The sequence below is a fragment of the Bufo gargarizans genome, chromosome 2 (assembly GCF_014858855.1).
Source record: "Bufo gargarizans isolate SCDJY-AF-19 chromosome 2, ASM1485885v1, whole genome shotgun sequence".
NCBI lineage: Eukaryota > Metazoa > Chordata > Amphibia > Anura > Bufonidae > Bufo > Bufo gargarizans.
In genome coordinates this window covers 617,165,192-617,309,370 of record NC_058081.1, presented here as the reverse complement: position 1 = coordinate 617,309,370, position 144,179 = coordinate 617,165,192, and the positions used below count along the sequence as shown (strand labels likewise).

The window sequence follows — 144,179 nt, the reverse complement described above, 5'->3', positions numbered from 1 at the left end:
CTGAACTGCATGTACTTGTAGTTCTACTGACCTTTATTGATGAGCACGCTTTCTTCTTTGTGATTGCTATGTAATCCTAACCGTGTTTTGATTAACCAGGGGGTAAACCTGTGAGCTATATACACGCTGTATTTTTAATAAATATTTGGGAATTTGTATGTAAGATCTGTTCCTATCTATTTGCAAAACTGTGGTTTAATTCAATGGGATTGTTGCAAACGACATAAATCCGTGTTGTGGGCTATTTCAACACTCCTGACAACCTCAAGTGGCTTAGGAGAACCACATTCTCAAGATAGTTACAGGTCCCGCACTTATAAGATACTTATAGCATATTCTTTAATAAGTCATAAATGTCCCAAGTAGGACAACTCCTTTAGACCAGACTTTTTGGGTTATTTGTGATGCCATGCCAGAGAGAATTTGGTGTTAAGGGAAAAAAGATAGTTTTTCCTGTATGTGATGTAATTTGCATCAATATTCCTGAATAAATACTGACAGAACTCCTAGGATAGACAGTAAGCGGAGGTCCTCATATGACAACAGATCCGTAGTGTTTACAGTACAAGTATAGTGTATGGATTGAACAAATTTCATCCATATTCTGCCTACAATATGAACATAGCAAAACCATCCATATTTGAAGGTTACCAAAAGGTTTGATACCCCCAGCATAAATGTATACTGGGGATACCGTATGGTTTTTATAGGGATATATTAATATAATTATTAATACAAATAAATATTTCACTAAATGTTTCTTGTTATAACACAGAATGAGCTTTAGGCTGAGTTCACACCAGCGTTCAGCCTTTCCGTTCTCCTGCTCCGTTATAGGAGCAGGAGAACGGAAAGGACGTATTGGGCACATAACTGAGGCGAGCGGAGCCTACGGACCCCATAGACTATAATGGGGTCCGTTAGGTTTATGCTCAGAAGATGATTTTGGAGCGGAGACGAAAGTACTGCATGCAGGACTTTTGTCTCCACTCAAAAATCATCTGAGCGTAAAACTAACGGCCCCCATTATAGTCTATGGGGTCCGTAGGCTCCGCTCGCCTCAGTTATGTGCCCAATACGTCCTTTCCGTTCTCCTGCTCCTATGACGGAGCAGGAGAACGGAAAGGCTGAACGCTGGTGTGAACAAGTCCTAAAGATGTTTGCAGCATGAAAATGTATATGTTAAAAAGTTACTATATAAAATTTAAAGTAGAGCAATGTACAATTAGCATTTTTTATGACTATTTATCTATTTTTTTATCTAGGTATGTGGAGCTAAATGTGCAAAGCTCTGAATATTATCGCAAGTACAAACTGGAAATTCCGAGTTTTCTAAAAAATCGCCCAAGGGAAATCATTACCCACATTATGCAAAGAATGGATAGCACACTGGCGCTAAAAAACATTGTATGTGTGAACAGTACTAGTGGGATTTTTAAAGTTGACAGTGAAACTAATAAAGGAAACACATATACAGTGAATTTAGGAGGGCAAACTCCATCCTGCACGTGTAAAGACTGGGGAAATTTTGTCCTTCCGTGTAAACACATATGTTGCATTTTAAAATCGATCCGTGAATGGGGGTGGCATAGACTGAGTAAGTCTTACACTGACAAACCACTGTTTTCACTGGACATACATTGTTTTTCCCAAAAAAGTAAAAGAGCAGACATTTGAGGGCCAGACCCATTTTCCGGACTTAAAACTACCCCCTGCTGAACATATACTGGACCTAGCACCTCGTCGGAGAGCATTGAGAACCACAAAAATCAGAAATTGTCATTTACTTATTAAACAACTAGTGGACTCCTTGTATCTTATAAAAGATGTTTCTGATTTAAATAAAGTAGAGGAGGACCTGGAGAGCTTGGTCAACAATGTGAAGAGTTTGGTGCCAAAAGATGACGGTTTACCATTGTTAGAGTCCCCAAAGAGAAAAAATTATGCATTTGAGAATTTTGAACCACTGCCAAAGCGTGCATATGGCCGGCCCAAACATCCATCTTCTCAAAGGGTTGGTACCAAAGCTGATATGCTTAGGAAAGATGTATGGGATATGGTAGAGGAAAGAACATCCTTAAACCAGTTTTGCACTTTGGACAGTAGTATCGGACAAGATGCCTGCAATGACACCTGGAAAATGATAAATGGCATCAAATTAAGTTACCAGGATAAGTTAGATATTGAAGGGAACAAGTGGCTTGACGACAAAATAATTAATGTTTGCCAATATCAAATTTCTGCTAAATTCCCTCATGTGCTCGGTCTATTTGACACCTTGCTCCTGGCACACAATAAAGTCGGCCATGGTACCTAAAAAGAAAACATTCAAATTCACCATTCAGGAGCACATTGGCTGGTATCTCATGGATCTGCAGATGATGTCACAGTGTATGACTCACTTAAAACAACGCTCACAGACACTTTAAAAAACCAAATAGTACATTTGTATAAAAAAATGTTTGAAGGTGAATATTCAGTGCTTGACCTAAATTGCATTACATTCCAAAAACAAAAAGGAGCAAATGACTGTGGGCCATTTGCAATAGCAAATGTGGTTTGTTTGGCATATGGAATGCGGTTGAGCGATGTTGTCTTTGAGCAAAGTAAAATGCAAGCTCATATTGTTAATTGCCTTGACACAAGAGATTTCCATGTTCCCCCATTCAATGCTGACAAAATCACAATTTATTGTAAAAAAATTACACTAAGCACCTACTGCTTATGTCTGCTTTATAACCCTAAAGAACAAATGGTGGAATGCTCAGCTTGTGAAATGTGGTACCACTTTCCGTGTGTTGGAGTCAGCCAACTTTCTTCTTGCATTAAAACAAAAAATATATATATATTTGCAATAAATGTGGTAGTTCCTGATTTAATTGTGTATGGTAAATCCATATGTTAAGTTATTACCCACAGAGGGTTACCAATTGTTATTATATGTTATATATATTTTATGTAATTAAATGTTTTATTTAAAAAAAAAAAGTTTTTTATTTTATAAAAAATGTAAATAGTTTTTTTTTAAAAATAGAACATAGGGACATTTGGATTAAAGAGCAAATTTAAAAGTGGTTTTCCAGTTTATACAAGTGTGACATGTACTATGGAGTCACTCTACCATAGACTTCTTCCCATAGAAGTCTATTGGAGAGTGGCTGCAGTACACAGCATAGTTGATGTGATTTATTATGAAAATACTTATAAGGATACTCGCAAAAACTGGAAAACATCTTTAATGATCAAGAAGGTTGAGTTTGTCCGAACTTCGCCGCAAAGTTTAGGCTCGGGAGCCGAAATTGTCCCCGAAACGCATTGAAATCAATGGGGACCCGAACTTTGGGGCACTAAAATGGCTCAAAAAAAGTCAAGGAAAGGGCTAAAGGGATGCAAAAGGAACCAACATGTGGGTAAGAGCAGGACAATTGCCCTGCAAAAAAATTTGGATAGGTAAATGACTTTACTTAACATAGAATATAAAAAAAAAATGATCTAGGAGGCGAAGGTCAAAGTGGAGTAGGAGGTTGAGGAGGCGATGGACGGGTAGGTGGAAGAGGATTTAGCCACCACTGTTTTTGTATTTTTTTTTCCTTTATTTTTTATAAAATTAGGAAGACATAAAAAAATTGGGAAATGGAAAATGGCTGGTTCACACCATGCCTGGTTCATTTTAATGACCTTGAGCTTGTCCACGTTGGCTGTGGACAGGTGGCTGTGCTTGTCTCTGATTACCTCTCCCCCCCGCCGTGCTAAAAAACATGTTTGGAAATAACACTTGCTGCAGGGCAGGCCAGCACCTCCAAGGCGTAAAGGGCAAGCTCAGGCCATGTGCAGAATTTGGAGACCCAGAAGTTGAATGGGACATATCCATCAGTCAGTACGTTTAGGCTTGTGTACATGTACTGTTCCACCATGTTGCTGAAATACAGAGGCAGTATCTGCTGGTTGTTGAGGCGTGCAGACAAAGTTTTTCCACATTTCGACCATGCCAACCCTCCCTTCTAAAGTGCTGACGGTGCCCCAGCTGCGTTACCGACTTCTTCCTCCTCCTCTACCTTCACCTTATGCTTCCACTGAGCCCCCGCTGTCAGGCGGGAATGCCATCAGCAGCGCGTCTACCAGCGTGCGCTTGCACTCACGCATCTTGCGATCACATTCCAGTGACGGAATTAAGGACAGCACGTTGTCCTTGTAGCAGCGATCCAGCAGGATGGCCACCCAGTAATCAACACTGGTCAGAATGTGGGCAACTCGGCGGTCATTGCGCAGGCACTGCAGCATGAAGTAGTTCAAGTGTGCCAGGCTGCCCAGATGCAACGACAAGCTGTCCTCTCTGTGAAGTGTATCGTGTGTATCTTCAGTATCCCCCCAGCTACTCTCCAATGATGCCCATGAGCTGCTTTGGGTGCCACCCTCCTGTGAAAGCGGTTCCTCCTCCTCATCATCATCCTCCATAACTGTGCCCTGGCTGGACTGTTGTGTAATGATGGCCAGTTTGCATGGTTCGCCCTCGAACCTCTGCGGGATGACATCTTTTTTCACAAGTCCGGTGAGGCACAGTTAAGCCCTTACCTGTGCCGCGAGCCATCTAAAAAAACTAATGCGGTCACTGGGAGCAGGCAGTTCTGAGAACAGCTCGATGAATGCCCCCGGTGGCTGTTTTCTGAACTGCCTACTCCCGCTGACCGCACTTTTTTTCAGACTGGTTTGCTCGCAGGTAAGGGCTTACCTGTGCCTCGCCGGACTTATGAGAAAAGATGGCAGCCTGCACGTGTTTGCGGGCGAACCATGTGAACTGACCATCACTGCTGTTGTGTACCTGGCCTCTGTTGGTGCAGGAACCCACCCTCCAAGCCACTTGTGAATGACTGGCCTGATAACCATGAAAATGATCCCTCCTCTTCCACCTGTGCCACATCCTCTTCCATCATCGCCCAAAGTGGTTTTTTTTTAAGGAGACATAGAAGGGGGATAGTAACGCTGAGGACTGCCTCATCAACACTGGCCATGTTGGTGGAGTACTCGAAACAGCACAACACAGCACACAAGTCCCGTATGGATGTTCACTCGGTGGTGAAGCAGTGCTGTTCCACAGAGTGACTCACCCGTGCGTGCTGCAGCTGAAACTCCACTATGGCCTGCTGCTGCTCGCACAATCTGGCCAGCATATGCAAGGCGGAGTTCCATCTCGTGGGCACATCGCATATGAGGCGGTGAGCGGGAAGGCCAAAATTACGCTGCAGCGCAGACAGGCGAGCAGCAACAGGGTGAAAATGCCAAAAACAAACAGATGGCCTGCACTTTCTGCAGCAGCTCTGACATATCGGGGTAATTTTTCTGGAACATCTGCACCACTCAATCCAGTATATGCGCCAGGCAAGGGATGTGCGTCAAACCGGCTAGTCCCAGAGCTGCTACGAGATTTCGCCCATTATCACACACCACCAGGCCAGCTTGAGGCTCACTGGCACCAACCACTCATCGGTCGATTGTAGGGATCGACCGATTATCGGTTTTACCGATATTATTGGCCGATATTCAGGATTTTGAAAGTTATCGGCATCTAATTTGACGATATAACGATTCGGGAACACGGATCGCGCTGTCATCGCTCTCTGTGTTCCCTCAGCAGCACAACAGGGAAGAAGGAAGCAGTGTCTCCCTCCCCCTGTGCTGCTGCCGCTGCCACCAATAAGAGGAGAAGAGGAGGGGCGGCGCTGTGGCCACTGCGCCACCAATGAAGATACCCCTCTTGATTAATTCATATACAGGAGGCGGGAGCTGGCTGCAGAATCACATAACAGGCTCTCCCGACCTCTATGAGCGGTAGCTGCGATCTGCGGTCGTTAACCCCTCAGGTGCCACACCTGAGGGGTTAACTGCCGCGGATCGCAGCTACCGCTCATAGAGGTTGGGAGTCGGCTATGTGATTCTGCAGCCAGCTCCTGCCTCCAATATATAAATTAATAAGCAGTGCGCCCCCCCCAAAACCACTATTAAAAACATTGGTGGCGCAGTGCGCCCCCGCCCCACCCAAGCCCCCCCAGTATTAATCATTGGTGGCACAGTGCGCCCCCCAACCCCAGTATTAAAAAACATTGGTGGTGCAGTGTGAACTCCCAGTATCAATCATTGGTGGAAGTGGCCGCAGGATCGGTATCAGCTTTAAAAAAATCTATATCGGTCAATCCCTAGTCTGTTGTTCCATGCCCATCCACAGCTCCTGCGCAGTGTCAGGTTTTTAACCCAAACAGTATGTAATAGATAGAAAAGGTACTCCTGGAATCTGGGAAATAGTCATTTCTATATGAGCCGACTAAATCCCATGACTGAGAGGGACCTCTCCTACATGTCACCTTCTCAGTATGTAATAGATAGAAAAGGTCCTTCTAGAGTCTGGGAAATAGTCATTTCTACATGAGCTGGCTAAATCCCATGACTCAGAGGGACCTCTCCTACATGACACCTTCTCAGTATGTAATAGATAGAAAAGGTCCTCCTGGAGTCTGGGAAATAGTAATTTCTATATTAGCCGGCTAAATCCCATGACTCAGAGGGACCTCTCCTACATGACACCTTCTCAGTATGTAATAGATAGAGAAGGTCCTCCTGGAGTCTGGGAAATAGTCATTTCTATATGAGCTGGCTAAATCCCATGACTCAGAGGGACCTCTCCTACATGTCACCTTCTCATTATGTAATAGATAGAAAAGGTCCTTCTAGAGTCTGGGAAATAGTCATTTCTACATGAGCTGGCTAAATCCCATGACTCAGAGGGAACTCTCCTACATGAAACCTTCTCAGTATGTAATAGATAGAAAAGGTCCTTCTGGAGTCTTGGAAATAGTCATTTCTATATGAGCCGGCTAAATCCCATGACTCAGAGGGACCTCTCCTACATGACACCTTCTCAGTATGTAATAGATAGAAAAGGTCCTTCTGGAGTCTGGGAAATAGTCATTTCTATATGAGCCGGCTAAATCCCATGACTCAGAGGGACCTCTCCTACATGACACCTTCTCAGTATGTAATAGATAGAAAAGGTCCTTCTGGAGTCTGGGAAATAGTCATTTCTATATGAGCCGGCTAAATCCCATGACTCAGAGGGACCTCTCCTACATGTCACCTTCTCAGTATGTAATAGAAAAGGTCCTCCTGGAGTCTGGGAAATAGGAAATAACTATAAAGACTTTATTATCCACCGTTCACCTGTGTTACTTTAGTCAATGCTACAAAGTGAAAAAAATACAAATAATAATAATGTCACCGAAGCTTTACCAGAATGGTTCTTGTGGAGAGAATGGGATTTAGCTAATTCACTGTGAAGCTAAATACTATGATAGATCAGGTCCAGGACAATAGGAGAATAATTGGTCCCTGAAGATTATAGGAAATAGACAGCTGCTATAGAGCTGGCCATTAGTGAGGACCAGGTCCTTCTGAGTCATGGGAAATAGCCAATTCACTGTGACATGGCTAAATACTGTATCTATGCAGGACCTCACCACTAGGGGGCAAAAAGGTCCTTACCAGTTATGAGAAATAGACAGCTGCTGCAGAGCTGGCTAAATCCCATGACTGGGGAGGACCTCACCACTAGGGGGACAAAAGGTCCTTACCAGTTATGGGAAAGAGACAGCTACTGCAGAGCCGGCTAAATCCCATGACTGGGGAGGACCTCACCACTAGGGGGCCAAAAGGGCCTTACCAGTTATGGGAAATAGACAGCTGCTGCAGAGTCGGCTAAATCCCATGACTGGGGAGGACCTCACCACTAGGGGGCCAAAAGGTCCTTACCAGTTATGGGAAATAGACAGCTGCTGCAGAGCTGGCTAAATCCCATGACTGGGGAGGACCAGGTCCCTCCCAGTCATGGGATTTAGTCACAACCCTAATTGCTGGCTTAAATCTTTGGTATATATAATTCTTCCTCCAGTATTGGCACTTGCTCTATATTAAACACTTCTGCCAATCAGGTTACTTAGCTGTACTTGTGGTATTGTCCTTGCTGTGAGGGATACTGCAGGTTGCTCCCAGGAGGTGCTCTCCTACTACTAGGGTGTCTCATCTGTGTTGGTTGGATTACTGGTCTCCAGGCAGGCTGTACTCTTCCTAGCCTCCTAGTGCAGCTAGAAACCTGGACTATCCAACTGCATGTCAGGAGAAGGCCTCAGCATATCTTGGGCTGGTGCCTTCTCACTTCAGTCTCCACAGACTCCTGACTATGACCTAACCCCTCCGTGTCTGGGCCTGGACATTTATACTAGGGGCTCCCTATCTCCCTCTAGTGTCTGGAATGTTTAATTACACCCAACTAGGCCTGAAAAACATATAACAGGGAAAACCATACATGTAAGAACACACAGAAAATACATTACAATACATGGATAAATACAATATCACTGTCCCTTGTGAGCAGAAGTAACACGTTACCCAATTGACCCTTCTGTAGTGCCCACTCCTTACCTAGTGGAACACTACACAACCACCGTCTCTTTGTGCGAGGCAGAAAAGGTGAACGGATGGACTCTACATGCCTGGTTCCCACCGTGAAGCATGGAGGAGGAGGTGTGATGGTGTGGGGATGCTTAGCTGGTGACACTGTTGGGGATTTATTCAAAATTGAAGGCATACTGAACCAGCATGGCTACCACAGCATCTTGCAGCGGCATGCTATTCCATCCGGTTTGCGTTTAGTTGGACCATCATTTATTTTTCAACAGGACAATGACCCCAAACACACCTCCAGGATGTGTAAGGGTGGGGTGCTGCACCAGATGACCTGGCCTCCACAGTCACCGGACCTGAACCCAATCGAGATGGTTTGGGGTGAGCTGGACCGCAGAGTGAAGGCAAAAGGGCCAACAAGTGCTAAGCATCTCTGGGAACTCCTTCAAGACTGTTGGAAGACCATTTCAGGTGACTACCTCTTGAAGCTCATCAAGAGAATGCCAAGAGTGTGCAAAGCAGTAATCAAAGCAAAAGGTGGCTACTTTGAAGAACCTAGAATATGACATATTTTCAGTTGTTTCATACTTTTTTGATAAGTATATAATTCCACATGTGTTAATTCATAGTTTTGATGCCTTCAGTGTGAATCTACAATTTTCATAGTCATGAAAATAAAGAAGGTGTGTCCAAACTTTTGGTCTGTACTATATATATATATACATATATATTAACCCTGTGACTGCCTTACTCCACCAGGGATGCAGACAATAAGCTTCACTTGCATGCTGTTTAATGCAGTTTGCCTGGATGCTGGATGTTCTGTGGCCCTTTGTATCTGGCTACTTAGAGCTTATTATTGGAGCAACATACAGACGTGGACAAAATTGTTGGTACCCTTTGGTCAATGAAAGAAAAAGTCACAATGGTCACAGAAATAACTTTAATCTGACAAAAGTAATAATAAATTAAAATTCTATAAATGTTAACCAATGAAAGTCAGACATTGTTTTTCAACCATGCTTCAACAGAATTATGTAAAAAAATAAACTCATGAAACAGGCATGGACAAAAATGATGGTACCCCTAACTTAATATTTTGTTGCGCAACCTTTTGAGGCAATCACTGCAATCAAACGCTTCCTGTAACTGTCAATGAGACATCTGCAGCTCTCAGCAGGTATTTTGGCCCACTCCTCATGAGCAAACTGCTCCAGTTGTGTCCGGTTTGAAGGGTGCCTTTTCCAGACTGCATGTTTCAGCTCCTTCCAAAGATGCTCAATAGGATTGAGGTCAGGGCTCATAGAAGGCCACTTTAGAATAGTCCAATTTTTTCCTCTTAGCCATTCTTGGGTGTTTTTAGCGGTGTGTTTTGGGTCATTGTCCTGTTGCAAGACCCATGACCTGCGACTGAGACCAAGCTTTCTGACACTGGCTAGTACATTTCTCTCTAGAATTCCTTGATAGTCTTGAGATTTCATTGTACCCTGCACAGATTCAAGACACCCTGTGCCAGACGCAGCAAAGCAGCCCCAGAACATAACAGAGCCTCCTCCATGTTTCACAGTAGGGACAGTGTTCTTTTCTTGATATGCTTCATTTTTTCGTCTGTGAACATACAGCTGATGTGCCTTGGCAAAAACTTCGATTTTTGTCTCATCTGTCCACAGGACATTCTCCCAGAAGCTTTGTGGCTTGTCAACATGTAGTTTGGCATATTCCAGTCTTGCTTTTTTATGATTCGTTTTCAACAATGGTGTCCTCCTTGGTCGTCTCCCATGTAGTCCACTTTGGCTCAAACAACGACGGATGGTGCGATCTGACACTGATGTTCCTTGAGCATGAAGTTCACCTTGAATCTCTTTAGAAGTCTTTCTAGGCTCTTTTGTTACCATTCGGATTATCCGTCTCTTAGATTTGTCATCAATTTTCCTCCTGCGGCCACGTCCAGGGAGGTTGGCTACAGTCCCATGGATCTTAAACGTATGAATAATATGTGCAACTGTACTCACAGGAACATCTAGTTGCTTGGAGATGGTCTTATAGCCTTTACCTTTAACATGCTTGTCTATAATTTTCTTTCTGATCTCTTGAGACAGCTCTTTCCTTTGCTTCCTCTGGTCCATGTCGAGTGTGGTACACACCATATCACCAAACAACACAGTGATTACCTGGAGCCATATATATAGGCCCAATGGCTGATTACAAGGTTGTAGACACCTGTGATGCTAATTAGTGGACACACCTTGAATTAACATGTCCCTTTGGTCACATTATGTTCTGTGTTTTCTAGGGGTACCATCATTTTTGTCCATGCCTGTTTCATGAGTTTATTTTTTTACATAATTCTGTTGAAGCATGGTTGAAAAACAATGTCTGACTTTCATTGGTTAACATTTATAGAATTTTAATTTATTATTACTTTTGTCAGATTAAAGTTATTTCTGTGACCATTGTGACTTTTTCTTTCATTGACCAAAGGGTACCAACAATTTTGTCCACGTCTGTATATTATTATCTAATTTCTAAGGTCCCTAACTAGGGGAAACTTTCACACTAGCGGCACGGACCTCCGGCAGGTGAACAGGCTGCCGGATACGTCCTGCTGCTAGTGACGGCGTGCCTCTGGACTGCCGCTCCGTCCCCATTGACTATAATTGGGACGGAGTTCCCGTGAGGCATGGCAGCACACGGCACAAGGCTGCCGGAATAAGGCTACGTCTACACGACGACACTTGTCGCGTGACAATAAGTCGCGCGACAGATAGGGCACAACTACACTGCAACATTTGTTGCACAACATTTTGTTGCACTAATGTCGCACAACAATTTTTATAATGGCAGTCTATAGTGTCGCACTGCAACATGCAACATGCTGCGACTGCGATGCAACAGTCGCAGAAAAATCCATCTCGAATGGATTTTCTGCGACTGTTGCGTCGCAGTCGCAGCATGTTGTAGTGCGACACCATAGACTGCCATTATAAAAATTGTCGCGCGACATTAGTGCAACAAAATGTTGTGCGACCATTGTCGTCGTGTAGACGTAGCCTAAAACTACGACATGTCTGTCCTAACAGCCTGCCGGAGGTCTGTGCCGCTACTGTGAACGTAGCCTTAGGGAAAACTGCTGGCAATCAGACAACCTCAGTATCATCTTGTCACAATGTCTGCTCTGAAGGTCTCATTTGCACATGGATTTTATTCCCTGAACGTCTCACTCAGGGCACAGACAGTTTTTTGTACTTTACAATAGGGAGCAGCAGTTGGCCATGATGACACCACCACCCTCACCTAACTTCTGGCAGGCTCTTCTTGCTTCCTCTGCCTCCCCAGACGGGACTACTCCCTCTCCTGTCCTGGCTCACGTCTCTGCCTCCGCTCCAGCTTCGCCACCTCCTATGTACAATAAACGGGTGGGAGAAGGGCGTGGGCAGCGTTAGGGCAGACAGAGCAACGTCAGGAGGAGGAGGCTGCCGTTCGGCGAGCACAAGCGGTACGCAGCGGTAAGCCCTCCCCCTACTTTAATATTAGACATATTCATTGGTGGCAGTGGTGCAGCGTCTCAGAGCCAGCTCATTGTATTGGGCTCTGCGGCGGCCGCGTCATGGGAGGGATTCTCAAGCCTCCGTCCCTCCCTCCTTCTCCACTGACTTGAAAAAACTTGTACTCGTCGGGCGCATGCGCCTGGCGTCAGCGCTTCTCTCTTCCTCTGCGGCCCGGCAAAGTATCTTCCAGGGCCCGGTCCTGTGCCGCTGCCTGGCGGTTGGGGACCGTTGTTCTAGGGGGCTCATACCATAGGGGAGTAATAAAGCCCAGCATAGTGCCACCCCAAAGAAATAATTCTTCTTAAAATGTGACAGTGCAAAAAATACCCCCTTGTAATGCCCCCAGTTGACCTAATGTCCCCATAGTGCCCCATAATGTGCCAGTATAAAATGCCCCATATATAGTGCCCCCAGTAAATGCCCCCCTAGTGCTCCTCTCCCCCCTTCCTCCTAGTGCCCCATAATGTACCAGTATAAAATGCCCCCTATATAGTGCCCCAGTAGATACCCTTAGTGTCCTTCATAATTTGCAAGTATAAAATGCCCCTTCTTTTTTTTTAAATACACCTTCTTAGTGCCCCCCCATAGTACAGTATCCATCATAATGTGTCCCAGTATAAAATGCTACTGTACAGAGCCCCACATATAAAATACCCCTTCTTTGTGGCCTCAGTAGATGCCCCCATAGAAGCCCCCAGTAATGTGCCAGTAAAATGTGCCCCCATAGATGCTCCCAATCATGTTCCAGTAACAATAGCGCCCCCAATCATGTTCCAGTAACAATAGCCCCCCCCAATCATGTGCCAGTAACAAGAGCCCCCGCAATCATGTGCCAGTAACAACAGCACCCCCCCCCCCACAATCATGTGCCAGGAACAAGAGTACCCCCCCAATCATGTGCCAGGAAGAAGAGCTCCTCCATCATGTGCCAGGAACAAGAGTCCCACCATCATGTTCCAGAACAAGAGCCTCCCATCATGTGCCAGTACAAGAGCCACCCCCATCATGTGCCAGTAACAAGAGGCCCCCATCATGTGCCAGTAACAAGAGCCCCCCCATCATGTGCCAGTAACAAGAACCCCCCCATCATGTGCCAGTAACAAGAGCCCCCCCATTATTTGCCAGTAACAAGAGGACCCCTCATCATTTGCCAGTAATAAGAGCCCCCCCCCCCCCAAATCAGGTGCCAGTAAAAGTATTGTAATTGTAAATAAAAAAAAATAAAAAAACACTTATTCCTAGCTCCATGTCAGCGTTGCTATGCAGGCCTCTTCTGGCCTGTGTTCTGACGTCATTGCGCCGCCTGCACCGGTCTCTGATAGGCTGCCGGCCTAGTGCCTATCAGAGACACAGGGAAGGGACACGCCTCTCCCTCCCCTGCCCCACCACAGCACAGCCATCTGTATCGCTGTCCTGAGGAAGGCGATACAGATGACTATGGAGATGAGTGCTTCCACAATGGAAGCGCTAATCTCCCTGTGCCCTGCCGCTGCCCCCTACTTCTCACCAGGGCCACGCCGTCAGCTCGGTGGGGGGGAATGCCCCATGGCCCCCCCCCTTTGGATCCGACAGTGGGCCGAGGCAGCATCTGCTGGCCTAGCTCCCGGTGGCCTATGCAGGCTGCTGGGCCTATTTTCAAGCAGGGGCCTGAAGGTGCAGCTCCATCCGCCCCTACATTAATCTGGCCCTGAGAAAGAATTGTCATGGCTGCCTGGGCCTAACGGAGATGACGAGAGAATGTCTACATCTGAGGAGATACCACTGGATGTAATAGGCATGTACTGTTGTGTTCCTTACAGCTGTATTCTTCTGTCTGTTTGGTAGTGCTGGCAGGCATTGGTATTTGGTTCAGAAGCAGAACCACATACCACAGTGCACCACAATATATTTCCTTAGCAGAACCAAATACCACAATGTAGAACAAAATACTACCTCACCAGAAGCAAATATCACAGTGCAAACAGTAGTTCTGCTGGGGCAGTATAATGTGCTGCTCTGTGGTATTAGCTGCATGCTGGGGCAGTATATTGTGCTGCCCTGTGGTGTTTACTTCTCCTGGGACAGTATTTTGTGCTGCGCTATAGTATTCGGTTCTGCTGAGGCACTATAATGTGCTGCCCTGTGCTGATGGTTCCCCGGCTAGGGGAAGACTAGGGGAAGACTGTGTTAGTAGGAGCTCCCAGAAAATAGGGATCCCAAGTCAGGATCTTGTCTTGGTTGAGACCAGAGAACCTTCCCAGCCTGAGCCATCAGCCTCAGCTGGTTGACAAGAAAAGCAGCCATCTCCAGCCTCCAGGAAAAGCATCACATGTGAGCCAAGCTGTGAGTACATATCCAGAGACCAGGAGAAGCCAAATACCTCCTCAGCTAGTCAGGCCCATTACACAGCAGAAGACAGACAGAGCAGAAGATAAATACCTGCCAGATTCTCTCTGACATACATTGCCTATACCTGCTGGGACCCAAGACTATTACTGTTACTCGTATGGATTTATGCTGCATCAAGTAAAGACAAGTTGGATTATATCACCAGTCTGGATCTCATTTACTATTACCACAGATATGGATCAACAGGGGCCCAGCATGTATGTGGGACCTGCACTTTCTGGATTTCATGGTCGCTGTTATAGAACCCAACAGGTGAGCTTTAGTGTTAGGACCCGTCTTATAGAGATCGCCTTGGCGTGCAGCAGACGGGCTCAAATGATTTTGTACAAAATGGATTTGCTAAGCATCTCTAAGTTATTAGCATAGCATTTACAATGTAATATACTTTTGTAATCTACCTTTGGTTTGTAGCGTGCTGTTGCACTATATGTTTGCTAGATGTATATTTGCAGCCACATTGCGACGTGCACCTGCGCATTGGGATGTGCTGACCACCCCCCCCCTTTTGTGTTTGTAATATACATCTATCCTGACCCACTGCATATTTGGCCACCGTACTAGTGTCCTTGCTCTATTGCAAGTATATTGTGCTGCCCTGTGGTATGTGCTGCGGCTGGGCCAGTATATTGTGCTGCCCTGTGGTTTGTGCTTCTGCTGGGGCAGTATATTGTGCTGCACTGTGGTATGTGCTTCTGCTGGGGCAGTATATTGTGCTGCACTTTTGTGTTTAGTTCTGCTGCGCCCATCCACGTATTAGCCCCACCTACTTGAGTTGACTCTGCCTACTTGTGTTGACTCCTCCTTCCAGCAATTAGGGCCCATATATGAAGTATTCAGACTTGGCGTCTAGGGTGGCACCAGCTATAAATACAACCCTGAGCTTTGTATTTTTCAGGGGAAAAAACAAATCTTGTTCAAGGGGACTGTCTGGTATTGCAGCTAGCCCATAAAAAGACAGGAGACCGTTTTTCTAACTTAATCGAACCAGTACTTTTTTTTTTTTTAGCTCAACTTTAGCATGTGATGCTGTTACCTTGCAGTAATTATAGAGTACCATTAGATGGCAGTGCAGTCTAAGAAATCCTCTCTGGTTGTGCATTTCTACATAGAAGGCCCATTCCCCACTGTCAGAGCTGAACTGCCTTTCCTAAAAGGCAGAATTTTTATTTAGGGCTCATTCACATCACCGTTATAGATTTATAAATTTGAATATCTGCGGATTTATAAATCTGCCCCGCAGCTCAATGTCCAGGAGGAAAATCTCTGCAGTGTGGAGGAATTTCTGGAGAATCTCATCCACTTTGGTGTTACTGGATTTACAAATCCGCATGAATAATGAGCGACATTTCTGTCTGGTGTGGAGGTCCAGTGAGAAGAGGTCCGATCCCTCTGCTCCATTGATGGTGTCACCTCCTCACATGTGTCCTCTGTTGTCACCAGTCTGATATGTATACACCTGAGACCACCACATTGTTACAAATTTCTATTATTTATTTGGTGAACAGATCTTCCTGTTCTTTGAGATAAAACCAGATGATGTCATCGCCATAAACCTCCATAAGTGCCGCAAACTACAAGGAGTCAGCAGCTGCCGACATGGAGCAGATATCAAGATGGCGCAGAGGTGGCCGAGCTGAATGTGTTTGTCCACAGAAGGAACGGGAGAAAGCTGGAGATGATCTTCCCCTTGAAGCCACAAATCATCCACAAAGAATCTGAAAAAAAGAAATGACAACCTTATAGACGCGACGACATCTCCTGGGAGTAACGTCTGCATTTACAAGATCCTCCAGAGCTGAAGTCCAGAAACTGCTGACTTGAAGATGGAAGATGCAGAATTCTCACCATCTGCTTCTCCCATGTCCAGAGAAATCTCCTCCTGGGTGGCACAATCCATCTGCACCCCCTTCTCATGACTGGGGTTGGGGTGTAAGGTTCTGTGTTGTGGCCAGGACTTGGTGCCCCTTACTTGCCCGCTGGTTCATTCTCTGGAGATGTGTCAGCAGTGGATGAACCGGATGTAGTAGGAGGATTAGAGGCACATGTACAATGGGGGACACCTACCATGATGTAGCGGACTAGCAGAGCTGAGACTGTAGAACAGGTGTAGTGATCAGGAGAATGGTCAGACAACCCGAAGAGGAACAATGAAGATGTAGCAGAGCTCAGTATGCAATACAGAATCAGGAGGCAGAAGAGTAGTCGTACGGTCCAGGGGTCAGCAACGAGGGTCAAGAAGATTAGAGTGCGCGGTACAGAATCAGGAGGCAGAAGAATTGTCGTACGGTCCAGGGTCAGCAACGGGGGTCAATCACAGCCGAGTATGCGGTACAAAGGGAGTATCCAAAATCGTGGTCAAAAACAGATCAGGTCATAACTGAAATAAAATCGAAAATCCTGGATCAGAACCAGTGCTACCAGATCAGTGGAGAAAGACCCCAATAACTGGTCCTGGGGCCAATACACGGAGGTGAAAGAGAGCGCCTGGTTGTACATTCTGCGAATGCTCCACCTGACAACCCTCCAGCTCCTTGGTAGTCGGCTGATGAGGTGACTTCTGTGTAAGGGGCTTATTCTATACGGGCACACAATCCACATACCATATCCATCCTCCATTATCTGGTCAGCAGCGGGGAGCGGCACAGGGGGCAGACTGGATTTTCCAGGAGCCATGGTGTTATACAGGCTCCATGGAAATCATGGGAGCAGGGGAGATTGGTGACTGACTCCCCGACCTCAAACTCCAGGAGGCAGATGACGCATCCTCTACTGGAGTCGGCTGTGCCCATGATGTAAACGGGCAGATCCTCCAGTGCCTGGTGTAATTGGCGCACTGACTGTCGGGTCCTCCTCCAGCCACTGGTGTTATCTGGTCTTCTGCGCCGCCCTGCAGTGGATGTCCGCTCCTCTCCTGGCATGGCTGTCCTCCGTCCATAAGGCGCCGGTCGAGCACGATGTCCTGTGCTGTGAGTGGCGCCATTATATGTGGAAGGCTGTCCTCCAGGAAGACCACGGGTACGAGCGGCTCCTCCCAGGGGGCGCTCCTGAGCTGATGTTCCTGCTCTGTGTCCTAATAACAAGACATCATATAAATGACTAAAACGTCCATATAACCAACCCAACAATTCCACCTGAGGCCGGGATTGGTAGGTACCTGAACATGTATGTTATGTAGGAGATCACTTACCTCTTCGGGTAGAATTTCTCACACTGTCCATCAATAAAGACTCTCGATACTAAATGTAGAAGCTCAAATTCCCAAAATGGGGAGCAGTCAATGATACACTGCAGTCTCCTGAGCAATACCAATACAACTGCACAGAAATGAGGGTTCCGATGCCGGACATAGAACTCCTGAGTGATGTCACAGTCACTTGTGGGGGGGGGGGGGGGCATTCTAGAAGGGGATGACATCACAAGTAATGCCAGCCAACTGCTCAGTCCAGAATGGAATTTTTTTATGAATATAAAACTTTTTTTAATTTTTATAAATCAGTACATTCTAATTACAACTCCCAGCAGAACTCTTATAATGGTCCATTAACATGCTTCTGTAGCAGGGTCACCAACCTCCCTTGAATATTTTCTGGATACTTGAACAAAAGATCACACAGGCCACACCCATTTATACAGACCACTCCCCTAAATGCATTCAAGTTCATTTGACAGTCCTCAGAATTAAAAGGGCTCTTCTCATGTCAGACATTGATGGCCTATCAGCATTATACAGTTTAAAATGGAAATTATAATAATGGATTTTTTAAAAAGAAATCAGTACATTATAACTATAACTCCCAGCAGACCTTGTAGCAGTAAATGATGTTCTACCATCTAAGGAATCACAACTCCAGCATAGCCCCAATCACCTGGTATACCTGGTATGCAGGACACAGGTCTATGAAGTCATGTGACTGACCAAAGAGACAATGTGCAAAGTGATTTAAATAAATAAAAATAAAAAATACAATAAAAAAATATATATAACATATAATAATATATTTTTAATAAAGTCATTAGAGATCAGTAACCAGCACACATGTTTTATCTCCTATAATGGACCATTCACCTGCTCCTGTAGCAGGGTCGCCAACCTCCCTTAAATATTTTCTGGACATTCGAGTCAATAATCACACAGGCCACACCCATTTATACAGACCACACCCCTAAATGCATTCAACTTCATTTGACAGTCCTCAGGATTAAAGTGGTCTTCCCAAGTCAGACATTTATGGCCTATTCACAAAGATACAGCATTGGGGTCCAATTCATGTAGGACCCACCACTGGGACTCCCCCATATTTTCTGTCAGCCTATTCCTAATTGTCTTGGAAAATTAACACCAGAGCCACAGATGAAATGATCACTGCCTTCCCCCATCCCCCTCCACTCCTTCCTCTAAGGGTCCATTCACACATTCGTATTGCGGATCTGTAATACACCCAGCCAGCACCCCCATATAACTGCCTTTTCTTGCCCGCAATTGCAGACAAGTATAGAACATGTTCTATTTTTTTTGGGGGAGCCGCGGACTGGAAGATCATGGCCGCGCTCCGGAAATGCGGATGCGGACAGCTCACTGTGGGCTGTCCCATTCTCTTCAGGCCCCATAGAGAATAAATGGGTCCGGATTCGTTCCGCAACATTGTGGAACGGATCCGGACCCATTCTATGGATGTGTGAATGGGCTGTTTCCCCGCATGCGGCTCTCAGCCCTCTCAAAACAGAGACCTTGATTTTGAGCCTAGCTGCCTATTTAAAGGACAGCCAGGTGCTGCCAAAACCCAGACCGGCACTAAAACTCCGGTCCGGTATCTGATCTCACCCGGCTGGAAATTAGCCCAGCTGCCCATGTTGGGAGGAAAATACCTGCCTTGCCAACCAAAACCCCTTGCTATGTCACATACCCCCCCCCTTTGTTCAACACTGAGGGGGTGAACACACGCCAGACAGTGTACCCGGGACAGGGCATCCGCTTTTCCCTGTAACCGGCCTGCCCTGTGTTCTACTGTAAACTTAAAGAACCATCTGGTGAGCCAAGTATACCTCTCTTTGGCCTGGCTCATCCACTTAAAAGGGGAGTGGTCGGTCACCAGATGGAACTTTCTCCCCAACAGATAATAGCAGAGAGACTAGAGTGCCCTCTTGATGGCCAGGCACTCTCTCTCCACTATAATGTACCGGGTTTTGGCTGGAGTGAGCTTACGGCTGAGGAAGACAACGGGATGCTCCTCTTTGTTGACTTCCTGAGACAGTACAGCACCAAGGCCTACTTCGGAGGCATCGGTCTGTACTATAAACTCCCTTTTGAAGTTGGGTGTCACCAAAACCGGGGACCCACACAGGGCCGACTTCAAAGCGGAGAAAGCCTCTTCCGCCTGGTCATTCCAGGGGATAATCACGGACTTCCGTCCCTTCAAGAGCCCTGTTAATGAAGCTGCTAAAGTGGCAAAATGGGGAACGAACCTCATATAATAGCCTACCATTCTCAGGAATTACTTTACTTGCCTAGAGGTGACAGGTCGGGGCAAATTCCTTATCGCCTCTATTTTGTTTACTTGAGGTTTGATGACTCCGCGCCCAATGACATACTCTAGGTATTTGGTATCCTCTAACCCTATCGCTCATTCTTTTGGTTTAGCTGTTAAACCAGCCTTTCAAAGGGAGTCCACTGCGACCTGTACTTTGGGCAGGTGACTTTCCCAGTCGGTACTGTGAATGACAATATCGTCCAGGTAAGCCGAGGCGTACCGCCGATGTGGACAAATCACAATGTCCATTAGATGTTGAAAAGTGGCAGGGGCGCCATGCAGACCGAAGGGTAACACCTTATATTGGTGCAGCCAGCCAGGTACACGTGAGGTTCAGGGTAGACCGATGAGGGGTCAAATGGTATAACACACAGTTCATCAGTTTACTCATGGTTAGCAGATAGCTTCCCTAGGCTGGCAGCACAGTGTTGAGGTGGACAGCACGAAATCCTCCGGGGCACGCTCTGTGATAGGAAGCATCAGCCAAGATGGTGGTTGAGGTTGAGATGTTAAGGGTGCTTAGGGTGCTTGTTGCGGCTGAGTCCTTTGATAATTGTTGTCGTGATGCCAGTACCGTTAATGGTGGTACAACCATAGGTAGTAATAATGAGGTAGACAGTGGTAAGATGCAACTCACAACTTTTACTTTGGTAACTCTTCAGTTGCTGTGGTACAATTATGCAGTCTTTAGATGTTACAGAGACGATACTGCAAATCCACTGTTTAGGCTTGTCAGGGTTGGTTTTGGAGCAGTGGGTTAGGGGTACCTTGTTCCTTTAGATGCCTTGGATCCTATTCCTTGTCTTTCCCTACAAGCTAAATTTATATAGACAGGAAAACTCAACTGTCCCTCAAAAGGTTGGTGTGGCTGCCTGAAGCTATAAACCGCCACCATGCAAAGGTGTCTGTGGCCCTAACTTATGGCTCTTATCACTGATGAATTCCTAGGAAATGCTTGTTTCTTTTCCAGGGAGGCAAACTCTTCTCCTACTGGTCAGGGATGCAAGTCTATAGTCCAGCTACAGAAGGAAAACGCTCTTCTGCACCTATCATCTGAGTAAACACCTTCTAGCGAAGTTGGCTCCACTCACTAATCTGTGTTGCGAAGTCTTCACTCTATCTTTCCTCCCACTAACTTGTTCTGACTACCTCAGATCTGCTGTCTTCTGACTACATCCTAGTTAATATGATCTGCCTTGACTAATCTGTCTCACTAGGCCTGACCTGAGTATATATAGGACCTGAACTTTATAAATTGCACCTAATAGGGATTTTGCAGTTACACAAATGCAATGTTAGTACATAACAACCTAGTGCTTGTAATAATATAAAAAGTGCTTTTTAAGCAGTGCCCACACACGTAGTGGGACGCTGCATTGGTACAGCCCCTCTGGTGTAATGAAGGCAGTTTTCTCTTTGGCAGCCTCCGTCAAGGGTACCTGCCAGTACCCTTTGGTGAGGTCCAAAACAGAAAAATACCGGGCTTGGCCTAACCTTGAAATAAGCTCATCCACCCGAGGCATGGGATATGCATCGAATTTAGATATTTCGTTCAGCTTACGAAAATCGTTACAAAACTGTAACGTCCCGTCCGGCATGGGTATTAAGACTATAGGACTGGCCCACTCACTTTTAGACTCCTTGATGACGTCTAGCCACAGCATTAGCTGCGCTTCCTCCGAGATGGCTTGTCGCCGAGCCTCGGGTACCCGGTATGGCTTTAACCGGACTTTTGCCTGAGGCTCAGTGACAATGTCATGCTGGATTGCGGAAGTGTGTCCAGGGATGTCCGAGAACACATCCGTGTTCCGACTAATAAACTCCCTGGTCTCCTGGGCCTGTTTAGAGGAGAGGCTGTCAGCAATTTTTACTGTGGCAGCCACTTCCCTTGAATCAGACATAGAAGCCGGAACTTCTTTCCCTAGAAAACCCGTCCGCGGGCTGTCTTCAGTACAGGTCTCCATATATTTCCAAGGTTTAGGTAAATTAACATGGTAAACCTGCTTGGGTTCCACTACCCTGGCTGGTATACCTTGTAATTTACCTCTCCAACTTTCTTGAGTACCTCGTAGGGGCCCTGCCATCTAGCCAGGAACTTAGTGTCCACAGTCGGTACCAGAACCAAAACCTAGTCACCAGGGTTAAAGATCCGGACCCGAGCCTGCCGATTATAGATCCGACTCTCGGCTTGCTTAGCCGCCTCCATATGCTCCCTGACAAGAGGTAAAACGGTCTCTATCTGCTGTTGCATCTTGATAACATACTCCAGGACACTTTTATGCGGAGTGGGTTGCTGTTCCCATGCCTCTTTGGCCACGTCCAACAGACCATGAGGATGTCTGCCATAGAGCAATTCGAAGGGCGAGAACCCAGTAGAAGCCTGGGGTACCTCTCGCACAGCAAACATGAGATAGGGCAGAAGAAGGTCCCAATCCTTCCCATCTTTAGACACCACCCTTTTTAACATAGTTTTTAGAGTTTTGTTAAACCTTTCAACCAGACCGTCCGTTTGCGGATGGTACACGGACGTCCGTAACTGTCTGATATGCAACATCTTAGAGTTTCCTCATGACCTTGGACATAAAAGGGGTCCCCTGGTCAGTCAGAACCTCTTTAGGTAGCCCCACTCGGGAGAACATCTCCATTAGCTCCTTAGCTATAAGCTTCTCTGATGTATGTCGCAGTGGCACCGCCTCCAGGTAATGAGTGGCGTAGTCCAGGATGACCAAGATGTGTTGGTGTCCTCTAGCGGACGTTGGTACTGGGCCTACGAGGTCCATAGCGATTTGCTCAAACGGCACCTCGATGATCAGGAGAATTACCAAGGGACTGCGAAAAAGGTGTTGGGGGCTAGTTCCCTGGCAGGTCGGACAAGATTTACAGAATTATTCCACCTCCCTAAACAGACTGGGCCAGTAAAACCGTTGTAGTATCCTGACCTGTGTCTTCTGCATTCCCAGATGACCCCCGAGTAAATGTTGGTGGGCTAACTCTAACACGAGTTTGTGATAAGCCTGGGGCACCACCAACTGTTCAATTCACCTTTCAGCTGGTTTACCCAGTACAACATCTCCTGATAAACCACAAAATGGGGGAACACTGACTCTGCCCCTGGTTGTTGTGGTTCACCATCTACTTTTAATACATTTTCCCAGGCTCGAGATGGGGTTGGGTCCCGATGTTGGGCGGTACCAAAATTATCCCCGGAGACATTGAGGTCTTACAGCTCAGGACCTGGCAGCAAGTCCTCCATGTCTCCCACATCACTTACTGGGGTTGTCTACCCCTCTTCCACCAAAGTGGCAGTCACCCCTATCGCTGGCCCTTTGGACTCGAGTTCCCAGGGTTCTGGTCTCCCCCCTGAGCCGGGCCACTCTTCTAGGGTTACCCCTGTCTCATGGTTATCAGTCACTCTCGTAGTAGGTAATATAGCAGGCAAACAATAGCAAGCAATTTAGCTTGCTCTAAAAATATATATTGCTGCCAGACACAACAATAGTCCTTAAAAGGACTTTTGGGTCTCTAACACCAACCCTGCTTAACAAAAAAATAAAATTCAATTGAATCAATTCCCTACACTATCTGTCCCTTCTACAGCACAGCTCTCCCTGACTAACACTGAGCCGGACAACGTGTCATCGGGTGCTTTATAGCACCCGATGACGCATTCCGACCAGCCAATCACTGTAATGCCAGTAACCGGCATGGCTACGGCATTACAGTGAGTGGCTGTACTTACCTGCATGTTTATTGGCTGCGTAGCAGGCAACAAACGTGCGGGGAGGAGACTCGAGCATGCTCGATCAACACTTGTTATTAATTTATGGTCACTATTGCCCAGGTGTTCCCTGACCTGCACATCTGTTGTTCTGTCAGGTCTATTGGTTAATACTAAGTCCAGTATGGCCGTCCCTCTAGTCGGGTCCTAAACCAGTTTGGAAAGGTTATTGTCTTTGGTTATTGCCAAGAACCTGTTTCCTTTATGAGATATACAAGTTTCAGTTTCCCAGTCTATATCTGGGTAGTTGAAGTCCCCCATAATAACCACCTCATTACGATTTGCCGCCTCGTCAAAATGTCCTATTTGAAAAAAGTCCCATTTAGAACTTTGTGGATGTCCCTTGTGATGAGGCAGTACCCCTCTGCTTGATGCCAGGACCTTCCAGATGTAATATATAGCATTGCCGCGAAAAACGCATCGAAAACGCAGTGAAAACGCACTTAACCGCATGTGCGTTTTCTTTGCGTTTTTTGGTACTTTTTATATTTGGATATGTTCCCATATGTTTTTATACAGAAGGATGTGTTTGCGATATATTTTATGCATATTTTATGGAGTTTTTATAATAAGTCTTTTATATTAAGTATACAACATATATATGATGGAATCTGTCATTGTAAGACCATTTGACCCAAGGACTGGAGGTGGATCAATGTGGTTCTTATAGAGATAAAAATGGGAATAGGATTCCAGACCGGATATCTCTAAGGTCCCAATTAGATCAGTTCCACCCACAGCTTGCCTTTGGGGATGTATAAAAGGTTGTGAAGTGCTCACTGTCACCACCACTGAGGAAGGGGTGTTTACCCTGAAATGCGTCTGGGTCTGCTGGGAGAGTGAGCCGTTCCCCAATAACCAGGATTTATCGATAGAAGAAGGATACAGTTGGAGGGATTTGCTCTTATGAACTATTACCATTGTCTCGAATTAGAGGCAGGATCGTAAGAAGGGTCCGATACTTTACAGCTGCCAAGCCGAGGAGTCACGTGAGATGTCACGTTTGAGACTCCATACTACGTGGGACGCCGCGTAGGGTAAGATCGGTGACATGCCATGGTTACTTAGCAATATTAGATGCATCATACTTACCTGCGAGCTGCGATGTCTGTGACCGGTCGGGAGCTCCTCCTACTGGTAAGTGACAGGTCTGTGCGGTGCATTGCTTAATGATCTGTTACTTACCAGTAGGAGGAGCTCCCGGCCGGTCACAGACAGCGCAGCAGCCAGCAGGTAAGTATGATGCTTCTCCGCTGCCACCAATGATCGGGGGGGAGGCCGCACACTGTGCCACGAATGAGTTAAATACAATAGAGGGAGGTGGGCGGGGGAGGGCCGCACACTGTGCCACCAATGAGTTAAATGCAATAGAGGGAGGGAGGGGGGCCGGGGGCCGCACACTGTGCCACCAATGAGTTAAATACAATAGAGGGAGGGAGGGGGGGCCGCACTGGCCACCAGTGATATAAATACAATAGAGGGAGGGAGGGGGGGCCGCACTGGCCACCAATGAAATTGAAACTGGGGAGGGAGAGGGGGTCTGCCCCCTGCTGCCTGGCAGCACCTGATCTCTTACAGGGGACTATGATACACACAATTAACCCCTTCGGGTGCGGCACCTGAGGGGTTAATTGTAAGGATCACAGCCCCCTGTAAGAGATCGGGTGCTGCCAGGCAGCAGGGGGCAGTCATGTACACAGTTCGTAGTATATTCTAACTAGAAGCGTCCCCATCACCATGGGAACACCTCTGTGTTAGAATATACTGTCGGATCTGAGTTTTCACGAAGTGAAAACTCAGCTCTGAAAAAGCTTTTATGCAGACGGATCTTCGGATCCGTCTGTATGAAAGTAACCTACGGCCACGGATCACAGACACGGATGCCAATCTTGTGCGCATCCGTGTTTTTTCACGGACCCATTGACTTGAATGGGTCCGTAAACCGTTGTCCGTCAAAAAAATAGGACAGGTCATATTTTTTTGATGGACAGGATACACGGATCACGGATGCGGCTGCAAAACGGTGCATCTTCCGATTTTTCCACGGACCCATTGAAAGTCAATGGGTCCGCGAAAAAAAAACGGAAAACGGCACAACGGCCACAGATGCACATAACGGTCGTGTGCATGAGGCCAAAGTCACACACTTAATACAAACACACACTTGAACTCAAACATGCAAACGCTCACAAACTCGCGTTATTTGCCTGCTTGGATAAATGCAGCTCTCAAACCAGCCTGCTTTTTTCCTCTGGATTCAAAGGACTGAGCTGCCCTCAAGGCTGGCTATTTAACTTCTCCTAATTAGACAGTCTAGGCTGGCTTATCCCTTGCTCATTCGCAGAAGACAACAAGGAGGCATCTCTTTGCTAGATATTAAACCTACTTGCAGGCCATTCATGTGGAGAGATGGATTTCCTCAGTCAAGCCTCCCCGAATTATAGAGATATTGAAAAATCGCTGATGGGCAAGGCTTAGGAATATCTCCTATGGAAGGCCCCACTCCTTTGTAGAAAAATCTTACCGAATGGCCTTACTAGAGGCACAATTATCTTTAACTCTTGCACTGGGGCCTTAGAAATGTGAAAAAGTACTCTTTATCCATTGGCGCAACTGAACATGCTTCTATCCGGTTCTGGCTAGTATGATTTAACAGACCAAGATTTTGTGTTCCATTATCATGGCTTCTCCAGGTGCACTAGAATCCAGGAGAACCTATATAAGGTACTGTCCAGGTGGTACAGAACACCCGATTTCCTCTTCTTTCTACACCTTATACCCTCAGATGCATGTTGGCGATACTGCCAATTTAAGTGGTTTATTTCTCATATCCGTTTTGTTTTATCCTTTTGATTAGAAAGTTTTTGGAGAAAGTGAAAGCAACAATTAATGAGGTTTGTTTGCTCAAGTTAACTCTGACAGCGGAGGTGCAGTGGTCAGCTGTGATATTACTTAGGGCCCATTCAAACGAACATATGGCCACCGTGCCTGTGTTGCCGACCATAAACAGCGGATCCGCAAAACACAGGCATCGTGGTGTGAGTGCTGTGGTGCAGACCCATTGACTCGAATAGATCCACACTCCGCAAGATATGGCAAAATATAGGATAATTTTGCGGAGCAGAGGCACAGATTCAAGTCAATGGGTCCGTACCACAGCACGGAGTCCACAGAAAATAGCGGTCCGCAACATGGGCACAGCGGCCATACGTTTGTCTGAATGAACCCTTATTGTGAATAGTGATTATTCGCGAATTTTCGAAGTACCTATATTCGCGATAAAAATTCGCAATTCGATATTCGTGATCAACACTGACATACAGTGCATACTGTAAGTAGAAAGTCTTCAGACCTTTTCACTTTACACATATTTTATGTTGCTGCCTTGTGTTAAACGTGCTCTAAGTATTCAGACCCTTTACAAGTACAGTCTCTAGTCTTGGGTATGATGCCAAAAGGTTTGCACACCTGGATTTGGGGATTTTCGGCCATTCTTCTCTGCAGATCCTCTCAAGCTGTCAGGTTGGATGGGGACTTTCAGTTCGAAGCCATTTCCATGTCTTTCCAGAAATGTCCAATTGGGATCAAGTCAGTGCTCTGGCTGTTCCACTCAAGGACATTCACAGAGTTGTCCCTTAGCCACTCTTATGTGTAGAATGAGATCTTATTGTAGAGTTGGCCATCTTATTCTAGTCAGATGTCTTACATGTCCATTTAAAAGATCTTGGCGAAGAAGTAACTTTCATGTTCTTGGTAGAGAACAGAATTTTTCATAATTATAAGAAAGGTCTTCTAACAGAAATGGCTATATCTTAAATGGGTTGTCCGGGTTCAGAGCTGAACCCGGACATACCCTTATTTTCACCCAGGCAGCCACCCTGAGGCTAGCATCTCATGCTCCGATGCGCTCCCTTGCCCTGCGCTAAATCACACAAGGCAAGCGATCTTTTATTTACAATAACACACTGCCGGGCGGAAACTTTCACCTGGCAGTGTGTTCGGTGATGTCACCAGCTCTGATGGGTGGTCTTTAGCGATGCCCTAGCCGTTTTACTAGCTAGGGCAACGATAAATACCGCCCATCAGTGCCGGTGATGTCACCGGGCTTCCTGGCAGCCCCATGGAGAGCCGCGGTACATCCCGGATCTCCAAAATGCCTTTGCTCTGCGTGATTTAGCGCAGGGCAAAGGAGAGCATCGGAGCATGAACTGCTCCTGTCAGGGGGGCTGCCGGGGTGAAAATGGAGGTATGTCCAAAGACTGAACATTTTGTTATATGGTTCCTAAGGAGAATCTATGGTATTCATGTGCTAAACATGATATAAAACTTTAATCGAATCAAGAATAACAAAATATACCAAGTGGTGTAGCTTTCCTTATGCATAATAATGTTTTGATGTAATCTGGCATATAACTCCAATCAGGGAACAACGCAACACCCGCATATGAAAATAACCACCAAAGTATATCAAAATATATTTTTATTCAAATATTAAGAACATTATAAAATGCATATATAGATTGGCAAAGACAAACATCCACATAAGGAGTGTGCCAGCAAAGGGGGGTCAATGTCATTCCAAGATAGAGAGAAAAAAAAGTACATATGGGAGGGTACATATGATTACCATGTGGTTTACCTTCCTGATAAAAATACACTATCAAAGTCACATAATTATAAAGTACAGACCCGATTGATGGCACCTCCACAAAACTGTTTTTCATTTTCGTTCACTTTTTGAGGGTAATGCACATTTTCTGTTCATCTAGGGCAATTTGCCCAGATGCAATATGACTCCGTATACTAGTACTTGAAGCGGGCTAATGCCATGCCCTCGTGATCAGCGTAGAAACATCATATATCACCTGAGGGGACTTCTGCCGAAATCGAGGCCGGCCTTACAAATTGTGTTAGCATGTAGGTTCTTTGGTTTTAATATATACAGTTTATGGTCAGGGCTAGGAAGACGTCGGCGTACGCAGAGACTCCCGCCCTGAGCAAGGTGGCTGGATTATGCCGGGAGCCACGGCGAGGGTACACCAAGAAAGGGGGCATACCCAGTGGAACCTGAAAAAAGGGGCGGGAGGGAGGGGCGTGTTGCTCGGGTGCCTGGCTGGACGGAAACGAGGGGTATAAATGGCCAGACGCCCCTCCCACAAATGCAGGCTGGTAACAGCCTTACCTATTTATGGTCAGGGCTAGGAAGACGTCGGCGTACGCAGAGACTCCCGCCCTGAGCAAGGTGGCTGGATTATTTCGGGAGCCACGGCGAGGGTACACCAAGAAAGGGGGCAAAAGCAACAATTAGGTACAATTCTTTATTACGTGGATTACAAAGCCAAGGAACAAAAGGCACGGGATATCTCTACTTGAGGATCAGGGATGTATCTAGTGTAACAAGAGGACCGCCACCGCCCCATGCTCCGAATGACGTGAGCTGGCACCTGATGCCGTGATGCGGCTGAAGCCGCCCCTATGCGGAAAGAATGCCCTGATATTACCTTGGGGTCGTAGCCTAGGTCTTGGGCGAGTGCACGGATGTAGGATATGAACCGCTTGGCATCGAGGGGTTTGCCTGCATGCGGCAGGAGTGGGCTGTCTGGAGAAGAGACCTGAATGTGTGATAACAATTGGTGCAGCACCTGAACTGGGCACCACTTGTTGGTAGTCGGATAAAATCTGATAGCGGTGGGGGGACCCGTCTGACTGGTTTTGGAGGAGGGTAGGAGGAGAGTGTAGCAACCTCGGCCCCATGACAGATGCTGTTTCAACGGGTGACCCTGACGGTTTGGCCCGGCTAGGACTTCCCCGGGCCTAAGAAACCCATAAAAAAATTAGGTACATGGCCGCTTTCAGGATCAAGCTAGTGGAGGGCCCAAAAGGATTACCGTCCAACGATGAGGAGAGAGCCCTAAACAATTCGCTAGACACAGGTTGCCTACGGCTATGGGACCCCTTACCCTCCTTTTGAATACCCCGAAGGGTGGCCTTAATGGCCTGAACAGAGAAAAAGGACCTGCGGTGAGGATCATCCAGCATGAAGTGGTGTTGAAGTCCGGCTAAATAGAGTTTGATGGTATTGTGTGACAGAGATAGTTGGTAGTGACAATGAGCTAAGAAGGCCATGATGTGGGAAGTTTCGGAATGATGACCCCTTGGATGACTCCTGGAGAAATTATCAAACGCTCTCAAGCCGGCCTGATAATTCCTTGCCGTATTACGCGACTTTCTGACCAGACCCTTGGCTTCGTCTATGAGGAAATCTAGTCCAGAGTGAGGGTGCTGAAATGGGGCACGGGCGCTCCTGACCGATCCACGTCGGGCATTTCCTGGAAAAAAAACGGAAAATTAAAGCGGGAAAGAGCGTCCGCGGCCCTATTCTGCTCGTCTGATATGTGAACACACCGGAAATGAAAATTGTGGCGGAGGGACAGCCAGACTAGTTTGCGCAACAAGGCCATGATCTTGAATGACTGGGCCTGCCTTTGTTGACGATGTCCACCAAGGTCTGACTATCCGTGACAAAAGACACACAAGAATTAGACCAAAGGTGGCCCCAAACCTGAGCTGCCGCCACGACGGGATACAGTTCCAGGAGGGGAGAGGATTTAAGAGCAGCTGGATCTGAGGCCAACTCTGGTGGCCATCCGGCGGCCAGCCAATGGGACCTAAAAATGGCAGCGAACCCAAAGGACCCCGCGGCATCAGAGAAGACAAGGGGAGAAGAGGAGCCCCACTGTGGAACGAACAGCGAAATGCCATTCCAATTGGATAGGAAACTGTCCCACATGAACAGGTCCGCGATGGCCTGACCGTCGAGATGGACGACAGAATCCTGCTCTGGAGCGGAGGGCAAAAGACATAACAATCTGGCAAGAAAAGTCCTGCCTTGAGGCATGATTCTGGTGGTGAAATTAAGCATCCCCAGCAAGGATTGCAACTCGACCTTGGTCAAAGAGTGGGACCGGACTGCTTGAGCGATGGCTGAGCGAATCCTGAGCAATTTCTCGCTGGGGAGGCTAGCCTCCATCTTGACTGTATCTAGAATGATGCCCAAGAAGGTGACCTTGGTGGCCGGACCCTCCGTCTTGGCGGCAGCGACAGGGACCTGAAGACGGGAAAAAATATCCAATAGAGTGTGGGGAATGGATGGGACCTGTCTAGGCCTTTCTACCATAAGGAAGTCATCCAGGTAGTGGACGACCATGGATAACCCGCCATGATGGATGAGGATCCAGTGTAGGGCTTTGGCCAGTTGTTCGAAAAGCCACGGGCTACTTTTAGACCCGAAGGTGAGCCGGTTGGCGAAGTAGAAATTATCCGCCCACTTGAAGCCATAATACTTCCAAAGCTGTGGATGGATAGGAAGCTGCTTGAAAGCATCAGCTATATCTACCTTGGCCAACCAAGCCCCGACCCCTGCTTGCAGAATGTACTGAATGGCCTCATCGACCGAAGAATATTGCATTGAATATTCCTCGGAAGGAATGAGTGAATTGAGACTAGGGATGGCCGACATATGAGGCGCAGAGAGGTCGTAAATGAGACGCTTTTTATTGGACGAATGCTTTGTAACAAGTCCAATGGGACTGATGCGCCATGATTGGAAAGGAATTTCCAAAAAAGGACCAATGACAAACCCCTTGTCGACTTCTAATTGAATGAGAGAGGTGACTGCCTCGGGATCGCTGGCAGCAGATAACAGATTAGGGCCCGTCCAGCAGCCCTGGGGGAGTGTAATGAGGCCAGTATGAAAACCTTCTCTGAACCCATTCAACAAGAAGGAGACAAAAGGCCGATCAGGGTGGTCCCGCAGAAGAGCAGCCAATAACCCCAAATTAATGTCGGCTAGTCAGGAATCCTTGGCTGCCCTCCTGGGACAGGAGGAACGGGGATGGGCCCGAAAACAAAGAGAACAAATGTGGAGCGCACGGCAAGAATTAAAGGCACATCCCTTGGCATTAAAATTATTGCATACCTGGCTGCTACCGAGGTACACAATCGGTCTGCCCAGCTTATCCAATGAAGAGGAAGACCTGGAGGACCCGGAAGGACCTGCCGAGGGAGCTGACTGCGGGGCTTGCACCGGATTAGGACACCACTCAGTGGAATGAAAAATAGACTGGCAGGTAGCACAGAGAGGGGCCTTGAGACCCGCAAAATGCCGGCAAAACAATTCCATGTCCAAATCAGCCCAGCTAGACACGAACTGGAACTGATTCAGAGCAGCCGCGGCTTTAGCCGAAAAAGAACGATGGTAATCGTAGAAAGCCGTGCCGCCGTATTTGTGCCCTAAGTCCGTAATCCGGTACAAGTAAGTGTCCAGCTCTTCCCTGCGATCTGGCTGAGCGGAACACACCACGTCCCTGTAGAGTCTGAAGGCCAGGACAAACTCGGAAATAGATAACTTCCTATTAAGCCGAGCATCCTTAGCCTTCAACACCACGGAAACCTCTCCGCAATTGATGACCCGATTCTCTGAAATATCCTGGGAGGCAATAAGAATAGACGCCAGATTCACGTCCTTGCCCGCCAGGATATCCTTTTTAATATGCTCCGGGACAAAGTGGGAAGGGGCGATCTGAGGAGTGGCAGAAGGCCTACCTGCAACGTCCAGAGGAATGGCAGGGGTGACTGCCGACCCTGGAAATTGCGGTGAGACTGCGGGCCTGGTTTCCAAAACTGCTACCCTAGCCTGAATGTCCAAAACCGAGCCAGCCAGACCAGTGATGGACGACTGAATCTGAGCTAGGGCCAGCTGTATAGAATCGAAGTTGGAATGGTCCGCCATCGGAACCGGGGCCGTCATCAACAGTCGATACAACTCAGCCTTGCGGGCAGACGCCGGATGCCGTATCCCCCTGCGATTAAGTTCGGCGACCAATCTTGGCACCGTCCAACTTCTCAACGATGTGCCACTGTTGCGCCCTGAGACGGGAGTTCCTGGCATGGAGACGTTATCGTCCATATCGGAGGAGACGTGAGACATATTTGACCTGGTAGGACACGAATGGATTTGGAAGCACGGCTCCAAAACCCCAAATGCTTAAGTAGGAGCAGAGAGTGCCTCAGAATTGCCTGGCCGAAACATAGGAAAACGTAAAACTAAAAGCCAATCTAAAGGGAGGAACAACACAACGTCAGAAATAACAGAAAATATACGAGCCCCCTGAAGAACCAGGAGACGCAGACACCCTGGGCGATCCAGGCACATTGACAACCTGGGCGATCCAGGAACATTGACAACCTGGGCGATCCAGGAACATTGACAACCTGGGCGATCCAGGAACATTGACAACCTGGGCGATCCAGGTACATTGACAACCTGGGCGATCCAGGAACATTGACAACCTGGGCGATCCAGGAACATTGACAACCTGGGCGATCCAGGTACATTGACAACCTGGGCGATCCAGGGACATTGACAACCTGGGCGATCCAGGGACATTGACAACCTGGGCGATCCAGGGACATTGACAACCTGGGCGATCCAGGGACATTGACAACCTGGGCGATCCAGGGACATTGACAACCTGGGCGTTCCAGGGACATTGACAACCTGGGCGATCCAGGGACATTGACAACCTGGGTGATCCAGGGACCCAGAAAAACGGAAAGACCAGGAGACAGAAGCAAATTGAGACAGAAACGAAAACCCGCTGTGTTAAAACAGTAAAGTGAAAACATCCCCTGCACCTAGACCGCCAATTCTGGTATTATGATGCTGTAAGATTTTAATTCAGATATATATATATATATATTTTTATAAAACAGCCTATGTATAGCTGCACTGAGTTTAAACGGCACATGCATTGAGGGCCGGTGTTTTTAGCCCGCAGGTAATCTGCTTTGGGGAGCACAAATGAAGCTGCGCCCCCCCCCCTGAAACAGGAGTACCCTTGCATCATAAGACCAGAATTTGCCAACACCTCCTGTGCTGGAAGCCCTGGGAGCATAGCTGGATTCCGGATGGATCTAGGAATCGGTATGGCAGTACAACTAACTGAGCTTTTAATTCCTGCATGACACACGTCCTGAGCCGGCATGTGACCGGCGGGACACGAATCTAGGATGCCGCTCCCCCAACCCAGCCGCCTGTAATTCCGTGGGCGGAACATACTGGGGGAGAGCGGCATCTCAACCCCGCACTCCAGGGGCTAGAGACCAGGCCGGACGTGATACACAGCTGAAGCGGGGCCAGCTGAGCCCCGATTACCTGGCAGGCTGGCGTGTGGTGAAGCGGACGTCGGCGGCACGTGAACACGGTATCACCGGAAGAAAAGACACTGACCGGAAGAGGGAGCGCGATGCCGCAGTGATGCGTGTTGCTCGGGCGCCTGGCTGGACGGAAACGAGGGGTATAAATGGCCAGACGCCCCTCCCAAAAATGCAGGCTGGTAACAGCCTTACCTATATGTGTGACCCGCACCTATCAGACAATGGGGCATATCCTAGCGATATGCCCCTATTGTCTGAGATGGGAAAACCCCTTTAAAGGGGTTTTCGGGATCAAAATAATTTTTTCAAAAATAGTTTACTCACTATTACTAGCAGCATCAAGGTTCCCCCGATGTGTTTAGGTATTTCTTACATTGCTGCATGGCTCCTACGATCCCCCACAGATTGTTGACATTGATGTTTATTTGTGTGATGACTTCCTTCTGCACTGCACTGTGGGTCCCAGCGCAGCGTGTCATCTCCTGGTTTCTACTGGCTTTCAACTCGTCCCTGCACCCGGCCCCCTCATACATATTCTGCCTCCTGCCGCACATAGTTCACTCCTCCATCTAGCCGCCCCCCCTCATACATATATATGGACCGGAGGGGCGTGGCTTAGCGCAATGTCTGAAAGCCTAGTTACCACCCCTCCGTGTGCTCTGCATAATGACTTAGACTGAAGGTGACGTCACCGGGCTCCCTGCAAAGCCGGAAAAAGAGGCTTTGCTCGCCTGCAAGGGACCCGGTACATCACTGATTTTACAAAAATAGTCACTTCCGGCCAATAATTTGCAGTATCAAAACGGGGCTTTAGAAATATGTGGCGCAGGTAGGACATGCATGTGTGAAATATGTATGTTACTCTAGTACTATTACAACAATGTCCCCAATCCCGGACAACCCCTTTAATGACACTGACCACTTACGGGCCCAGTGTAGGCGCATACTGATGCATTATGTGCACCAACTTGAAGCACCCATACAGAATATCTCCTTGTTGCCCCTGTGAGCGCAATCTACGCTCTTCTGCCTCCCGAGCACGGCTCCTAATTAGATAAGAGAATAAACGAGCTCAGAGGAAAAAACACGACCCAGTAACACTGTAGTCTCAGGCAGATTACCCACCTTTATTATCAAAACATACAGTCTTATACTGTAGGTAATAGAACAAAGAAGGGGGTGGAAATCAAAACTAGTAATTTTATTAGTTATCCATATAAGTCAATACTTCCTGACCATACTAACGGCATTGTAGTAGTTATCTCAAGGTTAGCAATCTTTAGCAACATCATATAAAAGCCAGAAGAAAAGCAATGGAGCGGGGCGCAGTCGTAGCGAATTGCAGCTTGACTATGGTGGAAGGTTGTGGCACATAGGGTTAATAGTAGGGCAGTCTGGTTGCAGGAGTGGAGTTGTGGTGGGGGTGGAGCGAGGATTAGTGTCAAGGATATATGGCCTTAGGGGAGGGGTTTGTAGCGAAGTTGGATCCTTGAGGAAAAGAGTCACTGTCACCATTAGTGTTGAGCGGCATGTCCCATATTCGAATTCGCGAAAATTCGGTATTATTTCGCATATGCGATAATTCGAATTTTTGCATCGCATAATACATATTATGCGATGCAAAATTCGCATGTGCGCTAATGAAATCGCCTTACGAAGATTCGCAACTCAATTCAATCACTAATGTATGAATGCAAAGCCCTTTGCCTCTGTTCTGGGACAAGTGTAGATATTCGCATGTGCGCTAATAAAATCGCCTTACGAAGATTCGCGCCTCAATCTCTTTCTAGGCAATGTGAGTAAGATCTGAGCTTTTGGACTTTTGGGAATCAATCGAGACACAGTGGGGGGTGATGACAGTAGTTTACAGAGTACAGATCAATGTAATCTGTAAGGTGGAAACTAAAATAAAAAATCTGAATATTCGTAAATCGAATTTTACAAAGTTCTAAGTATTCGCGAATATGGTGCTATACTATATGAATGCACAGGCCTTTGCCTCTCTGTTCTGGGGACAAGTGTAGATATTCGCATGTGCGCTAATAAAATCGCCTTACGAAGATTCGCGCCTCAATCTCTTTCTAGGCAATGTGAGTAAGATCTGAGCTTTTGGACTTTTGGGAATCAATCGAGATACAGTGGGGGGTGATGACAGTAGTTGACAGTGTACAGATCAATGTAATCTGTAAGGTGGAAAGTAAAATAAAAAATACGAATATTCGTAAATCGAATTTTACGAAGTTCGAAATATTCGCGAATATGGTGCTATATTATATGAATGCACAGGCCTTTGCCTCTCTGTTCTGGGGACAAGTGTAGATATTCGCATGTGCGTTAATAAAATCGCCTTACGAAGATTCGCAACTCAATTCAATCACTAATGTATGAATGCAAAGCCCTTTGCCTCTGTTCTGGGACAAGTGCCGATATTTGCCTGTGCGCTAATAAAATCGCCTTACGAAGATTCGCAACTCAATTCACTAATGTATGAATGCAAAGCCCTTTGCCTCTGTTCTGGGACAAGTGCCGATATTCGCATGTGCGCTAATAAAATCGCCTTACGAAGATTCGCGCCTCAATCACTTTCTAGGCAATGTAAGATCTAAGCTTTTGGACCTTTGGGAAACAATCAATTATATGTGTACTGTAATTTTGTGGAAAAAATATAAATAAACGAATATTCGTTTTTACGAATATATAGCACTATATTTGAAATATTCGCGAAATCGCGAAGTTGCGAAAAAAATTCACTTTTCGAATATTTGCGCTCAACACTAGTCACCATCACCATCACCATGTCCGGCTTAGAACTTTTAATTGCACAGGTTAGGGCCACTGCTGCCAGTAATGGCAAGCAGTGGGTTCAGGAGACCTTGCAGGCGGCTTTGTGGGCGGAGGCAGCGGGTGGGCGGAGGTGGCTCCGATCAGTAGGGAGCTGGCGAGGAGGTCTAGGCCACCGGCGGTGCCTAAGGAGCTCCCTCAGGGACCCTCCAGCGCATTTGCAGTGCAGTGGAACCAGCGCTGCCCTCGGCCGCACTGGGAGGAATCCTGCATGGCAGCCGGGCACAGTGGGAGAGGGAAGGGTTCGGCGCTAGGCGATGGAGCAGTGGCTCCCCAGCAGCTTACCTGTGGCGGGGATCTGATCAGGATGGCATCTGCAGACGGAGTCGCATCGCAGGGCTGGCCGGCCGGCTCCAAGGCATCGCAGTCCAGAGGAGAGAGAGCTGAGCAGCGGGAGGCAAGACAAGCCAGGTCAGAGCTGGTGTCGGCCTCTAGTGGGAGCCAGAGGTACTACAGGAGAAGAGGGAGAAGTGATCCTTCTATGGCTCCTCCCCCCCAAGATGTCTGCGGTGGGGGAAGGGAGCCTTCAGTTGACTATAACAGCGGACCAGGCACCAAGGGGGGGACGATCCAGCACCATCATCCACTGGCATGTGGTCAGATGCTGGTGGGCCAGACACTTAAAGGGATGAAGAGGATGACCCTGCTCTTTGCGGACATGGAGGCAGGACGCCAGCGTCGCCATCTGAGGAAGAAGGTGAAGTGTCCCAGGATTCAGAGGATGGACAGGATGCAATGTCCGGGGCTGGAGCTGAGCTGGCCGCGGTGGCTATCAGCTCCAGGGTCATACAAGAACATGGTCGGAGGTGGTCGGCAGCTGCTGGGATCCATCCCCAGGGACAGCCAGGTGAGAGCGGGTCACGAGGGGGCGGGGTTTTGGGTTATGTTGCGGGGGCGGGTGTTTCAAGTATTGTGGGGCCAGCAGGGCGGTGCATGAATTTTTTGAGGGCTTGGCGGTGTTGGTAGCAAGGATGGGTGCAGGGGTAGCGCCTTCTCCTGCGGCAGTGTTGGCACAGACGGATGGGGCCAGTTTGGGATCCAATGTGGTTGCAGGTCAGACTACGGTGGTTGGGGGGAGAACCGTTCCCCAAGTGGTTTTAATGCCAGTGGCGGTTCCGCCGGTAGCTACACTGGCGGCGGAGGCGGCGTCTAGTTCAGTGCGGTTAGCCGCAGCGGATGCAGCAAAAGGGAAAGTTTATGTGTACTTCGAGGGGCCGTTGGGGGCTCATTTGAAGCCGGAGATTAGAGAGAAGATTCATAGGGATGAATATGTTGAGATTTTTTCCCTTTTGCCGTTAGAGAAGTTTAATCTTGATTGGGTGAAGCCGGACGAGAGCAAGAAGGAGGAGAGGCGTCGGTATCGTTTGATTCTGCGCACATTCGTAAATTGGTTACAGGCTTTTGCGATATTGGCGAGTGTGATAGGAGAAAAAGCCCTGGAACATTGCTCCTCGCTTTTTGGGTACATGGACTCAATCGGCGTATCAAGTGTATGGCAGAGTGGCATGGCTGAGATATGACAAGCAATTCCGTCAGCGCAGGGCAATCTGGCCGAGTATAAGGTGGGACCACAAGGATATCAGTTTGTGGATGCAACTTATGGCCGCTCCTAAGGGTGGGGCACAGCCCTTTCGTGGGATGTCGGGGGGTACTTTTGAAGCAGAGTCGCCTTAGAAAAGGATGATTTTGGCAGTTCAACGAGGGGCATTGTAAGTTCTTGTCCGACTGCCGTTTTAAACATGAATGTTCGGGATGTGGGGGCTCCCATTGTTTTAGCAGGTGTTAGAAACGGGGTAAAGGGAAGGGACAGGAGGCTGCTCAGAAGAGGTCTGATGCCGGTGAGAGTGGAAGAGATGCTTCCGTTCCTAAACACATACCCTAGGAGGGCGGCGGCGGAGTTGCTGAGGAAAGGATTTGTGGAAGGTTTTAGGATCCCGTGCACGTCAGTTGGGCTTGGGGGTAATGTACGGAATTTAGTGTCTGCTCTGTCTAGGCTGGGAGTCGTGCGTGAAAAGATCCGGAAGGAGGTTATGGGGTGGCAGAGTAGCTGGGCCGTTTGCCGATAGAGTCCGTTGCCAGGCTTGCGCATATCGCCGTTGGGGTTGGTACCTAAAAAAGAGCTGAATAAGTTTTGGCTCATTCATCATCTGTCTTAACCAGCGGGGAGTTCTGTGAACGACGGTATAGATCAGGAGCTTTGTTCTGTGTCTTATACATCTTTCAATGAAGCTGTCGGTTGGGTACGGCGTTTAGGGCAGGGCGCGTTATTGGCGAAAACGGATATAGAGGCGGCTTTTTGTCTGCTTCCTATTCATCCGGAGAGTTTTCACTTGTTGGGTTTCAAATGGGAAGGGCAGTTTTATGTTGATTGTTGTTTGCCTATGGGTTGTGCAATTTCTTGTTCGTTGTTTGAGACTTTTAGTTCCTTTCTTGAATAGGTGGTGAAGCAGGAGTCCAGTTGTCAGTCAGTGCTGCACTATCTGGCCGATTTTTTGTTCATGGGGCCGGCCGGCATGCGGACCTGTTCTATTTTGCTGCATACAATGGAGCGTGTGGCGGCGGCATTTGGGGTCCCGTTGGCTCCCGAGAAGACGGAAGGCCTTGCGACTGCTGTAAAATTTTTGGGAATTGTCATTGACACAGTTAAGATGGAATGTCGTTTGCCAGAGGAAAAATTGAGTGACTTAGTAATGGAAGTTGAGAGTTTACAGAGGGCTAAGGGGCTTTTGGGTAAGCTGAACTTTGAGTGCTGGATTTTGCCTATGGGCAGAGTTTTTGTAGGCGCTTGGCTATGGCAACGGCAGGCGTGGTCTCACCGTCCCATTACGTGAGATTGTCTGCGGAGGTGAGGGTAGATTTGGCGGTGTGGGAGCAATCTTTGGCGCAGTACAATGGTAGGTCGGTGTGGATGGACTGGCATATCTCCAACGTCGACTTAGAACTTTTTACTGACACGTCTGGTTCTTGCGGGTTTGGTGCTTATTGTCAAGGGGAATGGAACGCAGGTGCGTGGCCTGAGGAATGGCAGCAGGCTGGCTTAATTTCCAACATGGCGTTATTGGAGCTGTTTCCTATTATTTGGGCGGTTGAATTGTGTGGGGACTTGCTGCGGAATAAGCAAGTGCGTTTTTGCTGTGACAGCATGGGTGTAGTCCAGGCTATTAATTCGCAATTGTCAATTTCCCCGCCAGTGTATCACGATCGGCGTAACTGTCACATACGTAACACGGAGGGAGGAAAAGAGGGAGGCCCTGCCCTAGTGAGAGGGAAGGTGGTGACCCCTGACTCACCTTGCGTCTGGCACCTGGCTGCCCTGTCGTCCCTAGACGGGTTCCTCACCCGTACGCCGATCACGTGCCTAAAACCCTGGCTTTCCCTAGGATGAGCCCTAGATAGTGAACAGGGCGGTGGGAACACTAGTCCGCACCACTAGCTCTAGAGGAAAACACCAAGGGGAGGACAGACAATACAAACTAAACATATAATCCCAGGTGGGCAACAACAGGAGACAACAAAAGCCCAACAGGGATCCGGAGGGTAGCACTCTGGAACAACAACCAGATTCTCAGCTCCAGTGGGTCAGCATAGATGTCCAAGCAGGAAGCTCTATAACTGGCAACAAGAGAAGTGTGAGAGGAGAATATAAGGAGGTTGGGAGTGGCAGACAAGAAACAGCTGAGGAGGAGAAGCTACGGATCCCTGAGTGAGACAAAAAGGATAGCAAGGCAAACACAGAAAACAAACACTAAGAAACACCGTGATCTTTAGACAGAGCGCGCAGCCACCCGCTGCGACTTCCTGACCCCGGGTATAACGGAGTCAGACGTGGCTCTTGACACCCTCGTGACAGTACCCCCCCTTTCACGAGGGGCCTCCGGACACTCAGGACCAGGTCTCTCCGGATGAGAGACATGGAAAGCCTGAATCAACCTGTTGGCGTTTACCTCTGACGCTGGAACCCACATTCTTTCCTCGGGACCGTAACCCCTCCAATGCACCAGATACTGAAGAGAGCGGCGGACCCGACGAGAATCAACAATTCTGGATATTTGAAACTCCAGATTACCATCCACAACAACAGGAGGAGGTGGCAGCGGTGATGGTTCTAGAGGTGGAACATACTTCTTGAGTAACGACTTATGGAAGACGTTATGGATCTTAAAAGTCTGAGGTAGCTCCAGGCGAAAAGCCACAGGGTTAATGACGGCTACAATTTTATAAGGACCAATGAACCTAGGACCCAGTTTCCAAGAGGGAACCTTCAACTTAATATTCCTAGTAGACAACCACACATAGTCATTCACTCCTAGGTCCGGACCTGGCGACCGTTTCTTATCGGCCATGCATTTGTATTTACCACTCATATTTTTCAAGTTAGCTTGCACCTTCTGCCATACCGATGAAAGAGATGAAGAAAACCGTTCCTCTTCGGGAACCCCAGAAGACCCCCCCTCTTTGAAAGTACAAAATTGGGGATGAAAACCGTATGCACCAAGAAATGGTGACTTGCCAGTGGATTCCTGACGGCGATTATTTATGGCAAACTCGGCTAACGGTAAATATGATGACCACACCTCTTGGTTTTCAGACGCAAAACACCTTAAATATGTTTCTAGGTTTTGGTTGGTACGCTCAGTCTGTCCATTCGACTGAGGATGGAAAGCTGAGGAAAAGGATAAGTGTACCCCTAAACGGGTACAAAAAGCTTTCCAAAACTTAGAAATAAACTGGGTTCCCCGATCCGAAACCACATCGGAAGGGACCCCGTGAAGCTTCACGATTTCACTGATAAACACCTGAGCAAGAGTCTTAGCATTAGGAAGTGCGGGTAGCACAATAAAGTGTACCATTTTGCTAAACCTGTCTACTACTACCAAGATAACTGTTTTACCCGCAGACAAAGGTAAGTCAGTGATGAAATCCATTGATAGATGTGTCCATGGCCTATTGGGGATGAAAAGTGGCAATAAAGACCCTGCTGGACGTGTATGAGAGACTTTCGCGCGTGCACAAGTAGAACAAGTAGACACGAAATCTATTACATCCTGACGCAACCTTGGCCACCAAAAACGACGAGACAATAGCTCCAAGGTTGCTTTACTACCCGGGTGCCCAGCAAGTGCCGAATTATGATGTTCCTTCAATAACTCAAGACGCAGGTTTAACGGTACAAACAATTTCTCTGAGGGGCAAGAGGCCGGGGCGTCCCCCTGGGCCTCTAACACCTTTCCCTCTAGAACAGAGTGTACAGCCGAGACAACCACTCCTCTTTGTAAAATAGGTACCGGATCACTAACATTACCCCCTCCAGGGAAACTACGAGACAATGCGTCTGCCTTGGTATTTTTTGCCCCAGGACGATAGGTGATTACAAAGTTAAATCTGGTAAAGAATAGCGACCACCTAGCTTGTCTAGGGGTGAGACGCTTAGCCGATTCTAGGTACAGAAGGTTTTTGTGATCCGTAATTACCGTGACGGGGTGGATTGCTCCCTCTAAGAAGTGACGCCACTCTTCAAACGCCAGTTTAATCGCCAACAGTTCCCTATTTCCAATATCATAGTTCTTTTCTGCTGCAGATAATTTTTTGGAAAAGAAAGCGCAAGGACGCCATTTGCCAGGAGACGGACCCTGAGACAATACAGCCCCCACTCCCACCTCCGACGCATCAACTTCAACAATAAAAGGCTGGGAGACATCAGGTTGAATTAGAACAGGTGCCGAGGTAAATCTCTCTTTTAGAGAAGAAAATGCAATTTTAGCGGCGTCAGACCATTTAGAAAAATCAGTCCCCTTCCTAGTCATGTCAGTAAGGGGTTTAACGATCACTGAATAATTTTTAATAAACTTTCTGTAGAAATTTGCGAAACCCAAAAACCGTTGTAGAGCTTTAAGGTTCTCAGGAAGATCCCAATCTAAAATTGCCTGGACCTTCCCAGGATCCATACGGAAACCTGAAGCAGATAATAGATATCCCAGGAATTGTATTTCCTGAACGGCGAAGACACATTTTTCAATTTTCGCATATAATTTATTCGTCCGTAGGACCTGCAGTACTTGCCTGACATGTACTTCATGTGTTTTCAGATCAGCCGAATAAATTAAGATATCATCTAGGTATATGACTACAAACCTGCCGATGAGATGACTAAAAATATCATTAACGAAATGTTGGAAGACAGCAGGGGCATTGGTCAGACCGAAAGGCATGACTAAATTTTCGTAATGCCCCTCAGGGGTGTTAAAAGCTGTCTTCCACTCATCCCCTTCCTTGATACGAATCAGATTGTAGGCCCCCCTAAGATCAAGTTTGGAGAACCACCTAGCACCCGCAATCTGATTAAAAAGGTCAGGAATGAGAGGAAGAGGGTATGGGTCTCGGACGGTTATCCGGTTTAGCTCACGGAAATCTAGGCAAGGACGCAGGCCCCCATCTTTCTTTTTAACAAAGAAAAACCCTGCAGCCACGGGTGAAGAAGAGGGTCTGATGTGTCCCTTGGCCAGACTCTCGGAGATATAATCTTTCATGGCTTGTCTCTCGGGACCCGAAAGATTATACAACCTGGACTTGGGTAATTTTGCACCGGGAATCAGGTTAACCGGGCAATCATAAGGACGGTGAGGTGGTAGCTTCTGACAACCCTTTTCAGAAAAAACGTCCTCAAAGTCCGAAATAAATGTAGGTAGGGAAGCTATGGAGGCGATTAAGCAATTGTTATTTAAGCAATTCTCTCTGCAATGCTCACTCCACTCCAATATCTCCCTGGCCTGCCAATCCACCACTGGATTGTGCGCTACCAACCAGGGAAGACCCAATACCACAGGAGAGGGAAGGCCCTCCAGAACGTAACATGAAAGACGCTCCTTATGGTGGTCCCCTACCCGAAGATGTAAGTTATGGACAACGTGAGTGAGGTTTCTCTGAGACAGAGGAGCAGAGTCAATAGCGAATATGGGAATGGGTCTCTGCAGCGTACAGAGAGACAAACCCATAGTGCGGGCAAAATGGGCATCTATCAAATTTACCCCTGCACCACTGTCTAGAAAAAAAGAAATAGACTCCGTCTTAACACCAAAAACAATAACCGCTGGCAACACAAATTGAGATGTTCGTATGGAGGAAACACAGCCTGGGGTTAGTAGTTTTCCGACGTTTTTTTGTTTTTGGGAAAAGGAGGGACAGACATTAATGAAATGACCCTTCCCCCCACAGAAAAAACAAGCCCCCCACCTACGGCGAACCTCAGGAGGACGGACCTGACGAGAAGTTCCTCCTAGCTGCATAGACTCATCCAAGTCCGTACAGACTAACTGCTGCTTGGGAGAGGTTACCGATTGCTCAGGAATTTTCGATCTCTCCCTAAGACGTCTATCTATCCTGATAGAGAGGGACATAACAGCATCAAGGGAGAGGGGGGTCTCATACAGCGCCAGCGCATCCTTAACCCTTTCAGATAACCCAGAGCAGAACTGACTCCTGAGAGCCGGGTCGTTCCACTGAGTATCCGTAGCCCACCTGCGGAACTCTGAGCAATATTCCTCTGCTGGCCGATCTCCCTGTAGGAGTCTCCGTAACTTCGACTCAGCCAGGGCGACACGGTCAGGGTCATCATATATGAGACCCAAAGCCCCAAAAAATCCCTCCACTGACCGGAGAGCCTGGGAACCAGGGGGTAACGAGAACGCCCAGGATTGCGGGTCCCCCTGAAGCAGGGAAATAACAATCCCCACCCGCTGTTCTTCATTACCTGAGGAGTAAGGGCGCAGCTTAAAATATAATTTGCAGGCCTCACGGAACAACACAAATTTGTCCCTTCCCCCAGAGAATCTGTCAGGAAGAACAACCTTGGGTTCTGTAACAACCTGGTTACCCATAGCAACCGCTGGGCTTACGGTCTGCTGCATTTGCTGCTGCTGTTGGAGGACAGACGCCTTCAATCCTGCCACCTCCAAAGACAGGCCTTGAAGCTGTTTTGCCAAAGCAGCAATAGGATCCATATTGGATTCTAAGTAGAGAAAAAAAAATTAAATATATTTTTTTTTTTTTTTTTTTTTTTTTTCTTCTCAAAAAATAAGGGCCAGTTATAATATCACGATCGGCGTAACTGTCACATACGTAACACGGAGGGAGGAAAAGAGGGAGGCCCTGCCCTAGTGAGAGGGAAGGTGGTGACCCCTGACTCACCTTGCGTCTGGCACCTGGCTGCCCTGTCGTCCCTAGACGGGTTCCTCACCCGTACGCCGATCACGTGCCTAAAACCCTGGCTTTCCCTAGGATGAGCCCTAGATAGTGAACAGGGCGGTGGGAACACTAGTCCGCACCACTAGCTCTAGAGGAAAACACCAAGGGGAGGACAGACAATACAAACTAAACATATAATCCCAGGTGGGCAACAACAGGAGACAACAAAAGCCCAACAGGGATCCGGAGGGTAGCACTCTGGAACAACAACCAGATTCTCAGCTCCAGTGGGTCAGCATAGATGTCCAGGCAGGAAGCTCTATAACTGGCAACAAGAGAAGTGTGAGAGGAGAATATAAGGAGGTTGGGAGTGGCAGACAAGAAACAGCTGAGGAGGAGAAGCTACGGATCCCTGAGTGAGACAAAAAGGATAGCAAGGCAAACACAGAAAACAAACACTAAGAAACACCGTGATCTTTAGACAGAGCGCGCAGCCACCCGCTGCGACTTCCTGACCCCGGGTATAACGGAGTCAGACGTGGCTCTTGACACCCTCGTGACACAGTGATTCGTTTGTTGCTGCATTTGGTTTTACGGGGTTTGTTGTTAAATGCGTGTTTTGTTGCTGTTGCTGTGTTTTGTTGGCTCTTTCTCGTTTTTAGTGGGATTGTTTTCGTCGACTGGTGCCAGAGGCGGCAGAGCGGGGGCGCCCGTGTCCTAAGTGGCTCTAGAGCGTGGCCTTGGGGTCTCCATAGCACTGATCAGGCAGTCAGTGAGTACTGGTACGTGGTCGGATTATGCCGCTGTGTGGTCCTTATGGGAACAGTTGATTGAGCAAGTTGGGGGTTGTGATACGGCAGATGATTTTAGGATCCTATGAATTTATTTTGTGGGTTTAGCATTTAGCGATGGATTGTATTATTCTGTGGTTGCGAAGAGGGTGTCGGCGGTTTCCTTTTGGTTACGCATGCCGGGTGTTGTGGACGTTTCAAAATGTTTCCTGGTGCGTCAAGCTTTAAAAGGTTTCCGGCGGAGTACCTTTAGCAGGGACAGACGACGCCCGGTGTCATATGAATTGTTGCAGCGTTTGTGGAAGCAGGTGGGTGTGATTTGTGAAGCAAGTAATGAAGTGTGCTTGTTTAGGGTAGCGTTTTCATTGGCATTTTTTGGTACATTCAGGGTAACTGAGTTGGTTGCGTGGAGTAAACTTGGGGCAGGTGATTTGCAGCGAGGGGACGTAGTACTGTGTGTAGAGGGGTTAAGGTGTTTTTTGCGGAAATCAAAAACTGACCCGGAAGGAAGGGGCACTCATTTTGTGTTGCGATCACTGGGGGAGTCAGTGGTTTGCCCGGTTCGATGTGTGGACTTTGGGCTTGCAGGAAGGTTTGGAAGTGGCCTTTAAGGTGTGAAGGTACGCACATAGGTGAGGGGACCCCTATGTTCGTCTGGTGGCAGGTTAAGAGGAGGGATCCTGAGAGGAAAAACTTGGAATAGATGCATGGCTATATCTGTTGCGGCGTGCATCTAGGACGTTGTGGTGAATGGCAAGCTAGGGGATCCTGTTTGGGCTAATAGCCTGACAGGTGTTTAATTCCAAAAGTTGGTGCCCTTGGGTCGGAAAGTGCCGAGCGTAAGGTTGGATTAAACCTTGATGATGTGAGGAGATTCACGAGGGGCGAATCTGGTTACTTGGATTGCCTTCTAGGATCTCTTCATGTTCAAATGTTACATGTTGTTGTGATGTTGGATTAATATAGGATTGTCGTGGTAATAATGTTTGGTGCAATTTATTGGACTATTTGTTATGCTACTAGGTATTTGTACAATACTTAGTAATTTATTGTGTTAATAAATTAAGCTATGGCCTTTTACCCAAGTCATGTGTTTGTGTCTTTTTTGGGTTAAATGGGGTTAAGTGGTCGAGAGCCAGGAAAATCTTCCATCCCACGAAGTCAAGAATAGAAACTGTCTGGACGTAAAGCTATAGGGCATACACAACTTGACCACAGTTCACTACAGTTCAGACCATTTCCATCACATCTTCATACAGTTTAATGTCTCCTTGTAGCCCCAATACAGTATATTGTCTCCTTGTAGCCTTCATTGGCCGGAGAGCCCTGGCCTGCCTGAGAAACAGACAAAAAAAAGCAAGTGGACAGAGTCTGCAACTAAATTTGCTGCATGTTTTGAGTGTTTTTTTCCTTCTAAATGGGTATTAATTGCTATATATAATTATATGGATATCTCAATAAATGTATTTCTTATATCATGGGAATATTTGTGAAATCACCCAACCCTAGCTCACCCAGTTTAACTATTGGGTTATTGGTGACTCCTCTTACCATGGCCCTTCTCTCCCAATTACATATGTTGGTGTTCCTAACTTCCTCCAAGTAAGAATTATGGAGGCCACTGTGCACATGGGTACTTTCAGTGCAGCAGATTTTTTTGTATCCTACTCCAGATCTGTGCCTCCACATGATCCTGTCTCTGAGCTCTACATGCAGTTATTTAGTCCACAGTGGTTTGGTTTTTTCTCTAATATGTATTGTCAGCTGTGAGACCTCATATAGACGGGTGTGTCTGTCCAAATCATGTCTAATCAAATGAATTTACCACAAGTGGACTCCAATCAAGGTGTAGAAACATCTCATACAGGAGAAGAGAAATGGGAGGTCCCCAAAATTTCAAGTGTCATAGCAAAGGGTTTGAATACTTATGTCCATGTGAAATGTTACTCTTTCCCATTAAATGTGCAAAAATTCTGTTTTCACTTTTACATATAGGGTATTAAGTGCAGATTGATAGGGTAAAACTTGTTTTTTATTATTATTTTTAGGCCACAACATAAAATGTGAAAACGGTAAAAGGGTCTGAAGACTTTCTAGAGTGCAAGCAGGGGCATAACTAGAAATGGCTGGGCCCCACAGAAACTTTTGAACATGCTCCCCGCCAATGTAATGACACCTACTAGGATGAGTAGAGTAGACGAAGATAGGCCCAGGGATGATTGTCTACCCATGCACAGGCGCAATGCCTGCATCACACTTGCAGGAGAGAGCATGGCCGAGTAAAGAGGCCGTGGTCATAATGGATAACAGACATCCATTACTACCTGGGCCTCACCTGGGCACACACACAATAGTCATTACTGTATATGTGTACTGGCAGTAAATCTTTGCTTTTTTCACCAAATGTGGCGCCTACTTGCAATATTTAACTCCTTTCTTCAATGCTCCAAGAGTTTGTTATTGGACATTATAGGGAAGATGAACAAGAGGAGAGAACTACAACTCCCAGGATGTCCAGGCTGTGATGTGTGATATCAAAGAACATTACAGCAAGGTCCTTCAGCGCTTGCTAAGTGGACACAGGAAAGGATGGTTGCCAGTCTGTACTACATCCTGAGGTGGCATACAGCGTCAGGTCATAATGCATGCCTACGCACACTGGGGCACATTAACTTAGGGACTCACAACACTTTTAGAGTCCCCTTTTCTTTCCGCCATGCAATATTTTGTCGCATGACCGGTTTTGTGCCATGTACGCCAGTTGGGTGTGACAGGGTCGGGGGCTATGTTGGGGCTGGGACTTCAAAGTTACTTATATTTGTGCCTGGAAACGGGAACAAATGTTAGTCAAAAAGCATGCCAGCCAAGGGCTCGTGTAGTCTTTACTCCAGGCGCACAGACTTCCACAGATGCGCCTAATTTACATTCAGTATGTAGAGATGTAATAAATCACTCTCAATATTTGGGTACAGTTGCATTATTTTGAAGGAAGGAGTTAAAGTAGTTTAATTGTTAATGGCCATGTCCCCATGTGATTTTCCTACTAAACAGCAATTTTACCATGTGGCCATAAAAAACAGTTTTTTGCTGCACTCGGCAATCTACATGTCCGTGCAGGTTTGGCTCTATTTTGAAAAAGTTCTGCATTACTTTTTTCCGTCTCAAATAACGGATCTCAGACAGAAATCGCTCAAACGGGTGCCAAATGTGTATAACTGATGCTCAGAATCCATTTTTATTTGGTACAGGATGTGTCTTTTTCTTTATTTTTCTGTTGTAATGGTAATGTGAACTCACCAGCCTCACCATGCTGTTTTTTCTGCGCGACAAATCCATATGTAATCGGCAGCGTGTGCAGCTAGCTTTAGGCTGCAGCATGTAGGTTTGACACCCAATTTCTACGGTAATTGATCAAAGCTGATATTTTATTTTAAACGGTCAGACAGCAGTGACCTTTCTGTGCTGTTTTAGGATAATTTATTCCATCAGTAATATTTGGGCCAAAGCTGATTTCTCACAATTATATAGCACCAAAAATAACGCCTCCCCCCCTTTTCCTAATTTTCTTCCTTTTAGATACATCCTCTGCACATGAGTAATAATCATCCCGGTATCTAAATGCTTAAAGGGGTTTTCCAGTTTGCATTAACATCTCTAAAATAATCATTTATGAAGGTAGCTGTAATTTTTTAATGTATTTTTTCTTCCTTTATTGCTCCTATCTTCCGTTCTGGGCTGTGGTCATGTAATCATGTCCGTGCAACTCTTATTTCCTGTGATATGTCTATGGTAGTGTCAAACCAGCAACAGGGGAACGTATAGGGGAGTGTATGTAATCAGCTCAGTGGGAGGAGCTATAAAGATGGGTGTTTGGGGTGGGGCTGGAGCTGTGGCAGAAAAAGGAGAAGTGTATCATGGATTTGGCGGAATACAGCAGCAGGAAGTGCTACATCGCATTGATGAGATGTAAATGAGCCTCTAGGAGCAAAGAGGGTGTTGCCATTACACCTAGAGGCTCTGCTCTCTCTGCACCTGAAACTCCTTCTGTACTTTGACAGGTCCTTGTCCCATCTGGCACATTTGTGACAAATCAATGGGATATGCCATAAACGTTCAATGGTGCAAGTCCCACCTCTGGGAGCCACTACCGTCTCAAGAACGGGGGCCCCAAAGTGCATGGATAGCAAGCTGTACATGCATGGCCACCTCTTAATTCACGCTCTCTAGACTCCTGCCCAGCTCAGCAGGCACAATGGTGTCACCGCATGGTGGACAGTGGAGCTGGGAGCAGACGGCTCCAGCTTCACATTAGCATTCAACTGTATCTGCATCATCAGTACCCATATACAGCTGAAATTAAATACGATATTGTGGACATTCAGCTACCACGGGCACCACACCTCTTAACGGAGTGCGGGTGTTAACGCTACATTTTACAGCTGAAATCATAACAGCCTGAACATACTGCTCAAGTACATCTATGGCCTGTGGAAGCAGATACAATTTGAGTGCAGGGGCTCCAGAAACCAGGTGAATTGACCTGGTGACTAGGTGTTCAGCCAAGGGAACTGCTTGGCACCCCCTTCAGGAGTCCAGGGTGATGTGCCCCGTGTGGGGGTACAGCCCTAAGGTTGTCCCTGGAGGGAAACAAACCAGAGTGATTTGTCTACATGGTAAAAAACAGTCAGGAGAGCCCAAACTGAAAAATAGAGAAGACATATCTTGTTTAGTATATAACAATATTCCCCATGAAATACCAATTTTGGATGATCTTTTCTTATAAATCTGTGTTGTGCTATTCCTGAATATATTGACAAATGTGTGCTGGCATTACCCAGTCTGGCACTGATCTAACAGCATCATATTGTGTAGGAACACCCCCCAAACTAGTAACATCCAATTTTCCATCTATTCAGAAACTTCTACCAGGAGTAACACTGGAACGGCACAACATAGTTCTAAGAAAAGATGCTCCTGAATTGCTGTGCCACGGTGAATGCAATTACTTACTAAACGGGCATATCAGGAGAGCTAACAGGTCCTTTTAAAATGAAGGCACAATAGCAGAGAGGGGTCATAACCAACATTTTATATGCATCATAGGAATCTTAATGTCTAAGCACTTGATGTCCACACAGAATGAGTTTATATCGTGCAGGATGTCTACTACTAGCCTGAGCCCTATTACTGCTCCATAATACAGCAGGGAACACGTGATGTTTGGTCTCATACGCAGCCAATTACACAACTGTTACCAGTGATCCGTAGGCATAGAAGATGCAGAAAAAGCCTTTTCCGGGTCCCCTTTTGCCACATGAAAATTTCTCATGTCATCAATGATGTTCTCCTAGGACCAGCACTAATGCAAAAGCAGCAGTTTCAGCCTTTGGGCACTACGCACTACCTTTAGGGGCTTTTACACATGGAATTATTTCAGTTTCCAACCACACTAGAGTATCAGATTCTCAGTGTAACATTTCCATCTCAAAAAGCATGTGAATTAGCGGGAAATTAGATAATGGGGTGAAGAGGGCTTGGTAACTTTATGGTTCTTTTTCTGATTAATCAGCATTTTTCATTGTGTCTTCAATCCAGTTAAGATAGCTGTCTACTTTAGTATATACACCATATAAACCTGCATGTACCGCACTTTTTGGGTCCCCAGGATACTATGCCCCCAATAAACCACTTATCAGTGACAGTGTCTTCAATTACCAGTGCCCCACCACTATCTCCTGCACAAGAATCCTTCCCTTCCTTACCAGCACAGAACATACTGTCAGTGACTACAGAATTAAGCTTCTTGTAGGCATCATTACAGATGGCTTGATCAACAATGTCCACCTCAACATAAAGCAGCTCTTTTGATGGTTTTGAGGTCTCTGTTCTACCCCATCCAGACACTTCCCCAACGTTGTGACCCTTCTCAGTGTGGTTTATCTGGAATCGTTTGTCCTTGGTTGGAAGACAGATTCCCAAGATGTGTTCATTTAACGGGACTTTATCTTGTAATTTAATCAGCGCAATATCATTTTTAAAGGTGCCATCATCCTTGTAGTCTGGATGGACATAAATGTTTTCGGGAACTGCTTTATAAGCACTGGCATCGTTTTTAATGATTGCTCCCATTTTTAAGATCATATTATTCACGTTTTCCTCATGGATGACATGAGCAGCAGTTATAACCCATCTGTCATTAAGTAGCGCCCCAGCACCGCCTCTAGTGCCATCAGGTTTTATGAAAACTTGCCAAGGGAAATCACCCAGCTTGGCAACCTGGCCACCAATTATTCTTCCATGGGCCCGGATTTTTTTCTTACCGCAATCTGAGGTGGGAGAAAAAAAAGACACATAGAATATCAACACACAGCGTACAGATGTATAACTTTCATATCTGCACAATTTATATTACAAATCACGGCAATTAGGGGCATTTATCAATATAGCATCATTCTACATAATCTTAAGTTGGCGATAAATTTTAAGTAAGCACAGAATAAATTTGGCAGTACTCAGTCGGCATATTAGACACACTTTTCTTTACATTTCCTCATTGCTACACTAGTATTTTGCAGCAGTTGTCAAGCAACTGTATGATGCCCCAAGAAATCCTGTGTAAAGATCCTATTTTATAAGTCAAATAGTCATTAGTTTACTTCTGCCCAGTGTTCTACCTCTGTCTCCATGCCCGATGTAAGGCTTTACAGGTGTTGAAAAGTAAAGCAACATAGGGGGCCATTACAGACTTTAAATTGCACCCTAAAATGCCATATGGGAGAAAGCTGAAAGAACATTGCCACATGGGTCTAGGCTTCCCTCCTCATAGTGATTACTGACAGCCAGTTAGCAGCACCATGATAGATAACTGGGGATGCTCACACATGCATCTCTTGTGCTTCTTGGGTACCTAAGTTACAGAGGTATGGTGGGTTCCATTTTGGCTTGCAATGAACCATGCTTCATCTGATGTAAAGAGGATCGTAGAGATGAGCGTTTTCTCAATGGATTTCACTAGCAATCTCATGTTCATTGTGGCCGCGGCCACGGTCAGTAAGGTGACAGGAGGGGGTCCTAACAGTGGCTGGTGTGTGCCTGGAGCCACGGGACGTGGGCCTGCCTAAAAGAGGGCCAACCCTAGGGAGAGTAGAAAGAAAGGGGTGGGAAGAGGGGGGGAAGAACGATAAGACGAGCGCGGTAAGGAGAGCTGGAAGCGGGGGTTTAAGAGGGGGACCTGGCCCCTCCCACAATTACAGGCTGCATGCAGCCTTAACTATTTGTGGCCGCGGCCACGGTCAGTAAGGTGACAGGAGGGGGTCCTAACAGTGGCTGGTGTGTGCCTGGAGCCACGGGACGTGGGCCTGCCTAAAAGAGGGCCAACCCTAGGGAGAGTAGAAAGAAAGGGGTGGGAAGAGGGGGGGAAGAACGATGAGACGAGCGCGGCAAGGAGAGCTGGAAGCGGGGGTTTAAGAGGGGGACCTGGCCCCTCCCACAATTACAGGCTGCATGCAGCCTTAACTATTTGTGGCCGCGGCCACGGTCAGTAAGGTGACAGGAGGGGGTCCTAACAGTGGCTGGTGTGTGCCTGGAGCCACGGGACGTGGGCCTGCCTAAAAGAGGGCCAAAAGACACTGGGTAGGAAAGGTGCTGTTTAATGCATGTGGAACAGATTTACAAAACCAAAGAACGGAATACCTGGCGGGTTTCAGTCAGCGGATCCGGAATGTACCGGGAAAAACAGGCAGATCTCCACCTACCCATGTGACGAATGACGTGCGGAGGTGTCCCGTGCTTGGAAGCTGCGGAGGCAGCTCCGATGCGGAAGGAATGTCCCGATATAGTTTTGGGGTCCACCCCTAACCCAGCGACCAGGGATCTGATGTATGAGACAAACTGTGGCGTGGATAGGGGTTTCCCTTGGCACGGGAGCAAAGGAGCCTCTGGATCCGGAGAAGGCGTGGAATCAAGGAGACGTTGGAGTACCACCACCGGGCACCAGGCGTTTTCGGACTTGAAGAAGCGGATCTGTATGGGAGGACCGGTTTGCGACGTCTTGGTGGACGGAAGGCTTAACACCAGATGGTCCTGGTTCCAGGACAGCTGTTTTTTCTTCAGAAAGATCGTCTTCTGGGAAGAGACTGAGAATTCTCCTGGGCGCAGGAAGCCGTAGAAGCTCAGGTACATTGCGGCCTTGATGACCAGGCTAACGGAAGGGCCAAAAGGGTTGCCATCTAGGGATGCAGACAGCTGCCTGAAAAGTTCGCCGGAGACCGGCCGACGGGAAGGATTTGAGTCCTTGCTGCTTTTTTCAATGCCCCTGAGTGTGGCCTTGACGGCTTGGGATGTGAAAGCCGGGCGAACTTCTGGATTTTGTAGTACCAAGAAATGTTGAGCCCCGGCCAGATACAAACGGATGGTGCTGGGTGCCAGCTTGAGGTTGACATGGCAATGGGCCATGAAAGCCATGATGTATGACACGAAGGCTGTATCCTGCTGAGGATGATCTTTGGAAAATTTTTGGAAGAGGTTCCAACCTGTGTTATAATTGCGGGCCGTGTTGACAGAGAGGGACCGGTGCATGAGGTCCTTGGCGGTTGCCAGCAGGGACCTCAATCCAACATCAGGTCGCTGAAACCGGGAATCCGGGCCCCGGTCTGGTCTGCTTCGGGACACACCTGAAAGAAGGTTTGAAAGTTGAACCTGGATAAGGCATCGGCCGCCGTGTTGCTGGCACCTGGGATATGGGCACAAGTGAAATGAAAATTATTGACCATGGCCAGCCAGACCAGTTTGCGCAACAAGGACATGACCCTGGCAGATTTGGCTCGGCCTTTGGAAATGATATCCACCAGGTCCTGACTGTCAGTGATGAACATGACGCTGGAATTGGCCCAGAGGTGACCCCAGACAGATGCGGCTGCCACGATGGGGTAACATTCCAGAAACGGGGATGAACTGAGGGACTGTGGGTCAGAACTGACCTGAGGAGGCCATGGCCCAGTAACCACTGGGATCCGCAGATGGCCGCGAAACCCTGGGATGCCGCGGCATCAGAGAACACCCTAGCGGATGACTGGGACCATGGGGGCACGAACAGGCTGACCTCGTTCCAGGTAGAAAGAAAGCTGTCCCACATGCGCAAATCTGCCATGGCAGCCCTGTCCAGGTGGATGATGCTGCTGGGTTCGGAGGCTGCAGGAAGGAGTGAGAGCAGGCGGGAAATGAAGGCCCTGCCCTGGGGCATCACCCTCAAGGCAAAGTTCAGCCGGCCCAGGATGGACTGGAGCTCGACCTTGGTCACCTGGGAAGAGGTGATGGCCCCTGCCACGACTTCCCGGATCTGGGACAGCTTTGCCTCTGGAAGCCTGGCCTCCATCCTGTCGGAGTCCAGGACAATGCCCAGGAAGGTGATGGAAGTAACTGGCCCCGAGGTCTTCCCCTGCGAAATTGGGATGCAAAGGGCGGCAAAAAGCTCCAGGAGGGAGTGCAGCCCGGCTGGCTGACATAGCGGAGGTTCTATAAGGAGGAAGTCGTCCAGGTAGTGGATGACTGCTGGGGTGCTGCCGTGGTGGAGCAGGATCCAATGTAAAGCCTGCGCCAGTTGGTCAAATAACCACGGGCTGCTTTTAGAGCCGAACGTCAACCGGTTGGCAAAGTAGAACCTGCCCTCCCACTGGATACCATAAAACTGCCATAGGTGTGGGGCGATGGGCAGCAGTTTGAAGGCGTCCGCTATGTCGGTTTTGGACAGCCAGGCGCCTTTCCCAGCGCTGAGGATGAGGGCGATGGCCTCGTCAATGGATGCATATGACATGGCAAATTCCTCAGAAGGAATCAGTGAGTTGATGCTGGGGATGACAGAATCATGGGGGGCGGAGAGGTCGTAAATTAAACGTTTTTTATTCGAGTCCTTTTTGGACACAATGCCTATGGGGCTGATCCGCCAGCGAGAGAAAGGAATTTGGCTGAAAGGGCCCAGGAGGAACCCCTTCTCCACCTCCGAGTTCAGGAGTTCCTGAACAGCGGCAGGATCTGCTCTGGCCGACTGCAGATTGTCGCACTCCCAGTTGGAATGGGGGAGTGCCACCAACCCTGTGTCAAAGCCAAAGCAGAGGCCCGTGACCAGGAAATCCGCAAAACCCGGCACCGGATGCTCCCGTAACAGGAGGGCCAGGAGGTCAACGTTGCAGTCGGCCAGTCATAGGCGCTTGGACGCCTTCTTGGGACATGTGGACCTGGGATAAGCCCTGAAGCAGATGGAGCAGATGTGCAGGGCCCTGCACCCGCTGAACCAACATGAACCGAAGTTGAAATTGTTGCACACTTGACTGTTGCCAAGGTACACGATGGGTCTGCCCAGTTTATCGGTGGAGGTGGGGCTGCGGGAGACCCCGGAGGGGCCTGGGATGACCCTGTCCGGCTGGGTCGTGGCAGTTTGGGGACACCACTCGGTGGCATGAAATATCGACTGGCAAGTCGAACATGCGGGGGCCCGGAGACCGGCGAAGTGCCGGCAGAACAATTCCATGTCCAGGGTGGCCCAGCTGACAGAAAACTGAAACTGGGTCAGCGCGGCGGCGGCCTTGGCTGAGAAGGAGCGGTGGTAGTCATAAAAAGCCGTGCCGCCGTACTTGTGCCCCAGATCAGTGACCCTGTATAGGTATGTGTCCAGGTCCTCCCGGCGAGCTGGGTAGGCGGAGCAGATCACATCCCTATACAGGCTGAAGGCCAAGACAAACTCAGGCACCGTGAGTTTACGATTGAGGCGGCCATCTTTGGCCCGAAGGACCACCGAGATTTCCCCGCAGTCAAAGGTCTTATTATCAGCAGCATCGTGGGACGCAATCAGGATGGACGCGAGATTCACGTCCTTGCCCGCCAAGATGTCCTTCCTGATGTTGTCCGGCACGAAGTGTGCCGGAGCCACCACGGGAGCGGCCGGGGTCGTACCTGGAGCTGGTAGCTGATACAGAGGGGGATCGATGAGAGGGACCACCGCCTGGGATGGTGCCGGTGTCCTGGCCTCCAAGTCCACCACCCTGGACCTGATGTCGGCCACGGATGAGACAAGCGAATCCATTGAGGCCTGCAATTGCACCAAGGACTGCTGGATGGACGGGGTCGGATCTTCTCTCTCAGGAGGACCGGATTCCGTCATCAACAGCCTGTACAGCTCAGCCTTTCTGGCTGAGGCTGGGTGCCTGATGCCCCTTCTGCTTAACTCCGCCACCAGCCTCGGTACGGTCCATCTTCGGAGGGATTCAGGGCCGCCTTGGCCAGAGACCGAAGTACCCGGGAGGGACAACGCGTCGTCCACATCTGAGACCTGAGACATGGCTCCGCAGATAGTAGAGACTTAAAGCGAGACCTGGAATTAGAGACAACAATATGGCAGCTGGAACGGACACGGGGACCGTGTGCCGTGGCTGCTGAGGCCGTGGGTGAACGTATTTGACGACGTACCTGAGAGCTTGGATTCAACACCCTTGCCTTACCGTCTAAGGATCAACGAGAACGACCCGGCTGGCCCTGAGGACTGGAAAAGTTAGGAGCGACGTGAGAAAATAGCGGAGCGGACCCGGAAAAAACAATGCAGATGCGGACGGACACACCGCTGTGCTGGCTCAAGGACGGAAACAGAGGGATGAGGAAGAAACACTGAACGAAGAACAGAGGGGTATCGGGAGAGCCCAGAGACGGAGTTGAAGACTGCGGTGAGAAGGAGGCCTGAAGGTTCCGGGGTGGGTGGCGAGGAGTAACCCGAAGGTTTCAGGATGGGAACGCAAGCAGGGTTGCCTGGGTGCCGCCAGGTACGTGGGAACTGGAAGACACCTGACGTGTTGGTTAGCGACCGTCACGGGGGCTGCGCGCAGTGGGCAGAAGCAACCAGGAACGAGACCCTGGTGCTATTGGCAACGGAGGACAGAGGAGACCCCGGGGTACCTGGACAGAGAAGACACCTGAACGTTTCAGGCTAGATGGACAGAGAAGACACCTGACCGCTTCAGGCTAAGATGGACAGAGAAGACACCTGCACGCTTCAGGAAACCTGGACAGAGAAGACACCTGAACGCCTCAGGCTAAGATGGACAGAGAAGACACCTGAACGCTTCAGGGTACCTGGACAGAGAAGACACCTGAACGTTTCAGGCTAAGATGGACAGAGAAGACACCTGAACGCTTCAGGATACCTGGACCGAAATGACGCCTGAACGTCTCAGGCTAAGATGGACAGAGAAGACACCTGAACGCTTCAGGGTACCTGGACAGAGAAGACACCTGAACGCTTCAGGGTACCTGGACAGAGAAGACGCCTGAACGCCTCAGGCTGAGATGGACAGAGAAGGCACCTGAACGCTTCAGGGTACCTGGACAGGGAGGACACCTGAACGTTCCAGGTTGAGTAGGAGAGAACATCCCCTGACTGCCTCCGGGGAGGCGACACGGGATGCAGAACGGAGGAACTGCAGCATTACCTACCTGAAAAACCCTCAAGCTAAAGAAATCCCGCGAGTGATCGGTAGCAACCTTCTGCAACCTGTCAGAAAGATAAATACTTTTTTTTTTTTTATTTTTTTTTTTTTTTGGGTGAGACCGTAATACCCCCGCCCAATACCTAAACCTGATGTCAGAACGTCGCGACAAGACACGGCGGGGACCACGCACGCTACTGGCACCTGGAAAAGAAACATAATGTGAGGATGGGGGGCGGCAAAGGCCGGGGGTCCCGCGAGGCCAGGCTGGAAGGTCGTTGGATGACGGGATGGAGCGTGCTGGCCGGGGCGTGGTAGGGCCATGGACCGGATCTGGGAGGGCGTGGAGGTGCATGTGAGCGTGCTGACCTGGCAGGTGCAGGAGGCACGGATGGATGGACGCAAGCCAGGGACGGGCGGACTGGGTGGAGCAGTGGCACGTGGAGAAATGCCGACCTGCATCCCACGGATGGGGGAATCTGACCTCAGGGGGCACTGGCGGTCCAGGGTGCATGATGCCAGCACCAGGCGGGTTGTAAGCATGGTTGCCCCATACATGATGCAGTACCTTGTGTGCAAATCCAACCTCAGTTGAGATGCACTGTTCTGCAGTTGCTGAACAGCAATGGAGACTATTGGCCTGGAGGGGCGGCCGGACAGATGGGGACGGTGGGTGGGCGCCAGGAGGGACCCTGACCCAGACTGGGGAAGCGCATCGGTCGGAGCGGGGGAGGCGTGGGCGGCTGGCGTGCCGCCCGGCTGTGGGTGGGAGCCAGGGCAGCGGTCGGGGCTCCTCCTCCATTCCCCCCCCCCCCTCCCAGCAGCCAGCGCACGGAACGGCAGCCGGCCGCTGCGATCGGGACTCGTCTGTGCCTGAGCCCGACCTCTCGCGAGAGTACGGGCGTGCCAGATGGCCTGCGAGGGTCGGGGGCAGTGTGGGAGGCTGCGGCGTGACCCTGACCTGGCGAGCTGTGGAGGAGGGGAGCGGACCAGCGGAGGACCGGGGACACGAGGTGCGCGGCGGGCGGCACGACTTACCTGGCGATGACGCTTACCGGAAGTGACGTGAGTCACTAGAAGAACGATGAGACGAGCGCGGTAAGGAGAGCTGGAAGCGGGGGTTTAAGAGGGGGACCTGGCCCCTCCCACAATTACAGGCTGCATGCAGCCTTAACTATTTATACCAACCTGACTGTGCCTTGATGTCTCCTACCAGGTGACATATTATTGGGGCCTATGAGATAAGTAGCTGATTGACAACTCTGGTACTGCCTGTCCCTCTGTCCCTAGAAGTAGTATTTCATATTTATGGGGAAGTTGGAGAAGATTATTGTGTTTTATGGTAGACAACTATAGTAGACTCTGTAGCACCTGCCTTATACCTATCAGGCATTTGGAAAGAGTAACACTGCCAAACATCAATAGGCTAGTCATATTGTGGTTATCCATTTGCTCTTTACGTACCGGGTGTGCAGGTTGGGAGTGTTTTACTTCCAGTAATAACCTCTTCCCAGTGTCCTCCTTCTCCACACCGGTATCGAGCTGCAAAATAATACAACATTTTTAGCTGTGTTTCTTAAAGGGGTTGTCCCATCTGGACCTCTCATGCCCAATATGATCAAGCACTGGACAAGGGGACCAGATTTTCGAAAACATCCGAGAGACCAGCGGTGCCATAGCAGTAAGTGGGAGCTACACAAACAAGGTAGCACAGCAAAGGGCGATATGGGACAACCCCTTAAAATTGTCTAACAACCATCAATTGGGCATATGTACAAACAAGAATAAATAAAGTTCTATCTGTTGTATAACAGACTGCCTCTCCTTCTACACAGGCTTGTCTTTGCAGTTTTGTTCTGGATAAAGTTAGAATTTCTATATTCTCAGATTGTGGATTAAAGGACTATTTATTATACTTAAATATACCTATATTAGGCGTATTTCAGGCGCGGTTGGTTGTGCTGCTTTCTGTGATTTCTCGCCGCTCACACCAGGTCTACAATTTTGGGCGGGGATGGGTCGGCGGGTCTGTCTCATTTACCATTTTCTAAATGTAAGATGGCTCCGCTAGCGCAGCACCTTATTAAGCTTTGACCTTAATAAATGTGCCCCCATGTATTATATTTTATATCATTTTTATACATTGAGGACGTCTATATCTGCTGCACCTTCTTTTTGGTTTAAAACACATAATATACATGTCGTGAATTGCCTTACCTTGTTTTTCTTTCATTAAGTAAATTGGTTCATGACATCTGTACAGGATCTGTGCATTATATGTAGTCACTTTATGCTCTGTTTCAAATGTGAAGTTCCCATTTTCCAGGTTTTCAGGTGGGCCACAGTCTACAACTGGACATAGGGAAATGTGTTAGCATATGCTTTGGTGAGCCTACTTTTATGTATTAGAACTGTAGTCTGTAACCCATGGCTCCCCAACTGGTTCTCGAGCTTTCTCCTGCCTAAGGCCTCATGCAGACAACCGTTGTGTGCATCCGTGGCCGTTGTGCCGTTTTCATTTTTTTTTCGTGGACCCATTGACTCTCAATGGGTCCGTGGAAAAATCTGAAAATGCACCGTTTTGCAGCCGAGACCGTGATCCGTGTATCCTGTCTGTCCAAAAAATATGACCTGTCCTATTTTTTTGACGGACAACGGTTCGTGGACCCATTCAAGTCAATGGGTCTGTGAAAAAACACGGAGGCACACAAGATTGTCCGTGCGTCCGCGTCCGTTTTTTTCCTATCATTTGCATGGCAAACTTGACTTCGATTTTTTTTTACTTTCCTTCATGTCTGGAGATCCTCCAAAAATAAAGGAAGACACACGGAAACAAAAACGGACACGGATCACGGAACAACGGAACCCCTTTCCGTGTGCATGAGGCCTTCTAAACATTTTCATATCCATCTACTTACCCAAGAAATAAATTAGTGACATAGTATGTATGGCAGCCGTAAGTGCCTTCTGCCCTGTCCATCAGACAATAAATTGCAGATCATTTTTATTTCAGTCTTTAAAGTAAATTTGTCACCAATTTTTTTTTTCCTGGCAGTTAAAACCAGATTTAACAGAGTAACGCATATCCTTTTTCTTCTGAACATGATTACTGGGGCGGCCATCTTGCCTGAGCTGTTCTTTGCATGTAGAAAGTATTTATTGCAGCCCCATGGTCCATAGACACAATAGTCAGGGGGGGGGACCTCATTGACTTATATGGGAGAGTTTTCTGGGCATGCTCTGTGCCCTGTGCAGAGGTCATTGTACAGGGAGAGAATAGATAAGCTTTAATTATCACCTTATGGTGGGTCCTGCCTTATCTGCCTGTAATGACATCTCCTCTGTGTATAGATAAGGCTACTTTCACACTTGCGTTCGGGGCTCCGCTTGTGAGTTCCGTTTGAAGGCTCTCACAAGCGGCCCCGAACGGATCCATACGGCCCTAATGCATTCTGAGTGGATGCGGATCCGCTCAGAATGCATCAGTCTGGCACGTTTGTCCTCCGCTCCGCTCAGCAGGCGGACACCTGAACGCTGCTTGCAGCGTTCGGGTGTCCTCCTGGCCGTGCGGAGGCAAACGGATCCATCCAGACTTAAAATGTAAGTCAATGGGGACGGATCCGTTTGAAGTTGACACAATATGGCTCAATTTTCAAACGGATCCGTCCCCCATTGACTTTCAATGTAAAGTCAGGACGGATCCGTTTGCATTATCATGGTAATGCAAACGGATCCGTTCTGAACGGATCTAAGCGTTTGCATTATAGGTGCGGATCCGTCTTTGCAGATACCAGATGGATCCGCACTCTAAACGCAGGTGTGAAAGTAGCCTAAGCAGGTAACTGCAGTAAAGTGATTTGTACAGACCAAGAAGTGGCACCTATTATTAGACCAGTGTGCAAACTGCAGGATTTTTATTTATTTTTATAAAAAAAATTGTTAAGTATAACAAAAATTATTTTAAAAATATTCTAACCATAAAAATTTGATTTAGGGATCTTTCACACTTGCATTGTCCTGTTCCGGCATAGAGTTCCGTCGTCGGGGCTCTAGGCCGGAAGAATCCTGATCAGTTTTATCCTAATGCATTCTGAATGGAGAGAAATCTGTTCAGGATGCATCAGGATGTCTTCAGTTCCGGAACGGAACTTTTTTTGCCGGAGAAAATACTGCAGCATGCTGTGCTTTTTGCTCCGGCCAAAAATCCTGAACACTTGCCGCAAGGCCAGATCCGGAATTAATGCCCATTGAAGGGCATTGATCCGGATCCGGCCATAAGCTAAACGTCGTTTCGGCGCATTACCGGATCCGGCGTTTAGCTTTTTCTGAATGGTTACCATGGCTGCCAGGACTCTAAAGTCCTGGCAGCTATGGTAAAGTGTAGTGGGGAGCGGGGGAGCAGTATACTTACCGTCCGTGCGGCTCCCGGGGCGTTTCAGAGTGACGTCAGGGCGCCCCACGCGCATGGATGACATGATCGCATGGCACGTCATCCATGCGCATGGGGCGCTCTGACGTCATTCTGGAGCGCCCCGGGAGCCGCACGGACTGTAAGTATACCGCTCCCCCGCTCCCCACTACTACTATGGCAACCAGGACTTTAATAGCGTCCTGGCTGCCATAGTAACACTGAAAGCATTTTGAAGACGGATCAGTCTTCAAATGCTTTCAGTTCACTTGCGGTGTTACGGATCCGGCGGGCACTTCCAGCAAATGGAGTACACGCCGGATCCGGACAACGCAAGTGTGAAAGAGCCCTAAGGCCTCATGCACACGACAGTATTTTTTCACGGTCCGCAAAACGGGGTCCCGTTGTTCCGTGATCCGTTTCCTTTTTTGTTTCCGTGTGTCTTCCTTGATTTTTGAAGGATCTCCAGACATGAAGGAAAGTAAATAAAAATCTAAGTCAAGTTTGCCTTGCAAATGATAGGAAAAAAACAGACGCGGACGCAGATGACAATCTTGTGTCCCTCCATGTTTTTTCATGGACCCATTGACTTAAATGGGTCCGCGAACCGTTGTCCGTAAAAAAATAGGACAGGTTATATTTTTTTGATGGACTGGAAACACGGATCCCGGACGCGGATGACAAACGGTGCATTATCCGAGTTTTCAACTGACCCATTGAAAGTCAATGGGTTTGCAGAAAATCACGGAAAACGGAACAACGGACACAACAACGGTCGTGTGCATGAGGCCTTAAACATAGGTAATTTTCCGATGACACATTTCTTTTAAGTGTGTCCATTTCTCTCTGCCAGTGTGTGTTTTGAGACATGCGTGGGCCCCAGCATCTATCTGACAAGCAGGGGATAATCACTTTTATTCTATGCTTGTCAATGTTTCCGATTATGCTGCTGACCGCGCCATAGACCGAGCTGACTGCGCTTATGTAACATCTTCATAGCTTGTCAGAGGCTGAACTTCTCCTTGTCTCACTTACAAAGAAGGCGCTGAGCGGCTGATGTTTAGGGGACAGCCTGCTCCCCAGCCGGGATCCCTCCGCAGTGCCAGCGGAAGCAACAGCAAATATGTGTCCTCCTTCAATTACATTGGTGGACGCAGCATGAAGGTTGAGGTGAAAATCTGGGAATCATTATTTTATTTTATTTTTTTCAATATGCTTTTAATTCAGACATCATTTGAATATACTTTTTCTGTGTGATTTTTATTTAAAAAATCTTCATGGAATAACCCCTTTAAATAACGACAGTAATTATTTTACATCTTTGGATGTTTTGGGATTTTAAACTCATTTGTTATAGTCTTAAGAACTTACTGACACATTTCGGCAGAGATTTATCCCACGTCCCATCAGTCCGGCACACGGCAGTGAATGAGGATAATATCTGCTTATTCTTTGAAGGAAAGAAAAAATCTTTTACTACTTTAATTACTACTTCCCTGTCATTCTGTCATAAAGGCAACGTGATAATCCAGTGAAATGTCTTCTCCGCCCCTATAGGTAATGAATTATTCCTGCGCTTTTAGCTATACTCCCAGGTGACTGTAATGGGGCACTGAGTTTTCAGCAAACCTCTGTTATGTCATAGAGACATGGGGATCTGAGGGCTGAGACTGCCACCGATCGCTCAAACGAGTATTCCCAAACACGGATCCTTCACGGGCAGCTTCATGGATGCATCACCTTTTCACAGAGGTAAGCATGGACACGGATATATAAATGAGGCTTAATAATACAAGGGATATTCCGCCCGTCAGCATGAGACGAGGGATGTATTAGACTGTCATTACAGTATGCAACTCACGACTCCGACCTCGGCGGAGACATTATCAGCCATTTAATGCTGACCTCTCTTTAAAGTGACTTTAATGGCCCACGACTTGTCAGAGATTATTAGTACAATATATAATACAATATAACTTCATAAAATACAGATGCAGCACACACGGGGCACTGTGGATTGTGTACACCTAGGTGAAGTCAAATAAAGTTAGGGAATATATCAGGGAGGTTGTCACCGAGCTTTAATGAGGTATGTCCATGTGGGACATTTATGGCATATCAACAGGATATGCCAGAAATGTCCAATAAGTGCAGGTCCTACTGGGACCTGCTCCTAACTCCAGAACGTGGCTCCAAAGTGAATGGAGAATGCATGCGGGCTGCCATCTTTTTTCACAAGTCCGACGAGGCACAGGTAAGCCCTTACCTGTGTGTGAGCCGGTCTGAAAACAAGTGCAGTCAGCGGGAGCAGGCAGTTCCGAGAACAGCCACAGGGGGCCTTCATCGGGCTGTTCTCGAACTGCCTGCTCCGGCTGACCGCATTTGTTTTCAGACCGGCTCAAGCACAGGCTTACCTGTGCCTCGCCGGACTTGTGAAAAAAGATGGCAGCCCGCATATGTTCGCATGCGAACTGGCCATCACTAATGGAGAGCAAGCCACATATGCACATTTACCTTCCCTCCACCGCTGCAGAAATTTCAAAAACAGTGCTTGCTTAGGGTACTTTCACACTACCGGTTTTCTTTTCCAGCATAGAGTTCCGTCCTAGGGGCTCTATACCGGAAAAGAACTGATCAGGCATATCCCCATGCATTCTGAATAGAGAGTAATCTGTTCAGGATGCATCAGGATGTATTCAGTTAAGTCATTTTGACTGATCAGGCAGAAGAGAAAACCGTAGCATGCTAAGGGCTCTTTCACACCTGCGTTCTTTTCTTCCGGCATAGAGTTCCGTCGTCGGGGCTCTATGCCGGAAGAATCCAGTTTTATCCTAATACATTCTGAATGGAGAGAAATCCGTTCAGGATGCATCAGGATGTCTTCAGTTCCGGAACGGAACGTTTTTTGTCCGGAGAAAATACTGCAGCATGCTGCGCTTTTTGCTCCGGCCAAAAATCCTGAAGACTTGCCGCAAGACCGGATCCGGAATTAATGCCCATTGAAAGGCATTGATCCGGATCCGGCCTTAAGCTAAACGTCGTTTCAGCGCATTGCCAGATCCGACGTTTAGCTTTTTCTGAATGGTTACCATGGCTGCCGGGACGCTAAAGTCCTGGCAGCCATGGTAAAGTGTAGCGGGGAGCGGGGGAGCAGTATACTTACCGTCCGTGCGGCTCCCGGGGCGCTCCAGAGTTACGTCAGGGCGCCCCAAGCGTATGGATCACGTGATCGCATGGCACGTCATCCATGCGCATGGGGCGCTCTGACGTCACTCTGGAGCGCCCTGGGAGCCGCACGGACTGTAAGTATACCGCTCCCCCGCTCCTACTATGGCAACCAGGACTTTAATAGCGTCCTGGGTGCCATAGTAACACTGAAAGCATTTTGAAGACGGATCCGTCTTCAAATGCTTTCAGTACACTTGCGTTTAAAAAAATAAATAAAATGTCGGATCCGTTTTGCCGGATGACACCAGAAAGACGGATCCGGCATTTCAATGAATTTTTTTGACTGATCATGATCCTGATCAGTCTTACTAATGCCATCAGTTGGCATACCCTTTTGCCGGATCCGGCAGTCAGTTCCAGCGACGGAACTCCTTGCCGGGTCACTGCCGCAAGTGTAAAAGTAGCCTTAGCTATTGTTGGAAGTCCCATAATGGTTGCTGGCTGGGTGGCCTCACATATGCAGTTTTCTCTCCATTTACTGCTATGGGACATCAGAAAATAGCTCAGCACACTGGCTTAGCAATTTTTTGAAGTTTCATAGGCATGAATAGATAGCATACCGTGCACACGCAGTGTGCTCTCCAATCACAATGGGGTCCTGTTCTTGAGATAGGAGGAGGTCCAGGGTCGGACTGGGGTTCCTAGGGCCCACCAGTAAAATGTATTTTGGGGGCCCACCGTACGGATACTTTCAAATATTACCTGCTCACACAGCAGCCAGATGCTACCAGATGATTGAATATGGGGGTCCCTGCAGCAACTTTGAGAACATAGGTCCTGGGGAAGAAGGACACTGGCTAGCTTTCCTCTATACCTAGAAGTCATCTCAGCTCTGACCGTGTCCATAATAATAAACTGGGGAGTTTCTTTAATAATCTATCAAGTTTTTCTATGAACATAGGCTGGTTGAGGTGCTGAACATTGAATATATGTATGTAGTGCAGTAAGTCTACTGTGTTATGTTCCACTTGTGCCGGGGGTGGGAGACTAGGAGCCCACCGGGGATTCACCTGTACCCCGTGGGCCAATCCGAGCCTGAGCAGGTCCCAGAGGTGGTTCCCACAACTATTGGGTATTTGTGGCATATCATATTGATATGGCATAAGCATCCCAGATGGGACAATCCCTATAAGTGTACTTGTGATCCCAATCCCTTCTATTTTCCACACAGCCCCATTCATATCTACGTGGCCAGGACTGTGGGAAAAATACACAATAGAGACCATACAGCAATTTTTCTTGAACGCAAAGATGATGCATAGAAAAGTACACAAACCCATTGAAATTAATAGGGTCGGGATTCAGTCTGGATGCTATCTGTTCACAACAAGCATCGTATCCAGATGGAAAACTCGTTCGGGTAAAAGAGGCCTTATAGTGACTTGTATGGTTCCGGTGTGAGTAGGAGAGAGAGTTTCCAATCTCATCTGTGACATTACCCTGGTCAGTAGAACACAATTTGACATAGCTCATAGATGGTATTGTTTTGCCTTTAGTTGCACGGACTGCTGAAAGAGGTACCTTATTTATTAGTAGATGTATGCCTCTTAATAAATTAGGTGCACCTAACTCCAGCGATCTTCTTAGCAACCCTGGTGTAGGAATCGTCAGCCTAAAGCCGAATGCACACGGCCGTGTTCTGCGGCCAAGAGCGGTCCGTGGTATGCCGGGCTGGATTTCTGTTCAGAGCTGGAGCGCACGGTGTCATTGGTTGCTATGATACCGTGCGCTTCATGTCGTGGCTCCACTACAGTAATACACTATACGAGTGTATTACTGTAGTGCACCGGCGACATGAAGCGCACGGCGTCATAGCAACCAATGACGCCGTGCGCTCCTGCTCTGAACATGAATCCAGCCCGGCATACCACGGACCGCTCTTGGCCGCAGAACATGGCCGTGTGCATTCGGCCTTAGGTCTCATTTACACTGGACATGGACATGAAACATCTCAAAGATGATCAAAAGAAATGGCAGGCCTCAGAGCGAAATGTCAAGCATCAGAGCAAAGGGTCTGAATACTTATGCCCATGCTATTTTTTTTTCCTTTTAATACATTTGCAATAATTTCTAAAATTGTGTTTTCACTTTCTCATTATTGGGTATTGAGTGCAGATTCATGGGGAAAAAAATGAATATTTTTTTAATTTTAGCACAAAGCCACAACATATCTACTTAACCGTTAACAGTTGTTTTAATGGTATTACCCTCGTTTAGTTAGACAAGGGCGCAACATAAAAAATAAAAAAAAAGTTAAAGGGTCTAAAGGGTTTCCAAATACATTCTAGATTTTGGTGTAAATTGTACCATAAAGTGGTGCAATTTGGTGCACCAAAGTTTAGATAAAGTTTTCAAAAAGGTGGCATGTTTACCATAAAAGGGGTTTGGCTTCAATGGAATGGGGGCATAACCTAAAATGTGATATCTTGCACTAAAATTGTGCTACAATTGTGCTGTAAAATTTAGTCTCAAAGTAAGCCAACTAATAGTTCAGGCATGGCCAACCTGTGGCTCTCAGTCCAGCTGTTGTAAAACAACAATTCCCACCATGCCTTTCTGTAGGCTGATAGCTGTTGGCAGTCCAGGCATGCTGGGAGTTGTAGTTTTGCAACATCTGGAGAGCCTCAGGTTGGCCATCCCTGCAATAGTTGGTTTGAAATCAGAGAAAAATGTCTATCCCTGCACCAGATTTATCTTCCAGCCTGAGCCCCAGTGATGCAAGTCTAGACGGCCAGTCTAAATTTATGCTGTCTATAGGATTAGTAAATCTGCCCCAACTAGCCTTGTTTTACCTGTTCCAATACATATCCTTTTTCACAGGAAAGTGAAAGGCGATCCTTCACCACATAGATCTTCTGAAAAGGTGTAAAACGGCCCTTAGGTGGCAGCAGAGGATCAGGACATGGAAGAGCTGTGGATTAAGGAAAAAGAAGTGTGCCAAGCACATCCAGGGGCCAACAGTATGGGGTGAGTAGATGCCTGATAATGCTATGGCTTTAGTTTTTATTATATGCAATCTCTTGGGCTGGAGTTGTAAGCTGAATGTTTTAATGCAAATGTAATTTCTGGCTTAATAAGCCTTCACTTTTGTATATAAAGAAGAAGTGAATGGGCACTCTTATAGATGGAAATCACATAGCCTGGATCTAAGGTATAAAAATCAATGAGGTTTTTAATAGATAAAATACTTTACAGTCTAAAAAAAAGCTGAGCCGTAAATACTCAATAAAATGTTCCGAAAGGATGAAGTTAATATTCTTGATCGATGCAGTGATGTTCAAATATCAAGTCAGCTGATAAACTGTAGAAGAACCTATGATGAGGTTAGTCCAGGTATTGTATAACACCTCTAATGGTATATAGGGAGATCCATGCAGCGAATATCTGTAATATTACAACCAGCTTTCCTGGTGTCATTGGTGGGTGAGTTGGATGATGCACAAGCCAGACGCGTTTCGAAGACTCTGCTGTCTCCTTCCACAGTGGCTGTATTTGATCTGTCTGGTAAACCGGCTTTTATATATGTGTCTTCTTGGATAGCTATGATACAAATCTGGGATGGATTTTGTGGTGTGGATTGGGGTTCTCATTAGGTTGCGGTTTTCTTGCGTTTTGTATTCGTTTTTTTTCGTTACTGTTGCGTTTTTTGCTCATTAGTATCTCTAACCTATATGGAGTATTTTCTATAAATTATTTTCAACAAAGCTCATTGCATTACTGTTAAAATGGATTGGTATTAAAAATAAATGAAAAATAAATTGGTAATAAAAATATCTCATAGGGAATATGCTTCTATGTGATTTTCCTGTAGGGTCAGAGCTATGGTTATTGATGCAAAGTCATGAGTTACTATTTGTGATGGAAATAAGAACGCTCATTGAATTCTAGCTATCTTGCGTTTCTCATGCATTTGCTAAATAATTGATGTATTTTTTATTCCTAAGCATCTTTCATAGGTATAGTAGGGCTACTGTAGTTTACTTATAGTGATATGTATAGTTTATATAGGGTATAAAAAATATAGTAGTGAGAATCAAAATGGTGAGTAGAAATAAAAAATTAGCATGATAATAAATGTCTCTGAAGGAATATACTCTGGTAGTTCTACAGACAAAATGCACACATCGAGTCCATATATCTTATTGGGAAGTCTATTGGGCATCTGTTAATTCCCACTAACAGCTGCTCATGATTATTAGGCAGTGTTCGCATTTCTAATCTGTATGTTGGAAGTTATTATATTTTGATGTATATAATTGTCAGTAATATGTCTTATTGTATATATTATAGCTCCATATGATTGTTACATGCAAAGAAGAAGGAAACAATGCAGGTGCATCCCTCGGGAAGAGGACGAGGAGAAACACAATGTCGCATCAAATCTCTGTATGAAATAGGTGAGTTCAAAATTGTGGGATGCGGTGGATGATATAGGGATGGAGGCCCCCAGCCCAGGGGGGCAGTGCTGGTAAACAGCCTGACTGAGACCTCTCGTGAGCCAAGGACATCCACCCCACTGCAGGAACCCGAAAATCTCTAATTCGGTGTTCAAGCCTCCTGGTATCAGACTGCCGAAGTCGAATATCCTTCTGGATTCCGCTCTCGACATTCTAGAAATGTGGTCACGTCCCCTCCAATGACGTTATACTTGTTCAAATGCTGCGAATGTAAGGTCTTTAGGATTTTGATTATGAACTAGTTTGAAATGTTTGGACAGGGAATGTTTTTCATATCCTTTTTTGATATTGTTTATATGTTCTGCTATTCTAACCTTGACGGGTCTTTTGGTTTTACCAATATATAGTTTAGAGTGTAGACTCTCATTGCAGTCCTTGGTGGCCATTTGGCACCAGGTGTGGTGAGGTGTGGAGTGGGCCCGGCATGCATGTTGGTACCTGCATTCCTTGGATATTAATAGTGGCCATTTTGGCACCAAAAATGACAGGAATTTAAGCATGCCCAGCATGCATGTGGAACCTACACTCCCTGAAGTGTAAGGTAGCCATCATGGCACATAACAAGTAGTATTTAGTGGTAGGAACCTGTCTAACAGAGATCGCCTTGACGTGCAGCAGACGGGCTCAAATAATTTTGTACAAAATGATTTGCCAAGCATCTCTAACTTATTAGCATAGTACATGCAATTACTATGCTAATTTTTGTACTTTATTTGGTTTGCAGTGAGCTGTTGCACCACTTTTTTTGTATTACAGTCTTGTTCTCAGCCATAGCAACGTGCCCCTGCGCCTTGGGATGTGCTGACTGACCCCCCCCTTTTTTCTTTGCAATATATAGTTTAGAATAAGTGCATTATATAATGTAAATAACATTAGAAGTATTGCAAGTAAGGACATTTTTTATTTCAAAGGTGAACAAATTTTGTGTTGAATTGATTCGTGTAGTTTTCCTAGGGAATGATGTGTTCTTACAATTGATGCAGCATTCGCATCTATAAAAGCCATTCCTCTTGAGCCATTTGTTGATAGATACATTATTCTTTTAAACCTAGGTTAGGGGCCTTGGTGTATACTATCTGTGGGGATGTAGGTATTAGAGATCCTAAGATTTTATCTTTCTGGATATGATGCCAATGTTTTTTTTATAGTTTTTTCAATTTTTTGGTATTGTGCATTGTAAGGTAATACTATACGAAATCGGTCCTCTTCTTGTTTTTTCTCATCATTGGCTGGGTCTATTGTAAAAACGTATTCCTATCCATTTCTCTTACTTTTTGTAATGCATTTTCGATCATACTGTCAGGCTAATGTTTAGACTGGAACTGTGCCTTCATTTGAATGGCCTCTTCTTCAACTTTTCTCCATTTGTGCAGTTCCTCTTGATTCTGCGGAAATGCCCAAAAGGTATATTCAGCAACCAAGTGGGTAAATGGCAGCTGGAGAAGAGGATAAAGCTGTTCCTTGCAACAGCTTTCTGGTAAGTGTTGCATATATACTGATCTTGCTTGGTAGTGATGAGTAAATCTAGAAATTCTGTACAATCTTTATTGATGTTATAGAGGAGAGGAAGAGATTATATGGGTGATTGTTGATTTCTTCCAGAAAGGTGTGTAGTTGTGATTCTCCAATCTGCCAGATGTAAATGACATCATCTATGTACTGTTTCCAGAGCACCAGATCCGACCCCAGCCTGGGCAAGATGGTCGTCTCATGCTCCCATTGTGCCATGAATAAATTGGCATATAAGGGGGAGAATCTGGTGACCATTCGCAGCATTTGAACAAGTAGAACATCATTGGAGGGGACGTGACCACATTTCTAGAATGTCGAGCTGTGAATCCAGAAGGATATTCGACTTCGGCAGTCTGATACCAGGAGGCTTGAACATCGTATTAGAGATTTTCGGGTTCCTGCAGTGGGGTGGATGCTCTCGGCTCACGAGAGGTCTCAGTCAGGCTGTTTACCACCACGGCGACCAGCCCCTCCATCCCTATCTTATCCACCGCATCCCACAATTTTGAACTCACCTATTCCATACAGAGATTTGATGCGACATTGTGTTTCTCCTCGTCCTCTTCCCGAGGGATGCACCTGCATTGTTTCCTTCTTCTTTGTATGTAACAATCATATGGAGCTATAATATATACAATAAGACATATTACTGACAATTATATACATCAAAATATAATAACTTCCAACATACATATTAGAAATGCGAACACTGCCTAATAATCATGAGCAGCTGTTAGTGGGAATTAAAAGATGCCCAATAGACTTCCCAATAAGATATATGGACTCGATGTGTGCATTTTGTCTGTAGAACTACCAGAGTATATTCCTTCAGAGACATTTATTATCATCATCATTTAATTTTTCATTTTATTTATTTCTACTCACCATTTTGATTCTCATTACTATATTTTTTATACCCTATATAAACTATACACATCACTATAAGTAAACTATAGTAGCCCTACTATACCTATGAAAGATGCTTAGGAATAAATAATACATCAATATTTAGCAAACGCATGAGAATTGCAAGATAGCTAGAATTCAATGAGCGTTCTTATTTCCATCACAAATAGTAACTCATGACTTTGCATCAATAACCATAGCTCTGACCCTACAGGAAAATCACATAGAAGCATATTCCCTATCAGATATTTTTATTACCAATTTATTTTTCATTTATTTTTAATACCAATCCATTTTAACAGTAATGCAATGAGCTTTGTTGAAAATAATTTATTGAAAATACTCCATATAGGTTAGAGATACTAATAAGCAAAAAACGCAACAGTGCCGAAAAAAACACTTACAAAACGCAAGAAAACCGCAACCTAATGAGAACCCCAATCCACACCACAAAATCCATCCCAGATTTGTATCATAGCTATCCAAGAAGATACATATATAAAAGCCGGTTTACCAGACAGATCAAATACAGCCACTGAGGAAGGAGACAGCAGAGACTTCGAAACGCGCCTGGCGTGGACGAAACATTTGATCTGATGTCACAATAACCGGCAATACAATATTCAATATCGCTCTAGTTGATACTAAGTGAAGCGCTTCCAAGAAAGACGCACAGTAAGAATTGCAGCAATCGGCGCGCTACAGGAAGAAGCAGTAAGCCAGCCCATCTTTACTACCTGTGCAGGCGCTACCGGAGACACGAGGGACGCCAAAGACACAGAGAGGCCAGCATTACGAGCCCAGAGCCTGAGATCGCTAAAGAGAAACAGTGAGGTACAGCAGTGCTCCGATCAAAAGCTACAGCGGACTGCATCTGCTCTACAAGGTACCATCGCAGTCTTCCTTCTGATACCACTGAAAGTACAAGTTATAGGTAAGCTTACCGTCCACTCACTCCACGTGGGATGCCACGAACGGACATTCTTCTTGTAAATGTGAGTACCAGAGTCTCTTTCTGCAACTGCACTTTTCATATTGAACTCCGATCTATGAATCCATATTGCAGCAGTATATGACTATCAGTCATCAAGAATAGTTCAGTATGTTATGCGGCAATTAGTAACGCTAAATCAAAAAGCTACGCTCTCCAGAGAGACTTTCATTGAAATGATATCATCACTGTGGATACAACTTATATAAGTGGCAGTGTCCAGTATATCGATACTCTTTTTTTATTTTTTTGATCACCCACTTTTGACTATCTCATACAAGTGCGTCACAGATATAGATAGATTTTCTATACACCTTTTCAGATTACTGTAAAGTATTTTATCTATTAAAAACCTCATTGATTTTTATACCTTAGATCCAGTCTATGTGATTTCCATCTATAAGAGTGCCCATTCACTTCTTCTTTATCTCCTTTACTTGGTGAACAGGGTGCTACATCAGATTGGAGCACCTTGCCATCACCGATCAGAGGGAGAGCCGTCCTTTACATTCCTTACTAGATTCGTTTTTGTATGTTATTCCTGACCTTGGATTACAACAAGCAGAGAAATCAGCCGGATACTTATCATCAGTCGCTGCAATTACAACAGCAGCAGCCAGGAGAGCGTGCTTTGTGAATTCAATTACCCACACGGACTGTGAAAACTCACCGTAACGGACATACTATAGCAGAATTCATGACAATAACCATTATGATAGTATTACTAACCTGCAGAAAGCAACGACAAAGAGTTCAGGCCTATGAAACACCCCAGAAGAAGTTTTGTGATGGACCATGGGAGTGACTAGTACTTAAAGCACCTGAAATCGAGTCCTGTGAAAGGCCAGTCACTGGGGGTCATTTATTAGAGGGGTTGTCTCACAAAACACATTCTACATTTGTACTTTTGTAATTCCATGTAATAAAATTTTAGTATAGCCAGTGAGCTACTGTATTCAATAAAATGTGCCTTTACAGCGTCACCTGCTGTTTGTTCTTTTCCTTATTTTTTGTCCATCTCACTGAGGTGGTCGCACGTGCTCAGTTTAAATCTTGCACTTCCACCAGCCATATGTTCTTTTAGAAGCGGTGGCAGTTACAGGGAGAGACTGCAGCAGAAAGGACACTCCCCGTGAGCTACCAGGCTGAAGGTAATCCAGCAGAGCAATTGGAGTAGTAAATGTGGAGATCTCTGGACCCATGTGCAGTACAGGAGCACAGCACATATTTTTTTATAGGGGTGTCCAATTTTTTATTTTTGTCATTTCCCCCTCCCACCCAGATATGTGAAGGGAAGTGTACTTGCCTGCTCTACTCTGCTCGGTTCTGGCTGTGTTAGTTTTGGGCTGTCCCCACTGCACTTCCACTTTCCGCACGGATAAGGTGACATGCACCGCTGCATTCAATGACTGGCCTCAGTGGTGAAATGTCACCTGGCGCTTGGGGTCACGTCACCGTTGAGGTCAGCTGTGCACATGACCCCGTCCTTGCAGGAAGTTTACACGTGGGGCCTGTAAATATAGTGAAGACAGCCAGGGACCCATGGAACTGGAACCAAGCAGCAGGGAGTAAATAGGTATGCTTCCCTTCACAGGTCCCACTTGGATGGGTGACCCCCCTTTCCCCAGGCTGCCCCTCCACACCTTTCAATGTTGTAAAAGATTGAATGCTAAGTTTTCTCTAACCTTTGGTTGTGTATTGCATTTTCCATCCCGTGTGACGTCCCGATTCGTCTGTTGTAAATACAATGTCCACCTTATTGCTCCTTGTATCCATTTCCGGAGGTAAAACCTCACCACAGAGGGGAGGAAGGGCTTTCCCACCAGCTGTGATCTGGAATAGAAAATGTAAAAGCCCTTCTAGATCAAATGACATTGGTCTGTTAACACTGGACATACATGCTTTATACGTGACAGACACATTGAGCAGACACTTTATATAAAGATCATCCATTAGGGGTCTGAGGACAGCGTCACTCTCACTGACCAGTGGGCATCTAATTAAACCTTATCAGAATAACGGCGGTTTATCAGTTAAATGTGTTTTTGACCTCTTTCACCTTTCCATGTTTTTGATTACAGCGATGTTACTGCACATTGAATATGTAGTAATTAGGAAACCCTTAAAGAAGACCTGTCACCCCTCCTGACATGCCTGTTTTATTAGCTTCATGCATTCCCCATGTAATAACAGTTCTGGAGCATCTATTCCTATGACTCTATGTTGTGCCATTCCTTTATTATTTCTACTAGAAGTTATGAATGAGTTGCTATCAGTGTGTAGTAAGGGTACAGAGGGGAGGTAACCAGTTGGGGGGGTGTACCTGCACAGTCTGACAATGGCAGCGCTGATTGGATAGAGTGAGTCTGTGCAGGTCACACCCCCAACTGGTTACCTCCCCTCTGTACCCTTACTGCAGACTGCTAGCAATTTATTCATAACTTCTAGTAGAAATAATAAGGAATGGCACGACATAGAGCCATAACAGTACATGTTCCAGAACTGTTATTACATGGGGAATGCATGACATTATTAAAACAGGCATGTCAGGAGTGGTGATAGCTCCTCTTTAAAGAAGATTGTATAAGTCTAACTTACTGGTGATGGATATGTCTGTAGTTTTGACCAGAATCTTAGGCAAGGACTTACACCTGGGGAATACAAGGATCAATTGAGACTGATTCTTTTCTTTGCAATGTTTTTTGGATTCTCCCAAGAATGTGTGTGCCACTAGAGTCTAGCAGCTGCTTATGACCCTTATGATGGTGCACATCCATCTGAATATTTTGAATCTGGAAAGAAACTGGTATCTGGTTCTCACCTAAAGTTCCTTTAAACTAAAATAACAGTGAACTGTCTGGGTGAGAACCCCTTTAGAATTATAGTGGTGACCATATTGGTTGTCATTTATGAGTGAGATATAAATATGATGACCAATGTTACAGCTCCTTAAAGGGTTGCTGCCCAGCCATTTATTTGGCATAAAATGGAGAATTTGGATGATAATATAGTTGCCATGATAGATTGGTGAGTGGGAAATATGATTTAGTCATATGGTGTGTAGCAGTCCCTATGGAGCAGTAATGGCAATCACATTGGCTGTCCCCAAGCTTTCTCCAAAACTCCAAGAATTTTTACAAAAAAAATACAACTCACAAGGACTTTAGTGTTTTTTATTTTTTTTATTTCAGGTGGCTCTGCAGTTGTGATCAGTGTCAGCGGTAAAGCCATCTTGTCACACTAACGTAGCATGTGTTCTTTATCTATAGGCTCATGTTTGTGAGGGGGTTACGGGTCATATTGTGCCTCAAGTAGCTAAGGAGAAGCTATGAATTTTGGCAGCTTCTGGACAGATTCTGTCAGGTCTAAAATGAAGATTAAACAGAGCGCAAAACTGGAAAATTACAAGAGTCCCTAAGGACACCGTATCAAATAGCAGAAATGTTGAATTTATCAAATGAATTTTTCTGCGCTTATAAATTGAGGCCATTTCATCAGTGTCCATAGATCACATTTCAAGACATGCAGCCAAGATAAATCTTCAACTTCACTGGCTTTCTCATTGTATTTGAGAAGAGAAAAATAAGCTAAGAAAACATTTTTGTGCGGTATGCTGGTCCATGCAGCTCCTGCCCAGATAACATCGCACAAAACCCAGAGCACATTCTTGTTGTAGTTCCCGATAAGCTACTCACTGGAACTATGCGGCTGCCGGTAAGTGCGGGTCAAGCACCAACATACCATACAATATGTGTGAGATTATGACATGGAATTTATATATGCAGTGACCCATAGGAGAAGTAAGAATGGGAGGAGTGGTAGTGGCTATGATGGTGGCAGTAGTAATGCCAGTTTACAGTGGCAGTCCTCACCCTGGCTCTCCCTGGTCCATGCAGTGAATGGAGGGCGCACTCTTTCTTCCCTTGGTGCACACCCTGGACCTTTGTGAGGCTTCTGCCTGTTGGTAGTTGGCATGCCCTTCAGGGGCATAGCTAAAGGCTCATGGGCCCTGGTGCAAGAGTTCAGCTTAGGGTCCCCCTTACACCCATGACAGCACCCTTGAAAGACCGCCTCCATCCAGGACAGGAAACAGGAACTTTCGTGGAGAGCTCTTAAGGAGGGGCTCTGCCCCTATACCACCAGTTCCTGTTTCCTGTCCTATGGATAGTAAGTTTTTTTGTGGAGAGCTAGATTTAGGCTGCAGGAGCCCCTGAGACACATCATGATAGGGGTTACCTGGTGCAGCATAAGTCTCCACTAGGAGCCGCCTGCAAATTCGGAGGTCTTTTCCTTCTGGGTCCTGGATGCTTCATCGGGCCGGTGTTCCTGGGCAGTCCCAGCATAACCGTGAGGTGATACTGACACGCCGGATCCTCCTGGCAGTGTTCAGGAGGTCTGGGGCCTTTCTCTGCCTGCACCCCTGCCTGGGCAGCTTACAGGGGCGGGGTTAGAGTTTGTCCTGCGTGCTCTGTGCGTGAACCGGACGTTGTGTGGCACAACTTCCGGTAATTGGAACGCACGTGGATAGAGCGTTCTGGAAGTAGGGGAGGGACATCTCCTACTAAGGCCGCATGGGAGCACCGGCAGGGACCCGACCTAGTGTATTTAAAACCCTTCAGCGCACAGTCAGAAGAAGCCCAGCCATCCTAAAATCATTGGCGTATCCCTTATGGAAGACGCTCTATCCCTGTCTAGTATTATGGAGAATGAGAGTAGTCAGTGAGCTGATGTCCAGGAGGGTCAGGACGCCAGACCGGTACTCCTGGTGGGGTAAGGGGGTCAATCCACAACTTTTATTTTCCTCTGTCAAGTTCTAATAAGGGCTTGTTCTCTTATTTTATTTTTACAGTATCAAAGAGGACCCTAGAAAAGCAACCACAAAAAACTGATGGAAAGAGTGTGCTGTATGCAAGAAAAAACTTGCCCCTTCTTGGTCTAAGTTATTATGTCAGCATTGTGTGAATAAGGATGAGGAATCCTAATCTCTGCTTCATAGCATTAAGGATATTGTCAAATCTGAAGTTTCTGATTCAATGAAAATGTTTAAGAAGTGCCTCCCTTCCTCAACCTCGGGCAAACAGGGTCACTCTAGATTCGGATCTGATTCGGATTCTTCAGACGGTAATGAGCAAGGAGAAATCCTAGAAGTTTCTGTCAAGGAGCGCCGTGACTTTAAGACTTTGTTGGTTGCCCACTACCTTTGGGACCTACTTTTCCTCATTCCCGAGCACAGCCACTGGCACCCCAGAGACATGTTCCAGTCCTCTCACACCACCAGCACCCGGCCCCAGCCTGCAACAATACCCCTGCAGATGGGTGCTTCCACTGCAACCAGCCTGGACACTTAAAGAAGAACTGTCCCCACCTCCGGCCAAGGTCCCTTCACAGCCCACACCAAGCTTCACCGGCACCCGGACAAGCTTATGGCCGCCAAGAATCAACTAGAGACCAGGACACCTACCCTAAGGAAACCTACGACACCTACCCCATGCCTCAATATACATACGATGAATGGGGCTATCAGCATGAAGTCTTCCTTGTCCAACAACCAGCACTAGACAATATGGGGCACCACTACCAGCCTGTCTGGGTTAATGGGCAACAGAAGGAAGGACACAAGGTGGATGTAAAGCTAGCTGGCAGACAGGTCCACCAAATTGATAAGGCCCTGGTACACCTAGACTGGGGCGCAGACAAAGGGTACAGAAAGGTGGGAGTCATGCCAGGGCTCCCCACGGATGTATTATTGGGAAATTATCTGGGGCAGCTGGAAACCCGCTTTTAGCCTCCGAGGAGGACAACACCAATCTTGAGTGCCTAGCAGTGACCCGGAGCCAAGCCCTCCGCACCAGGACCCTGGTACGCTCTGACCCAGACCCCCCTCCAATGACTGATTCCACACCATGGCCAGACCCCGACCTAGTCCAAGACCAGCTTGTATCAGTAGTTCGGAGAAAGCACACCAAAGACAGCAAATAGCTTTGAATTCTATCTTTATTTTACCAGTGGTACAATCTCATGATAAAATGTATTGCTTATTGTAACGTTTCGGGCCCAGTTCGGTGCCCTTTATCAAGCTGAGAGGCTGGTCATATCGTTTGCACGGCGGTGTGGCCAGACCCGTACTGACCTAACCTTGAAACGGTACAGGGAACGAGCAGAATCAGGAGGGGTAGGCCCTTATGCTGACCAGATAGTCTGGAATGGAGGCCTACTCTACTGATCCACCCCCGGTGACGCTAAGGGCCACACAGCTGTCCCTAGACTCCATGTATGGACTCGGTGCTGAGCCAAGTCAACGACCAGGGGGAAGAACATCCCATGGCCTACCAAAGTCGGAAGCTGCTGGACCGAGAGGTAGGGTACGCTGCCATAGAGAAAAAATGCCTAGCCCTCGTATGGGCCCTCAAGCGCTTCCAACCTTACCTCTAGAGAGTTTACCGTCCTAATAGACCACAACCCCCTGGTCTGGCTCAATCGCGTGGCTGGAGATAAAGGACGTTTGCTACCCTGGAGCCTTGCCTTCCAACCTTTAAACTTTTCAGTACAGTACCGGCCTGGGAGAGATAAGAATGCCGATCGCCTGTCCCAGCAATTGGATGTATAAATAAACCTGTACCCCTGGCACCAGACCACCTAGCGACCAGTGACAAGGTTACTCGTCAAGGCAACCCCGAACTAGCGCTCCAAGAAAGGGGAAGTTATGTCACTGAGTGCTGTGACTTTAAGACTTTGTTGGTTGCCCTTTGCCCCCCCCCCCCCCTCCCCCCATTGACTTGCCCTGTGTTCTCCTATGTGTTCCCCTGTCCAAAGACCATCTTACTTGTCCACCTAAAGGGAAATGTGTTGTATTTCTATGTATTCCCCACCCCCCAGCGGCCTCACATATCTGAGAGATAGGTATGCTTCAGATTTCTGATTACCTTATCTGTAAGACTCAAAGGCCCCCGGGAATGGGTACAATGTTTTATCTGTTTGTGCCCTACTATGTCCAGGGGTATATAAGATGTGTGTTTTTTAATAAAAGTGGAGCATTCTGCCTGATTCAAAGAACAAAGGAAGTAGTGTGCGCTTATTTGAATCATTACAGCAGGGATCCAGACTGGCTCATCCTGAGAGATCTAACCAAGGAAGAAGAAACACAGAGAGCCATCCAGGTTGGAGGAGAATTTTTAAAGGCACAGTGCAAGCACTGTACCCAGACAAGTGAACCCGTTACAGTTTCAAACTCGTCTTCGGATGAAGAAACCACGGGCAGACCTTTATTTTCCCCTGAGGAGACGGAATCTCTGCTGAAGGCCATTAGAGCCATAATGAAAGTGGATGAATCTAAACAACAGAAGTCGGTCCAAGATATATAATCGCAAAAACACAAAATGCAAATCGCACACTGCAACCAGCACTCTGCCCTGCCTTTATGCTGGATGTTGAATAAGGCATTGGTGTACATTTTGGCCAAAGCATAATAAGCCTGGCTGGTTTTAAAGTCAGTATAAAACTGAGTCTGCTTATACAGCACCTACCAGAAGCCATTTGGCTCCAGGAGAAGTATATAGTAGGCTCAGCATGCATGTTGGTACTTGCATCCCTGGATCCGATGAAAGCTGTAGTGGCACCGGACGGGATTAAAAGCAGATTGTGCTTGGCGTGCATGCTGCCCCTGCGCTCCCTGGACTTTGTGTGGCTGTCGTGGCCCATGGAAGGTAGGAACTAGTGTTAGGGACCACTCATTAAGGCGACCTTGACGTGGTGAGTGGCTTATTACGCTTTGGCCAAAATGTGCACCAATGCCTTATTCAACATCCAGCATAAAGGCAGGGCAGAGTGCTGGTTGCAGTGTGCGATTGCATTTTGTGTTTTTGCGTTTGTATCTGTATTTCACCATGGCAATCTGCACCTGCTAGGGGTTGTGCGGGCTGAATCCCCCATATTTTTTCTTTGTAGTATGTATTGGAGGCGTGGCGATCTCCATGCAGTCATGCACACCTGACCAGTTAGTCTGCCCTGGAGGCTGGTTTTAAAGTCAGTATAAAACTGAGTCTGCTTATACACCACCTACCAGTAGCCATTAGGCTCCAGGAGAAGTATATAGTGGGCTCAGCATGCATGTTGGTACTTGCATCCCTGGATCCGATGAAAGCTGTAATGGCACCGGACGGGGTTAAAAGCAGATTGTGCTTGGTGTGCATGCTGTGCCTGCGCTCCCTGGACTTTGTGTGGCTGTCGTGGCCCATGGAAGGTAGGAACTAGTGTTAGGGACCACTCATTAAGGCGACCTTGACGTGGTGAGTGGCTTATTACGCTTTGGCCAAAATGTTCACCAATGCCTTATTCAACATCCAGCATAAAGGCAGGGCAGAGTGCTGGTTGCAGTGTGCGATTGCATTTTGTGTTTTTGCGTTTGTATCTGTATTTCGCCATGGCAATCTGCACCTGCTAGGGGTTGTGCGGGCTGAATCCCCCAAGATATATAATGTTTGGTGATCTGGGGCACAAAAGATCAATAGTTTTTCCATTAAAAAAAAACCTGATAAGAATTTTTTTTTTCCCAAAATGTTAAAAGAAAATACCCTTTTGATGAGGCTGAGTCCTCCTGCTCAGATAGGCCTCCTAAATTGGACACCCCAATCGCTAAGATGTCTAAAAAAATCTGCTTTGCCATTTGAGAATCTCTGTGCTTTAAAGGATCCTATGGATAAACAAGCAGCAGTTTACCTTAACCACCTCCCGTCTGCACGTTGACTATAAACGTCCGGGAGGTAGTTCTCTCTTTCTGAATGGACGTTCCAGAACGTCCGTTCAGAAACTGCAGCTGCACGCTAATCGTGCAGTTGCTGATCGGGTTGCCCTCTGTCAGTGACAGCAGGGCAACCCAGAGAGAAGGCAGGGACAGTGCCCAGGTGTCCCTGCCTTCTGGATCGCTGCATACACAGCGCTCTCCGAGCGCTGTGTATGCAGAGCAGGAAGCGCTATGCGCTATGCGCTTCCTGTTCCGGCCCGGCGATCATGTGACCGCCGGGACCGGAGAGTGCAGGAGCTGTGTGAGGTCTTTCAGAGATCTCGATCAGCCCATCAGCCCTGCACTGAGGCTGTACAGCGCTGTATTGTGCTGTACAGCCTCTCTGAGGGGGTGTATTTCTCCTGTAACTGGGGCTACTATGTCAGCCCCAGTTACAGGAGAAATCAACTGTGAAAAAAAAAAAGAAAAAGTGAAGTAAATGTCCCCCAGATGTCTGGTATGACCTTATGGGGGACGAAAAGTGTAAAATAAAAAAGTGTTCCCCAAGTAAGGAATAAAAAAATAAATGTTAAAAATAGAAAAAATAAAATAGAGATATTTGGTATTGCCGCATCCGTGACAGTAGGCTCTATAAATATATCACATAATCGACCCAGTCCAATAAACACCATAAAAAATAAAAAATAAATAACTGTCAAAAAAAGCTATTTTTGTCACCTTACATCACAAAAGTGCAACACCAAGTGATCAAAAAGGCGTATGTCCCACAAAATGGTACCAATAAAACCATTTAAACATCATTTTTTTGTTTCAAAAATGCTATTATTGTGTAAAACTTTAATAAATAAGAAAAAGTATACATATTAGGTATCGCCACGTCCGTAACAATCTGCTCTATAAAAATGTCACTTGACAGAACTCCTCAGGTGAACGCTGTAAAAATAAATAAATAAAAACTGTGCTAAAACAACACATTTTTTGGTCACCTTGCCCCAAAAAGTGTTATAATTAATGATCAAAAGATCATATGTGCCCAAAAATAGTACCAATAAAACTGGCACCTTATCCCCTAGTTTCCAAAATGGGATCACTTCTTGGGAGTTTCTACTGTAAGGGTACATCAGGGGGGCTTCAAATGGGACATGGCATCTAAAAACCATGTGGAGTTCCTTTTCTTCTGCGCCCTGCCGTGTGCCCATACAGCAGTTTATGACCACATGTGGGGTGTTTCTGTAAACCGCAGAATCTGGGTAATAAATGTTGAGTTTCGTTTGGCTGTTAACCATCGATGTGTTAAAGAAAAAATTGGATTAAAATGGAAAATCTGCCAAAAAAGTGAAATTTAAGAATTTGATCTACATTTTCCTTTAATTCTTGTGGAACGCCAAAGGGTTAACAAAGTTAGTAAAATCGGTTTAAAGTAACTTGAGGGGTGTAGTTTCTACAATGGGTCATTTATGGGGGTATCCACTATGTAGGCCCCACAAAGTGACTTCAGGCCTGAACTGGTCCTTAAAAAGTGGGTTTTGGCAATTTTTTAAAAAATTTGAAGAATTGCTTCTAAATTTCTGAGCCTTCTAAAGTACTAAAAAAATAAAATGACATTTCCAAAATTATGCCAACATAAAGTAGACATATGGGGAATGTTAAGTAATAAATATTTTATGAGGTATCACTTTCTGTTTTAAAAGCAGAGAAATTGACATTTAGAAAATTGCACATTTTTTGCAATTTTTGGTAAATTTGGGATTTTTTCATAAATAAAGGTGAAATATATTGACTCAAATTTATACACGAACAAAGGATAAACTGAGACTAGACCCGTCTAGTCTCAGTTTATCCTTTGTTCGTGTATGCTTATGTACACTGAGTGGGTATCTTACTATATAGGGTACTTCCCATCACATGTGTTTTCTGTGACTGTTGTTTTCTGACTCAAATTTATAACTATCATGAAGTACAATGTGTAACGAGAAAACAATCTCTGAATGACTTGGATAAGTAAAGGCGTTCCAAATTTATTACCACATAAAGTGAGATATGTCAGTTTTGCTAAATTAGGCCTGGTCAGGAAGGGGGCAAATGGCCCAAATGGGAAGTGGTTAAAAAAGCATGGGAAGCCTCAACCCAGGCATTTAAAACTAATATTGCCACTACCTCTACTGCCAGGTCATTAAAGTTATGGCTACAAGAACTGGAGTCCCATATCCAGAATAAAACCTTCAGAGACTAATTACTAGCAGTGTTTCCTACCATCCTTAAAGCAGTGGACTTAATCTCGGATGCATTAAAATTAAATGTGAGGTCAGCAGCTCTGTCTAATTCTGCAAGAAGTGCTATTTGGCTTAAGGGATGGTCTGGTGAAACAGGTTCAAAGAATAAACTTTGCTCTATTCCGTGCCAGGGAGATTATCTCTTTGGGCTGGTTTTGGATGACCTTTTAGAGAAGGCCTCTGATAACAAAAATGGGTTTCCTGTCTCCAGACCTCCCAAAAGGCAACAGTTTTTTCGCAGAAACAAATTTTCAATAGAGACAAAAGACAGAATTTTCGACAAGAAAACAAAAGTAGGAAGGATAACGGATTCCTCTTTAACTTTCATAATTGTTATTATAACAGACTGGTTCAGTTTAGAGTTCGTCTCTCACCCACCGGAAAGATTAAAAATTACAAATCTTATTCAAAATGCTACAAGATGCTACAAGAAACCTAGCACTAAAACAATTATTTTTTTCCCTTCTAAAAAGAAAAAGGTTCTGGTTCCTGTTCCAGACTCCCAGAAGGGGAGGGGGTTTTATTCGTCCCTTTTCCTTGTACCCAAGTTAGACGGATCATTCAGAATGATTTTAAACCTGAGAGACTTAAATGGATTCTGTCACCAGTTTTTGACACCCACATTCAAAAATATGGTTATGTGCATGGAGCTCTTGTGATTCCTAATGTGGTCTTATAAACTAAATCTGTAGGCTCATTTAGTGCAAAAAATTTTTTATCTAACCCAGCCTTCAGGTCATCGGGAGGTTGAGCGAAGTGCCGGCGCATGCGCACTTTGCTCAGTGAAGCCGAACGGAGAAGTTCGCACGGGCGCATCAGGCACAGGCCTGTGCGCACGCGCGGGATGTTATAGAAGAAGGAGGGGGGAGTGAGGGAGAGCCGGAGGAGTAGCAAATTATTCTGAGGTGGCGCTGATGACAGCAAAGGAGGAGCTGGGCAACAACGGCGGAGGGTGCGGGCGGCATCTGGAAGACATGATCATCCCCCCGGGCACCTTACTGAGATGAATGACAGGTTAGATAAAACGTTTTTTACACTAAATGAGCCTACAGATTTAGCTTATAAGACCACATTAGGAATCACAAGGGCTCTATGCACATAACCATATTTTTGAATGTGGGGGTCAAAAACTGGTGACAGAATCCCTTTAACTCAAAAAAATACAAAAAATTCTGAATAGAATCTGTACAGTCCTCCGTCCGCGCTATTTTCCAGTCAGGCTTAAAGTTAGGGGGCAGTGGCCTCCTTGCTTCAAGTCAAGGTAACCGTGCCCCCTTCCCTGCCCCTTCGCTGTGACTGACATCGCTTATGAACGACAGCCGGCTGTCAGTCACAGGACAAGGGGCAGGGAAGGGGGCACGGTTATCTTGCCCCTTGCCTTCAAGCCTGACTGGAAAATAGCGCGGACGGAGGATAAAAGATAGTTTTTCATACTTTTGCCTCAACAGAATGCAGTAAGAATATCATCATTCGAAACTCACTGCCGGCTACTTGAAGGTACTGCTGGCGGTTTGGGGTGGCTTTTGTCACTGACAGGTTCCCTTTAAGTCCTGGGCCCAAAACAGTCTGTTACGTAGGAAGCCCTGATTTCCACCCGCACCTCTGTCCCTACCTACTTGCACGGCCCGTCCTGACTGCGTACAACTTGGCGGCAGTCCCTAGCTTAGATACGTGCAGGGGCCTAAAGAGGAAGGAGAAACCGTCAACCGTCGAATAGAGGAAGCAAAAGGTCAAGGCCAGGAGGTCTCATAGCTACACAGGGAGAAGGCAAAAACATGGTCAATACAATCTGAAGTCAGCCAAGAGGTCACGTCAAATCCAAGGAGGTCACAAGGTTGAGGTCAAAACTAGCCGAGGTCAAAACACACAATAGTCAATATCCAAATACGCAGGTGAGGGTAGCAAAAACCAATCACAGGCAACCTGTTTAAATAGTCCTAAGTGGTGAGTCACATGACATGGCCAACATCACGTGACTCACGTTACACAGTCCAATACTGCTGAGCGCCAACTCACCATTATTGGCGCCCAGCTCCCCTGCAGTTCGTTGTCTAGGGGATGGAGGACGCTGGCCGAGCTGAGCAGGAATGCGCAGCTGGATCCTCCTGGCCCCCTGGTTACTGTGGAGACGAGGCGCCGACCGCGTCCCCACTCCCCTACATGCACGGGATGCCGGCGGCACTGCGAAGGGGATGTGCATCACCGGTTCCCTGTTACACAGTCACTGTACTTTACTTCAGACCAGGCCCCAGTCAGAGCAGCACATCTAAAGTCTGTTCAATTCAGTCTCTAGAAGTGGCACTAGTTTGCTTGACTAACCTATAGCAATATTCACTTTCAAAGCAGTGCACAGGCCAGCAATGTCATGTCACTTAGTCACACTCCTAATGAAGTGGGTGGAGTGTGACTGAGTGACATCATTCAGACAATGCCGGCCCACCTGCTGCTTTGATAGGAAATGTTAGCCCTTTACAGCGTCATGAGGGAGGAGCTATAGAAAGCCCTGAGGGGAAAGAAAAACTATTAAAAAAATAAAATTCTCCACTGTATTAACAGACAAAAATAAACTGTCAAATGAAATGCAAAGTGTGAAAGTAAATTCCCCATTTAAAGTGGCCTGTTTGACCCAGGGAAGAAGTGCAGCATCTTAAAAAGATTAAAATAGACAAATCGCCGGGACCAGGTGGCATACCCCCCTGTATCCTAAGAGAATTAAGTAATGTCTTAGAAAGACCCTTATTTCTGATATTTAAGGACTCTATATTGACAGGGAACTTTCCACAGGATTGATGCTTAGCAAATGTGGTGCCACTATTCAAAAATGGTTCAAAAACAGAGCCCAGAAACTATAGGCCACAAGTCTAACATCTGTCGTGGGTAAAATTTGTTTTCTAACAGATGCTGTCTGGGAGTACCTTAATTAAAATAAGCGTATAACACCATATCAGCATGGCTTCATCGGTCCTGTCAAACTAATTTAAAATCAGTTTTCATGAGCAGGTAAGTTCTAGACCTTGACTGGGGTGAGTCAATGCATGTCATATATCTTGACTTCTCCAAGCATTTGATTCTGTGCCACATAAAAGGTTAGTATATAAAATGAGAATACTTGGACTGGGGGAAAATGTGTTTGTGGGTAAGTAATTGGCTCAGTGAAAATATATAAAAATAGAGGGTGGATATTAATGGTACTAAAGGGATAGAGGTATCCAGATATCAAAATTATTGTTAAAAGTAAGCAACCCCTCCATTTACATTCCAGGATTGGGTCATGACCTTGTCCATGTTTCTTTTCCAAAGCCAGGTCAGGAGATTGTAGCCATAAAATCATTAAGATGGAACCACTTCACAGAGACCCCTATCATAAAATGTGAAGATGTCTTATACCTGCTTTATACAGACCAGAACCTTTAGAGGGGTCAGGAAGAGTCCTTTCTAGCCCAGGTCACACATGAAAGCCCTATCTTGCAATATACATCAGAAATATGTGGCCTAATCCATCTTTCATCCACGTGCTTCCTCCTGAGAATACAGGCCATGTATATGCTTCCATAGTATCAAAATCAAATCAATCCCAGCTCAGTAACAGGGAGCAATTAGATAACTCCAGCCATCCTGTCATTAAGGGCTCATGCACACGACCGTGCTGTTTTTTGCGGTCCGCAAAAAAATGGATGCCGCCCGTGTGTCTTTGGCAATTTGCGGAACGGAACAGAAGGCCCTTTATAGAAATGCCTATTCTTGTCTGCAAAGAATAGGACGTGCCTCATAATTTTTGTGGGGCCACGGAACGGAGCAACGGATGCGGACAGCACCCAGAGTGTTGTCTTTATCTTTTGCAGACCCATTGAAATGAATGGTTCAAAATACGGCCCGTATACGGAACGCAAAAAAAACGTTCGTGAGCATGAGCCCTAACTCCGCCATGTTTGGTAAGCAAGTGTGCTGGACATTAGGACGGAGAGGATGGAGGTAATATGAAATTGCTAGGATGAATACCCAAAAAGATATTTCAATACAAATATTTTGAGGCACATATGGTTTACAGCAAGTGGTCATAAAAATTGTCATTAATGGTCATTACCATACTCCCTGGCCTCCTCTGACATCACAGGTGGGGGGGGGGGGGGTTATGGGCAAATCTACAGAATCTTTTTAACACAGGTATGGAGAAAAGCAACTGTCATTTCTTTGGGATCACTAGCTTGATAGACTGACCGATATTTCTGCTTCCCCAGGCAACCAGAATTAACTGTTATGTAACATATTAAGTTCTGTTTTTATCCCTTTTATTTTCCAAACTGTTATTTTGCACTATATGTATATTTTATGTTGTATTTTCTATGACCCCATTGTTTGTACGCACTGTACTTTTTATTTTTTTTAACTTCACTTAAATAAGAGCCTTCTTGTGTTCTAACGATTCCATGACCTTAGAAGAAGCATTACCTATAGTGTGGTTTTAACCTGTAAATGCTTGCAGTTGTAGTGTCTACTTGGGCGTTACTTAAAACAAGGTTTTAGATTGATTAGTTTCATATAACGGAGTACAGTCAGAGGGAAGTTCAGCGTGACCCTGCAGGCTCCCATCCTAAATCTAAGTCCGTACATACTCAGATTGGGTCACCGTCACTAGTGGGCCACCTCAGAGGTAAATAGTGGGCCCTATTCTCTTCAGTATATTTATTTATGATCTTGTAGAAGGCTTACACAGTGAAATATACATTTATGAAGATGACACTAAACTGTGTAAAGTAACAAAAAAAGAGGACGGCACACTGTTACAGATGAATCTGGATAGATTGGAGGCTTGGGCAGAGAAGTGGCAGATGAGGTTTAACACTGACAAATGTATGGCTCTGCACATGAGAAGGAATAATGCAAGTCACCCGTACATACTAAACATACTGGTAAAACACTGGGTAACACTGACATGGAAAGGACTTAGGAATTTTAGTGGACAGTAAACTTACCTAAGGCCAGTAAGATTATGGGTTGCATCAAAAGGGGCATAGATGCCCATGATGAGAACATAGTTCTAGCACTTTACAAATCACTAGTCAGACCACACATGGAGTACTGTGTAAAGTTATGGGCTCCTGTGAACAAGGCAGACATAGTAAAGCTGGATAGGGTTCATAGGAGGGCAACTAAAGTAATAACTGGAATGGGTGGACTACTGTACCCAGAAAGATGATCAACATTAGGGAAGGGGAGATCTAATAACTATGTATACATATATCAGGGGTCAGTGCAGAGATCTCTCCTATGATCACTTATACCCAGGAATGTGACTGTGATGAGGGGACATCCTGTACGACTAGAGAAAATAAGGTTTCTACACAAACATAGAAGAGGATTCTTTCCTGTAAGAGCAGTGAGATTATGAAACTCTCTGCCTGAAGAGGTGGTGATGGTGAACTCATGAAGATTGTTCGAGGGGCCTGGATGTATTTCTGGAGTGTAATAATACTGGTTATATTTATTAGATTTCTCGAGATGTCGTTGATCCAAGCAGTTATTCTGATTGCCTGATTGGAGTCGGGAAGGAATTTTTTCCCCCTAAAATGAGGAAAATTGGCTTGTACCTCAAAGATTTTTTTGCCTTCCAATGGATCAACTTGCAGGATAACAGGCTGAACTGGATGGACAAATATCTTTTTTCAGCCTTACAAACAATGTTACTGATTAGTTTAGCAAAGCATCGCCACTGCTAGGGCAGCTGGTGGCTTGGGCCTAAATTGAATAGATTTTACATGTGTAGGGGATGATGCTCTGAGCTGGGCCCAGAGTGATGAAGGCACTGATGACTGTCACACACAAGGAGATAAGGGGACAGTAATGACTGACACACAAGTAGTTAAGGGGACACTAATGACTGACACATAATGTATATCAGGCACAATTCTGAGGTATTCCACAGAGCTTGCCTTTCCCAATGGCTGTGTAAAGGCAGCTGCAATGATGGTAGTAGTAGTACCTGAGTTTCTCTCTAAACACTTTAAAATCTTCCCAAACTGACCACAGGCATACAAATCTTTCACAATCAGTACTGCAATTCCCACTGCACATTTTCATTTGAGGATAGGTCATCAATATGAAAATCCTGGAAAACCCCTTTAAATAATCATGTAGCTGGGCCCAACCCACTATTAGGCCCTAGGACCCAATCAAATCCGGTGGGTCCACAACCAGATTACCAGTGCCCAGAAAGTTCACTCCTTCCCCAACTGATATATAAAACTCCAGGATGCCCAGCATTTTCAAACTGCAAACCAGGAGAAGATGAGGTAGCATGTGTAATATCTAAAGACCAGGGCCCGCACTTAGAAAGAGAGTAGGAAGCAGTGACTTGACTCATTTATACAGTAAAAAAATCATTTTTATATCCACTCCTAACAAGAGCCATAACTTTCCAGTGATTCTGTCAACATAGTTATATCAGTGATTTCATTTTTTGGGCAGGACAAGTTCTACTTGAATGGTACCATTTTGAGGTACATATATTGTATTAGAAGAATGCAAGGGTGGAGTTGTGATGGGTCAGGGGGCCCTGAAATTCATGATGTCATATTTCAATACAGGGAGAGAGAAACCTACAATCAGATCCAATTTACAATTCAAATAACATTTTAGAATACTGTGATTATATGATTTTAACAAATCTGCTCAAAAGAATTCTGTCTCTTAATTTCATATGACATAAACTGTCTCTTACCTGTAGACGGTCATAAGGACATACAACATCTGGATGTGACTCTACATCAAAGTGCAGAAACCTCAGCAGGATAGAAAATCCTTCTTCAACTTGAATCCGATATCTGCAGTTTGTCATTTTAGGGTAGCTCTTGGGAAAGTCTGGGCTTATAATCTCACCTGAACGTGTGGTGTAGGTCACATCATCACATTTAACTAAAAAAGAGAAATTCCTTTTAATGCTGAGATGATCAAGTTTAAAATTAACAGTTAAGTTTTGGCGAGAACCGTAAGTTAGGCCGGGTTCACATCGGCGTTATTGAATTCCATTATAGGTTCCGTTATAACAGAATTATAATGGAATGTAACATAATTCTAGGACAGAATGCAAAATGGAAGCCTTTAAGAGGCATTCTGTTTTGCTCCAGAAGTTTGCAGGTCAGTGAACACAAGGTCACTGAATGGAGCTGCAGAGAGCAGGTGAGTATTGAGACGCTTTGCGATCCACAGCGATACTAGGAAATCGCAAATGCGCCATATTTCGCAATCACAGAGACACCAGAGCCTTCACTAAAAATCTTCTCTTTTCACTAAAGGAGCAATTCACAGAGCAGAGGTGCCATTATCACCTCCTTGTGACAAACCTTTCCAGACCCATGCCAAGTTCAGTAGCCATCAATCTGGTTCTCTTATGACAGAACCTCCTAAACCTGTTCTTTCTGCAGCCATAGTGTCTCCAATACCAGCAGGGTTCTCACACCTTCAGTCTTGCCAGTGTGCTTCAAAGAGAGCAGGACAGATTCTTATCAGACAGCTGTTTGAGACACAAAAAGAGGTCCTCGGGCAGCCACCTCTAATACATAGCTTTCATATTTGCGTCCATATTTACTCATATTTCCTGGGTTTCGGAACAAATGCACTGAACCATCTCTTCAGGGATTATTCCGGCCCCAATAATACACCTTTCAGGAAATCGGCCAGTCAATCAGAGATTCTCTCTCTCAGATATCAAAGCTCTCAGGGAATCCAAATGGTAATTCTATCCTGTTTGGTATCAGAGGATCTGCAAAATTGTGCTGATTCTCAATATGACCTCTATGTCCTAATTTGACCCACAGGTACGGAGAAACTGGCACAGCAAAGATTCAGCCAGATTTCCTCTGTCCAGGGCAGGAACTGCCCCTCTTCTAATTACCCAAGGCTGGACTTGTGCGGGTCACAACCCCTCCCCACTAAAGAGTGGGTAAAACCCTGTGACACATTCAGCCCGGGGTCCTTCTTCTACCATCTGACGTCGACTAACATCACGACCGCCCGCTAGACACGGGCACACCCCACCATCTTGGATTATTCTACAAAGACTTTGCCTTTTACTGGACTTTACCACAGTAATTCTGAACTTACAGACATTCTATTCCCTTCCAAAGCTTACCTATTTCTATCCAAACCAATCTGTTCAACTGGCCGGTATATTTATCTGTCAGCTTTAATGTATATATTTTTGTGTATAGTTTTAGAATAAAAACTAACGATTTCATTGTTCCACTTTTGCCCTTGTTACTTGATGACCCAGGGGTGTGGAATTCCTATCGCCCGACGCCCAGGACATGCAAGTCCGGGCGCCGGGCAGGTAGTTTGTGCAGGCAGCTTAGCCCTGCGGGCAAGTAGCAGGGCTAGGGTTGCGCCGTGTTTTCCTCTAATACACAGCCCCTTACCGCAGTGTTCACAGACAATGCAGACAGAGACGCTCACCTCACGCTGGCAGCAGGGAGCCTGAGGGAGGGACGGGGAGGAGCGTAATATGATCTTCTGCCAGCCCCACCCCTCCCCACCCACCAACCAATCACCAACCAGAGCTGAGGGGGCGGGGCAAGCACACTGGCAGCTCTCTGAATCGAGTCGTCTGAGTCACACAAGTGCAGGGAGTCTATGAATAGAAAGGAATCGAATGAGTCACAAGTTAAAAGAATCTAAAGATCCGACTTAGTTTGTGACTCATTCGATTCATTGAGTTAAAAGAGCCGTGAGTCAGAGTGTAGAACAGTTTACACTGAGGCTGAGGCTGCTTTTGATGCAGCAGTGATAAGATTAAGGGACAGGAGCAGAGAAATAAGAGAAGGGACAGATGACACAGAGTTTAGATTACAGGTTGAATTAAATTAACCCTTTAGAATCAAATTGGCTTCTCAGGAGATATATGTTAAAGGCATCTCATTCAGTAGCTATATAACCAAGGGTGGGTTCACATCACCTTTATGGATTCCGTTATGGCTTTCCGTTATAAAAGGGTTATAACAGAAAATAACGTAATCCATAAAATGGAATGCAAAACGGAAACCTTTATGAGGCATTCCGTTTTGCTTTCCGTCATCGTAAAAGTCTATGAAAATCATAACAGATCCGTCTGGGTCCTGTCGTGTCGACAGGACTTAGTTTTCAGTCTTGCATAACTGGACCCAGACGGATCCATTTTGATTTGCATAGACTTCTATTAGGACGGAAAGCAAATGGAATGCCTTTTAAAGCCTTCCATTTTGCTTTACGCCATAAGTCTATTGTCCTCCTGTCCTGAGTCCTTCTGTCCGGCGTCAGCCTCAGCTTCCCTTTACTATAATAAATCACTCTTCCTGACTCACTCTATACTAATCAGAGTTCAGAGAGCACCTAGAGTCTTCGGTTCACTTGCGAGTCAGCTCAGCAGTCTGACTCATCAAGTGAACCGAAAATCCGATTCATGAATCGGTTCATTTGAATGAGCTGATTCAAATGAACCGATTCACCTAAAAGATCCGAACTTCCCATCACTAGTTATCAGCGCTCCTGTGCAGGCCGGAAGTCGGGCGCCACGGGCCGGAAGTCAGCTCCCAGCGGAGGCACACGTTAGTCAGGCTGCCGCTCTGCTTCTTCTCCCTGGCATTGAAGTGTCAATAGGAGTGCTGCCAGGTTCCAACTTCCAGACACTCACCTTCCATGAATAGGGGGGGTGACTTCCCCATACTGGCATGTACATCAAGGGGATTCACTGCCCCAGTATGGCATGAACATTAAAGGGATTCACTTAAATATGGTTTTGATTTAAAATTACTTTTTGTATCAGGACAAGTAGATTGTCATGAGGGACAAGTAGATTGAGACCCCGCTTTAGTCCTTCGACAAGTAGTTTTTAAAAAAAATTCCACACCCCTGTGACCTGATCTATGCTAAGAACTCTGTCCTCATAAGACATACTACCAAATTGTTTTATTTTTATAAATTGTTAATGTACTAGCTAGGTTGCAAATAACCGTTTCGTCCCTTAAGGATTAGCTAGCCGGGGTCTCTTTGCCCCGATTCAATACGAAGAGTGGTGGCAGCAAATTAATTTGATTTCCAGCGTGAAATCAGTAATTTTATTTTTACCGATTGTACATACAATCGTGATTGTATCCTGTCTGGGCCCACCAACAAATCTTAAACGTCTTCTGTGCTCACAGTGGATTTGCCTCCAGAAGTCTCTAACGGAGACCTGTATGGCAACTGTTAGGTTCACCTTTTCTGCGTCACACAAAGACACGGTGGTTGGAACCAAAGATCTCAAATTTGGACTCATCAGACCAAAGCACAGATTTCCACTGGTCTAATGTCCTTTCCTTCTGTTCTTTAGCCCAAACAAGTCTCTTCTGCTTGTTGCCTGTCCTTAGCAGTGGTTTCCTAGCAGATATTCTACCATGAAGGCCTGATTCACACAGTCTCCTCTTAGCAGTTGTTCTAGAGATGTGTCTGCTGCTAGAACTCTGTGTGGCATTGACCTAGTCTCTAATCTGAGCTGCTGTTAACCTGCGATTTCTGAGGCTGGTGACTTGGATGAACTTATCCTCCGCAGCAGAGGTGACTCTTGGTCTTCCTTTCCTGGGGCGGTCCGCATGTGAGCCAGTTTCTTTATAGCGCTTGATGGTTTTTGTGACTGCACTTGGGGACACTTTCAAAGTTTTCCCAATTTTTCGGACTGACTGACCTTCATTTTTTAAGTAATGATGGCCACTCATTTTTCTTTACTTAGCTGCTTTTTTCTTGCCATAATACAAATTCTAACAGTCTATTCAGTAGGACTATCAGCTGTGTATCCACCTGACTTCTCCACAACGCAACTGATGGTCCCAACCCTATTTATAAGGCAAGAAATCCCACTTATTAAACCTGACAGGGCACACCTGTGAAGTGAAAACCATTTCAGGTGACTACCTCTTGAAGCTCAACAAGAGAATGCATAATCAAAGCAAAAGGTGGCTACTTTGAAGAACCTAGAACAGTGATGGCGAACCTATGGCACGGGTGCCAGAGGCGGCACTCAGAGACCTCTATGTGGGCACCCACGCCCTGGAAAAAGTCTATGGCATAGCAATATGCTTTAGACTTTTCCTGCCATTCATCATCCCCAGGACACACTATGAACAGCACAGGCAGAGCATTAAATGTAGGCTATTAATCTATTATAGATAAATGATAAAGGACGTGAAAGATATATTATATTGGTATTTAGGTTAGGGTACTTTCACACTTGCGTTTTTCTTTTCCGGCCTAAAGTTCCGTCACAGGGGCTCTATACCGGAAAAAAACTGATCAGTTTTATCCCCATGCATTCTGAATGGAGAGTAATCCGTTCAGTTTGCATCAGGATGTCTTCAGTTCAGTCGTTTTGACTGATCAGGCAAAAGAGAAAACCGTAGCATGCTACAGTTTTCTCTCCGGCCAAAAAAACTGAATACATGCCTGAACGCCGGATCCGGCATTTTTTCCCATAGGAATGTATTAACGCCGGATCCGGCATTCAGAATACCGGAATGCCGGATCAGTCGTTCCGGCATGCGCATGCGCAGATCGGCGAAAATATGAAAAAATGTACAAGACGGATCCGTCTGTCCGCATGACAAGCGGAGAGACGGATCCGTCCTTGCAATGCATTTGTGAGACGGATCCGCATCCGGATCCGTCTCACAAATGCTTTCAGTCAGCGGCAGATCGGCAGATCCGGCGGCCAGTTCCGACGGCGGAACTGCCCGCCGGATCACACTGCCGCAAGTGTGAAAGTAGCCTTAAATTGCCGTGTCGGCACTTTGCGATAAATAAGTGGTTATTTGGTTGCAGTTTTGGGCACTTGGTCTCTAAAAGGTTCACCATCACTGACCTAGAATATGACATATTTTCAGTTGTTTCACACTTTTTTGTTATGTATATAATTCCACATGTGTTAATTCATAGTTTTGATTCCTCCAGTGTGAATCTACAATTTTCATAGTCATGAAAATAAAGAAAAATGTGGAGGAGGATTGCGCTGCAGGAAAAAAATCTTCTTGTAAATGTAAGCTCCTTATGGAAGTCCTAAACCATTGGGATCACAGACCAATTTTACAACCTTCACTGGTATGGAAATCTGTGGTATAGAAAACGCACTATGGTGTAGCGAGTTCAGACATCAAATGCACCATGTGAACAGGATATACTCACAAGATTCCAGATGGGTAAGTGCACGTAGAGATCTAAACGATGTTTCCTATAGGGCTCTGCTGGAAGGAAAACACTATGGTGTAGTAGGAAAGGACACGGTGCACGCCTGCAAGACAGTTGTACTTACAGAACTTCTCTGGAGAAATGCAAAAGGGATCCTGACAGAATCTTCACAAGCGGCCGGGCAGATCGAAAGGACGGAAGTCCAGAGACGTCAGCATAGGATTTTTCAATCAACCGATTGAATACTCCTTTGCCTAGATGGTGACGAACCACAGCCTTCAGAACGCTCTCAATAGAGGAATCGCATGTGTAATACACACCAAGGGGTCAGATGAAAAATATATTTAATATACTGGATAAAAACAAAAAGTTACAGCTAGAACTGCATATAAAATATCTAGATATTCTAGATATTTTATATGCAGTTCTAGTTGTAACTTTTTGTTTTTATCCAGTATATTAAATATATTTTTCATCTGACCCCTTGGTGTGTATTACACATGCGATTCCTCTATTGAGAGCGTTCTGAAGGCTGTGGTTCGTCACCATCTAGGCAAAGGAGTATTCAATCGGTTGATTGAAAAATCCTATGCTGACGTCTCTGGACTTCCGTCCTTTCGATCTGCCCGGCCGCTTGTGAAGATTCTGTCAGGATCCCTTTTGCATTTCTCCAGAGAAGTTCTGTAAGTACAACTGTCTTGCAGGCGTGCACCGTGTCCTTTCCTACTACACCATAGTGTTTTCCTTCCAGCAGAGCCCTATAGGAAACATCGTTTAGATCTCTACGTGCACTTACCCATCTGGAATCTTGTGAGTATATCCTGTTCACATGGTGCGTTTGATGTCTGAACTCGCTACACCATAGTGCGTTTTCTATACCACAGATTTCCATACCAGTGAAGGTTGTAAAGTTGGTCTGTGATCCCAATGGTTTAGGACTTCCATAAGGAGCTTACATTTACAAGAAGATTTTTTTCCTGCAGCGCAATCCTCCTCCACATTTATCTACATAGCGGACTTTTCCCACATCGTCTTTTGGATTTGCAGCGCTAGAGAGAACAAGTATTTCAAACAGAGACTCATATCTTTTTATTTCTTGAAATGAAAATAAAGAAAACTCTTTGAATGAGAAGGTGTGTCCAAACATTTGGTCTGTACTATACATATATATATATACATATATATATATATATATATATATATATATATATATATAAAATTTTCCCCCGAAACAAATAATTCCCAACCTATGGCTCTCCAACTGTTGCAAAACTACCATTTCCACCATGCCCTGACAGCCACGAACTATGAGGGCATGCTGGGAGTTGCAGTTTTGAAACAGCTGGAGACCCAAAGATTGAGGATCACTATCTTAGACTAATCATTTAACCCTGTTACCAGGCTTTTCCAATATAAGACCATAACAAGATTTCAATAGGGTATATCAAAATAGTTACATCAACTACAGGAGTGAGATAGTAATTTTCTCTGTTTCCCCTAAGGAGGCAGTAGCACATAAATAGTCTGAACAATTTGTTTACCTGACCTCGATCCAGCGATGTCTGCTGCTCAAATCAGCAGCCACCGCACTGGTCTGTGCACGTCCGTTCCTATTCAAGTTCTGACTGGGTGGCAGATCAGAGACTTGGGGCACAGAGCTCTGGCTCAGTGTCTAACCAGAGGTGTAGGTGGGAGTTTTAAAGCAGGCACTGACACTAGGTCGATGTGTTGTCTGTCATTGTGTAGGATGTTTTGCTCTTGTTTGTGTTTCTGAGTCTTGCGCCTAAACTCAAGACCTGCTTGTTAACCCTCTGTTAACACTCTGTGCATTGACTACTGATTAACGTCTCATCTACTGATTTGGCTATATCTGTACTCTCCAGGTTTCGACTTCAGCTCTGGTCTGCTCATTTGACTATATCTGTACCCTCCTGTTTATGCATTTCAGCTTGCTTTTTATTCCTTCTGCTTTCCTTTTATCATCTAGTTAGGTCTGAAACCTGCAAACTCCCACTTGTTTTCTGTCACCTTAATCCACAGACACAACCTGGGAAACCTTTGCAGCCAAGGCTATTCTGCTTTGTGATGGGTTTTAGTACCTAGGGGTAGCCTTAGTTTCTGCGGAGTGGTGCATAAGGAAAGGTACCTGTTTTGAGTTAGTTGGGGGATTTATCTCTGTAGTTATCATTATATTAGAGCTCCAATCCCTAGGTTATCCATGCTTGATTTTTTATTTAAACCTGGCTATTTTGGTGGAATAGCAGACTTATTTTTTCTATAACATACTGTAATTTGTATGTATACAGACTTACATTAAATGATCGAAAAATATATGTCAGCTCATTCAGTTAGAAAATATCAACATATGATTTAAAGGGATTCTGTCACCAGGATTAACGATATAGCGATATTTATATGTGCCCATTAGTCTCCATGCAGTGTTTAAAATGATGCCACTGTTTATGCTCTGTGTGTGTGTTAGATTCTTGTAAAAAACGATCTTATTGATATGTAAATTACCTCTGTCAGGAGCCCAAGGGGTTGTCCCATGATATGTTGGAGCCCAGCCGTGCCCATCGAGATCCGGAGCCCAGCACCGCCTACCACTTAATTTATTTACTCCACTATCCCTGACGTCAGTTCTTCTCAGTTCCGTAATCTCGCGCAGAGGGAGCTGGCACATGCGCAGTTGACTCGTTGAAGCCGGTGCCAGTAGTCCGCACGGGCGCAGACTACTGTGTCTGCGCAAGATTACAGCACTGAGAAGAACTGACGTCAGGGATAGTGGAGTGAATAAATTAAGTGGTAGGCGGTGCTGGGCTCCGGATTGATGGGCGCGGCTGGGCTCCAACATATCGTGGGACAACCCCTTGGTTTTCTGACAGAGGTAATTTACATATCAATAAGATAGGTTTTCATAAGAATCTAACACACACAGAGAGCATAATGGCACATTGCTGTGCTAAGACATGACTTTCTAATCATGGAGGTTAAACTATGTGGCCTATTCACAGTCTTGCCACCTTGAATGGAGTTGGTGGCCAGGAGCTCCACTGCAGAAGATACCTCAGTTCCTCCATTCTTAGGGTCTGCAGTGGTCTCAGAGGTTGGGCACCCACTTAATGCAATATTATAGCATATCCTGGCCACATAACATGGTGGAAATACAAAAAATGGTCACAAATATCCAAATGGTAAGACCTTTCTGGCATAAGATAGTATTCCTGCCCCAGGCTTTATGATGCAACAGTGGTTTTGAGTCTGAAAGAGGTATTTAAACTATTTATTAGGCAGCTGCCAATTAAATACGCAAGCTTTATCAGATATTTTATTACATATATTAGTTATATAATCGCAAAGAAAAATTATTTGTGATCCCATAATTCTGAAGTATGCTTTCCACGTATTGGGATGGTTGTCTATTGAAGTCCAAAAATGTAAAAGGAAGAGTGGAAGTTTTAAATAAAATCCAGCCTTTATTAAAATATCTTAAAAATATATCCAGCTTGAACACTGAATAGCAGAATATGCTTATGCATTTTGGATGTTTAATCCGTAATCATAGTTATCTGCCATTACAATTCACGTCCTATTTAAAAGCAATATGTGGTCATATAGACTTGCCGGCTACAGAAAAAGGAAATGAGGTAATCGCAAAGATCACATTAACCCTATATGTTATAACATGGCCACACAATAGATCATCTGCAGTAATCAAAAAGGATAAATTCAATCTGTTGTAGACTTAACCCTTTAGGCTGTCTTTTTCCCAAATAAAAAATCCAAAATGTGTCACTTTTCATGAGCTTTGTTCTATGATGCTTTACATATACAGTACAGACTAAAAGTTTGGACACACCTTCTCATTCAAAGAGTTTTCTTTATTTTCATGACTATGAAAATTGTAGATTCACACTGAAGGCATCAAAACTATGAATTAACACATGTGGAATTATATACATAACAAAAAAGTGTGAAACAACTGAAAATATGTCATATTCTAGGTTCTTCAAAGTAGCCACCTTTTGCTTTGATTACTGCTTTGCACACTCTTGGCATTCTCTTGATGAGCTTCAAGAGGTAGTCACCTGAAATGCTCTTCCAACAGTCTTGAAGGAGTTCCCAATTAAGGTGGAGTGACCTTAATTGGAGCAACCCAGGATTTGAGCACAAGGGAAGCTGAAACAGCAGAGACCAGAGGAAAGCCTTTTTTTGCGCTTTGGAGGTAAGGGAGTAGTACAGCTCATAAAGAGGTGGGACGCCACCAGAGAACTGGAATCCCGAATTATTCAAGTTAATCTGTGAAATTGATACAGTGTTTCTATAACCAAATATTGACTTTGTGAGCCGACCAAACATATAGTGTTGGATCGATACAACACTTGTAACTCACAGCCAATAATCGAACTGAAACCACATCCTGCTATCTGTGAAAATTATATAAATGCATTCCAACATGTTTAATGGCGACTACTAATGTTGAATATTTGGTGACTATCCAATCGAGATTCTGGTTTGAATGACTATTATATCGGTTATCCAGAGTATATTGTGAATTGCGGTTATTACACTTTTGGCTATCGAATATATGGTGATGGTCTGATCGATACCCAGCCTGAACGATCACCTTTATTCGATGACCTGACTACATTTGCTGCTAGGCACATAGGTTCAACGAATACCCTATTCCTCAGCCTTTAACATAACCGTCATTTTAGTGATGTTTTAATGGTTTTATTGTGTATTTCTACTACAATTTACGTATCTTGTATGTTGATTTTAGATGTATGATTTTTATTAATTTTTGACCTGCAGTATTTGAATATAATAAAATCAAATGTTTGAGCAGTCTTCCGGATATATGAGTGCCATATCTTTCTTGACTATCTTTTTGTATTAACCTTTTGGTGTGTGGAGTTCACACTGAGATATTCAGCACCATTCCATCTTCATTGATTAGAAGAGCCATCCCATTCTGCCAATACATTGTCTTAAATATTATGTATGTTATTATGGGTTCGGTTAAATTGTATTGCGATGCCCCTTTTTCCTGTCCCATTGTTTTCCCAGCAAGGTGTTGTCTCAGGGACACTGGGAGACCAGTTCAAACCAGCTGCTCTGTCCCTACTCAATCTCCCATCAGCCCTTGCTATTGTCGGGCCCCACCCTTCCTTGTACCATAGTCCTCCATGTGCCCTATTGTATGTAAATTAGGATGTTGGGGGGGTTAAAGTAGGTGTGCTATGTCTAAAAAAAAGTCATTTCCTGTTTTAACCCTCAAAGTGAAGTGTCGTCTCATTCTTGGGGGAGGATTTATGGTATGCTGTTCCAGTTTGACTGCTAGGAGCGTAAACCTATTTGTATGGCTTCCTATTCAACTGTCTACAGCATTCATATGCTTGAGAGGATTTATATGCTTCTTCGGTTCGGTGATGGTGGTGTCTGCCAGAGTGCTTGCAAACCTCAGGAAACACTAGGAGCATCCAGCAACGGAGGTACTCAGTCGGGGTGCCAGGTGATCCGTTACATGTATATAATTCCACATGTGTTAATTCATAGTTTTGATGCCTTCAGTGTGAATCTCCAATTTTCATAGTCATGAAAATAAAGAAAACTCTTTGAATGAGAAGGTGTGTCCAAACTTTTGGTCTGTACGGTATATCGGCCCCAAAACGTTTAGGCCCCTTGCAGATGAGCGTTCCTCGAGCAGCGAGTCTGCAATGCAGTTCCCAGCCTGACCTCCCAGCGCTGCTGGGGGTCACATAGAATTATATTGATTTATGAGGTGAACGCATTGCACCCGCACTGAATCCGGACTGATTCACTTCAATGGGGCTGTTCAGATGAGCGGTGACTTTCACGCATCACTTGTGCGTTGCGGGAAAATCGCAGCATGTTCTATATTCTGCGTTTTTTACGCAACGCAGGCCCCATAGAAATTAATGGGTCTGCGTGAAAATCGCAAGCATCTGCAAGCAAGTGCGGATGTGGTGCAATTTTCAAGCATGTTTGCTAGTAGATGATGAAAGTAAGTTGATAAAAGTCAATTTACTGTATTATTTTCCCTTATAACATGGTAATTACGGGAAATAATAGCATTCTTAATACAGAATTCTTACTAAAATGTGGCTTGAGGGGAACAAAAATAAAAATAAATTGCTCACCTCATCCTGTTGTTCGCACACCCGGCATCATCTTCTATGTTCATTCAGCAAGACCTGCGCTGACGTCACTGCGCTCACCACATAATCAGCTTCTGCTATGAATGCTGCTCTGCCCTCTCACTTCTTGCATGAGGTTAGGTTATCTAGTCTCTGGTTAACAGCAAAGGTGCTATATCCTGTGCATCAAACTCCAGCCTCACAACCAAGTCTGACTTCTAGCCGCCTGCCCTGACCTTCGGCCGTTTTAAGATTCCCTTACTAAGGCCTGTCCATACTTTGGACTTGAATACACCAGTAGTTCCTGCCTTGACCTCAGCCCGTCTCCTGGCTAAATATATTGTCTTATCCCTTGGGGCCTTGCACTGTTGTCTCTGATCCTCGTTGGTCAGCTGCCATTTACACCGAGACTACGCTAGGATGTAGTGGCCTGGTTAGTTCCCTGCAGCGAAGTTGGTTTAGCCAAAGCCAAGCCAGTTATCTGTCACAGTGGGTCCACAGCCTTTGTCCTTAACACAATGTATGTTTTTTTTCCAAAGGATAAAAGCAAATATATACGTTTTTTGTAATTACAAAGAATTTAATGGCACAAAATAAATTACAAAAAAACACATGAGTTCGACATATTGTGAATTGGGTTGATAGATTACTGGGAGTGGCTGGCCAAGAATTGGAACCAATGACAGAGTTAGAGGTAGGTGGAGGGTTCTTAAAAATGATTTCAGGGGCTTAGGTCACAAGGTAACGACCTCAAAGTTAGTATTTTCTGAACTACCACCTGTACCATGAGCCACACCAAAAAGTCAGGGAGAGATTAGGGAGGTTAGCAAATGGCTCAAGAACTGGTGTATGAAGGAGGGGTTTGGGTTCATGGAGAACTCGGCCAACTTCCCTGTCGGCTACAGACTGTATCGTAGGGATGGGCTGCATCTCAATGGGGAAGGTGCAACTATTTTGGGGGAGAAGATGACTAGAAGATTGGAGGAGTGTTTTAAACTAGGGACTGGGGGATGGTTAATTACATTACAGGAGATGAAGATAGTTCAGACTGTGACCTGGGGCAAGGTACTGGAACTGGGGACGGAATGGAGGGAGGACCAGGATCCCAGTGCTAGCTGTCATACACCCCGAGAAATATCTCTTAGAAATTGGATTGGGAATGAAAGGTATTACCTTTAGACCTCACTTCCGAATATCCCCCCGCTTACCAGTCAGCATCAAGGAGGGAGGAGAAGTGGGGGAGGTGCTGACAGGCTACAGAGACAGAAAAAGAGCTTCTCCTGTCCTAACCCTACCTGACAGACCCCACTGATTATAATAGGAACTGGTTTACATTAGAAAACACACCATTTTACCAGACAAGAAATCACAGAATGATGTGCTATTTGTTATGGGCAGTGAGTTTCAAACCACAGCATGAACAGTCAGGTTTAACTTTGGCCTACTCCTAAGCCTTTTATAACCCTTTAACCTCTATGCAGGGATCTAGAATGTGCGGCAGCGGAGCCACCAGGCGACTGTGTCTCAGAGTAGTCCCTTTGTGCTTGACGGCTGACCCAAAGGGCCGGAGAGACTTGTGCAGAGCACCGAGCAATCAGAGAGAGGCCGAGGTCAGGGCAGGCAGAGTATGTGCAAATCTGCGAAACATATCTGAGGTCAGGGCAGTCAGCAGAGGGTCAATACTGTAATCTGGCACAGGTCAGGCAGAGAGGATCACAGTCAGGTAATGGGCAGAGGTCGGTTCATTTTCAGACAAATGAAACAGCATACCTTCAGAGAAACTAGTAAGCTAGATAAACCTATTGCTCAGGCATCTTCCAAAAGGGAAGTACCCCAGGGTAGCCAGCCATAGGCTTGTAAAGATTGGGGGGGGGGGCGCTCACACTAACCCCTTAAGGGACAGGAGGGTCAGTGGGTCAAAATATGATCAAATCATTGGTGTAAAGAAACACCTCATGTTATGCCACACCCCAAAACCACACACCCTTTCTACCCACATAAACTTGGCTGGTATTTTTTGTTGGGAATGGTGGCAACCCTAGTCTTAAATACTGACAAATTAAGTGGATTGTGAGGGAATATGTTTCGTGGTGGCAGCAACACAGAGGGGGAGTGCTAGGAAGAGAATGGGATTGGTAGTTGTCAATAACCAGGCCCAGTTTAAATGAAACATCCTCTTTCCTGAGGATGTTAGGTGCAAGAGGCATTTTACAGACACTTAAAAGGTTAAGTTCAGTCTTTCCAAATTACACACAAATTCTTTCCAAGGCTGTATATAGGAAAGCAGGGTGTCTGGTAGTCTGAACACACTTTTCTATCTCTCCAAATAACCACAAGTGTGCAAATCAATCCACACTTCAATCCACACTGGGTGCAGATCTTAGATCAATTGGTCAATCTATCTCAAATGTGTGATGGGCCCCACAGCAATATACCCTGTCCACAAGCAACAAAGTCCAAAACCATAAATGTGTGTTACCTTTGCTAACCATATGGTCCTAAGCAGTCTGTGAATATCTGTTCTCTTTCTCTCAGAAGCTTTAAGTAGTTCTTAGCAACTTCCAGGAATAGTATGCCTCCTGGAGTAGACCTCTTACAAGACAAACAGAAAGCAACGTCCTTTTAGCTTGGCTGCTAACTCCAGACTCCCCGGTTGAGCTTCCTCTTTACAGGGTAGAAAACAATAACTAAGCTGTGTTCCCATATTCAGCTCTTATGAATCACATTCAAAGCATGCAATGTACATGACCCAAACCAGTAATTATTAACCCCTTTAGCAGTGATCTACTGGGTCACTGGACTATTGTCACCTAATAAAAAGCTAAGATTGATTCCTGCACCAGGGCTGTGTTTTGCAGCCAGAAGGGCTCCCACTCTGGGGTCTTTACTATCTTTCTGTATATTTTTGGAAACCCCAGACATAAAAGTACATAGTTGTCTTGTCAAGGGTATTATGGATGAGGCCATAGGAAATGTAAAGTATGTCTATTTTTATCAGGGGGTGACAATTTCTGACACAGATGAAGAGTACAAAATGAAGGGATTCTTCTACTGTAATCCTACTAATGTGTGCATTTGGCCTCCTGCAATATTTGAAGGAAACAATATATAGGGTGCATCAGGATCAGACGCTATTCTCCCAACATTAAAAATCCCAAAGCGAACAATGAATCTGTGTTATTGTGCCATTTTAGGGAAATGCACACAGGGAATACCACAAGTTTTTCTAGTAAGAAGGTTTATAAGTTGTTGCATGAAGAGGATCATAGATGGAGGCTCCTGGATAGAGAGACATTTTGAATTTTTATTGTGGGAACAAAACAGCCTACAGCACGGGTGTCAAACACAAGGCCCGCGGGCCGAATCCGTCCCGCCAGACCTCGTCATGTGGCCCGCGTAGCCGCCGCCGGCCGCCAGCCTTCACCTTTTATTATCACTTCCTGCAGGCGGCCCCTGCAGGAAGTGATAATAAATCGCATAAGGAGCGCTGTGTATTACCGGTACTTACAACTACCAGCGCTCGCCGAGAGGAGGGAGGAGGCAGGCTAGGAGGATGGGCGCTGGCAGTGTGAGTCATACGTCACGCGCCTGCGCCGCCCACTTTATGAATGAAGCAGGCTGCGTGGGCGCATGACGTATGACTCATACTGCCTACCGAGCGGCGAGCGCTTGTAGTTGTAAGTACCGTAATACACAGCGCTCCTTATGCGATTACATACAATTACAATTAACTATTAGAGATATAATTATACAGTGAGCGGGGCCCGTGTAGTAGAATAGTCACTGCACGGGCCCCGCTGTCGTTATAAAAGCAGATGCCGGCCCCTAGCCCGTGTATTGAGGGTCATTCACTACAGGGACACTTATGGAGTGGATCTGTGGATGACACATAGCATAAGATGCTATATATGTGTCATCCACAGATCCCCCCCATAAGTGTCACCCACAGATCCCCCATAAGTGTCACCCACAGATCCCCCATAAGTGTCACCCACAGATCCCCCATAAGTGTCACCCACAGATCCCCCATAAGTCCGATACAACCGGCCCTTTGAGGGTGACCAAACTGCTGATGCGGCCCCCGATGAATTTGAGTTTGACACCCCTGGCCTACAGGGTTAAATCTGAGGATTTATTTTTTGCAGGACTGGTTGTACTTTCTATTGACAACATTGACAGTTGCATATAATGTATGGGGTGCTGGAGAAAATGTTTAAATGGGGTGGAGCGGCAGGGGCAATATTCGAATTCACAATATTTCGCGAATATTTGGGCGAATATTCATCATATATTCGAGAATTCGTGATCTCCAGTCATTATTTTCTTGATTCCGAAAATAGGCAATCAGAAAATTCACGATAAAAATTCGCGATACGAAAATTCACAATCAACACTACTCCTGTAGTCAAAGATATTGCAGCCTTCTCATTGGCCCACAAGCAAGAAGCAGTGAGGGATCATGGGTACTGATGAAATTTTTTTAGAATATTCGCGATTACGAAGATATAGAACTATATTCTAGATATTCATGAATTCTCGAAGTGATAATATTTGCGATAAAATTCGCGATTATAATATTCGCGATCAACACAAAAAAAAAGAAAAAAACAACAATTCCGCCACAGTTTTATGCTTTTTTTTTTTTTTTTGCAGTGTTTCCTATGCAGTAAAACAGACCTGTTACTTTCATTCTCCGGGTCAGTATGAGTACACACATTATACTTTATTACTTTTACAGCCCCAGAGCTGTGTGAGCTCATTTTTTTGTAGGATGATGTGTAGTTTTTATTGATACGATAAATATTTTTATATACTTTATTAGTATAGAGTTTTTGAACTCGCAATGCCTATGATGTTTTTTGTTTATTTTTTTTCATTTTGGGGAAATGATTAGAAAGTTTATATAAAAAATTAAAAAATATATATTTTTACACTTTTTAATAATTCCCCTAGGGAACTTTAACAAGCAATCATTAGATTGTTTCTCTCATAGACTCTAATGCATTAGCATTGGAGTCTATAAGCATTTCATTATGTTCGCATGGAGCCCTGTCACAGGCAGGGTCTCCCTAGGAACTTATCTGCTGCAGCCTCAGATCATTCAGGAGGATCAAGGTTGCCACACACTTTCCGACTCCCCTGAATTCCGCTAGGAGGAGCCGTTGCATGGCCCAGTTTTTGAGCTCCCAGATTCCATGGTCACATTTGACCACAGCATTTGAGGGGTTAAATGTGTGCAATCAATGTTATATTGAATCGCGCACATTAGACTCCGGTGTCAGCTATGGCAGCCGCTGTGCTTGTGAGATATTTAGATACCTGACTTCCACCATACATTTACAGTGAGCAGTTGGGAAGTGCATAAATCATCTGTGCACTTACAGTAGGGACAGACCGGTGAACTAGCGGCCATTTTGGGAGTGCAAGTAGACATATCAGACATCTGTGCAATTGGTTTAATATTGCCTATTATTAGCTGCATGGATGTGCTATTCCCAACATGCATACAGCTAGTAATAGGTAGTAACCAAATTGTTTAAGGATTAATCATCTGAAAACGCATAAGCTTATTTGCTATTCTTTGTTGGTGCAGGATGTATTTTAAAGAAGTTCTAATAAAGATTGGATTTTTGGACCTTCCATTCATGCTGGATTATATTTTTGGATGTGTTGCTCTCATGCCCTGCCTCTGGGTTGTTCCTTACATCTGTGAAGCTTCTGTGGCAATGAGCTTAGCTGGACCATTTGTTTGTTTCCAGTTGTCTATTGAAGGTTTGAAAAATTTGACATCAGTTCTGACAATTTCTTCCTTGTTCGAAGGGATTTTACTGCTCTATAAGACATATGAAAGGTAAATCTAAGCCATAACTTTTAATTGATGTATAAAATCACAGATATTCCAATTAGGCTACTTTCACACTTGCGTTCAGAGCGGATCCGTCTGGGGTCTGCCCAGAGGGATCCGCTCATATAATGCAGACAATGGGATCCGTTCAGAACGGATCCGTCTGCATTATATTGTAGAAAAAATTCTAAGTGTGAAAGTTGCTCAGACGGATCTGTCCAGACTTTACATTGAAAGTCAATGGGGGACTGGCCCGTTTGAAAATTGAGCCATATTGTGTCAAATTCAAACGGATCCGTCCCCATTGACTTACATTGTAAGTCCGGACGGATCCGTTTACCTCCGCACGGCCAGGAGGACACCCGAACGCTGCAAGCAGCGTTTGGGTATCCGCCTGCTGAGCGGAGCGGAGGACAAACGGTGCCAGACTGATGCATTCTGAGCGGATCCGCATCCACTCAGAATGCATTGGGGCAGTACGGATGCATTCGGGGCCGCTTGTGAGAGCCTTCAAACGGAACTCACAAGCGGAGCACCAAACACTAGTGTGAAAGTAGCCTTTGTAGTTGGGTCCAAATTGATGGAAGGCAGGGCCAGCAGTACCATATTGTGGCAGATTATACCACCTCAGAAGAGCCAAATACCACAGTCCATCACAAAATACTGCAGCAGCACAAAATACAACCCCCAAAACTTCCACTGGCCGGCATTGGACCACCAGGGAATTTCCCTGTAAGTTCTATGGCCAATAATATGCCCCTGTAGATGCTAATAAAACCTAGACAGAAAAATAACAACGTCCTTTTTTTTTTTTTTTTCAACAGTAAAGGGGTATGTACATCTGGACATATTGAATGTACTGTATGCCAGCCAAACTCAGCAATGGGTGTGGGACCAGCATACCAGTTTGTATATATGGGCCTCCCTACTCCTTTCCAACACGTGCTAGATTTGTGTAGCGGCAAATTTCTCCTCATTTAAATCCCACACGTGAGCCAAGGGTGCATGTGTGGAGCGGTGGGGAGAGATAGCTGTCATTTGTCCGACAGTTATCTTAAAAAATGTGACCAGCTTAATGCTTTACATGTTTTAAGACCATTATGAAGACTCTAATAAGCTCCATGTAACTATCACTTTCTCATTGGGCGCGATGTCTTGTTTGACTTCTTTAGACCTGTTGGAAGCTCTTACACCTCCAAAGGATGAAGTCAAATATTTAAATTCTGCCTGTTGGTCTGAAAGAGTTTCTGTTGGACAGGAGGCCACATTGGTGGCTTAGGCATATACTTTATGTTATCTACCTGCTCATTTCATATAACATCATTTTAATTATAGGATCCAACCTAACTTATTCTTGTTTCCATAATGGTTCTACATTTAAAGACATTCATCCACACGCTTACCAATGCAGGTTTTTTTGTCTGTGTGCAATTTGAAGCCAGCTCGGCAGCTGCAATAATATCCTCCAATGTGATTGTGGCAGAAGTGGTCACATACTTCTGTGTCTTCATCTTGTTTTTCACACTCATCAATATCTATAGAAAATCATTTAAATGTTCATTTATTTTCAAAAATTTTCATCCACAATCAAACATTATGAAGAAAAAACTTCTAAAATCCAATTTCTTTATTCCAGCGGTTACATTTTTTTCCATACACAGGACAGTAATACACAGTCTACGCGTTTCGGACTCACAGATTGCAGTCCTTACTCATGACAAATGTGCTCTATAAATGCCACTCCATATAAACCCCCCTAACTCCCATCAAACATCGGGAGGCTAAGCAGGCTCACCTGGAATAGGCGGTTGGACATTCACCACACTCATTAACCCTTCACCTACAGAAAACAACATGTACAATAAAATAACTTTTTTCTTTATGACAAAAAATGTCAATTGTTAGGGGTAACTCTCATTAATATTGCAAAATCTAATTCTCTCTATTATTTAGACCCCTTGGGACACAGGCGCCTACTTCATGCATCCAAAAAGTTTCTCTATTCAAGAGTTTTTTTCTATGATCTCCCCCTCTCACTGGTGGAGTAACCCTTTCAATCCCCTGAACACGTAAGCTGGAGGTATTCCCCTGACGCTTTACCGCAAAGTGGAAGCTCCCTGCAGAAACATTTCTTGTCATGTGATGTGGTGTGTCTGAAATATGTTTTTGTACTCGTGTTTTTATTGCATTTGATGTACATCCCACATATAGCAAGTTACAGGCTATACATGTGACCAGATAAATCGCAAATTGTGAATTGTAATTCAAGTAGGACTTGATATTATGTGTGTTCCCATTTGCTGCAGAGCAAAACGTTCTGCTCATTTACATATGGGAACAACAAATGCCTTTATTCTGACCACATTTATAGCAGCCAATATATTTCAGCCAGGTGGGCTCTGTAGGGGATTTGTCCGAAAACAGACTGGGGCTCAGTAGTTGACCTAAATTAGGCGCTCTCCGTGCGACATACCTGATGCCATCTGATACTATCTCACCCCAATCCCTGTCAAAAGTCAAAACAGGTAAATGACGTCTTATTATCTCACATATATCCTGATACCCCTCACTGTACTGCGTGGTGAACGTGACTTGTTTTTGTTTAAATGCCCATGGATGGCGCTTATTCTGTTTTAACATTGCTGTATCACTAGGAAAAATAAGTGAATGCCTATCCAGGGTAGATGTCTGGTCAATAGCCCTTTGTACAGATTGTGCAGTAGATTTTCTAAGGCACAATCGCTTTTGTATATTTTGCGCCTCCAATAGAAAGGTTTTATCATTCGAACAGTTACGTCTTGCCCTTGTAAGCTCCCCTTTTGGTATATTCTGCACAATGTCTCCTTTCTATAAGTCGCTGTACAGACCGTGCGTTTTCCACATCCCCCATTAATTTTAAGTCTAGAAACAAAATTTTCTCAGAATCAAAATGCAAGCTAAAAGAAAGGGACCCGCAGCACCTATTTATATAGTGTTTGAAATCTAGTATATCCTGACAATTATCCGACCAGACTAATAACAAGTCATCAATGTACCTTCCATACCATTGTATGGCATGGAAGTAAGGGTTAGGCCTCATGCACACGACCGTTGTTTGGGTCAGCATCCGAGCCGCCCTATTCACTTCAATGGGGCTCCGGAGATCTGAAGGTAAAAAAGTTTATTAAACATAATTATTATTATTTTTTTAAATGTTTAATAACCTTTTTTACCTTCAGATCTCCGGAGTATCGATGGGAGCTAAAATAGCGAACATCTATATGGCGTGGTGGGAAAAACAATTTCTGTTTACTGATTCTAACCCTTACTTCCATGCCATACAATGGTATGGAAGGTACATTGATGACTTATTAGTCTGGTCGGATAGTTGTCAGGATATACTAGATTTCAAGTACGAAAACATATTTCAGACACACCACATCATATGACAAGAAATGTTTCTGCAGGGAGCTTCCACTTTACAGTAAAGCGTCAGGGGAATACCTCCAGCTTACGTGTTCAGGGGATTGAAAGGGTTACTCCACCAGTGAGAGGGGGAGATCATAGAAAAAAACTCTTGAATAGAGAAACTTTTTGGATGCATAAATTAGGCGCCTGTGTCCCAAGGGGTCTAAATAAGAGATATAATTTGATTTTGCAATATTAATGAGAGTTACCTCTAACAATTGCCATTCTTTGTCATAAAGAAAAAAAATATCTTTTATTGTACATGTTTTTTTCTGTAGGTGAAGGGTTAATGAGTGTGGTGAATGTCCAACCGCCTACTCCAGGCGAGCCTGCTTAGCCTCCCGATGTTTGATGGGAGTTAGGGGGGTTTATATGGAGTGGCATTTATAGAGCACATTTGTCATGAGTAAGGACTGTAATCTGCGAGTCCGAAACGCGTAGACTGTGTATTACTGTCCTGTGTATGGAAAAAAATGTAACCGCTGGAATAAAGAAATTGGATTTTAGAAGCTGGACCTTTACGTTTTTTCTTCATATTACAAGTTAGCTGCTGATCCAGGCTGCGTCCGTGCTTCTGGGAGTCGTTTTTTAGGTGAGTGATGCTACCTTCGTATGTTCTATACAATCAAACATTACTTTGGACATCTCTCCAGCCTTGAGTCACCTTCATTAAAGGCAATTTTTCACCACAATTTTTGACTATTAACTGCAGTAATACATGAGTACTGCAGAAAAGGAACCCAGATCACCACAGAGCTGTGCTGAAATACATTGTCAGGACTGCTGTGCATCCTGCACAAGAGTCCTCTCCATTATGTTAGCACAAGGTAGCAGTAGGAAAATAAAAAATAGTTACCGCTATCTGGACTCCTTATCTGAGGTACTACTCATGTATTACTGCAGATAAGGCCCCATTCACACCACCGTGTCACAGCCGTATCTATTTTGTGGACCTGCAAACCGCGGATCCCCAAAGCACTGGCCATGCGCACCTCACATCGCAGTGTGGACCCAATGCCAGTGGGTCCGCGATCACAAGATGCGGCCAAAGTAGCGCATGTCATACTTTTGTGGTCCAGCTCCATGGACCTAGAAGCACACAGAAGCCTTTCCATGTTCTTCCAGGCTGTGCAGCTGCACCGCATAGGATGGGACATGTCCTATTTTTCTGAGGAGTTGGCAAGTATGAGCTATATTGAGACCTGTCCACGCGTTGCGTGTGCTATTGTAGCTCAGCTCCATTCAATGCAGTGGAGGTAAGCTGCCATAAAAGAGAGCAGCCATGTTTTTAATTCTACACAACCACGTTAACATTTTAGGCTACTTTAAAACCAGTGTTTTTATTCAGGTTTTAAGGTCCGGCACAGGATCTTGAAACCTGAATAAAACGCTTCTGTTTCATTTAATACATATGGATGCATCCGTGTTGTCGGGATCCAGTTGTATTGAATAGAAACTGAACAAACCGGATCCGGCATTAGAATAATTGTAACTCAATGGGTGCCAGATCCACTTTTTTCATTACTGAAAAAAAAACGGATTAAAACCGCTGCAAGCTGCAGTTTTGTGTCCAGTCTGTGAGACTGAAAAAAACTGGAAAGGGCATGAGAATCATTATAAGTCAATGGGTGCGAAACCTATCCGGCACCATTGACTTACATTGATTTTCATGCCGGGTCCGGTTTGTTCAGTTTTTTGACCGGACACAAAACCACAGCTTGATGCGGTTTTGTGTCTGGTCAAAAAAGTAGACAAACCAGAACGGATGTATCCTGATCTGGTTTGTTCTGTTTTGTCCCAATTGACAATGAATGGGGACTAAATAAAAGCATTTTGCCCCGGTTTTGAGATCCTCTGCTGGATCTCAAAACCGGAATGTAAAATGCATGTGTGAAAGTAGCCTTATATAAATTTGATCTAGGTACAAATTGTAAACTATTTCACTCAACAGTATGGGGACTAGAACCTATAACCTTGAACCTGTGGATCCTGGGGCTTCCAGTTTGTGAATGGGGGGGGGGTCTGGATTTCCAACTTTGGTATTAAAGGGTTGTCTCACTTTGGCAAATGGCATTTATCATGTAGAGAAAGTTAATACAAGGCACTTACTAATGTATTGTGATTGTCCATATTGCCTCCTTTGCTGGCTTGATTCCGTTTTCCATCACATTATACACTGCTCGTTTCCATGATTACGACCACCCTGCAATCCATCAGTGGTGGCTGTGCTTGCACACTTTTGGAAAAAGCGCAACCCTTTGCGCACTCCCATAGTCCTAGCTATCACAGAGGCTGGTGCTTTTTCCTAAAATGTGCAAGCACGACCACCACTGATGGATTGCAGGGTGGTCAGAACCATGGAAATGACCAGTGTACAATGTGATGGAGAAATTAATCAAGTCAGCAAAGAAAGGAATAAGGACAATCACAATACATTAGCAAGTGCCTTGTATTAGCGTTCTCTACCCCTTCAATGACCTTTCAACATCAATATTATTAGCCATTGATTTAGGTTGTTTCTCATTACCTTCAGCCACGTAGAAAGCCTCAAAGCCATTAAACTCTTTCTCATTGGAGAAGTCACTTCTGAAAGTCACAGCCATTGTGTTATCCAGGGAGTAGAAGGAGCCATTTTCTGGGGCTTTCTCAGTATCTGTAGACTCTTTTCCACAGAAATGAGCCACCACTGTCCCTTTAGATTTAAGCTGAGGATTTAAGACAGTGTATGTTAGTATTAGACAAGCAGAGTATGTTCTCACTTTGGATTAAAATCTGATATGTATGGCTGGGACAAAAATCCAAGTGTGTGCCCTGGGATTTTTTCCACTGATTTGCAGCATATATGCTAAGGGTGTGTGAAGTACCTCAGTACAGAGGGCATCTGGAAATGGTTTGTTCTTTAATGTTATTGTAATGTAATGTACTGTTATGTCATTAATGCCATGTGTAACACAAAGCATAGTTCTGTATGGTAGTGATGGAGTGAACTACCTCTGACACAGCCCTTTGCAGTAGGTTGCTAGGTGGTAGCTGGCTCCACCCCTAGCACTAGAGTGTTCTAGGGAAGTTTTATGGAGTAGGGGAGAAAGGAAGTCCAGGTGTTCCCTCTCCTCAGGCCTCAGGATTCAGAGACTAACAGATCTCTGTTTGATTGCTGCAAGATCTATAGCGAGAGAGAAAGGAGAATGTTCAGAAATCTGTATGACCGAGCAACAAGAGTCAGTACTGGAAAATCTATGGATGGAGGAGAGGTGAGTGAGGATACTTGTGGTGGCAGGGGAATAGATACCGTCTGGGACACTGACTACAGCGTGTGCCGGAACGGGAGCGCATGGTACAGAAGCAGGGGGCGGGGCCACAGAAGAGCCCCCCGCTTGCACCCATGAGTTAATCTATTGAGGGAGGGAGGAGGGGATTAGGCTGGGGCTTATGCGACATGGAGGGTGGGTGCGCCGTGCAGTTCGCCGTCACCCAACCGAGGAGGATGCTGGTGGAGCAGGAGGGGGCCCCTGCAAGTCAGCCAACAAGCGGGGCAAGAAACCCGGCCCCTCAGACTGAAGCTTGGCAGCAATGGCTGCCAAAACTGCCTTCTCGTCGGCCATACCTGCAAGAGAAAAAAAGCCCTCCTATTTATTAACTCTAGGGGGAGGGACAGGAGAGGCCATCTAATCTGCACCAGGAGAATAGGGGGGGCATAAGAGGAAGAAATACTCAAATAGGCAGACCCAGTGCTAAAGGAATAACCCCCCCCCCCCCCCTTCCTTCAGGAGAAACCACAATGCCGGCAGAAGACATGAGGGATTTAACACATAAGCTGCCAACAGTATCTGTGGCGTTAACTACAAGAGTCAGTCAGTAAGGTAACCAACCATTGAGGGCACTACAGACTTTACTGCTGTGAAGGGATTACAGTTCAGGCACCCTACACACTTAAGGACAGCAGTCATATCATTCAATCTGTATGCCACAGTGCGCATTACAGGTGTAACTTCAAAAGTACAGTCACTTGCCATAGATTCTATTAAGAGAGACTGTAGCAAGATAGAGAGCCAAAAGGGCCATAACGCTCATCCTTTCTAAATCCATACACTACAAAAATGGAGAAATACAGTACTCCCTGAAAATTCTAATTAATTTGGATTGTCGTGATATGGATTAAAAGACCCACAGCTTGCTTTCATCACTGCAATACAGGTGCTGTGACTGCTGTCTCTCCTTTTCTCTTTTTGAATCCATACACTGCTAGCTGGGAGAGAATTGCACAGTGTACAATCTGAACTGTGTTTTGCTATAATTGGATGTACTACAACTCCCATTTTGCAGTACAGTAAAGAGACGTTTATTCTTATAACTCTGGCCTGGTTGCATGACTCCTACACCATACGCTGGCTATTGTGCTCTATTCAACCTGCTTTGCACACATCCAAAACCTCACATCCCTGGCACACCATCAGGCAGGAGTCCCAGAACCAGGGTGTGCCCAAAGGGAAGAAAGGGTGCCCCCTCCTTGCGCTGCACTGGCCCTAGGGATCAACAGTGAAAGGGCAGCCACTGTGATAGACTGTGTTATAACGGCAACCACTACCACTCCCATCCTCCTCTCTTGCTTCTCAAGGGCCTGCTGCATATGGAGCAGATCTACATAAAGATTGGCGTTGGCGCCAGTATCATTGAATGCAGCTAATCATTGGCATTTTCATCTGAAATAAGTGACATGCCAGTTATCTCCATGCCAGGTTTTTTCTTCCATTCAGCCTCCAAGTGGCAATTTTCAGTTGAAGGTGAAAGGGGTTGTGGACACCTCATTCAGATATGCATAGGATGCAGATTTTTGTGGATGTAGGTGTAATACCTGTGCCAAAATCTGTGCGATATCTAACACATGAACAGAGCATATTACATGACACACTAACCCGACACCATTGAAAAAGGACATATATACTGTAAGTAGGCAGGGGTACTTTATAGGTGTCATATACACAGCTTTTGTGCCTTCTGTCAGAGGTATGCGATTATGTAAGCATACAGCATAAATAGATTGCCTGTACAGGACGCACAGTATACATATTTTCCCTGTAGTCTTATGTATACAAATGGGCAGTCTGCTGCACTTTCCTATAGAGACCCAGACTGACACAGACCACCCTGACTGACACCAAATCTCTTTTAGGGCTCATGCACACGACCATTGGATGATGTGGACATGCGGACATGGAATGCTCACAAAGGCATTCCAGTTTTTTTGCGGTCCCATTGAAGTGAATGGTTCTGCATAGCAGCTGCCAAAAAAACGGAGCGGACACGGAAAAAGAAATAGTTTGTGTGCATGAGCCCTAAGGCTCAGTGTAGATTGGAATATAAGTTAGATGTATCCATTGAACCCCAATTTACCCACAGAGAGTAAGGGTTCATGCACACAAACCTATTTTCTTTATGTGTCCATTCAGGTTTTTTCACCTAGGCAGCCTCCCTGATATGACCATTTAATGATACGATACTCACCTTTACCCTGCTCTGAATCACTCAGGCCAAAGGCTTTTTTTGAGGGGAGATCCGGAAATGTACTGGGCTCTCCATGGGTAAAGCTAGACGGAGGCTTCCACCTAGCATTGAGCCTGGTGACATCAACAGCACTAATGGGCGGGCTTTAATGCTGCCCTAGCCTGTAAAATGGCTAGCGCAGCGCTAAAGCCCGCCCACTAGTGCCAGTGACGTCACCAGGAACACTGCTAGGTGGAAGCCTCCGCCTAGCAGTGTTAAATATATAAACAAACAGCCCTTGCCCTGCGCTATACAGGGCAAGGGAGAGTATTGGAGCATGAAATGCTCCAATGCTCATATCAGAGGAGCTGCCTGGGTGAAAACAGGCATATGTCTGGGTTCAGCTCTGAATCCTTTAACACACACATAGGAGTTCATTTACAAACAGATATATGCCACTTTTTGGCGTATATCTGTTGCAGATTGTGGTGGAAAGGTTATTTGCGCCGCAATCCGCAACATTACCCCGCTCACACCAGGTCTAAATAAGAGGGCATGGTGCGGGCGGGGAAGCGGATGCCCGTTTCATTTATTATTTTCTATGCCTATTTTAGGTGTAAAAAATGGTCTACATCTACGGCAGTAATGGAGCTGGCGTAGATTGAGACAGGCGGTGTATACGTCAAACTTATGTAGAGGCCTGTGCCTCTACATAAATTCAGCGCATCCACCGGCAGGTAACGGAGTATTAAGGCCAACGTATAAAATGCAGCTCTTTATAAATGACCCCCATAGATTCTAGTGTAGAGTAAAATGTGCACTAAAATAGATAGAAATGGAAGCCTCGCAGGACATGATTCATACTGAAGGTTTGACTGGCATGGAAATGAGACACATTTATTAGTGTACCGTGGATTTTGCGGCTTGTCAGTTTTCCTAATGTCAAATCTATTAGTCTGTGAGTTAATGATTTGTAATCAATCAGTCGCAGTGCGTTTCTTTTGTCACTGTTGTGGTAATGGGTACAGTTACATTTTATCAGAGGGCCTAACTCACAGATTAAATCTACCTAAAAAATGTAGCAACTTTGTGTTACTGTTTTTGGAACATTTTGAGTGAGTTCAGGTCTTATATGCATATCCTTAATGCTGCTGGTCCGGCTTGGAAGCAGCGGTTTAGTATCACCCATGTGCAGCTTAGCCCTAGGTCCCAGCTGCACAATGGTCATCTGTAGTCTGAGAATGCACATCAGCATTCAGCTTTTCCGTTCTTCTGCTCCGTTATAAGAGCAGAAGAACATAAAGGATGGGTTTGGCACTGTCAAATGGAGCCTACAGGCCCCATAGACTATAATGGGGTCTGTTCAGTTTTCGCTTCAAAAATCTTCTGAACAGAAACCTTATGGATCCCATTATAGTCTATGGGGTCCCTAGGCTCCGTTCGGCTCAGTTATGCGCCGGATCCATCCTTTCCATTCTTCTGCTCCTATATATATATATATATATATATATATATATATCTCACAGGGGATAAAGATACAAAAGCCCAAACTCTCACCAATTACCCGCACCCCTTCCCCCCTACAGTTTGCCTGTTGCTCTGGTCTCCTCTACTCTCCACTTCCTCGCTCCAGTTGAGGACACTGGAAAACAATGGAAAGGACCGCTTGACCAATCACTGGCTGAGATGGGTCACCTCTATAGCCAGTGGTTGGCTGAGTGGGCCTTTCCTGGCATTTCTGCCATATCAGACTACCCTACACTAGGACGTGTAGAGCAGGCTGAACCAAAGCAGACTCAGAATGGCAGTGACAAGGGATTGATGAGAGTGAATTTCAGATCTTTTTTTATTTTTAACCCCCACAAGCCATATAAAAAATGAATACTGCTGGAAATCCTTTAAGAGGGTATTTCAGCTGATTTTTTTTTGTAAAATATTATTCAATTTGCCAATACAGTTTCTGTATCAATTTCTCATGATCGTCAAGTTCTCTGCTTTCTGTTGTTCAACAGAAACCTTCAGGGTAGACCTCATGGCATGTTTGTGTGATAGTTGTGATGCCGCCATGCTGTGATCGAGTGCCGCACAGTCGTACTGGCCACATGCTGGCTCTTGTTTAATGGGTTTTCCGAGATTTATCAGTATCTGATCAGGGGACCCCCAGGACCCCCACTGATCAGCTTTTTGAGACTTGGACTGAGTGCAATGAAGCACAGTCGATTTACAATGTACAGCGCTTTGTTTGGAAAGCTGTGAGAAGGCCACGTCTCTCATAGGAGCCTTCTCAAACAGCTGATCAGAGGGAGTACAGGGTGTCGGATAGGTCATTAGTATTATAACCCTGGAAAACCCCTTTAACTAATAAAGAATGCAGTGTTTAGTTGGTCTGCAATGCTGATGGTGGTGCAGTATTGAAGGTGCTGTGCGTCCATTACCAATGCAGGCTGACTAAACAGTGAAGTCTTCATTAGCTAACAAGATGGCCACATGGCACGAGCGGTACTTGACCGCACTGCGGCTGGGTCACAACTGTGACAGAAGTGCGCCTTTTGTTCGTACCCTCACTACTTACTTCTAGTAGATACATATCTGTGCTTTTATGTAACAGACACAGCTGACATATTGTTTATTATATTGGAAATGTAATTAGTAATACACTGTTCTTAAAGGCTATAGACATCTTTTAGGGGCATTTTTTTATTACTGCATTCTACTCATTTTGGGCTAAAAATCTTTTCTTTCTTTTTTTCAATGGTCTTTATCAATCTGCAGACTAGCAGGCCCTCTGCTTCACTCTGAATCCATCACACATCAGCTCTGTCAGATCAGCCTGTAGCCCTTGTCTCTGAACTCCCAACAGCTCCTAAAAACTCATTTAAGCAAAATTTGAAACTGATAAAGAGTTAAGTGACGATGAATGTGTGAGCAGTCAGGGGTTCCAAGATAAGGTCTACAGAGCAGTTCCCTGAGAAGCAGAGAACCTGTTATCTACAAATGCACTGAAAGTGAAAGCTGTAGAGGGCAAACTTTAGATTTTTTTTTTTTAGAAAGACCAAATGAAAACACTATTTTAGTTCAAAATGAGTAGAATGCAATAATAAAAAGAATTGCCCCCAAAGGTGTCCATAGCCTTTATCGACTGGAAGTAAAGGATGAAGGTTCAGGTTACATTTTATCTGTTCTATTAATAACCCTTTAAATCTTGACTCCCTCAAGTAGACTGTGAACATATTGGCAGATCTCTGCTCTCTTTCATCTACAGAGTTGTGCTACTGCTACAATTCTGCTCTGTCTCATTTCCTAAACTTCGTACCTCAACATAATCATATTCACATAAATATGACAACTCCAGGTTGAAGTAGGTGAAATAAATCTTGACCCGATGTCCTACAGGAACTTTAATATCCCAAGTCATAGTCTGGTCATTAGGGTAAGGTTTCGGGAACGCAGGAGAAGAGATCCTTCCAAAGAGTCCAGTTAATTCAATGCAGTATCCATCAGAATACAGTATGGTGGAGATTACTAGAAGGTGCCAGAATCTGGAGACATAGATACAGCAGTTGAAAACAAGCAAATGCAAAATAAAAATGGTTGCTGGTCAGCAGCACATCTCCACATCTGCTGACAACAATATGCAAAGTCAATGCTCATGAAGTTACTAAGAATCGTTTGCTGCCCTTTCAGTCTGCATTGGCTGGCTCATCTAAGGGTGAGGACAAACAGAGAAGTTGTGATCCGTTTGAACACTGCATCACAAATATGCAATACGGGTCGCCTCACTTCAGCAAATGGCCATTATCACGTAGAGAAATCTATTACAATACACTAATGTAATGTGATTGTCCATATTGCTTCCTTTGCTGGCTGGAATCCAGCAGCGGTGGTCGTGTTTGCACACTATAGGAAAAAGCACGCAAGCACGACCACCGCTGCTGGATTGCAGGGTGATCGTATTCATAACCATGGAAATGACCAGTGTATAATGTGATGGAAAAATGGATCAAGCCAGCAAAGGAGGCAAAATGGACAATCACAATACATTGCCTGCCTTGTATTAACTTTCTCTACATGATAAATACCATTTACTGAAGTGACACAACCCCTTTAACAAATGCATCAGGGAATATGCATTCACAGACCAATGCAGTTTGGGGATAAGTGTCTTTTGGGAAGGGGCAACCGCTGGGACCCCCACATCACCAGAACAGAGGCCTGTGTTCCCTCATTTGAATAGGGCAGAAGAATCACATTGCCACTCAATTAAGTTCTCTGGGGCTGCTGGAGATAGCGCAGGACTATCTTCGGCCATAAAGCTGAATGAAGTAACAGTGGGTGTCCAAACAAGTGCTTGTGAGGGACGGGGTCCCAGTGATCGGACCCCTGCCAATTGGACATTTATCCCCTCTCCTGTGCATAGGGAATACATTGTTATGGGACAACCCCTTTAACTGCTATATGAACGCATGTGTGTTGATGCAATAAATGCATACAGTTTTCAAATGCAACGTTTTTTTCATATTGATGACCTATCCTCAGGATTGGTCATCAATATCAGATCGGCGGGGGTCTCACATCCAGCACACCCACCGATCAACTGTATGATCTGTCTTCCTGTCTGCTGCTGCTGCCCCATAGACATACAGCGGAGAGCAGGAAGAGAGACTGGAGACCACACGTGGGTGCCGGGTGTCGGACCCCTGCCGATCTGATATTGATGACCTATCCTGAAGATAGGTCATCAATATGAAAAAGCATCAACTGACGTTATATCAGGCATAAATTCTAGTAATGTATTACCATATCACAATGGATGACAATTTTTAAAGTCTCTTTTTCATTGACCCCTAAAATCCCACCCTACCAACTGTACTAGAGATAATGGGTTAACACAATTAGGTCTCATGCACACGACAGTATTTTTTCACGGTCCGCAAAAACGGGGTCCGTGACCGTTTTTTCGTCCGTGGGTCTTCCTTGATTTTTGGAGGATCCACGGACATGAAAAAAAAGTCGTTTTGGTGTCCGCCTGGCCGTGCGGAGCCAAACGGATCCGTCCTGAATTACAATGCAAGTCAATGGGGACGGATCCGTTTGACATTGACACAATATGGTGCAATTGCAAACGGATCCGTCCCCCATTGACTTTCAATGTAAAGTCAGGAGTCTCAGACGGATCCGCTCATATAATGCAGACGGTGGCTCCGTTCAGAACGGATCCGTCTGCATTATATTGTTAAAATATTTCTAAGTGTGAAAATAGCCTCAGACGGATCCGTCCAGACTTTCAATGTAAAGTCAATGGGGGACGGATCCATTTGAAGATTGAGCCATACTGTGTCATCTTCAAACGGATCTGTCCCCATTGACTTACATTGTAAGTCTGGACGGATCCGCACGGCCAGGCGGACACCCGAACGCTGCAAGCAGCATTCAGGTGTCCGCCTGCTGACCGGTGCGGAGGCTGAACGCTGCCAGACTGATGCATTCTGAGCGGATCCGCGTCCACTCAGAATGCATTAGGGCTGGACGGAAGCGTTCGGGTCCGCTTGTGAGCCCCTTCAAACGGAGCTCACAAGTGGACACCCGAACATTTTAACTTGAAGCGTCCCCATCACCACGGGAACGCCTCTATGTTAGAATATACTGTCGGATATGAGCTAGATCGTTAAACTCAGATCCGACAGTATATTCTAACACAGAGGCGTTCCCATGGTGAATATACTGAAAAACTGTGTACATGACTGCCCCCTGCTGCCTGGCAGGTGCTGCCAGGCAGCAGGGGGCAGACCCCCCCCCCCTGTTTTTAACTCATTGGTGGCCAGTGCGGCCGCCCCCCCCCCTCCCTCCCCTGTAGTTAAGTCATTGGTGTCCAGTGGGCCCCCCCCTCCCTCCCCTGTAGTTAACTCATTGGTGTCCAGTGGGCCCCCCCTCCCTCCCCTGTAGTTAACTCATTGGTGTCCAGTGGGCCCCCCTCCCTCCCCTGTAGTTAACTCATTGGTGTCCAGTGGGCCCCCCCCCCCCCCCTCCGTTGTAGATAACTCATTGGTGGCCAGTGGGCCCTCTCCCCTCCCTCCCCCTCATAATTAAAATCGCCCCCCCCTTTCATTGGTGGCAGTGGAGATTACCGATCGCCACCAATGAGTTAAAAACAGGGGGGGGGGGGTCTGCCCCCTGCTGCCTGGCAGCACCTGCCAGGCAGCAGGGGGCAGTCATGTACACCGTTTTTCAGTATATTCTAACCTGAAGCATCCCCATCACCATGGGAACGCCTCTGTGTTAGAATATACTGTCGGATCTGAGTTTCACGATGTAGCTCATATCCGACAGTATATTCTAACATAGAGGCGTTCCCATGGTGATGGGGACGCTTCAAGTTAAAATGTTCGGGTGTCCACTTGTGAGCTCCGTTTGAAGGGGCTCACAAGTGGACCCGAACGGATCCGTCCAGCCCTAATGCACTCTGAGTGGACGCAGATCCGCTCAGAATGCATCAGTCTGGCAGCGTTCAGCCTCCGCTCAGCTGGCGGACACCTGAACGCTGCTTGCAGCGTTCGGGTGTCCTCCTGGCCGTGCGGAGGCGTGCGGATCCGTCCAGACTTACAATGTAAGTCAATGGGGACGGATCCGTTTGAAGATGACACAGTCAGGCTCAATCTTCAAACGGATCTGTCCCCCATTGACATTACATTGAAAGTCTGGACGGATCCGTCTGAGGCTATTTTCACACTTAGAAATATTTTAACAATATAATGCAGACGGATCCGTACTGAACGGAGCCACCGTCTGCATTATATGAGCGGATCCGTCTGAGACTCCTGACTTTACATTGAAAGTCAATGGGGGACGGATCCGTTTGCAATTGCACCATATTGTGTCAATGTCAAACGGATCCGTCCCCATTGACTTGCATTGTAATTCAGGACGGATCCGTTTGGCTCCGCACGGCCAGGCGGACACCAAAACGACTTTTTTTTCATGTCCGTGGATCCTCCAAAAATCAAGGAAGACCCACGGACAAAAAAACGGTCACGGATCACGGACATACGTACCCCGTTTTTGCGGACCGTGAAAAAATACTGTCGTGTGCATGAGGCCTTAGGCTGATCCAGCATTTTGCCAGCCTGGAGAATACAACAAAATAACTTATTGTTGAGAAATTGAGACAAACACCCAAATTGCAATGACAAATTGCCTTCTAGAATGGCAGTCTTCTCAAAAATAAGGGGGAAATATACATACAGGATCTAAGAGAATTGAAAATAGGGCAAATTTTAACTAAGACTACTTTCACGCTTGCGCTGTTTTCCGGTATTGAGATCCAGCAGAGGATCTCAATACCAGAAGAAAAAAAAAGCATTTCTGTTTAGTGCTCACGCAATCTGAATGGCAAGCTGTGGTTTTGTGTCCGGTCAGAAAAACGTATCCGCCAGTGAAAACGATGTAAGTCAATGTATTTAGTGACGGATCCGTTTTTTTTTCCTGTTTTGATTTCACACAACCGGAACAGATGCATCCTGATGTGCAAAATCAAAACGGATCTGTTTAATTCCGGTATTGAGATCCACTGCAGGATCTTAATACCGTAATTAACAACACAAGTGTGAAGGTAGCCTAAGATATCATCTTCTCAAGAGATTACACTGAAAGCAAACCACAAGCACTAATTCACCTAAGAGGTTGTAATCCCATAAAATGGCTGAATACATTCCGTAATCTCTACTGGACCCCCAACCCCCCTCCCCCGGGTCCACCAGAGCTCCAGGGCAAAATCTGTAACAGCAACCATCTCTCACCATGTGCCATTTACACAATACTGAGGTTTTCTATGGGCCCAAGGGGTCACTAAACCCCTCAAGCACTCTAGTCCATGTGTGACTTCTATCTGTACAAACCTATAGCTACACCCCTGGGGCAGTGAGTGACGTCTTGGTAAAAAGTGAAAGCAAATCAATACCATGCTATAGTCAGAGACGGTACGCAGCCTAAATATTAAGACTAAACACAGTCCTAAGACTGTGCGATCAACTTGCCTCATGTCGACTGTTTCCCGTTGTTCCCTTCTCTGTTACTGCTCTTGTTTGTTCCAGTTTTACCTTTGTTCAGTGACACAGGCCGAGAGGTTAGTGACCTCCTTGATTTGTTTAGGATGGGTCCTTGCAAAGTTTACCTTCAGTTTTGTAATGTAGAATCCGAGAACTGCATGCGGTATCAGGAGGGAAAAACAAACATTAACTGATAAATCTTTAGCCATATATGCATAGGATGGCAGCAGAGTTGGGAAAAGTAGCAATATGGCCAATAAGACTTCCAACTTACAATTAAATTAATTTTATAGTGGAGAAGTGGACCTCTTCCATAAAATGTCATTTTCAGTTTCAGCTAAGCTGGTGAGGGGTTTAGGTGGCCTGTATTCTACAGAAAGACTCCGATTTCTTCTAGTCATAAGAGGACTGATTCCTATCACGTGGGATCTGTCATGGTGATCCACTGATTGCCACAATTCTGCTTTCCAACATCTCTGGCAAATAGGTGAGAACCACAGCCCACACGGAATTTCCCCTGCCAAAGTCCAATAAAAAAAATATAGGTGTTATCGCCCTTGGGGTTTGTAATCCATGGCTTGGTCATATTTTACTGTTCTACTATCTCAGTGTCACGGCTGGCGGTGGGGGAAACCCCCAGCCGTGCGGTGCCAGGAGATGGTGGGGTTACCCCTTGGCCGGGACCACAGAGTTAGGGAGCAGGTCACCTCCTATAGCGTCCCTAACGCTGACCCTGTCTCCTGTCTGTATGAGCCGACCTCGGTGGTAGGAGGGCTCATACGCCGGAACCTAAGAGTCCCTACAAGCCCTCAAGTCGGCCCTGAACTAGGGGACAGAGTAAGACGACCTGCTCCTCCTAGACACGGAGGAGCAGGAGTCTCAACGGCCAAGCAACACAGGGGGAACATCAACAGACATATGGAAATGACAGGTAAGTGAGACTAGTCCTGCACTTACCTGCCACAGACACACAAACCTGGAACCCATGAACAAGTGCTGATGTCCACAGCAACATAAAGGACACAGCACACACCAGACATACAAGGGAAACCAGGAAACCATAAGCTGCACTAACAAGATAACCCCACACACACCTAGATAACACCAAGAAACATAGAAATTCCCAACACAGGTTTTATGACCAGAAGGATGGTCCTCACCAGGCAGATGGAGGAAACAGGAGGCTGCTCCAGCCAGCATGGCTGAGAGCAACCTACTGAAGCCTGCAGGAGTCTCAGGCTATATAGGCCGAAAGGCCACACCCACCAGTCAACCACACCCAGTGACAACACACACACTGGGAAGGGAGTTAACCCTTCCTACACCACAGAAGGGAAAACACCAACTTAAAGGGGAATAGCACACACACTCACTCACCTGTCACCGCTGGCAACGGCATGCGTGGCCACCGTGTCCTGCAGAACAACCAGCAGGCCGAGACCCTGCCACTACATGCACACAACACCAGACGTTGCCGCGGACCACCGCAGGTGAAGGGAGGTGTCCAAGTGCATACAACCAACACAATCTCGTGCACAACAAACACACAAAGGGAGTGCACATAAACAGACGAAGGACGTGCACACCAAAACATGCTGCCAAGGGCAACCGCACGCATGCCTGTTATTCACGGCAACCGCACCTGAGGCAAACCACTAAGTGCCCCCAGCTGCGGTTGCGACAACACCAGACCGCGGATAACTGCATGCGGCTCCCAAGGAGTCACGACCGTGACCAGGGGTCGTGACACTCCCTCCCCTCAAAGCCCCCCCCAACCGAAAAGGGAAGCTGGTGGGACCAAACAACAGGGAGGGGGGGAGGGGCAATGCCTGATAACCACCAGTGTCTCCCTCCAGAGCTGCCGCCAACGGACCTGGACCGTACACAACAGTCCCAGGTCACCAGCCAACAGAGCAGACTGGAAGAGAGAACACTGGAGGCACTGCCAGATAGATGCCCGTATCTCCCCCGGAACTGCCGCCAACAGACCTGGACCGTACACAACAGTCCCCAGGTCGCCAGCCAACAAAGCAGTCTGGAGGAGGAAAACAGGACACCGCGTCCAACTCAGGAGGATGTTCCTACTCCAGGTCGCTGCCAGCAGACACTCCCCAACCAGCACACCTGCCGGAACACCGAAGGAATGCTGCCAGCAGACGACCAGAGATAGGAACCCTGAGAGGGACGAGGGGTCACCAACACGGACACGGTTAGCAAGGTGGCGGGGAAAAGCCACCAACCGCGCCGTTAACGGTGAACCCCGTAACGCTCTCCCTCCGGAGAACGCGCATGCACCCCAACGGTCAATGGATGCATGCTTCACCCTCTTACGAAGGAAGACCAGGTGAGGTGCCAGTTCTGGTCATACTGTCACGGCTGGCGGTGGGGGAAACCCCCAGCCGTGCGGTGCCAGGAGATGGTGGGGTTACCCCTTGGCCGGGACCACAGAGTTAGGGAGCAGGTCACCTCCTATAGCGTCCCTAACGCTGACCCTGTCTCCTGTCTGTATGAGCCGACCTCGGTGGTAGGAGGGCTCATACGCCGGAACCTAAGAGTCCCTACAAGCCCTCAAGTCGGCCCTGAACTAGGGGACAGAGTAAGACGACCTGCTCCTCCTAGACACGGAGGAGCAGGAGTCTCAACGGCCAAGCAACACAGGGGGAACATCAACAGACATATGGAAATGACAGGTAAGTGAGACTAGTCCTGCACTTACCTGCCACAGACACACAAACCTGGAACCCATGAACAAGTGCTGATGTCCACAGCAACATAAAGGACACAGCACACACCAGACATACAAGGGAAACCAGGAAACCATAAGCTGCACTAACAAGATAACCCCACACACACCTAGATAACACCAAGAAACATAGAAATTCCCAACACAGGTTTTATGACCAGAAGGATGGTCCTCACCAGGCAGATGGAGGAAACAGGAGGCTGCTCCAGCCAGCATGGCTGAGAGCAACCTACTGAAGCCTGCAGGAGTCTCAGGCTATATAGGCCGAAAGGCCACACCCACCAGTCAACCACACCCAGTGACAACACACACACTGGGAAGGGAGTTAACCCTTCCTACACCACAGAAGGGAAAACACCAACTTAAAGGGGAATAGCACACACACTCACTCACCTGTCACCGCTGGCAACGGCATGCGTGGCCACCGTGTCCTGCAGAACAACCAGCAGGCCGAGACCCTGCCACTACATGCACACAACACCAGACGTTGCCGCGGACCACCGCAGGTGAAGGGAGGTGTCCAAGTGCATACAACCAACACAATCTCGTGCACAACAAACACACAAAGGGAGTGCACATAAACAGACGAAGGACGTGCACACCAAAACATGCTGCCAAGGGCAACCGCACGCATGCCTGTTATTCACGGCAACCGCACCTGAGGCAAACCACTAAGTGCCCCCAGCTGCGGTTGCGACAACACCAGACCGCGGATAACTGCATGCGGCTCCCAAGGAGTCACGACCGTGACCAGGGGTCGTGACACTCAGGTTGATTTAATTTTACAACTGTTAGGCTACATGCACACAAACGTATTTTGTTTCCGTGTCCGTTCGTTTTTTTTTTTGCGGATAGGATGCGGATCCATTCATTACACCATGTGCTGTCCGCATCAGTATGTCCGTTCCGTAGCCCCACCCAAAAAATAGAACATGTCCTATTCTTGTCCGTTTTAGGCATTGTTACAATGGATCTGCAAAAAACAAAAACTGATCACATACGGACCGCAAAACACATACGGTCGTGTGCATGTAGCCTAAATCATAGTAAAGTAAAAAGATAAACATAGTTACATAGTTAATACGGTTAAAAAAAGACATAAGTCCATCAAGTTCTACCAAGGGATAGGTGGGGATGCAAATCCTAGAAGGAAGTGAGACCCTAAAATGCCAGGGCAGTATAACTACCCCACAAGTGACCCCATTTTGGAAAGAAGACACCCCAAGGTATTCCGTGAGAGGCATGGTGAGTTCCTAGAATTTTTTATTTTTTGTCACAAGATAGTGGAATATAAGACTTTGTAAGAAAAAAAAAATCATCATTTTCCGCTAACTTGTGACAAAAAATAAAATATTCTAGGAACTCACCATGCCCCTTACGGAATACCTTGGGGTGTCTTCTTTCCAAAATGGGGTCACTTGTGTGGTAGTTATACTGCCCTGGCATTTTAGGGGCCCTAATGCGTGAGAAGTAGTTTGAAATCCAAATGTGTTAAAAATGCCCTGTGAAATCCTAAAGGTGCTCTTTAGAATGTGGGCCCGTTTGCCCACCTAGGCTGCAAAGAAGTGTCACACATGTGGTATCGCCGTACTCGGAAGAAGTAGGGAAATGTGTTTTGGGGTGTATTTTTACATATACCCATGCTGGATGAGAGAAATATCTCTAAAAGTCAACTTTTCCCATTTTTTTTTATACAAAGTTGTCATTATAGAGAGATATTTCTCTCACCCAGCATGGGTGTATGTAAAAAGACACCCCAAAACACATTGCCCTACTTCTCCTGAGTACGGCAATACCACATGTGTGACACTTTTTTGCAGCCTAGATGCGCAAAGGTGCCCAAATTCCTTTTAGGAGGGCATTTTTAGACATTTGGATCCCAGACTTCTTCTCACGCTTTAGGGCCCCTAAAATGCCAGGGCAGTATAAATACCCCACATGTGACCCCATTTTGGAAAGAAGACACCCCAAGTTATTCAATGAGGGGCATGGCGAGTTCATAGAAGATTTTTCTTTTGGCACAAGTTAGCGGAAATATTATTATTTTTTTTTCGTTTTTTCTCACAAAGTCTCCCTTTCTGCTAACTTGGGACAAAAAGTTCAATCTTTCATGGACTCAATATGTGTCATGCCCCACTCTGACGATGTGTGGATGTCGGCCCGGATAGCATCACGAGTTTAGTGTTTGTTTTGGAGCCGTGCTGGATCCGCCTCTTATCAGGTGCACTGGGTGGGGTCATTAGTTTAAATAGCACACCAGCCCAGTGCTCTGAGCGGATTATACAAATCATTGTGGTCTTGGAAGCTAGGAAGGAAGGTTGTCTGTCTGTTCCAGCTCAGAAAGATAAGTGTGATTTCAAGTTTGGTTGTTTTGTGTCAACTCTCCCATCCAGGTTCTGTGCAAGCAGGCTGCTCCTATTTCCCCTCTTCACCATCTCAGGGAATTTAGGGTTTTGTCAGCCCAGGCATGAGGACACATCATACCTACCTTTAAGGTCTGCATGTGGGCTGAGCAGTGCAGGGAAAGAGGTCAGGGATTAGCTAGGAGGTGACTTCCCCTGTCTCTCACCCAGAGCCTGGTTGGTGGGTTATCTGTAAGTCTGAGTGCACGCCCGCCGTGACAATATGCCCCTCAGCGAATACCTTGGGGTGTCTTCTTTCCGAAATGTGGGGTATTTATACTGCCCTGGCATTTTAGGGGCCCTAAAGCGTGAGAAGAAGTCTGGAATATAAATGTCTAAAAAAATTTACGCATTTGGATTCCGTGAGGGGTATGGTGAGTTCATGTGAGATTTTATTTTTTGACACAAGTTAGTGGAATATGAGACTTTGTAAGAAAAAACAAACAAAAAAAAATTAATTTCAGCTAACTTGTGCCAAAAAAATGTCTAAATGGAGCCTTACAGGGGGGTGATCAATGACAGGGGGGTGATCAGGGAGTCTATATGGGGTGATCACCACCCTGTCATTGATCCCCCCCCCCCCTTCCTGTAAGGCTCCATTCAGACGTCCGTATGTGTTTTGCGGATCCGCGGTGTCCGTGTTTTGCGGATCCACGGATCCGCAAAACACATACGGACGTCTGAATGGAGCCTTACATGGGGGTGATCAATGACAGGGGGGTGATCACCCCACATAGATTCCCTGATCACTCCCCTGTCATTGATCACCCCCTGTAAGGCTCCATTCAGAGGTCCGTATGTGTTTTGCGGATCCACGGATCCATGGATCGGATCCGCAAAACACATACGGACGTCTGAATGGAGCCTTACAGGGGGGTGATCAGGGAGTCTATATGGGGTGATCACCCCCCTGTCATTGATCACCCCCCTGTAAGGCTCCATTCAGACGTCCGTATGTGTTTTGTGGATCCGATCCATGGATCCGTGGATCTGTAAAACACATACGGACGTCTGAATGGAGCCTTACAGGGGGGTGATCAATGACAGGGGGGTGATCAATGATAGGGGGGTGATCAGGGAGTCTATATGGGCTGATCAGGGGTTAATAAGGGGTTAATAAGTGACGGGGGGGTGTAGTGTGGTGCTTGGTGCTACTTATTACAGAGCTGCCTGTGTCCTCTGGTGGTCGATCTAAGCAAAAGGGACCACCAGAGGACCAGGTAGCAGGTATATTAGACGCTGTTATCAGAACAGTGTCTAATATACCTTTCAGGGGTTAAAAAAATTGCATCTACAGCCTGCCAGCGAACGATCTCCGCTGGCAGGCTGTTGATCCACTCGCTTACCTGCCGATCCTGTGAACGTGCGCGCCTGTGTGCGCGCGTTCACAGGAAGTCTCGCGTCTCACGAGATGACGCGCCAATGCTTTAGGTCCGGAGGCAGTTAATGGCCTATTTTTCTATTGCTGGTTCTATGGCACTGTACTGCCAGAATTTTTTTTTACAGCGTAATTCCCCTAAGGTGTCAAATGTGGACATATTAATGTCTGTTTTTATTTTACATTTTCTTATAAATGAAAAAAAAATATGCGTGCATTTGTATATTTGACGCCGATAAAACCCCCTGCTATACAAAATATTTTGCACACACAAGTTCCACTATACTATACTATGATAAAAATATAAATAAATGAATTAATATTTTTTTTATGAATTAAAAAGGGCGGGATGTTTGTATGGGTGTGTACGTAGTCTGCTACACTATTACTAATACTAGTAACTATTGCTCTAACTTTTTTATTTTCTGTATTTCTCCTTGTATTATTTTTTTTATTATTATTATTTTTACTTTTTATTTACTTATTTTTTTAAGTGAATTAACTCCTTCCTGCCACAGTCAAGACAGGAAGAGGTTAATTCACAGCCTGCAGGATGACAACAAATTGTACAGCCAGCAGATGGCAATCTTACATAAGAAAAAGTGCTCCCTGCTGGCTTTTATATTTTACAATGTGATAGATGCTCATAGCACAGAGCTACAAGCATCTATCACCACTTGACCGCGGTCACCTCAATCTGCAGCGACAAGGACCGCCTGCAGATCACGATGTAACCTGAAAATTTTATGCGTCGGGTTACAGATAGGAGCCGACTGCCATGATGTACAGGTCCTTCTCAAAAAATTAGCATATTGTGATAAAGTTCATTATTTTCTGTAATGTACTGATAAACATTAGACTTTCATATATTTTAGATTCATTACACACCAACTGAAGTAGTTCAAGCCTTTTATTGTTTTAATATTGATGATTTTGGCATACAGCTCATGAAAACCCAAAATTCCTATCTCAAAAAATTAGCATATCATGAAAAGGTTCTCTAAACAAGCTATTAACCTAATCATCTGAATCAACTAATTAACTCTAAACACCTGCAAAAGATTCCTGAGTCTTTTAAAAACTCACAGCCTGGTTCATTACTCAAAACCGCAATCATGGGTAAGACTGCCGACCTGACTGCTGTCCAGAAGGCCATCATTGACACCCTCCAGCAAGAGGGTAAGACACAGAAAGAAATTTCTGAACGAATAGGCTGTTCCCAGAGTGCTGTATCAAGGCACCCCAGTGGGAAGTCTGTGGGAAGGAAAAAGTGTGTCAGAAAACGCTGCACAACGAGAAGAGGTGACCGGACCCTGAGAAAGATTGTGGAGAAGGACCAATTCCAGACCTTGGGAGACCTGCGGAAGCAGTGGACTGAGTCTGGAGTAGAAACATCCAGGGCCACCGTGTACAGGCGTGTGCAGGAAATGGGCTACAGGTGCCGCATTCCCCAGGTCAAGCCACTTTTGAACCAGAAACAGCGGCAGAAGCGCCTGACCTGGGCTACAGAGAAGCAGCACTGGACTGTTGCATGTCATTCAGAAATCAAGGTGCCAGAGTCTGGAGGAAGACTGGGGAGAGGGAAATGCCAAAATGCCTGAAGTCCAGTGTCAAATACCCACAGTCAGTGATGGTCTGGGGTGCCATGTCAGCTGCTGGTGTTGGTCCACTGTGTTTTATCAAGGGCAGGGTCAATACAGCTAGCTATCAGGAGATTTTGGAGCACTTCATGCTTCCATCTGCTGAAAAGCTTTATGGAGATGAAGATTTCATTTTTCAGCACGACCTGGCACCTGCTCACAGTGCCAAAACCACTGGTAAATGGTTTACTGACCATGGTATTACTGTGCTCAATTGGCCTGCCAACTCTCCTGACCTGAACCCCATAGAGAATCTGTGGGATATTGGGAAGAGAAAGTTGAGAGACGCAAGACCCAACACTCTGGATTAGCTTAAGGCCGCTATCGAAGCATCCTGGGCCTCCATAACACCTCAGCAGTGCCACAGGCTGATTGCCTCCATGCCACGCCGCATTGAAGCAGTCATTTATGCAAAAGGATTCCCGACCAAGTATTGAGTGCAGAACTGAACATAATTATTTGAAGGTTGACTTTTTTTGTATTAAAAACACTTTTCTTTTATTGGTCGGATGAAATATGCAAATTTTTTGAGATAGGAAATTTGGGTTTTCATGAGCTGTATGCCAAAATCATCAATATTAAAACAATAAAAGGCTTGAACTACTTCAGTTGGTGTGTAATGAATCTAAAATATATGAAAGTCTAATGTTTATCAGTACATTACAGAAAATAATGAACTTTATCACAATATGCTAATTTTTTGAGAAGGACCTGTATATAGTCAAGCGGCGGTAGGCAAGTGGTTAATCTGAGTCTAAATTGTCCTGAAGGGCACAGAGAAGACATCTATTTCATTCCCCGGCCACAGGGCTTTGCTCTTCTCCATGTGCACTGTTGAATTAGGAACTTTATAGAAAGCCATTATTTCTTGTTCTAGAGCTGCACAATCATCTCTACAAGACACCAGAATCATCACATAATCTGCATAGGCGCCAACTTTATATCTTCAACTTTTTTCCCAAGATGACATTTCAAATCCTGAAAATCTGTATTATTCTGCAATTATATCAAGAAAGGAATCAAACTTAAGACATGTAATAGTGGGCTGAGAGGACTTCCTTGCCTCACACCAAACAAGATCCTGAAAGGATCTCCTAAGTGGTCATTAATCAAAGACTGGCTTACTGGCTTTTTATAGAGAACCTACAGGCAACCATTGTACAATGCGTTCAGGAAGGCCATACTCCAACAACAACTGGTACAGATAGTCATGGGGGACTCTAGTCCAGTGATGGCTAACCTCCGGCACTCCAGTGTGGTGAAACTACGACTCCCAGCATGCTCCATTCAATTCTATGGAGTTTTGAGAACAGCCAAGCAAATGTACATCATGGGAGTCGTAGTTTTACCACATCTGGAGTGCCGGAGGTTAGCCATCACAGCTCTAGTCTAAGCTTACAATATATGCTCCTACCTCATGCTGTTATAAGTACGTCATGGCTTCTTTCATCAGTAATAATAAGCCCTCTATAGTCTAACCTTTTTTATGCGACACATTTGGTTACTGATGGTAATTGATGATCAGATCAGATCATCCTTCACAACACACAGCCTATAAGATCTTGGCCAGGATTTTATAATCCGTGTTCAACAGAGACCATGGACGCCAGTATTTAATACATTTTAGATTTTCCTTCTTTGCCAGGAGAACAAAGACAGATTTATAGTGAGCATCTTCCCCGCAGTGAGGCAATCATTATAAACCTGTGTAAGGATGTGAGGCAAGGGATGTATTACTCTGCTATGTTGTGAATTGTATAATTACTGCAACATCTCACTTTGGTCTGTAGAGGGCAGCATAGGATAAGATGATAAAAGTCTACACTAGAGCTGCCTATCAGAGAAATACCATAACATATTTAGCTTGTAAAGTTGGTAAATAGCTAATTTATGGGTTGATTTGGTCCCTTATAAGTGTGTAGCAGACTGATAATGCAGGTTTGACACTGCACTTAGCAAATGACTTATTGCATCGCACTCTCCCTTTGTAAGGGGAGGAGGTTCCTCTAGGAGCAGGAAGTGAGCAGACAGAGGCTGTGCTTGGTGCTGCTGGAGATGGAAGAGATCTTCTCTGCAGAATCTGGAAGCGAATGGACCGGCTCACAGTGGAGACTGGCGACAGCACAAAGGGGAGGTTTGCAGCAACGACCCCAGGAGTGTCGTGTCTGTAGGATCCAGCTCTGGGGTGGACCAAGAGCCTGCTCAAGGAACTGTAAGTGCAGCTCTGCCGTGTCACATTGCACCACATGGTTAAAGTGGCATTTAGACATACAATAACACTACAAGTACAGTTACATTGCAGTGTATGGGCTACAAGCTAATGCATAGCCCTAAGGGACTCATACACTGACACCTTCCTTTCTCACTGACTGCTCATAGGGTGCTATAGGCTGTGAGCTGGAGTAAGGATTAAAGTTACAAGAGACAGACATTTACCTGTGGATTACAAATAGTATTGCACAATACTTAAGGTGCACCCCAAAGAGGAACTCGTCCAAGAACATACAAGTGCATACATATAAGGCTGCTTAATGGACTTTGGGGAAAACATCACATTTACTGGTTTATTGTTAGGCTGTGTTAATTGTTTACTGTTGGTATAAATGAATAATGGAAGCTCCATTATTCATTTATAGTCGGTATTGTACCACTTTTACCTAGAATGACCCCCATTGTTTGTATATATAACGGTGTACAAACAAAAAAGAGTGGTAGGACAGCACCACTTACTTGAATTCATTCAAGAGGCTCTGCGGCGGTGCTCGTGACGTCAGGTCCCGGCCTCATAGACCCCACAAATACCAGAAAAAACGAAGAAGGTCACGGCACTCCAAAGGCTATTCAGTGTTTTTATTACACCACAAAATCTGATTTTGTGGTGTAATAAAAACACTGAATAGCCTTTGGAGTGCCGTGACCTTCTTCGTTTTTTCTATAACGGTGTACAGCCATTTTGTTTTTTGCAATTCCAAAATACATGACTGGAACTAGCACAAGTTAATGATCTCTTTCCTTAAGGATTTCTTGAATGGAGAGATGTGGACTCAGGTGTTAAAAACGAATACTGAGTCTTCCCCAGAACAATGACCTGAGTATGGTAATGTGTATGTTGAATTAATTAGGTCTGGTCAGAAGATTAATGGATGAACTAGATGTTTGACTAAATACAAAACTTATTGTCGATTTAAGATCTCTTCAAGGTCTGTATGAAACCTTAGTTAAAATGTATTTTTGGTATAGTATAACCTTACCTACATTTTATAGGATAATTAATTAATATAATATATCATATATATTCAATTAACCATACTTTGTGTATAGTATCTTTTTTGGAATAAGATTGGGGTGTACCTGCAGCATCATCCTGAAACTTAATCCAATCCAGGGAGATTGAAAATATACATGGGTATTGTTGTAATAAGGCATAATTGTGTAGATATATATATATTCTCGATTATTTTGACTTTGCTACTATTTTGCATATCATTGATTGAATTTCAATTGTCACAATTTTTCTTATATATTAGTTTGCACCGTATTATTGCTATTTAATAAATATATATTTTGATTTACCACCGCCTTCTTTTTGTCGTCTAACTTAGCGCAGATCACGAGCTTGTTTTAGCTTGGTATTTATGATAATAGATTAGAATCTCCTTCATTACAGATTCTAATTTATTCACATAAATAATATAGTCTGTCATTCGGAGACAGCATAAATATTCCGACAAATTTATGGCACAAGCCTTCTTCAAACATATATACACCCTTAAAGAGGTTGTCTCATCTCACTGTTAGGCCTCATGCACACGACCGTTGTGTGCACCCGTGGCCGTTGTGCCGTTTTCCGTTTTTTTCTGCGGCTCCATTGACTTTCAATGGGGCCGTAGAAAACTCGGCTTGTGCACCGTTTTTACACCGCGCCCGTGACCCGTGTTTCGAGGCCGTGAAAAAAATATAACCTGTCCTATTTTTTTCACGGCCAACGGTTCACGGGCCCATTCAAGTCAATGGGTCCGTGAAAATCACGGATGCACACAAGATTGTCATCCGTGTCCGTGATCCGTGTCCGTGATCCGTGTCCGTTTTTTCCTATCATTTCAATGGCAAACTTGACTTAGATTTTTTTTTCATCTTTCATGTCCGTGGATCCTCCAAAAATCACGGCAGACCCACGGAAGAAAAAACGGGCACGGATCACGGTACAACGGAACCACGTTTTGCGGGACGTTAAAAAATACGTTCGTGTGCATGAGGCCTTACTAAGGCGAGATGAGACACACCTCTCGGCCAGGAAACAGCAGTGCCCTATAGCGAATATGCCACATAATTAGCCCAAAAAATGCATGCTATTTCCCATAGACCTTTAGCTAATGTGTAGCTGGCAGGTGAAAAAAAAACGCTACAAAAAAGTGCAGAAAAATACCAGCAAAAAACTGTGTAAAAGTACCATAACTAAACTAAATGTGCCAGAATTTAGACAACAGAATATATACAAAATTAGACAAAAATTTTCTATCCATCACCCAATTTATCCTCCAGTGTGAGACAGTTTGAGGCACCTTTACATGGCCAATGTAGAAAGTAATTGGTGGGAAAGAGCAATGGTGTAGCTAAAGGCTCATGGGCTCTGGTGCAAGAGTTCAGCTTGGGCCCCCCCTTCCCTCAGTACTTTGTGGCCAGGGGCCGGAAAGCACATAGCCTTCATGCTGCCTGAGGCAAGCATTGAAATGGCACCCCCCCCCCCCATGCCAATTTTTGAATTATTGACCTAACCCCTTCCCTAAAGCCAGCGATGTAAGTTGACCAGCATGCACTTTCTATAATACTGGTGTCTTCTTATGCACCACAAGGGTCTTTGGGGCCCCTAAGTCTCCTGGGCCCGGTAGCGACTGCTCCTCTGCACCCCCTATAGTTATGCCCCTGGAAAAGGAATCATTGTTTTCAGACAGCAGACTGCTGTTTAGATGGCCTGATTTGCTGCTGACAAACAGTGATTTAGGTGACCACACAGACGATCCTATTACCCGATGAACAAGCGAAATGCTCATTAAGGATAATCTGCCTGAACATCGGGCAATGTAAAGGGCCCTAAATTTATACTGTCTGAACATTAGACATGATTCCTAAATCTGTCCCAACATGTTGTGACACATTTCCAATCAAAAGGATATAGATATTTGACCAGGAACACAAACTGGAATGTCTTTACTGAAAGTGAGAATACAGTAGCTTCACAAGCTCCATCAACAAGAGGATCTATCATTTCTATGAAAAACACAAGAAGATAACAACATAACGTAATTATTTTATATTCCTGTCATTAGCAGAGCTGAAGATTTCCCTCAGTTTCATTTTGTAATATTCTGGTGGCACTGTGAGATTTCGTTCTTGTCTGGGAAGTACCAACCATGAGGAGGTGGACGTGATTCTATACAAAATCTGAATGGTAAACAGGCCTTTGTGCTCGGACCAGGATTTTGAATGAGCACAAATCAGGTACAAATTCCCTCCAGCCAGGAGCCTGAACTTTACTCTGTACATAATATTGTTATTTTATCTGCCAGCTGTCCTATCTTTCAGGTAATCACCTCTCAAACAGGACTCGAAGAGGTGGGGCTAAGGAAGGATCTGTAATATATGTTGATCCGAAACATGTTGATGAAATGAGCCTGATGTTTGGTTTTTAAGCATGTTTCCTAATAAAATACGCACTGCGAGGTGAAGCTGGACTATTTACTTTTTTCGCTATTTCTCAGCCTTGGTTCCGGTTCTGTGTCCGTGCTCCTCGGTGGTGTATGGTGAGGTGAGCTCCAACTTGGTGTTTTTACGTTTATGGGGCTAAGGCAGGGTTCACACTGCATTTTAGCTATTTTTGGGCATGGGATTATATACCAGACTAGAATCTTAACATAAACATCATCCTAAATATCCCATAGGTTAGCTATGAATAAGGCATTATGGGCCAGAACCAACCCATAGCTATTTCCATCATCGCTTGTAAGTTCAAAATAAAGATATCAAGTCCAATGTCCAAAAGATGGATTTTGTCTGCAAAATACATTTAGTCCAACTGTCTAAATGAGAACCCCCAAACTAACGTCATAAAGATAACACAATAAGATAATAAGACATACTGTACCTGACTAAATCAAATCCCACAGATGGGCAGGACACAACTCCCCTTCCAAATTGTCGCTGGCGGACAACTCTCGAAATCTCGGAAATTGAAAATGAGTATGGAAATCACTGATAGAGTTATCACATCAGGAATATGCCGAGCCTTCAACCAAATATTTAAGATAAAGAAGAACCACATGACGCAACAGCTTAACAACCATGGGATATTTAGGCTAGGTCTACACGACTACATTTGTCGCGCGACATTTTGTTGCACCAATGTCACACAACAATTTTTATAATGGCACTCTTTGGTGTCGCACTGCAACATGCGACGTGATGCCACTGCGACGCGACAGTCACAGAAAATCCATTTGAGATGGATTTTTCTGTGACTGCCGCGTCGCAGTCGCAGCATGTTGCATGTTGCAGTGTGACAGCATAGACTGCCATTATAAAAATTGTCGCGCGACATTGGTGCAACAAAATGTTGCACGACTAATGTTGCAGTGTAGACCTAGCCTAAGACAACAAACAATTTACCAAAAAGATCCGCTCAGAATGCACCAGTTTGCCTCCGATCAGTCCCAATTCTGCTCTGGAGGCCAACACCAAAACGCTGCCTGCAGCGTTTTGCTGTCCACTTGACGAAACTGAGCCAAACGGATCCGTCCTGACACTCAATGTAAGTCAATAGGGACGGATCCGTTTTCTCTGGCACAATAGAAAACAGATCCGTCTCCCATTGACTTTCAATGGAGTTCATGACGGATGTGTCTTGGCTATGTTACAGATAATACAAACGAATCCGTTCATGATGGATGCATGCGGTTGTATTATTGTAACGGATCCGTTTTTGCAGATCCATGACGGATCCGCCCAAAACGCGAGTGTGAAAGTAGCCTTACATCTTTATTATCTGTATGCAAGATAATTTGCTTATTAGAAAAATATTTTTCCATAAGATCAAAGACTCAACAACTGGAAAGAGCTTTAACAAAACATGATTCCTAGTCACTCCATTGGACACTCAGGATGCATGCCACTCAGATGCACACCAATGACCATTCCAATAAACACCGAAACCACAGGAACCAGCAGCATCCATAAAAAATTATAGAGACAAAGCCACAACAAAGTCTTCTTGCCATTAGGCCACACGAACATGACCGTGATGTTTTTTGCGGTTCGCAAACGGCGGATCCGCAAAAAACAGAAGCCGCCGGTGTACCTTCCGCAATTTGCAGAACGGAACGGGTGGCCCATTGTGGACATGCCTATTCTTGTCCGCAAAATAGAACGGTGCAACGGATGCGGACAGCACAAGGAGTGCTGTCCGCATCTTTTGCGGTCCCATTGAAGTGAATGGGTCTGCACCCGAGCTGCAAAAACGGAACGGATACAGAAGACATACGGCGTACTTTCCATATGTGTTACGTTTTTTTTGCGGACCCATTGACTTGAATGGAGCCACGGAACGTCATTTGCGGGCAATAATAGGACATGTTCTATCTTTGAACAGAACGAAAAACCAGAAATACGGAAACAGAATGCATACGGCGTACATTCCATTTTTTTGGCGGAACCATTGAAATGAATGGTTCCGTATGCGGACCGTATATGGAACGCAAAAAAACGTTTGTGTGAACGAGCCCTAAGGGCTTAAATGCAGAAAGAACCCTCCCGTAAGTCAAATTACCAAACAAGGGGTGTTTCTCACAGAATAAGATTGTTTCTATGTAGAGAGATACAGTGAGGAACAGATGTATTTGAACACCCTGCCATTTTGCATGTTCTCCCACTTAGAAATCATGGAAGGGTCTGAAATTCACATTGTAGATGCATTCCCACTCTGAGAGACAGAATAAAAAATAAAAATATTCTGGAAATCACATTGTATGATTTTTAAAGAATGTATTTGTCTTACACTGCTGAACATAAGTATTTGAACACCTGAGAAAATCAGTGTTAATATTTGGTATAGAAGCCTTTGTTTGCAATTACACAGGTCAAACGTTTCCTGTAGTTCTTGACCAGGTTTGCACACACTGCAGCAGGGATTTTAGCCCACTCCTCCACACAGATCTCCTCTAGATCTGTCAGGTTTCGGGGCTGTCGCTGAACAACACAGAGTTTCAGCTCCCTCCAAAGATGTTCTATTGGATTTAGGTCTGGAGACTGGCTAGGCCACTACAGAAGCTTGATATGTTTCTTATGGAGCCACTCATTGGTTATCCTGGCTGTGTGCTTCGGGTCGTTGTCATGTTGAAAGACCCAGCCATGACCCATCTTCAATACTCTGACTGAGGGAAGGAGGTTGTTGCTCAAAATCTCACAATAAATGGTCCCATTCATCCTTTCCTTAATACAGTGCAGTCGTCCTGTTCCCTTCGCAGAAAAGCACCCCCAAAGCATGATGTTACCACCCCCATGCTTCACAGTAGGGATGGTGTTCTTGGGATACAACTCATCCTTCTTTTTCCTCCAAACACGAACAGTGAAGTTTAGACCAAAAAGTTCTACTTTGGTCTCATCTGACCACATGACTTTCTCCCATGCCTCCTCTGGATCATCCAGATGGTCATTGGCAAACTTCAGACGGGCCTGGACATGTGATAACTTGAGCAGGGGAACCTTCCGTGCAATGCATGATTTGAAACCATGACAGCGTAGTGTTCTACTGACAGTGACCTTTGAAACTGTGGTCCCAGCTCTCTTCATGTCATTGACCAGCTCCTCCCTTGTAGTTCTGGGCTGATTCCTCACCTTTCTTATCATCAGTGATACCCCACGAGGTGAGATCTTGCATAGAGCCCCAGTCCGATGGAGACTGAGAGTCGTCTTTAGCCTCTTCCATTTTCTAACAATTGCTCCAACAGTTGATCTATTTTCACCAAGCTGCTTGGCAATTGCCCCGTAGCCCTTTCCAGCCTTGTGGAGGTCCACAATTTTGTCTCTGGTGTATTTTGACAGCTCTTTGGTTTTTTCCATGGTGGCAGTTGGCGTCTTACTGACTGTGGGGTGGATAGGTGTCTTTAAAGAGCTCAGACAGGTGGTACTAAGTTAGATTAATGAGTGAAGTAGAGGTGGACTTTTTAAAGTCACAGTAACAGGACTTTGAGAGCCAGATTTCTTGCTGTTTCTCAGGTGTTCAAATACTTATGTTCAGCAGTGCAAGACAAATAAATTCTTTAAAAATCATACAATGTTATTTCCTGATTTTTTTTATTTATTCTGTCCCTCAGAGTGGGAATGCACCTACAATGTTAATTTCAGACCCCTAAATGATTTCAAAGTGGGAGAACTTGCAAAATGGCAGGGTGTTCAAATACTTCTGTTCCTCACTGTAGGTGTCTTGACAAACACTTCTGGCGAGAATCCATGTCTCACCTACTGTTCTTCATATACAGTACTAGTATGGTCCTCGGCACTCCTACATGATCATTGCATTGTATTTAGTCTCATTCTTCCATGTCCTAAATGTCAGTCCTCCATTGTCTATTTCCACAGAAGATAGCTGGTGATAGATAACAGAGTAATATGTTGCCATACCTCCCACCATTTCACAGAGCAGCCGCATAATGGAACTTAGCCTTTTTCCTGATCACAGCCAGGGGGGATTATAACCTTGCAAACCAAGTAAATGATTAGGGCACCAAAAATTAGCAGGCCCTCTGCTGGTTGCAAGCAGGTGGCTGAAGAAACAAACTAAAGATGTGAACGTACTGCCTGTTTAGTGGCCAAGATGTAAAGCATTGACCAAGATGTAGAGCCATAGCACAAGTACCCAGCTGCACTGCTAAGCTGAAAGTAGGACTTAGCAAGGAAATAGGGGAGGAGTTTAGCAGAGTAATGGCAGCAGAACTTAGTGTTGCGAGAGGAGCCCCCAGATATAACATTGCTTGGGGTCCCAGAAATGCTAAATCTGCCCTAATCACAGTAGGCTACTGTTACTGTTTCAGGAAATCGGAAGGTTGTCTTCCTCTATGTAAACCCTAATTTGTGTAACCAGAAATACAGCGTAGGCCCCC

General features: G+C 45.6%; 1 protein-coding gene across 1 annotated transcript; it reads right to left on the bottom strand.

Moving 5' to 3' along the window:
* Window positions 1-50,795: 50,795 nt before the first annotated feature.
* Window positions 50,796-125,999, bottom strand: LOC122928836 (mannan-binding lectin serine protease 2-like). The gene is given in 12 exon segments (XM_044282101.1): window positions 50,796-51,363; window positions 51,365-52,047; window positions 59,656-59,733; window positions 60,409-60,543; window positions 63,971-64,049; window positions 68,620-68,738; window positions 75,379-75,526; window positions 91,425-91,618; window positions 110,299-110,430; window positions 114,870-115,047; window positions 121,137-121,362; window positions 125,854-125,999. Coding segments are annotated over 12 exon segments (2,058 nt in total). The 5' UTR covers window positions 125,859-125,999; the 3' UTR covers window positions 50,796-51,282.
* Window positions 126,000-144,179: the final 18,180 nt, after the last annotated feature.